This window comes from Marmota flaviventris, chromosome 19 (assembly GCF_047511675.1).
Source record: "Marmota flaviventris isolate mMarFla1 chromosome 19, mMarFla1.hap1, whole genome shotgun sequence".
Taxonomy (NCBI): Eukaryota; Metazoa; Chordata; class Mammalia; order Rodentia; family Sciuridae; genus Marmota; species Marmota flaviventris.
Window position 1 is genome coordinate 30,732,915 of NC_092516.1, and position 132,964 is coordinate 30,865,878.

General features: G+C 42.4%; 3 protein-coding genes across 4 annotated transcripts; all 3 read right to left on the minus strand.

Annotated features, from left to right (window-relative positions):
* Window positions 1-20,671: 20,671 nt before the first annotated feature.
* Window positions 20,672-31,493, minus strand: Zscan21 (zinc finger and SCAN domain containing 21). The gene is made up of 4 exons (XM_027952887.3): window positions 31,412-31,493; window positions 25,897-26,389; window positions 25,452-25,641; window positions 20,672-21,866 (listed from the first exon to the last, which is right to left on the minus strand). The coding sequence occupies exons 2-4, from the start codon at window positions 26,293-26,295 to the stop codon at window positions 21,025-21,027; spliced, it is 1,431 nt and encodes a 476-aa protein (XP_027808688.1). The 5' UTR covers window positions 26,296-26,389; window positions 31,412-31,493; the 3' UTR covers window positions 20,672-21,024.
* An 11,834-nt stretch (window positions 31,494-43,327) lies between these two features.
* Window positions 43,328-61,948, minus strand: Zkscan1 (zinc finger with KRAB and SCAN domains 1). 2 transcript variants are annotated; one of them, XM_027952886.2, is made up of 6 exons: window positions 61,830-61,948; window positions 53,606-54,120; window positions 53,153-53,306; window positions 51,059-51,150; window positions 50,632-50,758; window positions 43,328-48,388 (listed from the first exon to the last, which is right to left on the minus strand). In XM_027952886.2, exons 2-6 carry the CDS (start codon window positions 54,029-54,031, stop codon window positions 47,496-47,498), a joined length of 1,692 nt encoding a protein of 563 aa, XP_027808687.1. In that variant the 5' UTR covers window positions 54,032-54,120; window positions 61,830-61,948; the 3' UTR covers window positions 43,328-47,495. The 2 variants fall into 2 exon arrangements, with proteins under 2 accessions (XP_027808687.1, XP_071461705.1); XM_071605604.1 differs by lacking the exons at window positions 50,632-50,758; window positions 51,059-51,150.
* Window positions 61,949-61,956: 8 nt separating this feature from the next.
* On the minus strand, window positions 61,957-116,394 carry Azgp1 (alpha-2-glycoprotein 1, zinc-binding). Its single transcript, XM_071605439.1, has 5 exons — window positions 116,319-116,394; window positions 113,407-113,667; window positions 111,670-111,945; window positions 110,486-110,785; window positions 61,957-62,177 (listed from the first exon to the last, which is right to left on the minus strand). The coding sequence occupies exons 1-5, from the start codon at window positions 116,392-116,394 to the stop codon at window positions 61,957-61,959; spliced, it is 1,134 nt and encodes a 377-aa protein (XP_071461540.1).
* Window positions 116,395-132,964: the final 16,570 nt, after the last annotated feature.

The window sequence follows — 132,964 nt, forward strand, 5'->3', positions numbered from 1 at the left end:
CATAAGTTTGTTAACTTGATAACTGACTTAATAGGCTAAATTCAGATGGCTTCAGCAATGGATTTATCTACTAAAGCAATTTCATTTCAGAGGAGTATACCTCATTTCTGGGTAAACAGACTGTCGAGAAGTTGTATATAAGGTTCTGGTCACTCCCACACCCTAAGCTACCCCATTTACCATTTGGTATTTGGGGCCTTTCCAAACCTATTAGAAGTAATGTACAGCCCACTGTTGATACAATGGGAATTAATTCCTAAAAGCAGAACATTTTATTAACCCAAAGTATTTTCCAAGCCAGGCACAGTGGTGCATGCTTGTAATCCCAGCAGCTCAGGAGGCTGAGACAGGAGGATCTCAAGTTCAAGGCCAGTCTCAGCAAAAATGAAGCACTAAGAAACTCAGTGAGACCCTGTCTCCAATAAAATAAAAATAGGACTGGGGATGTGGTTCAGTGATTGCGTGCCCCTGAATTCAGTCCCAGGTACCAAACAAAACAAAACATTTCCCAAGCATGAGCTTGCTTCAGTTATTAGGTGACCTCTCTCTCTTTCCCCTCACCTATATATGGTATTATATATTATGTATATGTATATATACATGTATATTATATATGTATACATATGTGTGCATATATTTTTTGTATATATATGTATATATTTTGTATATGTACACGCACGCATATACAAAATATATTTGTAATAGCTTTATTGAGCTTGAAGTATATGGAAAATAAGTCCAAGGACATTTCCCCCAAGCTTTTGTCATTTAAAATCCCAGGCCTCAGCCAGAGCAAGTGACACAAAAGGAACTCCACCTGACTGGCACCTGACCCCCACCCTAATGAGTCACCTGATACCAATACAATAAGCCCCATAAAATTTCCTACTCACATTCCTGTCCCACCCTAATGGGTCACTGGACCCCAATATAATGAACCCCAGGAATCGCCCTCCTGTCCCAACCTAAAGGAAGCCTATAAAACCCAGGCCTTTGCTGCAGCCTGTTGCCATTTTCTGCCCCCAAAATGAGCCATGCCTGAGTTCCACCAATTGTCTCCCCTGCCAAATACTGAATAAAAAAAAGCCTGCTGATCTGAGGTTTGCTTCCCGCTTCCCGCCTTCGTCATGTGTCCATCATTTGTCCTAACACTCTGTGAGAATTTTAAATTTGGAACTTAATGAATCAAAAAACACAACAAAAGTTACATCTTATAGTGGATGAGAATTCATACTGGAGAGAAACCCTTTGTGTGTTATGAATGTGGGCAAGCTTTTGGTCAAAATTTAGTTTCTGACACAACAAAAACAGGAGAGGAGCCATTTAAATGTAGTCACTGTGGAAAGTTATGTAGCAGATTTCTCAATTAGACATCAGAAAATTCATACCACAGAAAGGCACATAAACTTTGAGTGTGGGAAAGCATTCAGTTATAAGTCACACTTTACTTATCATGAGATAAGATACCATGGAAGCAGAGCCTATGTGTGCAATGGGCATATGACAAAATCATTTTTCTTAGCACAGATTGTATAAAACTGCACACTGGAGAGGAAACTTGTAAGCTCTGAAATCAACTTCATGCTGGAGAATCTATATGTGATCACAGAAAGAAGATTGCATTACTAACCCATGTCAGGGAATCCCGAACACGGTAAGAAATGAAGTGATTGTGGAACTTATTGGCATCAGATCAATATTAGCATCAGATCCACCATTTTAGGTTGGAGCCATTTTTATCTAGGGCCTGCTAAGTTCCGATTTAGGAGCCATTTTATTCAGGGACTCCCAAGTTTCCATTCAGGAGCCATTTTGTCTAGGGACTCCCAGGCTTCTGGATGTGCCTGCTAAAAGGCCAACCCCACCCCAGCCCATGACACAACCCCTAAGCACGTATGTGAAATTCCTCTTGTGGGCTAAAAAGCTGCTCTGTGAGTGCCAACAGGCTGCTGTTCTCCTGAAAGGGACAGCCTTATCAGTTTGCTCCATGCTACTGACATAAATCTCTTACATGGGATTCTGGTGTGTGTTGTGGTCCTTGGACTTTGCATGGACTTTGCAGGTGTCCTTTCTGTTAGGTGCAGGACAGGCTGAGTAATCTGTCTGCAGGGCATGCCAAACAAAGTTAGCTGCAGGGTGACCTGGCCACTCAAACCCTCTGTCTGGTTCTTTATTACCTGTTTGCTTCAAGCCCAAACGCCCAAGCCCCCACTCAAGGCTGAGCGCTTCGCCCCCCTGCTCAAGGCTGAACACTCAGCCCCCACTCAAGTCCAAGCACTTAACCCCCTTGTGTGCCAACAAGGCAGCTTGCAGACCCAGAGACCCCATTAGATTTGGGCTATAAAAACTCCCTCCTGCCAGGCCTCTCTCTCTTGCTCTCTCTCTCTCTCTTGCTTTCTCTGTCTCTCTCTTGCGTGTGCTTTCTCTCTCTCTCTCTCTCTCTCTCTCTCTCTCTCTCTCTCTCTCTTTCTTTTCTCCTCTGTTACACTGCTGCAATAAAGATCTCTTGGTTGCTCTGAGTGTTGTGGTCACTTTTCTTTCATTGGTGCTGAAACCCGGGAAGAGGGTTAAAACCCACTTTTAGGTCCCTCTTCCTTCAGAAGTGCCACTCACCGGATGACCTGAACCCATATTCTCGACCGCCAGAACTCCATCCATCACCAGCCTTCGATTGGTGAGTTTCCCCTTCCTGGAGTCCTAAATCCAATGGTGGTGTCAGGAGGATTTGACCGTTGATTGTCTGGCAAACCTCTTTGCCCACCTGCGGGGAGGAAAACACCCCACCACAGCCTTCAAGGCCATGGTGGCCCTCAAGGGACTCCTTCCTTGGGCAGATTAAACTCCTGGGTTCAAAATTATTCCCTTCCCTTCCCAGCTGGTAGTTTCCCAGCATAGGCTTTGTAGGTCTCCCTCGAAGGACTGTGTAACCTCCAGGGACACATAACAGAGAACTGAACATCACACCCCACCCAGACCTTCATGGTCTCGGTGGCTCTCCTAAAATCCTAGTCCTCTCACCTCCAAGACTTGGCCGCTAGAGATACGCTTACCCTTCCCTTCCTCTCTCTTCCCCTGTCTCCCTCTTTCCCCTCTTTCTGGCCCTGGGAGTATCTGGCCTCTCCAGGAGGGGTCCTGAAAAGCCTTGGCCAAGGTCTCCCATGGCTCCGGCTCCATCCAGGATGGGAGCCTCGACTGTCAGGATTTGGTGAAGACCAATCTCTGCAGCTCGAACCTGCCATTAAGGCACTCCTGATTTTTGGCTCTAGTGGGGACGCCCCTTTTGCCAATAAATCAGTTTCCTCCTTTTCCACCATGCGGCCTGCGCAATGGTTTCATTAATGAGGTTCTTGGCATAAAGTTAGCTAGAAGAGATGGAAATAAAACACACAGACTCAGTTACCTTATTTCTATTGCCAGGTCCAAGACGGCTCCCCTCTCTGGCTCCAACCTCTAACCACCCAGCAGGGCAGCAAGGATTACTCAGGGCTAGCAGGAGAGAGAGAGAGAGTGAACACGCCTGGGAGTAGCCTTTTATTGGGGAACAAGAAATTCAGGGGATAATTCCATCCAATGAAGGTTGAGGGGGGACTGCACTCCAAGGTCAGGGTCAGTGATTGGGCCCCCGGGGTCAGTGGTCAGTCACACCCCGACACGGACGGGTTCTCTCATCAGGAGAGGGCCGGGAAAATTCCGACACAGCCAGAAGCCTCAGACCCAAACCGGGAGTCACCCAGTCACATGTGAGAATGGCTTCCCACACTCCTTCTCTCTTATACTTTCTCCTTCCCTCCCCCTATACTACGTTTGCGTCCTCTTCCCTCCTCCTTATACTACATTTGCGACATGGGTAATGTGTCTTCTTTGCCGGTCGACTCTCCTCTACAATGCCTCTTGGGTAACCTCAAAACCCTCTCCTTGACACCAGACATCAAATCCAAAAAATTGATCAGATATAGCACCCAGGCCTGGCCCACTTATCCCTTAGACAACCAAAACAGATGGCCCCCTTTTGGGTCCCTGGATCCCTCCATTCTGAGGGATCTCTACAATTACTGTGAGCATTCTAAAAAAATGGGTAAAGATCACTTTCTTCTTGCTCCGATCCAATCCTGCTCTCTGCACCTCTTGCAAACCTCTACAAATTCTTCCAGCTTGCAAACCAACTCTCCCAACCACCAATCCCCCAACTTTCTCCCCCTCTGGATTCATCCACTATTTTAACCCTGCTGATGAACCTCCACCCTGTTGCCTAGCTCAAATAGGTCCTCCCCCTCAGCCTTCTGCCCCAGGCCCTCCACTGTCTCCCCCGCCTCAATAACCTGCTTTCTCCCCTCCAATTACTAGATCAAAAACCCAAACCACCGCCCTTCCTCAGACCGTTGCCCCCTTGCTGAGGTAGCAGGTACTGAGGTTCCCCTCCACCCACTCACTCCTTTCTTCTACTGTCAGCACCCACACGGGTCCCACCAGGTCCTTTTACCAGCTAACCCAAAGCTCAAACGAGCTGAGGAGAGCCCTCAGACCCCTATCCAAGATCTAATAAAAATAGCCTTTAAAGTTGCTTTGTTATCACTGAAAACAGGTTACTAAGAATTAAAGTCCCTTACAGGCTTTTTGGGATATTCACTCCTGTCTTCCCCTCTGCTCTACTGTTCTGCTGCTCAAGTTGTCCTTGCTAGGGAAAATCCCAAACCCCTTTCCCACTATTCTTTTACATCTCCTTCCTCATTCTTAGATCCCCTGGAGCTGCTCTCAGCCCCGCCTTCCCGTCTTCCCCCTCCCTACCCAGGCCCACAGAAAAGTCTTAACTGACCTTCTCCAGCAATTTTCACCATGGCTGATTTTAGGACTTTCAGCAAAAGAACCTGTACAAAAGAGTTTAATGTAGATAAACTTCCTATTTTCGTGTTGCCCTGTTTTACTTGGCCACTGTCTGAAAAAATCAGCACTTCAAGTGTTGGACACCCCCTTACTAGTTTTTCACAAAATATGTAAACAAGTCCTCTAGCCTTGAGCTGGGCTTCATAGTGCTGACTACATTTCTAAGATAAGGGAGTTACTAACTGGGCTCCGTGGTAACAGCTGGCAGGGGGAGGAAAGAAAAGGGAGAAGAAGCTCTCCCCTTCCCAGGTGTCCTTGAAGGGTTAACTTGCCTAGAACAGAAAAAAAACAACAACAACCAAAAAAAAAACAACAAAAACAAAATCTGCTTTTTGTGAACTTCTGCAGACTGTAAACTTCTGAGCCCCACCCTTTACATGCTAGGTGCAAAATTCTGAAACTACCTAAACTTAGGGATCAGGGGATTAATTGATTACGGCAGAAGCTGTGTCCTCTGAATCTGGCTGCAACTGTTTCCCTATCTTCACTGCTATCTTAGGTGCCTTGCCTTGTCCGTCCCTACAACGGTATAATTCTATATACTTAAACATTGTTCATGTTTTCATGAAATGGTAAACAGATGTGATTAATTGTGTACTGCATAATAACAAAATATCTCTTGTTGAAATGGAATAACTTGCCTAAATTCAGAAATTTACAAGGATTTGTTCAAAGTGTGAATAAAGAAGGAGTTAACAGATGGGAAAGAGAAATTAGAAGGTTCTAAGTGTGGATTTAATAGAAGGAAAAGATGTTTCTGGATAAGAGAGTCTATATGATTAAGTAAATAAGAGAGTTTAAGCAACTGATAAAGAAGGTCTGTGTACACTGGCTATATAGGTTTAAGTAAGTGCTAAAGAAGGTCTGTGTATACAACTATGGTTAAACAACAACTGTTATTTTGCAATATTGTAATATGTTATTTCTTTAAAAGCTAAACTTGATTAAAATAAAAACATCAATGTAATTGTGGTACTATTACTCTTCTTTGTATATTAAATGTGTTCATATTTTCCAGGTATATAAGTCATTAAAATAAGAAGCTTTAAAAAAAACATTATATCAAGCTGGTATTCTCCAAAAGGTTGCATGGTAATTTTAGGCTTATAAAGATAACATATTGGAAATTTATTTATATCATTTAATTTTCTATAACTGGACCTGTTATCAATAAGATTAATATAAAGTTCTATAAACTGGGTACAATTTAAATGTAATATCATATTGTGTTAGCTAGTATTCATGTGACATCAAGCAACAATATATGTAAATTTTATAAAATGATATTTAAAAACAAAGATCAGCTTCAATACTAGAACACTTTACTTAAGATTTATAAAGAGCCCTGACTTACCTGAGATAAGGCTGTGCCTCCCATATTACTACATGTCAGAATGACTCCAAAGTAGGCCAGACTTCAGCTAAAGCCCAGTACTCTTAATTTAAGTGAAACTGACTTTGCTGGATGTTTAAGATCAAGACTTAAAGTTAAATTAAAAGGGCCAAGAAAACCAATATTTGGCTCTGGTCCTCTGAGTCAGTCTGAATCTAGGGAATAGGGAACTTCTCTAAAGAGCTTTGCAACTCTGGGCCACATAATCTCCTGATCAGGGAGATTAATGAGACCACTGGAGAATGAAAAGCCAATCTGTGCATTTGCTGTGAATAGGAGGGTCATTGGAGACAGGAGACATCCCTGATGCTTCCAAGGGAAGCCATATGGTCAAGCAAGACCTGGACCCATCCTAGCGCAAATGGCACTAGCAGAACTAAGAAGCTGTTCTCAAGTTCCCCCACGAGTGACCCCTATGGTAACTCAGCTGACTCTTAACAATAGATAAAAACAAAGTCAATTTGACCAGTTTGATCTTAAACACCTACCAAAAACAGTTAAGCCAAAACACAGTCATTCCTAGGAGTAATGAAAGACAAGAACAGCTAGAAAAGAGGAGACAGCAACTAGGCCAACAGGCTCCATGAGGAATGTTTAGTCAAATATGGCCTTGGTTTCTCCCCCTCACAGGACTCCTATTAGTCTTCTTTATGTTTCTCCTAATAGGACCATGTCTATTAAATTGCCTACAGAAGTTCCTGCAAGATCAGATACACAAATTCACCAACCAGTCAATCAACTACTTCTTTAAAACTACCAGCCCCTGATGCCCAAGACAGAGACCTACGACTCATGACCAACTCCTCTAGCTGCAGAGACTCTGCCCCCACCTAAAACCCTCTCTAACCCCTTTTCCAGTTTTTACAACTCTTCTTTCACTTCCTAGGAATGAGAACTACTCTCTAGCAGGTCCACTCTGCTTTTTCTGTCTGCTCTACAGTATCCCCACAAGGAAGCATCAAACCTAAACTCCCCACACATCAGATGAGGAGCCACCAGCCAGACGAAGACTGATAGATCAACTTCACTCACATGCCTAGGCACAAAAAGCTTTGCTACCTACTTACTTTGGTTAATACTTTTTTCAGGTTGGATAGACGCCTTCCCTACATCCAGGGAAATTACTGACACCATCACCTCCATCCTCATTGAGGAGTTTATTCCCAGGTTCAGACTTCCTGCCTCCATCCAGTCAGACAACAGTCACACATATTGACACCTATGAAAAATCACAGTTATACTATATATAACATTTGAATGGAAGTTTAAATGGGTTCAGTGTCTCTCTTTTTTTTTTTTCAATTTGGTGTATGTATACTGAGTATAATAAAGTTTGGGGAAACTTCAGAAACCAAAACACTTATTATTTTTAGATCAAATAATAAGTGTTCCTAGTTTTAAAATATGAGAATCAAGTTAAACAATAATATTTCTTCTTAAATTATTCAAGGAACATTAATTTTGCATGGTTATATATCACATGGCCTGAACCAAAAGCAGATTCCATCTTTTATTTTGATTCTATTTCAATGGGCAGGTGAGTGCTCCATGAAAATAGTTTGCTTTCTGCCAGGCTGGCACAGAATGGGAAGCACACGCTATGAGAAGAGATTGGACCAGAAGGAGCTAGATGGTTAAGTGCTGTGAGCAAGAATTAAATTAAAGTTTTTAAATTAAAAACTCCTCTCTTTTCTTCATAACCCACTTAGTTTGTTTCTGTCAAGATTGTTCAAATATCAATTTCATTATTCTATTCTAGACAGGTGCTTATCCAATGCCACATCCACATCATTCAACATCCAGGCTTGTCGCCTTCTGCTTCCCAAGGTGGGTCCTGGACTCCAGCCAGAATGATTTCCCGTGTACTCCTTCCCTGTCTCCTGTCTGCTACCTTATTTACTCCTATCTGAGATGCTTGTGCATATAGCTCAGTGGTAGAACACCCCTGGGTTCTGTTGCAGGGGAAAGATGAGGCAAGATACCAAACAGGAAGAGGAAGCAGGTTTATTTAGCTATAGCCAGGTTCAGAGAGCAAAGCTTTCACTGTAATCAATCAATCCCCCTGAACTCTGAATTCAGGCAGTTTCAGAATTTAATACCCAGTGTGTAAGGGGAGGGGCTCAGAAGTTCACAGTCTGCAGAGGTTCACACAAAAACAGCTTTTCTTTCACTGTTCTGGACAAGTTAACCCTTCAAGGGCAACATCTGAGAAGGAGAGAGCTTCTTCTCCCCTTTCTTTCCTCCCCCTGCCAGCTGTTACCATGGAGCCCAACTGGTGACTTCTCTTATCTTAGAAATGTAGACATCTCTGTGAAGCCCAGCCCAAGGCCAGAGGCCTTGTTAAAGGATCTATTTTTTAAAATCACACTTTGCACTTGCAAACACACTTCTACAAACTACTATACTGAATAAATGTTTGTGAAAACTGGTAAAGGGGTGTTCAGCACCTGCAGTGCTGATCTCTTCCAGGCCAGTGCCAAGTAAAATAAAGCAACAGGAAAATATGAACTTTAACTACATTGAACTCTTTTGTAGAGACTCTTTTGCTGGTAGTCTAAAATAAATTATGGTGAAGATTTTTAAAGAAGCTTAGTTAAGATTTTCTGTGGAGAAGGGGATACTACCACTATAGTTCAATCCCCAGTACAAAAAAAAAAAAAGAGTCTTTATTTAAGAAATGGTCCTAAAAGGGCATTAGTCAGGATCTGTACTCCTAGAAAAAGTAATTCACTAGAAAGTAACCATATTATCTGTGAAAGTTAATGGGCTCAACTGAGTTATCTAAAGAAGCATTTAAAACTGTTACTAAGTATAAGATCTACTCAATTACTATGTGTTTTTTTGAATCCAGCAAGAAATATTGTAGTGCAAAGATGAGCAGGATTGCAGAGTCTCATGTTGCACACCAAGAGGATGGACTTACCAGTTCCTTATTGGTGTTAAAACTAGCTTCCATTTCTGAATAAATGTGGATATGGTGGCACATACCTGTAATCCCAGTGGCTTGGGACACAGAGGCAGGAGGATCATGATTTTTCAAAGCCAGACACAGCAGCTTAGAAAAGCCCTAAGCAATTTAGTGAGACCCTGTCTCAAAATACAAAATAAAAAAGAGCTGGGATGTGGCTTAGTGGTTGAGCACCTGTGGGTTCAATCTCCAGTACCAAAAACAACAACAACAAAACAGCAGCTTAATGTGTCAGGCACAGCACTTAGTGATCTCCTGTACATTCCATAACCAAAAGAATCTGAACCAGGAGGGAGTTGCATCCTGATTTTCCCCAGGAGGAAATAGGCTCCAAATTCAAAAGAGTTGCCCAGAGACTTGAAGCAGTGAAGTGGTGGAGCTAGAATCCCCTCAGAGGTCTGTCTGCCCCCAGTACACAGGCTGCTTGTCGGTTTTATTGCAGTTTTGTAAAGAGTCTAGTCTTTTCTGTAAAATGTTTATTTTAATGACAACAGAGATAAATGATATTTGCTTTTTCTGTGTGTTATCTTAGGCCAAAAGTTCACAACCAAGTCCACAATGATCTAAGTAGCTGGGTGTGGTGGTGCACACCTATAATCCCGGTGTCTCAGGAGGCTAAAACAGGAGGATTGCGAGTTCAAAGCCAGCCTCAGCAACAGTGAGGCGCTAAGCAACTCAGTGAGACCCTGTCTCTAAATAAACTACAAAATAGGGCTGGGAATGTGGCTCAGTGGTTGAGGGCCCCTTCAATCCACGGTACTCCCCCCCAAAAAAGAATGAGCTAAGTATTCCAAGGTGGAATATTTGTGAACCAACAAATACTAATGGAAGGTTTGAAGAGTCCTATAAACCTCTGAGTTGTTCTGAAACAGCATTAAAATTCCATGAGAGAGGGAAAAAGTACTTACTTCCTCCTGGTTACATTCTAACAGAGCAAGTAGGTCCCTTCTTGCCTCTGCAAGAATTGTTTCTATTCTTCACACTTGAATAAATTCTACTGTTTTCACTCTTTAAAAAATCCCATATCGGGGGTTGGGATAGAGCTCAGTTGGTAGAGTGCTTGCCTCGAATGCACAAGACCCTAGATTCAATCCCTAGCACCACACACACACACACACACACACACACACACACACACACACTATATATATATAAATTAGGTCATTCAGTCATTGGAAATCCCCAGAGTAAAGAAATTCAGAGTTGGGGTTGTGGCTCAGCAATAGAGCACTCTTCTAGAACATGCGAGTCCCTGGGTTCAATCCTCAGTACCACATAAAAATAAATAAGTGAAGGTATTGTGTCTAATAAATATTTTTTAAAAAGAAAGAAAGAAAAAAGAAATCCTGTGTGTGGGAGGCCATCCTCGCACGTGATTTGAGTTACCTCCCTGGCTGGGTGAGAGGCGCTTAGACGCAACTGTGTCAGAGCCTTCCCCACCCTGTCCCAGGTATGAGGGCTTGTCCGTGTAGAGGTGTGCCTGGCCACTGACCCGAAGACCAATCGCTGGCCCTTGACCTTCATTGGATGGGATTTTCCCTTGAATTTTTTGTTCCCCAATATAAAAGCTCACTCCCTGGCGTGTTCTCTCTCTCTCTTGCCTCTTGGGTAAACCTCGCCACTGCATTAGGTGGCTGGAGGCGGGAGCTAGGAGAAGCCATCTCTGGAGCTGGGAATTAAAGGTAATGAGAGTATGTCTCTTTAATTTTAAAACTCACTAGTAAATTTCTATGCTTCGAACCTTCTTTTATGAAGCTCGCGCACTGGTGGCGGCAGAGCTGTGTATGGACTGATTGTGGAAAAGCCTGCCATCAGAAGTTAAGGACTGTCACAAGCGGTGCTATTAATAATTACTCAGAGGCAAATTGTCTTTAAATGCAAGCATGTATTCAATCACACCAATTATCAAATATAAACAATTAATGCAAAAAGTGTTGGGCACACTGGAGCACTCCAACTAGCTTTCAATGCCCACTAATTAAACACTATAAGCAAATCACACAATCCTAGGGAAACTTCGAGCCCCAAGATACTTTCGATGCCACATGACTTCTCTTAGCCAAAGAAGAGGCATTGTCCTTGTCTGGTGATTTTCTCCAGCCAATGGCTGGACATCAAGGAATGGTGGAGTCAGTCCAGGGACTGACAGCAAGCTAGCCAGTCTCACTGATGTCCTTGGAGCAAAACTCTTCAATGTGGCAGGACCAGCAATTTAAATACAGTTCCAAGTTGGTGATGTATGTTGGTGATTGGTTACACTCAGTGAAAATCAATGTCCACTGGTTATGTCCAGTGAGGTGATGTAATTGAAGCTGGGCATGTTCTTTGTGCATGTCCATGTCGCTGTGCTCCTTCTCAGTTGTAACCAATTGGTGCTAAGCATGTCTATGGCTAGAATCCCTTACAGCTCTTTATTAATTGCAAGCAGACATGACTAAGCATGTCAATGGCTGCTGTTCCTTATGGCCAGCAACTTAGTGAATCCCAGCATGTCCCAGCATGTCTATGGCAGATGTTTCTTACAAGGAGCAAAACTAATAACATCTGACTTCAGATGAGCCCTCCATGGTAGTTTCATAAGGATATGGACCATCTCTTGTAAAAGAGTGTTTCAAAAGCAGTTAAGTTGACCATCAAAGAATCTGTTGTGTTTTGTGGTAAAATATCACATTGAAAGCAGATTGTGTAGTCAAGAGAAATAGGAAATAACTCAATTGTTCATGTTCGTGAGGTCAAATTAAAATCATTCTCAATTCCACCAAGATTTCATCTCATTGTGAGTTCATCCTGCTACTCATTGACTCTAATAAGTAAGTAAAAATTTGAAAACACTGAGTTCCCGTTGCCTTTCAACCACAGTTAAGTAAAAGTCATCTTTAGGATATTTGAACCCTATTCCTAGTCAAACTTTTCTCTTTTGCTTTCCAACATAACTTTGTGGTGCTAGAGCGAGCTCTCATCCATGGAAGTTAAATAATGGTCGCTTTGCTTGAGCCCTCCAATGACTCTCAGCTCACCTAGGGTACGGGCCAAGATCTTAACTGTGGCTGCCAATGCCTTACATGACAGGCCCCTTAGCTAAGTCTGAGGAACAGAAGTAGTAGGAGATCTAGGTTCAGAGGTTCATGCCACAAAGTGGCTCAGTCCAGTGTGGGGGCTAGGAGGTATGTAGGGAATCCTTATGGCAGGCCACCAGGGAGGGAGGGCCAGAACTCCCAGGTCTTAGGCTGAAAAGGCGCCCACAGGCAGAATTTTTTCTTGGAAGCTTCGGCTTTTTTCTTAAATCCTTGCAACTGATCAGTCCCACTCAGAGTACTGAGGACCATCTTCCCTTAAAATCAACGGATTAAGAACTTGAATCACATTGACAAAATACACATTGCAGCAACACCTAAAGTAGATAGATATGAGGGGATGACCAAGGATTGTGTGTGTTTCAATTGAAAAACTGATGTGACTCCATTTTTGAAAATAAATAACAGCAGCTTTTACCTCAAGGCCTGTCCTAAGGAAGGGGGCGTGACCCTTGTCCTTGGAAAAATCCACAGAGCCTTTCTAGGCAGATAACCACCCTGCTGAGTTGTTTGTCTGCAAATAACAGGAGAGGTCTGTGGCACCAGGTGTCCCTGACTCAGTTAGGCTAGGTGAAGACCCATAGCAACCCCCTAGCAACCACCAATCAGCATGAGACAGGGAAAATACCTGGGATGATAGATGACCCCCCCACACAGTAGTTTATGGTGGTTGATAACATGTTGGGAAACCATGTAGTTCAGCATGTACTCCGCTCATGGCTTAAACCAATCAGTTCAAAAGAATCACCCTCTTGTACTAACCAATCACCCCAATCACCCCTACCCAACTTGTTCCTACCAGTGAATATGCTAATCAATGTTAAGAGTTGTTGTTTGATTTTCCCGTGGTATGGAATGATTTGCTGTGTGATGTTGTGACGCATAGAGAATCCCCCCAAAACCTATAAAATCTCACTGAACAAAGGACTGGGACTCACTCCCTGGGACCACTGTGTCAGGAATGGTTGTGAGTCCAGGCTCCAGCTTGCAATAAAGAATCTTGTGTGATTGCATCAGATTTGGCTCCTGGAGGTCTATTGGGGTCCCACGAATCTGGCATTACACAATATCTGGCAAGTTTGGTGTCCCCTTTATGGCATAGTCCTCATGTTGTAGGGACAAACGAGGCAAGGCACTGAAGATAGCAGGAAGCAGTTTTAATTTGGCTGCAGCCAGGTTTAGAGGGCACAGCTTTTGCTGTAATCAATTGATTCCCTGAACCGTGAGTTCAAGGAATTTCAGAATTTTATACCTAGCATGTAAGGGGAGGGGCTCAGAAGTTCACAGTGTGCAGAAGTTCACATAAAAGCAGCTTTTTATTTCACTGTTCTGGGCAAGTTAACTCTTCAAGGACAACACCTGAGAAGGGGAGAGCTTCTTCTCCCTTTTCTTTCCTCCCCCCTGCCAGCTGTTACCATGGAGCCCAATTGTAACTTATCTTAAAAATGTAGACATCTCTGTGAAGCCCCAGCTCAAGGCCAGAGGCCTTGTTTGCACATTTCTACAAAGTACTCTACTGGATATGTTTGTGAAAAACTAGGAAGGGGGTGTTCAGCACCTGGAGTGCTGGTATCTTCTCGGCCAGTGGCCAAGTAAAACAGGGCAACATGAAAATAGGAAGTTTATCTACATTGGACTCTTTCGCAGAGACTCTTTGGCTGACAGTCCTAAAATCAGCCATGGTGAAGAGGGCTTTTCTGTGGAGAAAAGGGGTGTCACTTCATTCATACTGTTCACAATCACAGTGTGAACAATGAACATTTCATATTTATATTATTCATAACATTTATTGCCTGAGTACACCATCTGGTTATCTGATGATTGGTAAAAAAAAAAAAAAAAAAAACCCTGGCTGAGAGTTTTCTCACACTGGCCACATGTTAATTCCAATATAGTAAGGATAATCTGATATATAACAAAATGTGGACGCTGAAAATTGTTCCACAGTCACTTTATTTCTTTTCATGTTGGGGATTCCCTGACATGAGCTGCAATGCAATCTAGCTTCTTCCTGTGATCACATATAGATTCTCCGGGATGAAGTTGAGACCAGATCTTACAAATTTTCTCTCCAGTGAGGAGTCTCTGATGTTATTGTGGTGTGAACTGATCAATATAATTAATAAGTCATAGACATAGATTATAGATTATAGAAATAAAGTAAGATAACATAGATAAGCAACAGTAAGACATAAGTTCATAGGCAGGTTCATCAGGAGTAAGCCTAAGTAATAGTAATAAAATCACGTAATAGTAAGTCATAGGGTTTAAAGCACAGGAAAAAGATACAAACAGTGAAAGGTGATAAGTCAATATGCCAGTATAGTTATAGGTGAATATAGGCTGACAGGTTAATATAGATATAGACAAGGTTAAATCAATACAGTTGTGAACAATTGTATTAGCTTGATCATGTAGACAAGGCTTGTAGATTTCAGTAGTAAAATGATGAGTAAATGAGATAACTGCAAGCATCAGATAAGTTATTAGAACTGGGATAGAGGGAATGAAGTCAATGTGGCTATACAAACAAAAAAGTGTGGCCATAGGGACTCCATCTTAGCTGTTCTAGATTCCTTCTTAGTTTTTCTGTTACTGCTTCTGTGAACTGCAGGACCCATTTCTGAGAAACAAAAATGAAAGCTGTCTTCTTTTTTAAAAAATTGGGTTTTTTTTTTTTGTACTTTGTACCCCACCGAATGTACCCAACTCAGGATATGGTGGTAGTTGTGGCTTTGAAATAGATTGTCACCTCAACTCAGCTGAAACTCAGGATACAGTTGTCTAACATTTGTTTGGACCTGAGATGGAGTTCAGCTAACTGCTTTTTTTAGCTTCTGTAACTTGCTTGCTTGCTAACTGGAAAATTCCAGTCCTGTTTAGGTCCCACTGGTTACTGTTTTAACTTCTGTGATTGGCTTGCTTACATGAGGCTAAACAAGCCACTGACTTGTGGTTTTTGTGCTTATATTCCCAAGACACAGGCCAGGAAGCAGCTGTTCTCCCACAGAGCATCAGTCTCTACAGGTGGGTGATAGTCCCTGGCTAGGTAAATAAAGCTCTCTTTTGTTTGAATTCAGACTTAGAGTGTTTTCTGAGGCAGCTCCCCATTACAATGTTTTATACAAGCTGTGCTAAGAAAAATGGTTTTGTCAAATGCCCATTGCACTCATAGGGTCTCTTTCCATGGTGTCTTGTCTCATGATGAGTAAAGCGTGACTTAAAATTTTTTATTTTATTTTATTTTTTGATTGAACTCAGTGCCCCAGGGATTGAACTCAGGGGCACTCCACCACTGAGCCACATCCCCAGTCCTATTTTGTAGTTTATTTAGAGACAGGGTATCATTGAGTTGCTTAGTGCCTTGCAGTTGCTGAAGCTGGCTTTGAACTTGAAATTCTCCTGTCTCAGCCTCCCAAGCCACTGGGATTACAGGCATGGGCCACTGATAAGTATGATTTACAATTGAATGCTTCCCCCCCCCTCCCCGCACTTGATGTTTATATGCCTTTTCTGTGGTATGAACTTTCTGATGTCTAATTGAGAAGTCTATAACTTTCCACAGTGACTACATTTATTTATTTATAATATTTATTTATTTATTTATTTTAGCTTTTGGCGGACACAACATCTTTGTTTGTATGTGGTGCTGAGGATCGAACCTGGGCCGCACACATGCCAGGCGAGCGCGCTACTGCTTGAGCCGCATCCCCAGCCCAAGTGACTACATTTAAATAGCTCCTTTCCTGTTTTTGTTGTGTCAGAAACTAAATTCTGACCAAAAGCTTGCCCATGTTCATAACACACAAAGGATTTCTCTTTAGTATGAATTCTCATCCATTATAAGATGTAATGTCTGTCAGCATAATTTTCTTTTTTAAAAATTTTTTTAAAGAGAGAGAGAGAGAGAGAGAGAATTTTAATATTTATTTTTTTAGTTTTCGGTGGACACAACATCTTTGTTTGTATGTGGTGCTGAGGATCGAACCGAGGCCGCATGCATGCCAGGCGAGCATGCTACCGCTTGAGCCACATCCCCAGCCCTGTCAGAATAATTTTCTATATTTGTTACATTCATATGATTTATTTTTTTAATATTTATTTTTTAGGTGTAGATGGACACAATGCCTTTATTTTATTTACTTATTTTTATGTGGTGCTGAGGATCGAACCCAGGGCCTCACCCGTGCTAGGCAAGTACTCTCACTGAGCAAACCAGGGCCGCAGCATGTCAGGCAAGCGCGCTACCGCTTGAGCCACATCCCCAGCCCAATTCATTATTTTTTAATTAATTAATTAATTTGGTGCTGGGGATTGAAACCAGGGGCACTTAACCACTGAGCCATACCCCTGTCCCCTACTCCCCCTTTTAATTTTTTTTTTTTTTTTTTTTTATCTTGAAACATGGTCTCTCACTAAGTTGCTTAGGGACTCACTAGGTTGCTGAGGCCGGCTTTGAACTTGTGATCCTCCTGCCTCAGCCTCCAAATTGCTGGGATTACAGGTATGTATCACCATGCAATGTGACTGATAGATTGTAAGGTGAAGTTTTGTTTTGTAAGAAACCACTAAACTGTTTTCCAAAGTGGCTACACCATTTTGTATTCCTGCCAGAAATAAATGAGATTTTTGAGTTGCTCCACATCCTCACCAGTTTGTAATATTGTCTGTGTTCTGGGTTTCACTAATAAGTGTGTGGTGGTATAATATTGTTAAAACTCCAAAATTTCTGACATGATGTGGGATATCTTTGCGAATATGCTTATTTGCCTTCTTCACATCTTCTTTAGTGAGGTATCTGTTAAGGTCTTTGACCCTTTTTAAAATCAAGCTATTTGTTTTCTTCTTGAGTTTTTTCTTTGTGAATTTTTGGGTGACAAGTCTTTCTTTTCTTTTGGTGGTACTGGGGATTGAACCTAGGACCTGTGCATGCTGGGCAAGTACTCTACCACTGATTTACTCCCCCACTTGTGGATGACAGTGATTTATTAGATATTTCTTTTGAAAATATTTTCTGCCACCTGTGGCTTTTTAAAAATTATTATTCTTAATAAAAATTATTATAGTCCTTTATTTTTTAATTTCACAGAGCAAATATATTTAATTTTAAAAATAAGAGACAGTGTCTTCCTATGTTTCCCAGGCTGGCCTTGCACTCATGATCTTTCTGCCTCAGCTTCCTGAATAGCTGAAATTACAGGTGCATGACACCACACCTAGTAATTTTAAAGTTTATCTGTTTTTCTGTCTTTCACAGATTGTGTCTAAAAAGTCATTGCCGAACCTAGGGTCATTTAGATTTCTTCCTGTTATCTTTCTAGTATTTTTATAGTTTAGTGTTTGGTTAGATTTGTGACCTAGTCTGAATTTCTGTGAAGGGTGCGAAGTCTTTTGTTTTTGTGAATGTCTAGTTGTTCCAGCACTATTTGTTGAAAAGACTACACATCAGCTCATTTTTTATATTGTTTCCTAAGTAGTTTTTTTTTTTTGATGTCTTCAAACACCACATACACGTAACACACAAACACCTTGGGTCACATATTTCTAATATATCTTTTATTGGTGTGTGTGGGGATTGAACCCAGGGGTGCATTACTTCTGAGCTACATCCATAGTCCTTTATTTTTTATTTTAATTAATTAATTAATTTTGGTACTGGGGATTGAACTCAGGGGCACTCAACCACTGAGCCACATCCCCAGCCCTGTTTTGTATTTTATTTAGAGACAGGATATCACTGAGTTGCTCAGCACCTCACCATTGCTGAGGCTGGCTTTGAACTCTCTGTCCTCCTGCCTCAGTCTCCCAAGCCCCTGGGATTACAGGCGTGCACCGCAGCACCTGGCAGTCCTTTTTATTTTTTGAGACAGGGGCTCACTAAGTTGCTGGTGCTGGCCTTGAACTTGTGATCCTCCTGTCTCTCTCCCGAGTTGCTGGAATTATAGGCATGTTATAATTGAATGCCCTTATTGTTAATATTTATTTCTTAACTTCTACTCAAGCCATCTGCTTCTGCCCCACCTTCTTTATTTAGGGCTGCCAGATTTTTTTTTAATGTATATATTTTTTAGTTGTAGATGGACACAATTCCTTTATTATATTTTTATATGGTGCTGAGGATCAAACCCAGTGTCTCACACATGCTACCACTGAGCCACAACCCCAGTCCCTAAAGGTTGCCAGATTTAACAAGTAAAAATACAGGACATCCAGTTATATTTAAATTTTAGAAAAACAAGTAATTTAATATCCCACTTCCCCTTCACCTTCAGGCTTAGCAAAAGCCTTCCTCCTCTCTTGCTTAAGTCTTTCCCCTTCTTCCTTTTTTCGGTGACCATACCAAGATTTCTCCTGGAGAGATGCTTCAGCAGATAACGTTTCTCTTCCTCAAAAATCATCTGTCCCCATCTTTCTGAATATATAACAATAACTGGGGTCAGACCTCAGCATAGTCCCACTGGGAAAACAGTGAGTGCTGCAAGAGAAAATCTTTCTCATGGAAGCATTGCTGAACCTGGCTAAGATTACTGACAGGAACCAGAGGAACACACGTGGGAATGGCTCCTGAGGTATTGGGCTGGGAGTGGAGGCCATGGTGTTGGGGTGTGAAATATAAAGCCAGGATGGGGAGAGAATGGCTGCAAACCTGCTGACCTCAAGATAGGGAGATTACCTAGGGAGCCCCAGTGCCATCAAGAGGTTCTTTAAATATGGAAGAGGAAGGCAAAGAGTCAGATTAAATGTGCATATGGAAGAATGGCCAAAGAGATGCAACATTGCTGGCTTTGAAGGTGGAGAAAGGAACAATGAGATAAAGTGGGCTGCCACCTGGGTGGCCTCTAGGAGCTGGTAAAGGCAGGGAAACTGATTCTCTCTCGCCAGGACCTGCCAGGACCTCCCCAGGGGACCACACCCCTGCTACCAGCTTGATTGAGACTCATCTCAGAATCCTAATCTACAGATCTGCAAGGTAACAAAGTTATGTCGTTTCAGGCCATTAAGTCTGTGGTAATCTTATTTTTTTGTGGTGCTGGGGATTGGACAGGGTCCCATTTGCCAGGTGAATGTACCACTGAGCTACATCCGCAAGTTCGAAGGAATTTGTTAGAAAACAAATAACAGCCCTGATGTACTTTAGAATGGTTCTTCCAGACTTGGCCATAAATGAAAGCTTATGGTAAATGAGGTAGATTTAGATTAGAATTACCAGAGTTCTGAGAAGAGGGTAAGCAGGCCCAGTGCATGTTAAAACTAACTTATTGCTTGAGACCTGAGAACCCCACGCTGGACTGTTATCCCAGAGGAACCAAAGAACTCCTGGTTCACTAGGATAACAGGATGCACCATGACAGGCGCCTGGTACTGAGTTCAGTGGTGGCTGTCCCCGAGGCTAGAATTAACAGCAGATTCTACCATGCAACTCAGTTCCCTAATGTTAGTGGGGATGACTGAATTCTGGATTAGAAGAGGCGGTGGCATTTAACCATCAAAGGAAAAGTAGACCTCCTAATGGTGGGCTCCGCTGCTGCCTAAATGCTCTGTGGGCCTTTATCATGAATATACAGACAAGTCGGCATTACATGTAGAGTTTAAGGTGCTGGCAGGACACCCAGCTCTTTAACAAACTACTTGAAACAGAAAAAATTTCTTTTTCCAGTAATTACACCTTACACCACCCCAAATATATGGCTGATACATGAAGAATATCATTTAGAACTGTGGCCTAATTGGATCCTGGGATGGCATACAGGGCAGCTTCCAGAGACCAGACTTGGTACTAGCATGAACCTTTCTTATTATCCCTGCTTGGCAGAAGGCAAAAAGATATTTCAGTGACTACTTAACAAAACAAAACAAACCTATCATAATATGAAGATAAAGCAGTTGGGTTTCTAGGTTTCTGGACCAGAAACACCATAAGGAAAAGTGTTTTAAGAGGCCACAGAGATTGCAGTCAGGACAGACAGGATGGATTTTTTTTTTTTTTTTTGACAGGATGGATTTAAGATAATCAAATTGTGTTTTACTTCTCGAGTTTTGGAAGAAGGAAGCTGCCCAGGGAGAGTCAATTTTAATAGACTCTGGAATGGACAGGATAAATACAACCAAAATGCAAATGAAGTTGATGAAATGATCCCAACAATAAAAAAAATGTACTTAATAAAGCACAATGTAGACCAAAATGTAGCTTCTATACATACTCTACCACAACCCCTCATATATACATTCACAAGTAACAAAAGCTTTACTTACCCCCAACTCAAAATTTCTAAGAGCTAAACCAGTAGGAATAGTTTCATTTATAGTCAGTTTTGATAGTACATCATTTATCACAATAATAGTCCTGAGGCATGATATGATGTTACATGTTTATTCTGAATTCAATCAAACTGTGTTCAGTGTTATCAATTCTTCACAAGTTATAACTCTGGAATATACATTGAAAGGTTAAACAGTTTTAATATTTCTTAATTATACTGGATATACATCAGTTTATGCAGAAGGCAATGCTGGCATGGTTTGCTGGGTCCTGAAGTATGGGGAGGGGACCTCCTGCCTTTGAGTGCTGTGGAGCTGTCACTCCACAGGCATCCCTGATGGTGGGTGGAACAAAATCTATCAATAGAGTTTACTGCATCACGGGCTTCTCCCTACCATTTACGTTCCAAAGTTTACGAAAACAATAATGAAAGAGGGATACTTGACAATTATAGTACTTCTCCCTCTCCAGTGTGGACTCTTTGATGTTTGGAAAGATTTGACTTGCTACAGAAGGTTTTTCCACAATGATTACACCAATAGGGCTTTTCCCCAGTGTGGATTCTATGATGTTTATTAAAATTTGAGCTGTGGTTGAAGGCTTTCCCACACTCCTTACATTTATAGGGCTTCTCTCCGGTGTGGAGGCGCTGATGTGAACTGAGACCTGCGTGCTGGCTAAAGCTCTTTCCACACTCATTACACTGATAGGGCTTCTCCCCAGTGTGGATGCGATAGTGTCGAATGAGGCTGCCTTTACCACTGAAAGCCTTTCCACAATCTTTACACTGATAGGGCGCCTCTTCCGTGTGCATTCTCTGATGCTTAAGGAGGTCTGAGCTCTGCCCAAAGGCTTTCCCACACTTACAGTCATAGGGCCGCTCCACCAGGTGTGTTCTGTAATGGAGGGTAAGGTTTGAGCTATGGCTGAAAGCCTTCCCACACTTGGTGCACACATAAGGTTTCTCCCCAGTGTGCGTTCTCCGGTGTTTGGTAAGATTCGAGCTATTACTAAAGGCTTTCCCACACTCGGCACATATGTAACGCCTCTCTCCTGGGGTGGGTTTAGTGTGTACTGATTCTGCCCCTTTCTTGGAACCTGTGTCTTGAAGAGGGGTTTTTGCTCCTCTTTCCTTTCCAAGGTTCCCCCACTGCCTTTCTGACCTGGCCCCACACTTATTGGCAACAATCACAGGAATGATATCCCCTTTGAGTCCATCTGCATGAGACTCTTCTTCAGAACTTTTCTGCTCATCTGCTGATTCCTCATTATGGGGATCCAGTTTATAGTCTGAAACAAGAAATGGAGAAAGGATATGCTTGTTGTTTCCTATTAAGAGGAACAAACAGTTAAAAAAGAAATAGGATCGTCACACATAAGCTCCCTACCACAAGCTACAATGGTCTGATGAGTCCATGAACATTTCTGCCATGAAAGCTTCATATACATATATGGCACAAGGTATAAACAGGAAAATAAGCACATCTGAACAGGAGCAAAGGAGACGAATGATGCTCAGGCAGGAACAATGACCAAAGCTGATTAAGGAACAAAAATAACTTAAGGGAGATGAGGCTAAGCGGCAAACTCACAGAACCCGCATTCCCACAGAACCGAATATGAAAGCAATGAAGAACATTCAGGGCATTCAGTCCCATTTACATTCATTCTGATTCCAGATCAGGACTAATATGAATGGGGGTTAACTCACCATTTAACTAATGCTGGCTATGTCTTATCATTAGTGACAATATCAGACTGAACCAGTTTAAAGCATTTTGCTAGGTAGTTAACACTTCATTAAAGTCATTTTAACCATTTGTGGAAAAGGGGTCTATGAGAAATGTACTCTGAAAAACAGGCTCTTGTGGAGAACTGTTATCCCTCCATGGAACCCGTTTCTCTCTCTCTCTCTTCATCCTCCTATTCACTTTTCATAAGAAGCAATCACTTGGCGACATTTTGAGTTACTGCATGAGCCATGAGCTATGTGTAGCACGTACATCTTACTTAACATAAATAAAAATAACTTAATACAAGTTAAGATTTCGAAAGTAGTCTAATGAAGCAGGCTTTGAAAAACAGTTTTCTGGGGCTGGGATTGTGACTCAGTGGTAGAGCACTCGTCTAGTACATGCAAGGCCCTGGGTTCGATCCTCAGCACCATATAAACATAAATAAATAAAATAAAGATTAAAAAAAAGAAAAATAAAAATAGTTTTTTAGGGACATTTAGTTCAGGGACATTGGGACATTCAGCTTACTTGGTTTATTTCCTGAATTTGAGTATTTGTGTCTTTCATCACTTCTGGACAATCTCAGTCTCTCTCAACTCTATTCTCCCCTGGAATTGATGTTAAATAGAGCTGTATGGCCTGCCCACTCCCCACTACCCTCGGCGCCTTCCATCTCTTCTTTCCATGCAGCATTTCAGGTAACTTTCTCAGTTTACCCCTCGGTCCACTAATCATCTCTTTAACTGTTTAAAATAGCCACTGTGTTCATTTTATTGACCACAGTTTTCATGTTCAGAAACGCTATTTTTTTTTAATCAAAGCTGCCTGTTTATCCCTCCCCCAACAGCTTCTTACTATCTTGAGATTGCAATGATTTGTATTAATTTATTTGAAACCAACTTATATTATAAAGTGATTTACATCAATGTTCCATTATCACAGATAATTGAGCTTTAATTTTCCTTCTGTTGGGTCTACTGACTCTTATTCTCCTTTGGATATTTCATAATTTTATAACTTTTATTTCTTAGAAAGGCTTTATCCCCCCCAACTCTCACTCTAAATAACTGTACAGCCTGGAATAGTCTAGAATTTGCTGGAATACACAGTCTGTGGCTTCACATTTGCTCTGTCACGTACTGAGAACCAAGGCTTATGCTAACTTCTTAGCTTGGTGGTTTCTGTACCATTCAGGTAAAATAAAGTCAGATCTCCTACTAAGGTAGCTGTCTAGGGTTTCAATGTCTCTGGGTATGCTTCTATCTCCACTTAGATTGGCAAACTTCGGTTCTGGATCCCATGCTAGTAGGATGGTTCTTTGGGCCTAACAAGACTTTTCACAGTTAGTGTATAACCTTTTGGGTCTTCTTCATGCAAGGCTTTCAGAAACTTCCTTTCCCTCAGGAGGGCTCAAGAACCTGTCTTTTCTCCCCATTTGGACATTAAAACCTGAGCCTGCTACTGGCTCTGATAATCCTTCCTTTCTACCTCTCCTCTGGGTAGCACTGCCAAGTGACTATGCCAAGAGAAACAGAAAATAAAACTAACCATTATGGCTATCTATAACTTTAAGTAGTCTAGAAACTCCCAGAAGGCTCCAAATGACTAGAGAGGAGAATTGGCATTAAACATTTAAATTTAGCCAGACAGTTCCTTTTTTTTTTTTTTTACTTTTCCCAGAGAATATGATTAACAGAGATCAAAACTCTGTTTCCAGCCAGGCATGGTGGTGTACACCCATAACCCCAGTAGCTTGGGAGGCTGAGGCAGGAGGATCACAAGTTCAAGGCCAGCCTCAGCAACTTAGTGAGGCCCTGTCTCAAAATAAAATATAAAAAAAGGACTAGGGATTTGCTAGTGGTTAAGCACCCCTGAGTTCAATCCCCAATACAGAAACAAACAAACAAACAAAAACCCCACCTGTTTCTAAGATGGAATTCCATGTGTGTGGGACATGGTAACATCTCATGGAGATTTCTGAGGGCTATGGACTCTGCTCATGAAAGTACAACATACACATGATTAGCGATTACACCACCTACACTTGAGCAAAGCCCTGGTGGACTATAAGATCTGGAATAATGTCCCATGTTTTCATAAACATAACTAAAAATTAAATATTTTAAGATTTAGTTGTAATTCTTCTAGGAAACGATAGTATGAGCATAGAAACCATTAGTATGAAATAACAAAGGGGAAAACCATCTATAGTGTCTGAGACTGTTCTGTAAACTATGATTTGTGGATTTGAGCAGGGAAGTACGGCTACCCCAATACAGTTGTGACCTGCTAGCTTCAGAAAGGAGGCTGCCAGTTATCTTCCATTCATTCTTTCCCGATCCATTGTCTCTTGCTCTGTACCCGCAAGAAACTAACTGCTAGAGGACTGTACAACTGTCTTGTTTGTCCTGATCTGGCTGCCAGGGGGGTCTGCCAATAGGGAAACTAGCAGAAGATGTGTGGGCAGGAGCAGCGTCAAACTGGGGTATTTATTCCCTTTGCTCTCTATCTGATGACAGGGTCTGCAGCCACAGCTCCTATCAAGTGACCTCCCTCCTCCCTCAACCAAGGCTACAGCTCCCATCAGACTCTGGTGACAGGTCCTCTTTCTCAACCCTTTAGGTTCATAGAGAGTAATGCCTCCCTCCCTTAAATGGTACTGGGGACTGAACCCTGGGGAGCTTAACACTGAGCTACATTCCTATCCCTGGTCCTTTTTATTTATTTTTTTGACAAGGTCTTGCTTAGTTGCCCAGACTGGCCCTGAACTTACAATCTTCCTGCCTCAACCTCTTGATAGTTGGGTTATTACAGGCATGCACCACCACATCTGGTGATAATAATACCTTTACATTGCTGTCTAGGGTGCTCTACCCGTTACTGGCTGTCCACACCTCTGTAAAGTCCTTTATCTAACTCATTTCACTTGGCCCTCTAAGAGTGTGCCATCTGTTCCCACACCAGGACCCTGGCTGATACAGTTAAATGTGGGGAAGAAAGGAAACTACTTTGCTTAGTTAGCCTGCTAGTCAAGTCAATCCAGGAGTCACTACACACCAGGAGTCACTACACACCAGAAATTATGGATCCTTCTCCTTCTTCAACTATGAAGGCCAGGGCCCTCTGAGATGGTGCTCACCTTGACTTTTTCTTGGATCCTGAGTGTAATCCTGCTCCTCACCAGTCTCTTGGATATACAGAGGCCCCCAGGATTCATACTTGGGACTGGTTTCCACAGACTGTGTCTGCATGCTGCTCAGGGATGCCTTGGCACTTCCTGAAGATGATGTCTTCTCCCACACTTGTTTCTGTTCATTTGGAGTTGAAACCTAGAAATAGTAAGAAATGGCTGGGTTTGTGCACAGCTCACTATTAGAATGAAATATCTCAGGGAAAAACTAGGGAAAGAAAAGAAAAACGTCCATCCTACTGGATCCTCAAGATTAAAGAAGAAAACTTACAAGGAAAATGGTCCAACTCACAGTAATTCTATCCCGCTAATTTGGTTGAATGGACAAATCCGTGTTCCTGCAGGGAATGCTATGCTTTTAATATCTGAAATTAAAAAAGCCCCCCTTCCCTACCTGCAGTGCTGGTTCATCCAGTTCTCGCTCCAGATCTTCCAGGAGAGTGACGGCCTCTTCGGCACTCTCTGGGCAATGGTCCTGCACCCAGGCCTGAAGTTCTTGGGGCAGGATGGTCAGGAACTGCTCCAGCACCAGCAACTCCAGGATCTGCTCCTTGGTATGGATCTCCGGCCTCAGCCACTCACAGCAGAGCACCCGGAGCTGGCTCAGGGCCTCCCGGGGCCCAGGGGTGTCATGGTACCCAAACTGCCTAAAGCGTTGACGGAACATCTCCAGGCTGGGAAGGCACTTCCCTTTCTCTTCTTCATCCTCGACTTTCACAGTTACAGGCCCCACCTGATCCTGAGGGGGCCTGGGGCCCAGAACTGTGGCCATGCCCACCACCTTGGTCATCATACAGACTCCAGAAATGGCTTCTCTAGGGCAGGCTTTGTGGAGCAGGAGTTTTGGTTCTTTTGGGTTTCTGGTTCCTTAGGGCCACACGTTAAACCTATGAAAATACGGTCACCATAAAATCACCAAAAGAAAAAGTGACTTTTTTTGTTTGTTTTTATAGACATACTTTTAGTACAGGAAATTGTAGAAATTATGACCAAAATTATTATTCAAAATTATTCTGGAGTCAGCTTGTGATAGCCTACTTCGATTTTACTGTGTTGTGTCTCTATCTTCCTAAAAAGTGCTGTGTGGCATAATTTTAAAATCAGATTAATTTGCTCCAAAAACTGTTTCACAATCTTACAACTAGAGATACCTTAGTTTCTGAACATTCAACAAGCTATCTAGTGGTCAAATACTGTCTGTTTGAACCTAAGACATTTATTTAACTTGAACATTAAAAATTTACTAGTCAAGGGCTGGGGTTGTGGCTCAATGGTAGAGCACCTGCTTAGTATGAGGCACTGGGTTCAATCCTCACACCACATAAAATAAAATAAAGTTATTGTTTCTATCTATATAGAAATATATTTTTAAAAAATTTAGTAGTCAAATAACTGGGTTTGTTGGCATAACCAGGTATGAGGTTGGAATTAACTAACATACAATAATGAAGTGTAATTAAAGACATAATTTTGAGCTTCACTTGACCCATTTTAAGTAGGGCATATGCAAGTTTTTAAATGTCTTTAGCTTTTTAACAGAAAGGCAGGTGGAATGACAGAGAATAGACTAAAAGTGACATGTATTCTTATTGTGATATTTATTTTGACAAAATGTCACTCAAAATAGAGGATACAAAAAAAATGCTTAAAGTAAGGCTGGGGTTGTAGCTCAGTGGTACAGCATTTGCCTAGTATCTATGAAGCACTAGGTTCGATCGTCAGCATCGCTTAAAAATAAAGTATTGTGTGCATCTGCAACTAAAAATATTTTTTAAAATGTTTAAAGTATCTTTTCTTTTAAATTTTAAATACTCTAAATCTTTCAGGCTATTGACACATGTGAATACCAACACACAAGTAATAACATAATCACTTCGATTCTCTTCATTTGCCATGAAGTCTATTCATTCAATATCTGAATACCTGTCATGCGGATGGTACTAGGGCTGCAGTGGGCAAGTACGACACACACCCCACCCTCTGGGAGCTTTCAAACTTTTATAATAGGGGAGATGGTAAATAATAGACAAGAGAATCAGTCTAAAATTACTGGCACTTATTAAGCATATTTAAAAATTAATAAATTAATCAAAGTCTTATGTTTGTGACTGATCTTCCTGTTTTCAAGTCTTAAGCAGCATCTTTCAAGACATCTAGGCATCCTATGTTGAATATGGCTATCTAGAAGAACAAAATTCTGCCAGTCCTAAAAAAGAGAAATACTTAAAACACCTACATGAAATTACACTGATAATAACTGTAAAGACTATAAAGAGGATCTATAAATACTTTATAAAACCTGAAGGAGGACTTGTAGTACATCTCGACCTAGCACATTTAAAACACCAAACTAAGCTAGTTTTGTACATGCATCAATCTCCCTGGATCTGGCTTGCCAGCACCTCGAGGTATAAAAAGTGATAAATATGTGCATAGTACAAACATAACGAGGGAAAAAGACCAAAACTTAATTAACAGTGACACTGCTGGGTTATGTAATGATAGAGAATTTCAACATTCTTTTCTTGTTTGGATTTCCAAATTTTTTAAAAAGAATGTATATTACTTCTTTCGTAATCAAAAAATCTTTAAAGGTATTACAAATAGTCCTTTGACAAACTAAATAGTTTTTATTGCTGGTGCTGTGCGGAGAAGGTTTGTATTTATGAAATTAATGTTGGTGGAATGCTTAGCAATAGAATCACAAACATCAGCAAGAAGCTCAAAACATGAGAAGGGAAACTACGGCACAGCAAGAAAAACATACAGCACTATTTCAGAACTAAAGCCAATCATCCAAATAAAGGATTCTCTGGCTAAATTTGAGTCTAGGAAATAAGGGGTTAGCCAACACCAAACAAGACTTTTAGCTTTTGTTGTTATGGAACTTCTTTGGATATTTTCAATGCTACCAATTTCCCCAAATACTCCAAAATAGGAAAATGCCATTCCCCATCTTCAGGAACTACCAATGAATAATCAGTTTGGGAAATGAAAGTCAACAGTCTTTAAAAATTTGCAGAAAAGATGAATATGGAGAGTTTGTGGTATCCTTTGATGTAGTAAGAAAAATTTCACCAGCCAAGAAACTTATTTATTTCTATGGTACGAGAAATCAAACCAAGGATTCTCTACCACTAAGCTACGTCCTCAGCCCTTTTTATTTATTTTAAAATTTTGAGATAGGGCCTTGTTGTTGCTCAGTCTGGCCTTGAACTTGCTATTCTACTGTCTTCCAAATCACTAGGGTTATGGGTGTGGCTGCTGTATCCCAGCTGAGGAATGTTATTTTTAAATAATCAAAGTATTTTTAATACTAAAAAAGAAGAACTACTTGGATCTGGGGTGTGAACTAGCTTGGGAAATACACTGCAGTTGAGGGTAAGGCTGAAGAATCACTGAGCAGCAGAAAGCTCAAGTGATAAGTTGTAGCTGAAGGTAAGACAATATAAGGTGGAAAGAGAACAGGAGCTTTAGTTTACTATGTAAACTATTCACTGAGGAGTGAATAGAATGGGAGTCTAGCACATGTCTGGTATATAACAGATGCTCAATAAAGTGGAGTGGAGACTGAGGCATGAGGATTGCTTGAGCCAGAGTTTGGGGCTAGCCTGGGAAATAGAAGAAGACCCTCTCTCTTAAAACAAAAGATTTTGTGGAGTGTATGAATGAATGAACTGGACTTAAAAGTAACTACAATGCTCCCTTAGTGAGATAAAAACAATAGCTCTAGGTTTGAAACCAGTAGAGACCAAGTACATACTGTGCCTAGAAAAAAGATCATGTCCTACCCAGATTCTTTCCTCATGAACCCTGGATGAAGCAATCTAGCACTGAACAAGGCAGCCTGGCTCTGATTCATTTTTTTAAAATATATAAACACACACACACACACACACAGTTGTAGATGAACACAATACCCTTATTTTGTTTATTTAGCTTTTTTTTTTTTTTTTTTAATTTTATGTGGTGCTGGGGATTGAACCCAGTGCCTCATGCATGCTAGGCAAGCACTCTGCCACTGAGCCCCAGCCCCCCTGACTCATTTGTCCCCAAGGACAGTTGTTTCCCTCATGCTACACAACTTGCCCTGGTCAATTTAACTTGCAGACTTTTAAGATTGTAATTCTTTCTCTCTCTCTCTCTTTTTGGTACTGGGAATTGAACCCAGGGGCACTTAACCATTGAGCCACATCCCCAACCCCCACACCCTGTTTTTTTTTGGTACCAGGGATTGAACTCAGTGGCACTCAACCCCTAAGCCACATCCCCACCCCTATTTTATATTTTATTTAGAGACAGGGTCTCATTGAGTTACTTATCACCTCACTGTTGCTGAGGCTGGCTTTGAACTCAGCATTCTCTAGCCTCAGCCTCTCAAGCTGCTGGGATTATGGCACCTGCCACCATGCCCAGCCTCATACACTTAGTTTTTTTTATTAAAAACACAAATCCTGAAGCATCCTAAGAGATGCCATTAGATGTTCTGACAGAGTGGACCAGCTTCAGCACCTTCACACTGATCTCTGTCTGCACCTAGTTTAGCCACCGAATCACCCAAGTGCAAGACTCCTAGAAAAACTGAGGCGGGGGAGACGTGCCATCTAATCTCCTAGAATAAAGCGCCATGATTGTGCTGGACAGACAGAATCACAATTGGCCCTCTATCTCTCCACTAGGTCTCATCACTCCTCTCCTTATTCTCTATGTTCCACTAAGATCTAATAATCATGTAGGATTCTGTTTCATTCCTGTCTCAGCTTACTAATTAATTCAGGAAAACGTGCACAATCTTAGTAATAAGAAAAGAACTGTCCCAGATGTGGTGATGCATGCCTGTAATAGGAGCTCACTGAGGCTGAGGCAGGAGAATTACAAATCCAAAGTAAGCAGGAACAACAGTGAGTGCACGCTACCAAAAAAAAAAAAAAAAAAAAAAAAAAGTGGGGGGAGGGAAGAAGAGAAAGGCAAATCAAAGCCTCAACGAAACGGTTCCACGGACGTTGGAATCTTCTATGGCAAGAATTTTAAACATTTAAAAATTGGATAATAAACTGTCTTGACATTATTTTTTTTTCCCTCCCTGAAGCAAACCAGTAATTTAACATTTGGTCACGCGGAGTTTGTGTAAAGATTCATTTTGGGATGCTCTCCTGGTCTTGGCATTCGAGTTTTTCTTAAAGTGTATATAAACTCAAAAAGCAAGTGAAGAGAAAACAAAGGCTCACACAACTCACATGGTCTTCAACTACAGTGAACTTTTGTTTGGAGCTACCTAGATTGTTTCCTCTCCACCGTGGTTTTTATCCCCCGGTCCACAGTACTTAAACTTTTCCTTATATAGCATGGCTTTCCAAATCTCTCTCCCCAGCCAAATCACCTCTCTTTACACCCTACTTATAATCGGTCCTCTAAAAACGTTTCCAAACCGGACCAGCTCTCCGCTGTGCGTAAGCTTTCCAACCTGGGCGCAGCCCGAAGTTGCTGGGCACGGCCCGCGGCTGCCAAGATGCCGCTTCCCACAGGAGGTTCCCACCCATCGGACGTTACTTCTAACAATGAGCCTCGAGTTCAGACCTAATTGAGAGCCACGGAAGGAAGGGCGGGCAGCCCCAGGCCGACTAACGAACGGCTCGGCTCGAGAGAGCACAAAAGAAAGCTCCTCTGGGGCGCAGAGGAGACAAGGTTTCATTTGTTAAAGCCCTAGGGGGTGGAAAAACCATTCCAGAGAGCCGGCGCCTCCATCAGCACGGGCTGGGCAGGGACCGGGGCTCCTCCCCACAGCCCCGCTAGGGCCAGTCGGAGATTCCCGGAGACCACAGCCGCTAAGCCAGTCCCCCTGTCCCTCCCTAAACCTGGCCACCGACCCCTCCCCACCCGCCGCGATAACCGGGGACCAACAGGCTCACCGTGAGTCACAGCCGCTCCGGGCGCGGGGAGACCGCTCGGCGGGCCGCGAGACGGCGCAGCCGGAAGTGCGTCAGAGCCCCGCCCCCGCGGGAGTTGCTGAGGGGCCGCGTGGCCCCTCTAGGAATTCGGGAAACTTCTTGATGCCCTGGTTCAGGAGCGTTTGGAGAAGCGGAATCGCCCTTAAAGGAGATTAAGGCCTTAAGGAGTCAGACAGCTTTCTGCTCGTTTTTACCCAGACGGACCGACCAGGCGAACGCTTCGTCGGGTTTCCAGCATAGCTCCCGACACCCTGGGACGAGGGTTGGGGGGCAATACCGGCTGAGCGTGGTGACCTAGGGCCCCTTGTCGACTGCCTCAGGCCCATCACCACGTTTAGGTACCTGGGCCCGTGAAGCGGGAGATACAGATATCACTTGCAGATGCGGGTCATGGTGTCAGTCCTAAGTGGCCGTGTGCATTTGCGAGTCCTAACCTTCCCCTGCAGAAATAAATCATAGGGGCTGCGCTTCTCTGGATGTTGCAGGACTTGATAAGGAGGTCTTTGCTTGTCTTTTCCCCTATGGTCTTGTGCAGCTGCAGGTTCCCAGACTGAAGATGCTGTTTTCGACCTCAGTTCCACCCCCCCCCCCCCCAAAGCATCCCTTAGAGAGATTGCTTTTGTCTGGTGTTGCAAAAGTCACATATATTGAGGGACAGGAACATGAATGCATGCCTGAGCACGGAATTCCCTGTCCATATATATCATAAATTTAGACATTCCCCCTCGACGTGTTCTAGTATCATTTTTTAAAAATTATTTTCAAAAGCATAAAAATATTTTAAAAAGTGACATGATAGTCAAAATTAGTCTCATTTTCTTCATTCCGTCATGGACTTCCCACTCCTTACCAAATTATTTTGCAGTAAACCTCTGACATAATTATTTCCTTAGGATTTTTGAAATAAAGCCAATCTTTCAGCATTGGTCAGATGTCTGAGATTGGCCTGTCTTAGGTGCCATATCCTAAGGGGAGTGTTTACAAGCTAGTGGTCATCCAAAGATCACATTAGCAAATCTAAAGATGTAAGGCCTGAACACCATGCATCCATCCTAAGAGAACTTGCAGAATTTGTCTTTATCCCTTGTCATAGAAAACAAGATGGGGAATACCTTCAGATTGCCTTAGTTTCAGCTGTGGGAGTTATATAGCATAGTTATAAAGCAATGTTAGTTTTCAAGTACTGGTGAAGTGCTGTCATTTGGAAATACAGTTTGTTTTAAGAGATCCCAGAAGGTAGGATGAGACCAATGAATAGAAATAATGGAAGTATTCAATAAAAGGAAAAACATTCTTTTAGGGTTGTTCAAAAGTGAAGACATGTCCTCCAACATCCTGTGCCATTCTGAAGAATGGGAGAGCACTTAGGTGATGGGTATGGAGGTTTTGCACAGTGAATTGTTGGGCTAGATAAACTTCAACATCTTTTTTCTATTGTTTGGCCAGATCATATTAACTTTTTCCCTTCTCTCCAACTTTTTCATAATACTTATTTACCACTGCCATTCCCTGCATACACCTCCTTTGAGTCCTTACCATGGGCCAGGTACTGTTAGGCATTTTGTTAATTCTTTCTTGCTACATAAAAGACTACCCTAAAATTTAATACCTTAACACAATGATTGTTTTAATATTTTCCACATCACCTCAAAAAGATACAGATTGGCTGGCCTGTTCTGCTTTCCATGGTGTCACTTGAGCAGCGATGGCTGCCAATAGGTGCTGGGCCAGAGACTGGAAACTCAGCTGGGGATATTGGCCTGGGGGCTTGGTCCCTCCACTTCACTGCTTGGGTCTTTTTGTGGCTTGATGACTAGATTCCCCAAAAGGAGCATTTTAAGAGGGTAGGACTTGTAGATGCCTTTCAGTGGGAGTTATATAGCATAATTTCTACCGTTTTTTTTTTTTTTTTTAATAACAGGTTAATTGCCCAGAATCAAGGGGTAGAAAAGTGGATTATCTCTTGGTCACGCTGCAAGACTGATAATGTAAGCATCTTTGGAAACAATGGACTACACACACACATTTATCTCCATTACTTTATGAAATATTAATACCATGAAATATTATAATCTTGAGAACACTTACCCCTGTGAAATATTAAAATTTTCCATTTTTAAAGATCAGAAAACTTGGACCCAGAAAAGTACCTTTTCCAATATCATACAACTAATTGGTGGGAGAGTCAAGATTCAAACATTTATTTATTTATTTATTTTTGCATTACAATTCTTAATACACCATTATACAATAATTTATCATATCTGTGATTATATATAAGGTATGTTGACACCAAATTCACATCTTTATACATGTATTTTGTATAATGATGAGGGTCTCCTTTCACCGTCCATGCTATTCCCCTTCTCCCTCCCTTTCCCTCCCACCCCTATTCCCTATCTAGAGGTAACCTTCCTCCCTTGCTGTCCCTCCCAACACCAATTTGAGTCACCCCCCTTATCAGAGAAGACATTAGGCAAGATTCAAACTTTTTTGAGCTGGGGATCAAATCCAGGGCATCATGTGTGTTAGGCAAATGCTCTACTACTGAGCTACCTCCCCAGCCCTCAAGAGATTTTTTAAAAAGTCATTAAAAATTATTTCAATGTTATTCATCTAAATCGTACTGTATTAAAATGAGTTAATATAAGCGGGTGTGGTGGTGCACTCTTGTAATCTCAGCATTTAGGAGGCTGAGGTAGGAGGATTGCAAGTTCAAGGCCAGCCTCAGCAACTCAGCAAGACCCTCCATAACTTAGTGAGATCCTGTCTCAAACTAAAAATGTACCTCAGTGGTAAAGCATCCTTGTGTTCAACCCCCAGTACCAAAAAAAAAAAAAAAAAAAAAAAAAGTTAATTTAGGATGATCCATTGTTTCCTTCCATTAATATAACCACAACCACATGACAAAACCCCAAAAGAGTAGACAAGGAAAAAGTTAGTAGATGTGACTTATGGTGCACTGTGATGTGTCATATGCACTTCCTCTTCAGAATGGTTTTGATTCCCAATCAGTTTATGTAGTGGCATCCCCTCCTCCACAGAAAATCTTAATTAAGCTTCTCCAGAAATCTTCACCATAATTGATCTTAGGACTATCAGCAAAAGAATCTCTACAAAAGAGTTCAATGTACTTAAGCTTCCTATTTCCTGTTGCTCTATCTTACAATTAAATTTGGCCAGGGGCCTCAAAGAGATCAGCACTCCAGGTGCTGAACATCTTTTACTAATTTTTCACAAACATTTATGGAATATATATATATATATATATATATATATATATACACACACACACACATACATATATATGTACATACATACATATATACACACATACACATTCTGTACATGTACAGCTCTATATATAGTTATATATTGTAACTATATATGTATATATATATATATACATATATAGTTATAATATATAACTATATATTACAATATTTAACTATAAATATTGTTACTTTTTGTAAAGGTTTTCAAGGGAAGTGTGTCTGCAAATACAGAGTATGATAAAAAAAAAAACATTCTTTTAAGGAGGCCTCTTGCCTTGGGCTGGAGCTTCACTGAGATGTTTACATTCCAAAGATAAGAGAAGATGTTGCTAATTGGGCTTCATGGAAACAGCTGGCAGGTGGAGGGAAGAAAGGGGAGAAGCAGCTCTCCCCTTCTCAGGTGTTGTCCTTGAAGGGTAAACTTGCCCAGAGCAGTGAAAGAAAAAGCTGCTTTTGTGTGAACTTCTACAGACTGTGAACTTCTGAGCCCTACCCTTTACACACTGGGTATAAAGTTCTGAAACTGCCTGAACTCTGGGTTCAGGGGGATTAGTTGATTACAGTGAAAGCTTTACCCTCTGAACCTGGCTGCACCCAAATAAAACTGCTTCCTACTGTCTTCAGTGTCCTGCCTCATCTGTCCCTTTCGACAATTATTAAGAACCTATAATATGCCAGGCATTGTGATAGGACAGGAAAAACTTAAAATGAAAAATATACAATTCTTGGCAGATATCTAAACAAATAATTACTGATATGGGCAATGATGAATGAGAAGGCCCTAATAAATGCAGACTGAATGAATGTCATTGTGAGTACCCACAGTCCAAGCTCTTTTTGCCCCATCCCTTCTATGCTGGCCTGGACTTCTGTTTCTGTGGCCAGGTACAATTCTAGAAGATAATTTCCTTCTTTTGGAGATGGATAATTGCTTAAAGTTCTTTAAATGAAAGCATAAATATGCTTCCATATAATTGCAACTCACTGATCCTAGTCTTTTTATCACAAAATACCTCTAGTTGTGCAGGGTGTGGTGGTCCCAGTGGCTTGGGAGGCTGAGACAGGAGAGTTGTGAGTTCAAAGCCAGCCTCAGCAACAGTGAGGTGCTAAGCAATTCAGTGTAGACCCTGTCCCTAAATAAAATACAAAATAGGTCTGGGGATGTGGCTCAGTGGCTGAGTGCCCCTGGGCTCAATCCCTGGTATCCCAAAACAAAACAAAACAAAAAAACCTCTAGTTGTTCTTGTTAGCCCTTTAAAATGTTTGAAAAATAATCACATGTGTTTGTCCTAAAACTCGCCTAGAGGTAGGAGTTTTATGATTAGAAGCTGCTTCTGAATCCTGGAGCATAAAATGTGGTGCCTGGGGACCTGAACTCCCTTAAATGACATCTGGACAGTCCCACTTTACTTGCTGAACATTGCTCCATTCTCTGTTGTCTTGGGAGATTATTGTAGCTTGACAAAAGAAGTCAGATTCCTGTGCCCTTTGTAGCAGAAATCCAAAAGGGGGAAAAACTACCCGTGTTCAATGCTGTCCCTGACTCCCTTCCTCCTTTTCCAGCATGGTCATGTTTTTCTCTAAAATGGTTCTTTTCTCAGTTTTCCTCGCTCATTTCTTCCACGTTTATTTTTGTTGCCATCAGCAGGCTTGCCCAGTAGGGGGTGATCAAAACTTGATTTTTCTTAGAACACAGCCAGGCAAGCTTCCCGGTCTATTGCAACTCTGAACACTTCCCTATCTTCTTCCTGGAAAAAGTTCACAGATACAGTATGCTGGAGTGCTGCAAAGACATTTGCCAAAGAAAACGAAAAGAGAATAAAACTAGAGTTAGACAACTATAAAAAAAAAAAATTGGGCTGGGGTTGTGGCTCAGCGGTAGAGTGCTCACCTCACACGTGCAAGACCCTGGGTTCCATCCTCAGCACCACATTAAAAAAAAAATAATAATAAGTGAAATAAAGGTATTGTGTCCAACTACAACTAAAAAATAAAATATTAAAAGAAAAAATTATTGAGTCCTTGTTAGAGTACAGCAAGAAACACCTAATTTGGGGACTGGTACCAACAGGGACCACTGAAATGGGATTTTTGCAGTAAAAGGCAGAGATTGGGCCTTACTCCAAATACAGCATTGGCAAGTGGGAATTGATAGGATCAGAGGGTGGGGATAATTGGATGGAAAATTACTAAGAATAAACATCAGGTGTAAGAAAGATGTTTGTATATAGGTGACTCTATGACCATTGTGATTCTGCAATCTGTACAATTAGAAAAATGAGAAATTATACCCCAATGATTCAAATGTATGAATTGCCAAGATCATTGTAATGTCATGTGTAGCTAAAAAAGATAAAATATAGGAAAAAAAAAAAAAGAAGAAGGATTCTGGCTAAAGCAACCTAACAGAATTATGGACAAAGGCCAGGATATCAGACATCACCTAGGGCATGGCAGAGGATGAGGAACTCAATCAGGTATCTAGGAGATAAGATATGGAGAATGGGGGGACGGATTTCAGCTAAACTGACTTAGCAGGGTTTCTTGCTGAAACAGAATTTTACAAGAAGTACACAGGTGGGTCTAAAAGATTTAGTAAACTGACTAAAGTTTGGTCAAGTAAAGAATCTGTCAGAACCCTCTACCTTAGAACCAGAATTCTGTTGCCAATGAAACTTGGAAGATCTGGGTATGCAATCTAATGATCTGAAAAATGGGCAAATTAATGCCTGCTCCCACAACTTTAAAATATTTGGAGAAAGATTAATTATAGCATGCATGTGAGAGTTAACTGGCTTGGTAAAGAAACAACACTCACAAATAGTAAGGGATTTTAAATCCTCAAAATGCTTTGCTATGATATTATTTCTAATCTTCTGTTGTTTTGTGTTGCTTTGGTGCTGGGGGTTGAAGACAGGGTCTCATACGTGAGCTCTACCAATGAGCTACACACCCAGCCCAATCTCCTTTCTGTTTTTAATGTCAATCTACCAGGGATAGATGTGGCTCCATCTACCTCATTCCTTCCTCTGTTCTGCCTTCTCCAGAAAAAAAGAAAGGCAATATATCCTGCCAAGACCTTTTCCTTCTGTAATAACAGTTTGCTGACTTGTTCTCTTGTTTGTGAAAAAACCCAGAAAAGGTCTGCATAACCCAAGTGAAAGGAGATCACAATGGGTACTTGGTCTAGCCCTCCCCATGCAAATTCCCTTCCTCCTCAAGGACCTCCAGCAGCACCAGACATATTTGAATATCTAAACTGCTGCAGCTCCAAATGCTTGTGTGCTTAACCTTTATGCAAAGATGCTCCATAAACATAATTTGGGGTCACAGTAGTGATGGATGAAAATGGGAGCATCGTCAAGCTCATAAAGGAGGACAAGAGACAGTAGTGAAAAGAAACTAGTTGCTGGAGCCAGATAAACTTGGCATTATTTATCTATCTATGGTAACTGGGACTGAATCCAGGGGTGTTTTACTACAGAGCTATATTTCAACCCTTTTTTTTTTTTCAGGTGTGCTGTGCATGTGAGGCAAGTGCTCTATCAACTGAGCTATATCCCCAGCCCATATTTCAACCTTTTTAATGTTGTATTTTGAGAGGGGTCTTCGTTAAATTTCCGAGGCTGGCCTCCAATTTGCAATCCTCCCGACTCAGCCTTTCAAGTCGCTGGGGTTACAGGTGTGTGCCACCATGTCTGGCTTTATCTTAGACTTTCTATAACCCATCTATCATTGTGTGATGTATGACTTGAGTATTACAGATATTATTAAGATTGTAATGGAATAAAAGAATTTCTGATCATTGCTACCAAGTGAACCATGAGTATTCGGTGAATTAACGACAATGAAAGTGTGAATTTATTATGATTCAATAAATTGTGACATTGTGGAAAGATACAAACACATGTGGTCTATGTTAAGGGCACAGCTCTTGACAAAGATTAAGCAAAGACAACAAAGATTTTTTTTTATGTGTGTATGTGTGTGTCTGTGTGATGCTGGGGATCGAACCCAGGTCCTCACAACTGCTAGGCAAGCACTATTGTATTTTGTACATTTACAACTCTTTTCATTTTATTTTGAGATGGTCTAAATTGTATAGGATACCTTTGAACTTGTTATTCTCCTGCCTCAGCCTCCCAAGCAGCTGGGATTATAGGCATTTGCCATAATTTTTAAGAATTTGCTTTTGTCCCTTAAAAACCAAAGGTTTATGCTTATTCAGACATAGGGTAAGTGTCCAGGGGTGAGGAGGAGCCTGGAGGCACTAAAGAGGGAGGTCCTGTGCCTCGAAGTCAGCAGGGCAGGCTAGCTGGGTCAGACCAACCAAATAGGAAGCACATTTGGATAGGTGAGGTCCTTGGAAAGAATATTGAGGGATGTCCACTGAAAAGGGGTGAGGCAAGGCTGTGGGAGGCATGTGAGGTTAGGAAGCAGGAGAAACTCAGAATGTTGAGGGGCACGGAACATAGGATTGACCAAGGGCAGGGGTTAAGAATGAAGGTGGCCTTCATTCTTAACAATAATAATAATGTCTGCATATTTTCCTCTTGCAGCTCTCAGGGCCAGGCCCAGGAATGGAGGAAGAAGAAGCTACCAGGCTTTGCACTCGACAGGACAGGAGTGAAGGAAGAGAGGTCTCGGGAGGTAAACCCTGAGCCTTATGACTCAGTGGCTCTTGGGTGCCGTGGGGACAGTGTGAGCCTCTGGTCCTTTCCATGCCCAACCTAGACTCTCTCACAGGGGCCCCTCATCAACAGATTTGGAAGGTTCTGTCCTACAGAATCACAGATGGACCAGCCAAGACAAATACAATATGATCGTGCTACCTCAAGAGCAGGCAGTTTTCAGAGTTTTTGAAGGTATGATACTACGATAAAAACAAAAACAAACAAACAAAAAACACAACTTAGTCTTTGTTCCTAGTTCCTGGCACACAGCTCCTAAAACCTTTGGACTCTCCAGAGTGGTGGTGGGTTATTTTGGTTGTTGTTGTTTTTTATACTGAGGATTGAACCGAGGGGCACTTAACCACTGAGCCACATCCCCAGTCCATTTTATTTTTTGAGACAGGGTCTCATTAAGTTTCTTAGGGCCTTGCTAAATTGCTGAGGCTGGCTTTGAATTTGCAATCCTCTTTGCCTCAGCCTCCTGAGTTGAGATTACAGGTGTGTGTCACCATACCCTGCCCCGAGATGTGTTACTTGTATGTTGATGAGATGACTGGTGACTGGGGTCCCCTAGATAGCTTCAGCCTAGGTGTTGATTGCTGGAGAGACCAGAGAATGGTTAGAGGGTTGAAGCCCCTGATCAGACCCACTGATTGCTGGGAACAGAGGGGCTGGAGTGTGTTATCACCAATGATTAAAGATGTAACCATTCATGCCTACATAATGAAAACTCCATAAACTCCCCAATCCCCAGGCTTGTGAAGCTTCTTGGGTAATAGTGAAGTGCTGGGAGGGTGACCTGCCCAGAGAAGGTATGGAAGCTCCATGCACCTCCCCAAGCCCACCTTAGACCAGGCCTTCTGGCTGTTCATTTGCTTGCTTATAGGACATCTGGTGTTGCTGAGATAAGTGGTGTGGGGAAACCCCAATTTGGTGTCAGCAGTCTTGTGAGGAGAAGCAGTTCACAGATCATGCTTTGGACACTGTAGATCCTGCCCTGCATCTCCCCAGCTCACTTTTCACCCAGGCCATTGGAGTGAACAGTTTTAGCAGGTGCACCCAGCAGCACTTGCTCCCTGGCCTCCATGGTGTGCAAACCTGGAGTAGGAAGTTATCACTCCCTGGAGCAACTTTTGAATAAATGCTCCCTCATGCAGTTCCCAGAGTAGGCAATCTTGTCATGGGGATATTGGGCTTCACTTATCCCCGTGACCAAACTCAGTACGTATTGGATTTCTTCCCAGTATCTTCTTGTTCTCTGGAATTATTTCTTAAATTAAGTCATCCGCACACCAGCCCTTACCTCGGACTCTGCTTTCTGGAGCCCTCTGCTCAAGGATGGGACAAGATGGGGTGAAGTTCCCTTGACCCATTTATTCCATCATTGTTCTGAAGCAAGCAGGGGAGGACTGAGCACTCTGATATTAAGGAGCCTGAGACAGAACCAGAGTGGCTTCACCTCTACTCAGGTGAAGTAAATCACTAAATCTGGTGAAATGTTTAAATAGACAATGTAAAAAACTAAAATTGAGTTTTGTGGGTTGCAGTTCCAGTTCTTAACTTTGAAGTTTTGCTTTTTTCTTTATCCCAAATTTGTGCAATTATTATTATTATTATTGGTACCAGGGATTGAATCCAGGGGCTCTTAACCACATCCTGGCCCTTTTTGTATTTTATTTAGAGATGGGTTCTTGCAGAGTTGCTTAGGGCCTCGCTAAGATGTTGAGGCAGGCTTTGAACTCCTGATCCTGCCTCAGCCTCCCTCACCCTTGGGATTACAGGTGTGTGCCACCACACCTGGCAAATTTGTGCAGTTATGATGACTAAGTGGATCTAAAAAACCAAACACAAGTATTGCCACCTAGAGATGATAATTTATTGTTTTTACCATGACCCAGAAGAGAAACAACAAAGAGAATATTACAAATCCCCACAATTTCCTTTCCCAACTTCACTACTCTAACATTTGTCAGATACCACTGGCCTCCTAAAATGGACCACTATGAATTTTTGCTGCCATTTCTCTGATTGAAATTTTATACCTCAATCAAGGTTTCAAACTATTTTAGTGAAAGAGTTCCCTAGTTCTTAAACCAACCACTTTCCTCTAGGATGTCATTATTTAGTGAAAGAAGCCTTTCTGGAAATGTTAATGAGGATTGTAAGCAAACAAATTCAATTTTAAAATCATTTATTGAACATCTACTAAGCACCTGGACTCTTCAGAGACTGTTAAAATGAAAAACCCAGTTCTGAACAGCAATAACTTAATTCTGCGGGTATACAAAGACAAGTTTCTTCTTTTGGTCTAAATTTATTCTAAAAGAAGCTGGGAACTGACAGGACAGGACAGGTTGTTTTATCTAGTCTACAAATAAGACAATGCCTGAGTTAGCTCTATATATAGATTTAGCCTTATGTTGACCTGGTTGTAATAATCTATATTTAACTAAAAGTTAATAAAAATACATATGCTTATTTTAAAATAATTACGATCTTGCTTGCATAACCCACCCCTTACCCCTACACTCATACACTTTTTAGGATTTTCCTGCATAATCACAACCTGCTTCCTCCCACCCCCCCACCCCCATATATCTTTTCAAATAATACCCCTGCTACCAGCAGAAGCACCTCTACGTCTAACATGCTTTGTCCTTGCTAGGGCAGACTAGAAACTTCAAGCAGCAGCTGAATGTTGTTACCCAGGTGAGGCAAGGAGAAAGGCAAGGGAGCAGGAAGCCCAGCACATTCCCAGTTTTTTTCTCTCTTTTCCAGCTGGTATAACTCTCCTTCCTAATATACCCAACCTTGTCAGGAGACTGCACAATATTGAGAGTGACTACAGATGCCTGGTTCCTTCCCTGGACCAAAGGAACTTAAAAGCCAAATTTGAAACTGGAATGAAATCCAAGTGTCAGCACCGCTTTTTTTTTTTTTCCCCACATATATATATATTTAGTTGTTGATGGACATTTATTTTATTCATTTATTTATATGCGGTGCTGAGTGCCTCACACATGCTAGGCAAGCGCTCTACCACTGAGCCCCAGCCCCAGCCCAGCGCTGCCTCTTTCAACCACACAGACCTCATTCTTTGCATCACCAAGCAAATGGCCTCACTGCTTACTGAATGCTTGTTGAGGGGAGAAAATTTAATTTAAAAACCAATTAACTTTGCCAATTACTATGTAAGCTGAAGTGAATCATGATTCTTTTAGTAAATGGAGGTGTGAGCATCTCCACGATTAAAAACTATTAAAATCACAGCAAACCATGGTTTAGAGATTACCTAATGACTACTTTCTTCTACTATTTAGGATAACAGAGAAAAGCAGGGGGTTGGTGGTGTCCTCTAGTAAAGAGAACCAGATAGTATGAAGCCAAGTTCTCATGTTAATACATCTTATATTATGGGATGCCAAAGTATTTCCCAAACTTTTGTTGGACCTGCAGAACAGGAGATGGCTTACCTCCCTTTAATTTCAAGTTTGTTTTACAAAGCTTTGAAAAGCAAAACAAATAAATTCATTTTTGGATATAATAAAAAATTAATCTGAATAGCAAAATAAGTAACAGTTTTTAAAGGTAGAGTGTCTATTTTAAAAATGAAAACTAAATCTACGTTAGGAAAACTTTTCAAACAATAATGCTTTATATTAAATTCTCCAGAAGTAGTTGAAATGAACATCTACACTAATTTCTATGATAGAACTTATTTATACTAACTAATTTGCTTTTCTGATTCTGTTTCACTTAATCTGCAGTGATTTAGTTTCCTCAATGGGAAACCCCAGCACCCTCAAATATTTCTGAGAAGTTACTCAGAGTGGGATGCACAAAAATAGGGCTCCTGGGGCAAGTACTGCTGTCACTGTTGGGCTGTATTTCAATACTTTTACTCCAATTCACACAGTATTCCATGAGGATGTCAGGATGGACTGGTTTAATTGGCTTTGGATAAATGGACCAGCATGCCTACCTGGAAGGTGACTAACTCTAGATCAAAAAACAAAACAGAACAATGTTTACAACTATGAATCTTCACAAACCCTCTATCCTAACAGTCAAACCAGGGAAGCGTGGGGACAAGGAAGGTACACAGGAGCACAGCCCAAAGGAATCTTGCAAAATGCTTCTTGAGACTCATCAGACAACTCTCCTGCAGTGCCAACTTATTTCCCAGGAAACTGCCCATCTTGGTGTTTTCACATCCCCAATTTTCTAAGCATAAAGATTTAAAAGTTAGCGGGGAGGCAAGATTGTGGTTTTACAGAATCTGGTCAGATTATCAGTCCCAATGGCCACTGCAGTATGTCTTACTCTCAACTCATTGATTCAATTCCTCCCCAACAAGCTCAAATCCATCTACTCCCTCTGCTTGCAGTAGTGACCTAGCAGCTCAGAGGTCAACTTCCCAGTTTTGAAAACTCTTTTGAGGAGTTGCAGATGTTTAGAGGAGTCGTTTCATTTTAGTGCCCTATTAGCCTGTCTCTCCTCATGAATTTACTGATTTCTTCTCTCGATTCAATAAGCACCAAACAATGAAGGTCTTTTCCCCTTCATCCTCCCACTTCTCAGTTCTGTGAACTGACTTTTTGTCCATTACCACATCAATCTCTTCACTATTCACTCCAAAACCTCTCTTTTGAAGTGATGTGCACTGTCAAATTAAAATACATTATCTGTTTACAAGGAAATGTACAAAATAATAGGGGCCCAGGTACAAAACACAGTGACATTATGGCCATACAAAATGTAGAGAAGTACCCAACATTAACAATTTTTAAAGTTGTACATTTTGCTATTTCTTTAGCATTTCCCCACATTGTTTTCTTCTGTGGATCCTGTGGAGTTAAGACCGAGCTCCTTCTGCCGTGTTTTGTAATTTATTGCATGACTAGAACATACCGAGGGAATTCATTTTCTGTCCAAAGCAATGAGTGCTATACATGAACATTTTCCTCACATATAATGTTATTAAGTTTATTTACAGTGTAAGCTTTCTGAGCTAAGGGCTGAGCTGTGATTAAAGGCTTTGCCATACTTATCACATTCAAGAGGTTCCTCTCTGGAATAAATTCTCTGACATATGTGAATCGTTCTACATATCAAACATGTCACTCTCTCCACACATTTAGTAGTTTCACCTTTATGACTTAATTAAGTGCCTTAAATACCAAAAGGTCTCACATATCTATATTCTCAAGTTTGGCCTTGCTTGTCAGGCTGGAGTAGAAACAAATACCCACAACCTGAACAATTTTACTTCTTTTCCTGGCAAGGTTAAGGTATATCTTTAAAAACTTCAAAAAAGTTCCATTAGGTCAACTAGCATGCTGATGGTCAGCTATAGTGTACCAACTGTTAACAGACTTCACCCAGTCAAGAACTTTTGAATGTCTATCCTGAGCACTAATTAGATGTTGCCAGAGTTTTTGACCATGGCCCAATGACACCTCTGCACTGAGCATCTGATAAGTGAATGCAATGCAAATGGTTTTAATAACTAGTTGTAGTCTGTTCTCGGGAAACAAACATTCAAATTGCTGCCTCTAAGAGTGCATCTGCCAAAGATCTGAAGCAACCCCAGTAGCTATCCAACAGCCAGCAGAACATCCCAATAAAATGGGAGCCAAATGAAGGGGCACAGGTCATATTTAAATTTCACTTATAAACAAAATCCCAAAATGACAGCTGAATTTTGTCAGCATGTAGTGGGGGAAGTGGGGGCGAAGCCAATGTGAAACTGACCAAAGTCCTTTCCCTCTTAAGAACAAAGGCAGAGAGTTTGGAATGGATGTCTGGAATTGTGCACGTCATTTTGTTGCTTTCAGGGGACAAAAGTCCTCTCAAAAGCACCAGCAATTTTCTAGGCAACCACCACTGTGGCTCATTCTTTGAAGAAAATTCTTGATGAATTTCTACTTTCATTTCTTTACAGAAAGTGAATTAGATACACTCTTCTAGAATATATCATTTTTTTTTAGTTGGATGGATAGAAATATTCTGGTAACTGGCTGACTTATTTTACGTGGTCTCCCCAGTCAACACTGAAGAAACTGCTTAGAAGCTACAGAGAAGCTGCAGTTAGTCCAAATAAGAAAGCCAAAGAGAGAACAAGAATGAATGCTGTGCAGAATTCTAGTGTGGTCTGGAGCTGAGCCCATACACGCCTCCATCTCATTGGCTCCATCATGCTATCTCGTGGATTTTTGCTGCTGGTCAGCAAATGACTGATAAATGCTAGTTTTATTGTTTCTTGAGGGAACATCTCAAATTGAAGTGGGGTTTTCCTGTTACAGGGTGTTCACGCTGATGGTCTTCAGGTTTGTTTTTAGCCGGTTTCTAGCTTTCTGCAGGGCTATCCATGGCCATCTGAAAGCTCTCATCTCATGAACAGAGCCCTCTCTAACCAAACCCTTGATACTGTCACAGTCCATGATACTCGGGTCCCTTGTGTATGTGAAACAGTCTCCATCAGCAGCTTCTAGAGAGCCACCTGACTTGAGCTGCACAGATGGAGATAATAGTTCCATAACCTCACTTCAATTTTTAGTGATGAGTAACAAAAAAAGATACTGTGTACTATGACTATGACACAATCAACCATTTCTGATATACTATCAGTGAACTGCTCAGAGCAACGAACTACCTTTCATAATTGCCTGCTAATGAAGGTAAGTTCTTTTTGAAAGTTTCTGGAAAAGTGTGGAAAAAAATGCTCCCTTTTCTTTTTCTGAAAAGCAACAAAACACATCTTCTGAACTATAATATCTTAAGTTACAAAGTGCCCAAATCATCATATTGTTCAGCAGCTGACTGAAGAGAATTCTGGCTAAGATCTTTGCCATGGAAAGATGTCAAAAAATGACCTTAGTCAGTGTTCACATTTTCCTTAAGATGGTATCAATATAGTAATTTCTGACATTCTGTAGTATTTATTCACCAATCCACGTTTAGAAAGTCTATGCAGGCAGCTAATCAGCGCCTTCGTTTATGTTTAGGACAAAAATAGCATTGGCCCTAGAGGTCTTAGCATGCCGTGTGGCTGTGAAGGTCCTCTTTCAAAGTTGGGCCAGGCTACCATATTTCAGGTACTTATGATTCACAGGGCTTTATTATAAATATGAAAGTCCTGTTAGAAGTCAGATATAGGATATAGGGAGTGCCTCTTTATGGGTTCAGCACTAGGTACAGTGCCGGGCTGTCAGGAACATAACTATATCCCTTGACAACTGAAGCATCTCTTTTGGGGGATGAATAAAAACTTCCATATATGAAACAATGAAGGATTAAAAGTCAGTATATGATCAAGTGCTAACTTGTGGAGAAATGCATTTAGGAGTGCTAGAGTGCTTTAGGGACTTCAAGAAGGGAGAGAAGTGTTTTGAATTGTTGTTGCTGTTTCAGGAGAACTGATCTCAGTGATGAGGATAGAACCATCTACATTTGTTGCAGTCCTTTGGAACTGTAGACTGGTGCACATACCCTCTCTTTCAGGAAGAGATAGAAATCTTTGGTTTGATACTGATCAGCACAGTCCTAGATTTCTATAGCTTTGGTAGGCTACCAGTGATCAGCTATATAACTTATGGGATATATAACTAGCTTGAGCAGCAGCATGTCCCCATGTAGTTTTTGTTTTAACTCTCTTTTTTGAGAAATAAGCAAGATATTGGCCAGGTAGAGCTTGTTTGCAGCAAGTGGCTTCCTAACTTCAGAAGCATGTTCACAGAGCCAATCTTGTTCTTTCAATTTATGCTGTGGTTGCTGAGGTTCAAAGAGCTCCTTAAAGGTATCCTCAATACTGAAAAGCTTGATGTTTTCCTGCGTGTGTGCTTTTATCTTATGTGGAAATATTGTATGGATTACCCATCTGACCAGTTTTCCCTGCAGGGGCTGTGTGGAAGAATTACCTGCCCACAGACAACACAAAGGCAGAACACTGCTGATGTAACTCTAAGGATCCTTAATCATGATTTTTTTTTTTTTTTTAAATCTGTTGAGGCTGCTTTTTTCCCCCCTCAATGGGCACGCATTTCTGAAATAATTTTAGAAACAAAAGGGGAAATGGCTTGATGACAAATTCTTGCTTTACACACAACTTTTGAGAAATGCTCCAAATGCATCCAGGGAGGCTGGGCTATATTCCAAGGCTCGCTCTCTGGCATGGATTCTGTGATGCAGAGTGAGGGTTGAGCTCCGGGTGAAGGCCTTGCCACACTTGGTACACTTGTAGGGCTTTTCTCGGGTGTGGATTCTCCGATGCAAAATAAGGTACGAGTTTCGGTTGAAAGCTTTCCCACACTCACTACATTCATAGGGTTTCTCCCCTGTGTGGATCCTCTGGTGCTTGGTGAGGTCTGAGCTCTGGCTGAAGGCCTTCCCACACTCGTTACATTCATAGGGCTTCTCTCCAGAGTGGATGCGCTGGTGCAGAATGAGATTCGAGCTGTGACTGAAGGCCTTGCCGCACTCGTTACATTCATGAGGCTTCTCTCCTGTGTGGATTCGCTGATGCAGGACAAGGTTTGAGTTGAGACTGAAGGCTTTCCCACACTCACTACATTCATAGGGCTTCTCTCCAGTGTGGATGATTTTATGGCGGATAAGGCTTGAACTTCTTGTGAAGCATTTACCACATTCATCACATCTGTGAGACTTTGCTCCTGTTGGAACCTCTTCAGGGGTATTAAAGTTTGAACTCAGACTGAAGCTTCTTCCCAACCCTTTTCCCTTCTCCCTCGGACCTCTCTCCCCTGTGGTAGGTTTTTTATCCCTGGCTGTAGTTGGACCTGACTCTCTCTTCTCTTTTCCAGTTTTCTCCTCAGGGTTTCTCTGCTGCCTTTCTACTACTCTGCCCTGATGTTCGCGTTTCTCTCCAAACTCTTTCTGAAATCTTCCTGCTTTCTCCCCATGTGATGCTGAGTCTTCTGTGACTTCAGCTTTTGAGGTCGACTCCTCATTCTCATTTCTGGTTTCACAACCTGGCACAATAAATAGAAAATACAAATAGCACCTTTTTCTTTTGACGACAAAGATTAATCAAGTGACATTATTTTCCAAGAAGCTTCTATGCCTGCAAAATGACTTTACAGTATTAATCAAGGATAAAAAGAAAAAAAAATAAGGAAAAAATTGGGACAATGTGGAGTAGAATTGGAAAATGAGAGGGCAAGCAGAGTGGAAAAAAGAGAAAATAAAGGGGTACATGCAAAGAGAATATGAAATAAACAGGCACAGTGGGGAAGGGGCAGAGGGAAGAGAAACCAGTTAAGGGTGAGGTAAGGAATTAAAGGAATTTGGAGGTCATTATTCTACTATTTGATTACCCGATAATTAATTTGAAGGAATACATATTGAAAAACTCATGTTCCATTTACAGCAAATATTTGTAAGTTTTTAAAAAATGAGAATATAGAGGTCTTTCTAGAAAATATTAGCAGAAAGGAATATAGTGAAAGAAGGAAAAGCAAATACTCCTCCAGTTCTGTTGGCGTTTTCTTAACAAGGTGGTGGTTAACAGGCACAAGTCAGAAGCTGGCAGGTCGCGGGGCTCTTCACACACAGTGAATAGTCTCCTTCCACCAGGGGGAGCAGCACAGAACTAGCTGTGCTCAAGTGATGGAGATGGAGTGAAGAGTGGTGGGGGCACTTGCTAGTAACAGAATTAAAAACCTTTACCAACTGACAACTGAGAATAATTGAAAAGAAACTGAAAATGATTCTGCACAGCCCATAAAGATACAACAATTTTCAAATGTAGAGCTAACCCCTTCATTTTAGTAATTAAGTGTATTAAAACACTAAAGTTTAATTTTTATTGTACGTTGCTATACTGTTTGTGTCATGTTGCTTTTAGTTTGTTCTAAATATATTTTTAAGCTACAGATCCTTTGTTTTCTTCATTTATTTTTATGTGGTGCTGAGGATCAAAATCAGTGCCTCACATATGCTAGGAAAAGTACTCTACAACCCCAGCCCAGTCATGTTACTTTTAAAAAGTGAAGACTGCAAATTATATAACAGACGTACACAATTTTATATTTACATTTGTCTGGGAAAACCCAAATATCTCTATTCTTTATTTATTTGGCTTTAAGAGTCTATGTATCACAACAGGCCCCTGAATGCAATGATGGGGGAGCTAAATAATATTCAGCTTCCGACTTTAGTGATGAAACTACCATAAATACAGAACTAATTACAACAAAGAGGAAATTGGTATACATTTTGACTTCCAAATCAACATCGTTCACTGTCTGGCCAGTTCCCAGAATGTTCCTAAAATTTTTTTTTTCAAGTTATCAGAGCAAGTAACAGTTAATAAAGCAGATCAAGTCTTTGGCTTAATTTCCATCTAGAACAAAGAGCAAGTACCTAGAAACTACAAAGCCCAGCTATAACTATGGTTTTAAATAAAACCTGAGTTTTTTTTAGTGATACTCTATGTTCACCCTTTACTCAATATTCCTGTCCTCCCAAGATAAAGTCTTGCTGTGAACTTCCCTATTACTGTACATATCTAAGGGTTCCTTGGTGGCACTAACTCCTAGGGGTTAAGATCTAGCAGAGACCACATGAATGACTGGCAGTTGGATCACCTTGTCTTATCTGGCTGATGCCCGTTGCACTTCTTTATTCACTACACACTATTACTCAAGAGCGCTTTGTGGAAGACCACAATTTATTTTGGAAAACTGGGAACCTGATCCTGAGAGAGCTTCAGGTGCAAGTTAGTGGGATAATGTAAAGTTGTCTCCAAGCAATGCTCTCACAGAATGGAAGAAGACAGAAGCCCATAGAAGGGTGCCTGGTAGGTTCAGGTACAGCGTGCCAGGACAAGGGGCTGGGATTAGACTGATAATCAGTTACTTGGCCATCTCTACCAGGAAAAAGATATTCCCTTGACAGAGGAACCTAAAGTGTGGCCCTTGGGGAAGGGAATCGAAATTCTCTCTAGTAAATGAGTGGTTGAAGAGATGAGGCTCAGAGCACAAGAGTTGATTTCTGATTTCAAAGAGCAAAAAATACACTAGGAATCAGGGAGTCACAGTACTATGCTTTTGGAGTTCACTAAGCACAAAGGTTCTCCCTGCCTGTTCTGAAGAAAGATAGTCAGTAGCCTTAAAAATCCTTATCAACACTCAACTGAATATATCAGAGAGTTCCCACAACTAACAGAGAAGCAAAACAATCTTATCAGATAACAATCCTGCATCAGTCTTACCCTGGGAAAACACGTTCCCATAATTCTCCTGCCTGCTGTCCCTATTGAGATTCCTCCGAGCCAGGTTCTGACATCCCCATTCCTCCAGGATGAGGGACACGGCCATGTCCTCGATCTTCACCATTGCCTGAAATAACAGGAGATTCCCCACACTCAGTTCTCCCAAATCTCAGGGACAGTCCCATTGCCCACACCTAGAGTCAGGGACAGAGTTGATGGCATCTCTACAGGACACTGGTGAAGAACATGTGACCAGAGCTTTGTGGGCTTGAGGGGGTTTGCAGCAGCAAGAACTAACAAAGAGGGACAGTGGGGCTTCTCTGCGGTAGGGCATCAAGAATTACTGCCTGGCGGAGACTGTAAGAGGAGCTCCAGGAGGAGAAGGCAGTTACGGGGACTCAGTAGGGCAGAGGGGCCCATAGCTCACCTGGGAATCTGCTGTCAATAGTGCAGATGCCATCGCCTGGTCTCTGGGACTCCCCTCCTGATGAGGGGCAGGAACGTGAGTGACAGGGAGAGCTGAGGGAGGAGAAAGGAGCTGTGAGTGAATCAGCTCTGCTCAGAGCCTCCCTTGATGGCCTGAGGCGCTCTCACTTCTGCACCAGCAAGTTCACTGTTCCGTGTTTAACTACTGAGTAGAGAGCTCCAGAGAACATAAATGAAAGAAAGCAGGACCTGAGTTTTCCTGAGACCTCTAATTTTAAGCAAGTCACAGGAGTCATAAAAGTGCCTTAAAATCACCTGGTCCAACCCTTCCACTTTAAAAAGGGGGGAACTGAGGCCCGGAGAAGGTGAATAACTTTTCTAATGTCACTCAGGAATGGGGGAACCAGGTCTGAAACCTAGGGAGGACTCTAGTCTCAGTTACAGAATGGGTAACATTCAAATCATGTTTCAAATCTGACTTACACTTTCCTCTAGCTCAAGGAATAGTACCAGGATATTAGAATCCCATTTGTGCTTATGTTTGTAAAAAATGCAACCCAGCTTTAAAAATCTGACATAGAAATATCTAGAAAAATAAGGTAAGACAGGAGTCTTCTTACCTCTAGGTAAGTTTTGCTATGTTTGTCCCTCTACTTTTCTCACACTTGGTTATAATAAAGTTTTTAAATAAAATATATACATGGATCAAATGTTGATGAGACATTTATGAATGTATGAGGTATGGGATGACATACATAATAAAAGACATCCACAACATATCATATGATCACAATGGCTGCAATGTATAAAAATCAGAAAAAAATTTAAATGATAAAAGTAATATTAAGCTCCCTCTTTCCTCCCCTTGCCAAGTACTACTGAAATGTTACTGGTAGACAGATGATGGTACTGAGCCACAAAGGTATTAATTACAGAAATGATTTTGAAATTGAATTACTAAACCCTGTAATTATTTCCAATTGTAAAATAACAAGAGCTAACGCAAAGTACACAAAAACATCAAGAATTTTGAGTTGAAATCTTCGAAGAGTAAGGAAACACTGGAAGATGAACAGACAAAGGAAAAACTGAGAATAAATGTATGTCTCAAGTCTTTCAAGAAAAATTTACTAAGTGACAACTCTATGCATTGGGTCTCTAAAATTGCTTCTCTAGCAACCTGAAGTGCTAATTTAGTGGGCTGACTACTAATATCTTCTCTAATTTCCTAATGTCACTCTCTATGACTTCTACTTATGGAATGTAAAGATACCCCACAAGTCCTAGAAGGGTATATTTCAACATCAGTGCATGGGTCTGTATGGATTTCTCCAGCATGTCTGCTGATTGTGCTCTAGGATGCATGGGAGAGAGAACATCCCTTTAAGCTCCATGATCTAATATTTCCACCCTAGATGTCATCACGAACACACACATTGGTTAAGTAATGTGTCTTGATCAACTTCTTGAATTATGTACTTTTAGCATTTCATTGATTTTACTGACATACGTACCTGCTTGATTCTAAATTTGGATAAAGATGTATTTCCCTCAAAGGAAAAAAAAATGAAACAGATTTTTAAAATAAGACCCTCAACTGATTTTTTTTATCATTTGCACAACTAAAAAAATGTTTTCCTCTGTTTGAAATTTTCAAAAATAACAAAAGAGTCATGCCATATGGTATCTTTATACATTTTAAATAAAATGAGTCTTTAAAAAGATTTATGTTCCTCTTAAAGATAATTTAAGACATAAGAGTGTTTCAAAACATGGCTGGAAGTGTATCATCTGTTCCCAATATTTGACTAGAAATCTACATGAAAAAAAATAGAAATCTGCCAGACACCTGGAAAGCTAACAAATTAATAAATAATGTTATGTCCACCCAGTTCATTATGCATAGTTTACTTACCTCTTACCATCATTTAACTCCTGACACTGATCTGAGTTATACTTTCCTAATATTTAGTGACAATGACAATTATGCCTAACAATAAAAAGGATGCTTCTTTACCCAGGCACTTGACAACGTGGGTAGGGCAATTCCATGTTGGAACAGTTGCTTCTTACTGCATGAAACCTTGCTTCTTACCTCGGGACTGCAAGAGTCGGGGCTTCCGAGATGAATGCTTGAAATGGGACTGGGAAGCCTCATGATGAAGGTCAAAGCTTGAGGACTCCTGAACTGGATCCAGAGGCACCATCCCTCTGGCAAGCATCTCAGGCCCATGCACTTGACCTGGGACCTGTAGATAATCAGGTTGAACTTGTGGGTAAATCATTTTTAAAATGTTAAAACAAAGACCATAAATATGTGAGTAACTGCAAGAGGAGGTCAGTACACATATTTTTGGGGATCGCCACGGACTGAAACTGGAGCCTCATGAATGCTAAACACATGTGTATTCTAGAGGGTGTCCCCAAATACTTTGTAAGAGCCCAGGAGAGCAGGAAGAATCATCACCACAAAGACTCTTAATATGAGCATTAAATCAGTGATTTTCACCTAGCTCCAAAGTCCATGTTCTTCTCACACCAACCTTACCTGCTGTCCTGACAGATCAAGCTCCAAATCTTCCAGAAGGGTCACAGCCTCCTCTCCACTATCGGGCCGGTACTCCTGCAGCCAGACTTGAAGCTCCTTAGGTAGAATGGAAAGGAACTGCTCCAGCACCAGCAGCTCCAGGATCTGCTCCTTGGTGTTAATTTCTGGTCGCAGCCACTGATGACAAAGTTCTTTTAGTCGACTTAGAGCTTCTCGAGGCCCAAAAGTGTTCTGGTAACAAAAACGCCTGAATCGCTGGCGGAATATCTCTGGGTCAGGAGGAGGCGTCTCCTGCAGGTTGGAATCCTGCCCCCACATGTGATCATCTTCATCTTCCTCTTCTACCTTCACTATGACAATCCCATCCTTCTCCTGTGCAGCCTGCGGGGACAGACCTGTCGCTTCCCTTGATTCAGCAGTCATCATTCAGGCTCAGGGAACTGGCGTGATGAAAACCGGGTCTGTGCTGGCTTTTCTGTCCTAGAAGATGCTTTATATTTGTTTCTGTACTACTCCTGAAGTATTGAAAAAAGTTATTAGCACTTTTATAAAAATGACCTGTACTAATCTTCACACCAGGCTACACATCAAGAAGGCATTTAAAATGCCTCTGAGGCTGGACACTGTGGCACATGCCTGTAATCCCAGGGATTTGGGAGACTGAGGCAGGAGGATTCTGAGTTCAGGGCCAGGCTCAGCAACTTAAAAAGATTCTGCTTCAAAAAAAAAAAAAAAAAAAAAAAAATAGGTCTGTGGATGTAACTCAGTGGTAAAAAGTGTCCCTGGGTTCAATTCCTAGTTAAAAAAAAAAAGAAAAAAGGAAAGGAAAAAAATCTACCAACAACCCCACAAAGCCAGGCTGTCTTTACTGTCACTCCAGACAAAGGTTTGCAAATAGAAAACTCAAACAGGCAACGGTGACCCCCAGGGTATTTGCCTGGAATCAGAGCAACTTCCCTCCATGTGGCCAGCAGGTTATGAAATGCTGCATTTACAGTGCTTACCCTGGAGAGGGCTGAGTTAGCAGAGTGCCAAGCACTAGGTTAAGCACAGTACATGCACAATCTTCTTTTGTCCCCACACCAACCCCAGCAGCATTATTAGTACCATTTGACAGATGATATAACCGAGTCGTAAGACAGTTAAGTCTTTTTTTTTTTTTTTTATCAATATAGTTTATCACCATATGCAGGGCACACAATTCTTTTTTTTTTGAGAGAGAGAATTTTAATATTTATTTTTTAGTTTTTGGCGGACACAACATCTTTGTTTGTATGTGGTGCTGAGGATCCAACCCGGGCCGCACGCATGCCAGGCGAGCGCGCTACCACTTGAGCCACATCCCCAGCCCCGTAAATAATTTTTTTTGGTAGCAGGTGAATACCCAGTGTAGTCAACAGGAAGTCAAAATTGAAGCCCCAGGACTTGCTAATGTATCATCTAGTGATTTCTATTACTTTTATGCGAAACCATCAATCATCCTCTCTCTTTTTTTTTAGATGTAGATAGACACCTTTATTTGTTTTTTTAATGTGGTGCTGAGGATTGAACAGGGCCTTACATGTATGAAACAAGCACTCCACCACTGAGCCACAATCCCAGCCCCTCTCCTGTCTACCTTTAACCTCACCTTCATAAAAAAGACCAGCAACTTTAAAGATTCTTGCAGAGACTACAATTAAGAGGAAATACTCATGATGCAAACACAAAAAAATGACACTTGAAGCTTCTATGGAGAGCGAGGTGTTAGTCGGATTAGACTGTAAAAACTAAAATCAATCTAAACAAAAACTCACCAGTGAGTGAGAAAGCAGCTGGCTTAAAAAAAAAAAAAAAAAAAAGTGCAGTAAGAACAATTAAGGGAATAGATACACAAGTGTTCCCATTATTATGCAATTCTAAGTGCCAAAAATGATACCAAGTATACTGAAAATACCTTTGTATATACATTCTTTAAAAACTTGGAACTACTTTCTAACCTGTTTAAAATCTTATAGACCTAGGCCTGAAAAAAGAAAAAATGAATAAAGCCCAACTTTCTTAATTAATTTGCAGACTACTGAGTAAAGGTCATGGAAAATGAAAATGCACTCTCTGAATTTCAATAACAAATATTTAGTATGGATGGTGGTTCATGAGTTACTGACCTGAACAAATGTGTGCGATTCTTCCACCTCTATAAACCTTTGTGAAGCATCTCTTTCATCTCCATAGCTATCAAAACTAAGCACCAGGACTGGGGCTGTAGCTCAGTGGTAGAGCACTTGCCTAGCTAGTATGTATGAAGCATAGGGTTGGATCCTCAGCAACATATATAAATAACTAAAATAAAGGTCTAAAAAACACAACATTAAAAAAACAAAACAATAACAACAACAAAACTAAGCACCAAATTGAAGTTTTAGAAACAGACCATCTAACTGCTGTATCCTAGTAAATTAAACAAAGTTTTAAACTAGCAAAGCATTAAACCCAGAGTCTTGAGCATGCTAGGGAGTACTCTGCCACGAAGCTACATCCCTAGCTTTTAGAAAAGCATTTTTAATTACACAGCTTGCCTAAAACATAATTAACAATTCTGGTGGAAAAGGGGTCATATACAATTAAAAACACAAAAATTGTTTTAGGGTAATTTAATAGCACAATTTCATACATTTTGTTTTATTATACAAAACAACGGTAGAACAGTGCATGTATGTAATTTTTATAGTTTCTACTGATAGGAATGTACAGTGGTCCCCTTTATCTGCTGTTTTGTTTTCTGTGGTTTCAGTCACCTGCAATCAACTGTGGTCTGAAAACTTAAGATGGAAAATTAACAGAAATAAACAATTCGTTAAGTTTAAAACAAACTTTATTGCAACATATTAATTGCTCCATTTGTTATTATTGTTAATCTCACTGCACCCAACATAAATTAAACTGCATCACCTAAATAACAACATATATAGGGTTTAGTACTATACATGGTTGAGGCATCTTTGGTACATCTTCTCCAAAGATAAGGAGGGACTGCTGTATGGAAAGCAAAGTTTGGAGATGACCCCTTTTTCCCTCCCCCCCGGAACTGGGGATTGAACTCAGGGGGCATTAGACCACCAAGAGCCACATCCCTAGCCCTATTTTGTATTTTATTTAGAAATAAGGTCTCAATGAGTTTCTTAGTGCCTTACCATTGCTGACGCTAGCTTTGAACTCATGATCCTCCTGCCTCAGCCTTCCAAGCCACTAGGATTATAGGCGTGTGCCACTGCACCTGGCTGAGATGACTGTTTTATCACAAAGATTATTATTTCAATCTTGAGAATTATCACAAGACTAGTTTTTCTACCTCATCTTTATGTCCTTAATGAATTTCTTCAATGATTTTTGAATTGGTAAATATCTTATTACAAACCGCCTTCTAGCCTTTCCCACTGATGCCTTCAGACCTGTTGTAGCACCCCACCCTCCCTGCTGGGATAGTTGGTTTTCCAACTCCAGATCAGCTTTCCCTCAAAAGGCCTTTCAGCTGTAATTATTTCACTTCCTAATTAATCTTCAAAGTGTCCTATAAATCCAAAGGAAATAAAAAGATGAGAAACATGATTCTTTTATGCAAATAATAAAACAAGAATGTTCCAAGGTTTCAATACAAGTGCTAGGGGAGCCCTGAGAACTGACAGGTATACAAGAAAGGCACTTCCAGGAGGAGGTCCCCTAGAACATGGAGAATAGACAGGATGCTTCTGTAAGAGGCAGTGAGTGACTGGAGTTGCCCAAGATCATTCCTTTGGCTGGTTTTTCCCCAGCTGGAGGCAAAATGTTTCCCAGAAGCCATAGTTTCTTCTTCAATTCATTATGAACAGCAGAAAGACTCTCTTGCTGTGACTCCCAGAATTTCTTTCTACCACCTTAATTCAGGATCCCTATCTCACCTAGATTAGGACCTGGGCTCCATATAGCTTCTCTACCTCCCATTCTCCACTGTCCCAATACACACAACATACATACCAAGATCTGTGTAGCACTGCTACCAATTCAGTGTTCAAGAGCTTCCACTTTCACAACACAATCCACTTTTCTCTTCCAAGTTTACCCGCCTTGTGTTTCAGCCTCTGCGGTCCATCAATGCTCCCAAGCATGGGCCACATCTTTCACCTTCACTTCTCTGCTGTAAACATTCTCCCACTGTACCAACTCTATTGGTCGAATTTTTATTCACTGCTCAAGATGCACAAATCTTTCCTGATACCCCAAATTAAATAAGGTACCTTCTTCCTTTGAACATCCTTAGCAGTTTCTGTTTTAAGGCAATTATATTCTCATTATTTGAGTTGCAGTTCCTGTCTGTCACCGCCCAATGAAGCCCTCCACGACAAGGTCAGTGACTCCAGTCTTCTTTTGTATTTATTACCTAGAGAACCTGGTGATTTAATTCTATACAGATATTATAGAATTAAACTGCACAGATGGACAAGAGGAACTATTCCAGTTCCCCTTCTGCCCTCTTACTACCTAGAGTGTGGCAATGAGTGATATTAATAGCAATTAGTAGATATTAGAGATGTTTGGCTAATATCTCAATCACTCAGGATCACCTTTGATTCCTTCCCTCATTCTAGGTATCCATTCTCCTAGCACCAGGGAGAAGTCTGTTATACTGTTTGATCTAGTCTCACGACCTGCCTCTTCTTTGATTCCTTGTCTTCATTTGCTCCCTACTCTCCCATAATTCATTTGCTACCTTATTCTCAGATTATTCATCCCAATTCTAGCCTTGCAGTCTGTGTGCAAAAACCCTTCCCATCCAGCAAAATGAGTCTAATCAGCAGGTCTTGCTGATGCCCTGTGTTCTGGCAGCCACTGTTTCTTTGAATCATACTCAAAGGCTGGAATTTCCTCCCAGTCCTCTCTGCCTTTTTTCTTTTTGTGGTGCTGGGATTGAACTCAGGGCCCTGTGCATACAAGGCAAGAGCTCTACCAACTGAGCCATATGCCCAGCCCCCATTTCTGCTTTTTCTAATTCTACTTATTGTTCAAAGCCAAGCTGAAATGCCACTTGCCCCTCATGACTGCTTAAGAATCTTCTAGTAACAGCCACCATTACTGAGTGCTTTCCAAATACCATTACATTAAGCACTTTACTTGACCACCCAACAATCTTAAGCAGTGGCCACTGTCATCACCTCACTTGATACAACTGAGGTTTTATTGACATTAAATAACTCACCTAGGGTTGCACAGCAAGTAAATGGCAGAGATAGGATTTGAAATTAACTCTGACTCTAAGCGTAAGCTATTAAACCATTTTTACATGTTGGTAAGGAAGGGCTTCTGGGTACATAGATCCTTTCTAAAACAAAACCCTATGAAGGTGAGTATGAAGAGTGACTGCTCAGGAATAGGCCTCATCTATCATCCACTATTTTCACCTGAGTTACTGTTTGACTGAGGCCCTAAGAGGGGACAAAGTGGCGATGCAAGTGGGGATAACCAGGTAGTGGAATTAGCATGGTAGCTAGCTAGACCAATTATCAGAAAGCTCTACTGTGAAAATTTTATCCTATTTCAGCTATGGAGCAGGACACTGCTTGAGTTATTGGCAATCAATAAGAAGAGACTCTGAGGAGGTCGTGAGACCACGAGGACGGAGACAAGGACAATGGGCACAATCCCAATCCCTCTGTTCCCAACTGGGACAGGTCTTCTTCTCTACCTTCAATATTTCTCTTCTCCTGCTCTGGGTCAGAGAAGAGTTCTGACAGCTGCGGAAAGGGTGAGTTTTTTTCTCAAAGGTTCCCCAGATAACCTGAGCACACACCACTTCTCGTCAGCCTCTAAAGGCCCTAAGTCATGATCATAATTTCTTATGCTGCTTCTTTCTTTGTAATAGGATTTTTCTTGATTTCCCCCTCAACAAGACTATTGTTAAGAATGTTTTTTTTTCCTACTTATGCCACTCAGCAAGATTCCTTGCAAAGCATTAGTTCCTTTTATTTTCTTAAATATTTAAATTTAAATATTACTATTCCTTTGCCCCTTGTGCATTCAATCTTGCCCTCAAATTTGTTCTATAGGGTACTTGGAAGAATTTGGAAGACTTTGTTAGCTTTTCCCCATTTACTAGTTGATCTTAGGCATGTTAACCTTGTTATGCATCAGTTTCCTTATCTGTTCAATGGGAATAAAAAATGACATTTATCTCATAGAGCCATGAGGATTAAGTGAGTTAACATATATAGAGGACTTTTAACAGTGTCTGGCATCTAGTGGGCCCTGGAGACGTTTTAATTTTTAAAAAATAAAGTTAAGAGTTATAACTGTATATTCTAATTTTCAGCCTGCTTAAAAGACTAGCAATGGGAGAAATCCTAAAGCAGCACAGTCCAAAAAAGTGAATGTGGTCTCCCACACAGAAGTTACCCACTCCTAAGTGAGTTATTTACCTTGTCTGACATTCAGTATTCTTATCAGTCAAATGGTGAGAGGGGTAGGAGTAGAAAACTACATTTGGAGTCCCTCTGAAATGAAGAAGATTCCACACACCATTCACTTTAGATAAGATTACCTCCAGCAACCAATTTTCACCAAGGATAAAAATAAACAATTTATCAAACATCTTGGGTTATTTATAAGCTCAGTTTATTTCAAAGGCTGTTTCCTCAATCTCCCAGTATCTTTTCCAGGGCATAGTTAAAGTTTCAACAATCTGCTCCTCCACCCCACTTTTTAACAGAGATATCAAATGGTTTAAAATATGAAAAGGCTACCCTAAAAAGACAACTAGGTATCCAAAAAATTGATTCTACCACAGAATGAAAATGTAACATTTAACATAATATTAGCCTACTTGTAGTTAGATGTAGTATAAAATATTGGAAGACTCTTTAAATGCTTAGGTCAAGCATTAGGTTATTCACCAGAGAATCAGCAAGAGATGACAGTATTAAGTAGGTGGCTTCCCTGTTTGCATTTTGAGGTTGGTGAAAAACTATCTGAAATAATGAACAAGAACTTGGAGTAGTGATGCAGAAAGGATATAAACCTGGGAAAAACATTCTAGGGCAAATCTCCATTGTGGTTCCCTACCTAACAAAGCTATTTCTCTATACTTAGCCAGAATATACATTAACAGTGCTTTGTTGATGTGGTTACGATGAATTCTCCACAATTCAACAAGTATTTATTGACTGCCTCCAATCCGCCTAGCACTGGCCGGTACAATAAATGCTTTCTTTGGTTCCAGTCCATGTAACAGCCACTCTCTATAATGAAAGTATCTTTTTGTGTACTGAAAGCACTGCAGGAAAGGGAGGGGAAGGTGGGGGAAGTGTCAGGCTAAACTGTAGCTGAATTTTTTCAATTCCATTGACCAAATAATTTCAAAGTTGGAAGGACCTTTTGAGAAAATCTAATTTTATGGATGACAAAATTAAGACATGATGTTTTGTCTTATCCAAGGTCACTCAGCGAATCAGTCTCCTAATGGCTCAGTGTGATTTCCACAAATTCTCTTCACTCCTCACCCACTCCAAGTCAAGCAGGATGAACTGAAAAATCCACCTAACCTGACGACTCATTTTTAAGAGCTTTTCAAGCATTCCATAAGCCTAAAAGAGAGCAGTTTGTCTATGATTCGCTACTAGGTCGTTATTCACCAGGCTTCAAATACTCTTTAATCACAGCTCAGTGTTGGGGGTGCGGAGGGGAAAGGGTAAAAAGCAGGTGATCTGTAAACGTCTGCGGCATCTCGAAACGTGTCCAGCTCTCGGCCTTCCGCATTTTCACCTCAAGGTCCTCAAGGACCCAGAGGGAGGGGGAGAGCCAACCCCCAAACCCTTCACCGGAATCAAAGCAAATGGCGACAACCGGAGAGCAAAAAAATCAGACAAGGGTCAGTTCGCTAGCGACCCCGTCCTCAGAAACGTCAAGTGAGGATGACGACACAGCGGGCTAGGGGCCCGGAAGGGGCCCTCACACGGCTTCTCCCCAGGTCTCCGAAAGACCCGGCCACTGAAACCCTTGACCCCTTCTCGCCCGGAGCCGGGGGTGGGGCGGGGGCGTCTCCCCGGGAGATAGCGCTTCCTTCGGCTAGGCCTGGGGAGGAGGCAGGGGCAGGGACTCGCTTCGCGTTCCGCCGGGGCCGCCGGAGGGGATCCCCGGGCCGCAGCTGGAGCGCCCACCCCACGCACACCCCCCTGCGGCCCGCCCGCCCTCCCCAGAGGCCGGCCCCAAGTCTCACCGTGTGCCCCGGGAGCGGCCTGGGGGCGCTGGGCGAGAAAGGGGAGCTGACTCTGGGGCTCAGGCCGGCCGAAGGGCACCGCACACGGACCTAGGCCCTCCCGACGCCTCCACACAGACACAATGAGTCACAAAGGCCGGAAGTATGTCAGCACCTCGCCTTCCGGGACCGCGCTGCGCTTCCGGGTCCGCTCTAGGAGCCCGGGAGGACTTTTACATCTCGGTTCCTGGAGCGCTAAACCTGGCCCCTGTCCCTGAGTGGTCAAGCTGTCTGGGTTGAGGGGACTCCCCTTGGCCTGTCTGCTTCCAGTAATTAGGAGGACGAATGGGAGGGGCGTACAGACTTTTCCTGCAACAAAGATTCTCCAGCTCAAACATATGAGAATTCCATTTCTCCTGTCTTTTCCATTTCTGGTAGTCGTTGTAGTAATTATAGTTCGTACCAAGCAATAATACTACTTAGTAATTTTGTGTGTGTGTAGCAGAGGAACTGAAGCAAGGGTGTAGACAGAGAAAGATCAAAGTGAAGCCAGGGGTGGCTGGTTTCAAGAAGCTGCCCTGGTAACTTCTCTCAGGGCCCTGGAGAGGTATGCCAATAGAGTGGGTGGTGTTTTCAAAAACTTGGCCTGTGGACAAAGGACATCTTTTCACAAACAAGCTAGTTATAAGGTTCTGTGCTTTGCTTATGTGGCATATGCCATTACAGCAGTTTAAAAGGAGTGTTCAGAGTGATCACAGACACTTTTGCCTTCAAGGTGCTTTCCCAGCTTACAATAATTAGCACCCTCACCTTTGGGGGGTGGCGTTGAGGTATGTGTGTGTAGGAGGGTGTGAATCAGGAATCAGGCTCTGCCTTGTCTAAAAGTGACCACAGGCTTCAGTGGTTGTGACTGTCTTCTGCGTTCCAAGACAGGCTGATGGGAGAGAGTGAACTGAATAGCTTTTGCATGACCTGCTAGCTGTAAAAATTGCTCCAAAATCAATTACAGAGTCATTAAAAGAAATTTGCAAAATGGAGAAAAACAATCACCTATAATCCCTCTGCCTTAACCCAACTACAATGGTTTAATTTATCTTTTTCCTATGCGTTCTCAAATGTAAATACATATTCATATTATTTTACCCATTGTCCAAAACCCAGGAGGTTGACTGGGTTGAAGCTGCTTGTCCTGCTGTTACTTTTTTGTCTTCTTTGTGTCCCCTGGCTTGGAATAGCCCCCCCTCCCCTCCCTTTTTTGTTTTTGTTTTTGTTTCCTGAAAGATCCACTAACATTAGGTTATCATGCACAATAAATTTTATCTTTGGTTTCTGAATATACCGAGAAGATTATAACAGCACAGAACTGGAATCAATCTTAAGGTAAACATTCAACATCTTTAAGTTTCTCAGTCATAAAGATTCTGTCCCTGGTCAGCTCTCTAATGCTTGCCCTCCTCACCCTCCTTTCAAGCCCTCTGCTTCCTCCAAATTCTTCCTCACATCTCCTTTCCTCTAGGATCCTAACAATCTCTTGGAGTTTTATTCTACTGAGGGCTGAATTCTTTTTTGTCAGTTTTCCCCACTCTCCTCCCTGAAAGCCCACAGAGAGCAGGCTGTCAATGGCTGGGATAAATTAATTTGTTCCCTGGGGCGAGGTGGAACCGTGAGGAGCTGCTTGTCTGTCCAGCACATGACCTGGCTGTGGGAGGCCTGTGCTCTTCAAACTAGTGTTGCTAAGCAGTGCAGGATCTTGAAATAACCATAGTCATATTTTTCGAAGAGGAAGGAAAAAAAACCCTCAGATTTTTAGATAATAGAGAGTCATTAAAAGAAATTTTCAAAATGGAGAAAAATTTCTCACATTTTAAATAGTACTCAGCAGGATTGAGGGGGGGGGGTGTGGTTTAGTGGTAGAGTGCTTGCCTATTGTGAGGAAGGACCTAGTGTAGATTCCCAGCATTACACACACACACAAAAAAATTAATGAGTAAATAAATAATAGTACTCAGCAAATAAACCAGGGGCTTACTTTCATAGGACATAAAAACACATACACATGTACCCTCCTTCTGTATTTTTTTAGTGACCTACTGAAGTTGGGCAAGATGAAGTGATGGGAAGATTAAACATTCAGACATTGTTGACTGAGACCAGGCTGAAGTTTCCTCACCCTGGACTTTTTAATCTATTTAGATTGCCCATCCCTGGAGCCTTCTGTAACCTGTGCCTTTTTCTGCTCCAGGAAAAGGAGTTTTGTTGTGTGCAGACAATATGAAAATGAATGGCCCAATTTTTACCTCCTGTTTAAAAAGGTCCATGAGGAGGTAAAAATTTGTTTCTATTAAACAAAGTCCCTTAAGGGATTTCTGTAAATAAAGAACCACCTGCTCATGAGGTGATGCTGACCTTCCCCTTCCTTTTTCTTGGAAAGGGAAGGAATTGAGTCTTTTTCTTCAAGTTGCAAGAGGAAATTCTCTGTGCATCCTGGAAGTGAGCTCAAGAGATTCTCAGGGAAGGAAATTGGCCCTGAATGTTGACAGATGCAGCTGGTTGTTCTTGGTTCTTGGCCTCATGATCTTAGACCAGAATCAAACTTCCCAACACTTTTTTTGTGGCCCTCAGCACCTCAGGATTGGTAGTGACTCACATGGCATCTGTGAGTGTCCACTGGCCCTGCTTGCAGGAGGCCTGATACTTCATAGGCAAGGTGGATACCTGGAACAGGAAAAAGCAGGCATAGAATATTCCAGTGATGGGCCATCTGGACAGAGGAAAAAGTCCAGGGCAAAGACACCTCAGATAGGTCTGAGTCAACACTGCCTGGCTGTGTAATCCTTCATTTCTTTTTGCCCAGTTACAATAGGTTACTAAAACAATGAACCAAACAATGTTGCAGTTCCCTCTCTATCACCCAGGACAAGATGAGCTAGTGCCGGAGAAAGCTGCTGATAAGTGCTATTCAAATATTGATTTGCACTGTGGTAATGTGGCTTTGACTGAAAAGAGCCTTCCTGGAACACCTGTCAGGTGTGTGTGATGAGGGACGGGGTGGAGGGTACAGGTTGGTAGATCACATTTCTGTTATTCTTTCCTTTTTCCCAAAGATAGGGAACACGTTCTACAGAAACTATAAGAAACACAGAAGAATTGGAATTTCCAGCTTAGAAGAAAACCAAACCAAACCATAAATCTTTCTATAGGGAAAGGAAATATTAAATTAGAAATACCAGTCTCAGTTTAACCATTTTCATTCCATTGCTTCAGATGTGGGATAAAGTAATAAAAACTTAATCTGAGCAACAAATATACCACTTACAGTAACTTTGAAATAATTATTGTGTGTATGTGTGTTTTGGTATTGTGTTGCCATGCAGATGATCCTGCCCAGGGGCTCAGGCATGCCAGATAAAAAATCTACCATTGAGCTACATCCCCATCCCCAGCTCTTAGAGGGCTTTTTTTGGTGGGGGTGTGGGGGGAGGTGTTGCTGGGGATTGAACCCAGGGCCATGTGCATGCGAGACAAGCACTCTACCAACTGAACCATAACCCCAGCCCCAGGGGACTTTTTTTTTTTTTTTTTTAGAAAAGTAGTAGGTAAATGATTAGAACATTTGAAAATATTTTTAAATGTATTGTGAAGATGGCATAATAAACTGCTGCAAAAGTTATTTCTATTAAATGTTCAACTGAGCAAAATATTACACACTTAGATGATATATAATATAAGAAATGCATTTGTCAAAGTATTTTATAGAACTAAGAGGTCAATTTATTTTGAGGGAATGTCCTCTGTTTCAAATTATCAACGGGGCAAAATAGCTGTCCTATGTGAGGACACTGGCACAGAGTATACTGTATAGTGATATACAGTAAATGATGTTAAAATAAACCATATATTGGGAAACTGACAACATATTGTCAAAAATATGACGTGATCCTTTGTTTGAAGTGTTGGCTCCTTTCCATGGAAAACAGCTAAACAGGTCACTTCTTTGAGGCTCGGTGGAAAAGCACTTGCCTAGCATGCACAAGGCCCTGGATTTCATCTCTAGTATCACCACAAAAAGAAAAAAAAAGTTACTTCTTTGCACATAAAGTGCGTCCAACCTCTGGCTTATACGTATGTAAGGGGCACTGATATAAGTAGATTAACCAACATGTCTGCCGTACTGAACAAGTGTCTAGAATCTTTTCTTCAGAGAATCTGCCTGTTCTTTGGAATGACTTAAGAAACTTCAGTTTCTTCATCTGTAAAATGGTGGGTTTTAGTCAGCTTTTCCATTGCTGTGACCAAAAGACCCAAAAGAATGACACAAAGGAGGAAAAGTTTATTTGGGGCTCCCAGTTTCCATAGATGGTTGATTGCGGTGCCCTGGGCCTGGGGTGAACATCATGGCGGAAGAGTGTAGAGGAGGAAAGCAGCTCAGGACACTGCAGCAAGGAAGCACAGAGAGGGCTGTACTCATAGGAGACCAAATAAACTGCCCTAAAGGCACCTCCTCAGAGACCTACTCCTCCAGCCACACCCTACCTGTGTGCTATTACCACCCAGTTACTCCATCCAGGTGGAGCAATGCACCGATTAGGTTAAGGTCTCATAATCCAACATTTCACCTTTAAACTTTCTTGCGTTGTCTCACACTTGAGCTTTTGGGGGACACCCCATTGTGATCATTAATAATTGCTGATCATTGATTATGGCCATCAGGATACTAACATCAGAAGGTCTTAGAGTTAAATGACATACTGTGTATACTAGCAAAATGCTTGTCATACAGTAAACACTGATGTGACTTATCACTTGATCATTATTTTTATTTTTGTCATAATCCTAATCAGCAAATGATGGAGCTTAGATCCATGGTGGGATGGTGGGGGAGAGAATAATCCTATGAAGTACCGAGTGAGACAATTTCACAGTGAAGCTATGGGAAAAGCAACACATATTTGTGCATTACAAGACTTTTTTTTTTTTGATACTGGGATTGAACCCAGGGGCTAACCACTGAGCCACATCTCCAGTCCTTTAAAGTCAGACACCATAAGCCATGCAAGAGAACTTTCTTGTTAAGTGAAAGTGAGGTGAAACAAAGGAAAAGAAGAGTGAGGCTTAAGGAGAGAGGGAGGGAAGGAGAGGGAGGGAAGGAGAGGGAGGGGAGAGAGAGAGAGGGCCGTCTCTGTGCAGAGGTCGACAAAAGAGACAATGCTGTCCCCAAATTTTATGACTCTTTGATGTTGACCAGGAGAACTGGGACCACCTTCTGTACTCTTTGCCAATCAGGTGTTCAATTCCTCCTTTACGTTGGGCAGTGGAGTTTTTGACCTTAATTGGTTCTCTCTGGAACTTTCTTAGTGGCCATCCTAAATTTAGGGGCGGCTTCATCTACAAGTCAATCCCATGTTAATGTGGGCACTGGGGTCAGTAGCTGGTTAGAAGTTACCTTAGTGCACCTGTCCTACTAAAGGAATCTTCCTTCCTAGACACTTGGAGACACTTGTAGCCTTAATTCCTAACTCAGTGGACTCTGTCAAGAGTTAGTCCCAGGGGCTGGATTGTGGCTCAGCGGTAGAGCGCTTGCCTAGCATGTGTGAGGCGCTGGGTTCGATCCTCAGCACCACATAAAAGTAAATAAATAAAATAAAGGTATATAAAAAAAAAGTTAGTCCCATTAATCCTTTTCTCTTGATGTGATTTTCAACTAGCTGCCTTGCTTCTGTTTATTTTCTACAAATTAACTATCACTCTTTGCTTTCTCTTCTACTTTGGAAGTAGTTTAAAGCAGACCCTAAAGTAATTTAAAGAACACTTTGACCTGGCCTGCATTTCACTGCTCACTGCTAGCTACTATCTAACAGTCTTGGTAAGTTGCTTAGGGTCTTGCTAAGTTGCTGAGGTTGGTCTCTAACTTGTAATCCTCCTGCCTCAGCCTCTTGGGTCCCTGGGATTACAGGCGTGCACCACTGTGCCCAATAACAAGATGTTTTTATAGACATCTCTGGCTGTTTCCTAAGGATAAATTCCAAGAAATGAGGTTGCTGTTCCACGAATAGTCCTAGGGAGTACAGGAAATACTCTTTGGTAACCCTTGAGATTCTAGACCTGTTTGCAAACAAGCTCACCTAACAAACTTGGGTGGCATCTGTCCAAGAGTTTTGAAAGAACTCAAAAGTAAAAGTGTTGAAAGAATTATGAAACATAATGATTTATAATTACAAAGAGATACACTGCTGGAAGACTGGCAATTTGCCCTGAATAAACAAAAGTTCCTGAAGGACCCACTAGAAACCACAAGCTCTCAACTTTTACTTTGTATTGCAAAAGCTGGTTAATAAAAACAGACTGACTTTGTTGCTAACATACTAGGGACCCTGAGGGTGTGTTTCCTCTTGAATCTAGTGAGGCTTTTATTTTTTTTAAGCTTCCTGGGGTTCTCTCTGTGGGAGCTCATGGAGCCCTGGATTTATGGTAAAGCCCACAGATAAAATCTCTATTTGATTCTGTTATGTACTAAGAACTAAATTTAGCTGGAGAGCCTTTGGTCTACTCAGATCATGTGATTTTGGGTCTCAAATCTTTGTGAGGGTGGCCTATGCTAGAAAGCTCGAGACAGGCATCAGTCTAGAAAAATTGAGTATGAAATAATTGTAGGTGGGAGATGATTTTTTTTTTTGACAGCAATATGAGTGAACAAGGCCTGGAATTCTTCATGAGCTCTGCTTTAGTTTGAAGGTATCCCCCCAACATTCATGTGTTAGAGACTTATTCTCCAAATCTGCTTGTTAATGGTCATTGGAAGAGGGGTTTGGGGGAGGTAATTAGGATTAGAAGAGGTCATGCAGTTAGGGTCCCCTCAGGGCATTAGTGGCTTTATGAGAAAAGGAGGACCCAAGCTGATACATTTGCTCTGCTCATGTGATGCTATCTGCCACATGATCATGTAGCAAGAAGGCCCTCCCTAGATGCCAACACCATGTTCTTAGACTTCCAGGCTTCTAGAAATGTAGAGCAAATAAACTTCTATCCTTTATAAATTACCTGGTGTCAGGTGTTCTGTTATGGCAACAGAAAGCAAATTAAGACTCTCATATTACCAGGTACTATGGTGCTCACCTGTAAATCCATCACTTCAGGAGCTGAGACAGGAGGTTCACAAGTTCTAGGCCAGTGTCAGCAACTTAGGGAGTTCATCAGCAACTTAGCAAAACTCTGACTTAAGATAGAAAAGTAAAATAAAATGGCCAAGGGGTGGATCTCAGTGGTAAAAGGGGTTCAATCCCCAATACCAAATTAAAAAAAAAAGAAAGAGACTCTAAGCTTAAAGTTTTAAGAGTGTGATTCAATAAAGGTTAAAAAAAAATTCTTGGAGTCCCTGGACAGCAGCACAGAGTCCAACAGAGATGTGTGACTTTCTTCATAACAGCATGTCACCTGGCTGCCAGGCTTAACCTTCCAGGCCTTGGAACAAATTGGAGTGTAGCCACTTGAGAGTTGCCAATGTGAGGAAGGACAGAGAAACCTTCTTCTTGGCCTCAGTGAGAGCAGTGGGGTGTGCTTAGGCTGAGGACTTTGGGAGGGTGCCCATGGAATTTGCTAGAACTACTATAACAAAGTGCCACAAATTGTGGGGACTTAAACAACAGAAATTTACTTTCTCATAATTCCAGAGGCCAGAAATCCAAGATCAAGGTGGGTTTGGATCCAAACTAAGGCTTCTCTGCTTGGCTTCTAATGGCCATCTTCAACCTGGGCCTTCACATGGTCTTTCGTGTGTGTGTGTGTGTGTGTGTGTGTGTGTGTGTGTGTCCTGATCTCCTCTTCTTGTGAGGATATCTTTTATGTGGGATTAGGGCCCACCCTAATGGTCTCCTTTTAACTTCATGACTTCTTCAAAGGCCCTATCTCCAAATATAAATGCATTTTGAGGTAGTGGGGGTTAGGACTTCAACATGTGAATTTGAGAGGAAGGCACAATTTGACTCAGAACAGAGTGTGACTCTTGCTTCTACATGTAGAAAAGAAAAAAGATTTCTTCTTTGTGATTGCAGGAGGCAGGGCAAAGACTTGTGTAAATCTCTAGCCTCTGGAATTTCACTGCTGGCTCCAGGTAAGCAAAAGCTTTATGAAATATAAGAAAAAGCTTTGCCTTTGGGAAGAATGGTTTCAAAGATGGTCAAAGAGAGGGGTCCTCTCTTTTTTCTTTTTTTAAAATAATTTTTTAGTTGTAAATGGACACAATATCTTTATTTATTTTTTATGTGGTGCTAAGAATCGAACCCAGTGCCTCACACTTGCCAGGTGAGCACTCTGCCACTGAGCTACAGCCCGAGAGGGGTCCTCTCTTGTTGGGAATGTTGTATCAGAAAAAAAGGGGACACTAGATGATCCCTTAAAGTGCATTTATCAGGGCTGTGGTAGCTCAGTGGAAGATGCAAGCCTGAGGTTCTTTGATGCTGACCAGCGCCTGGACAGGATGAGGAGCGTAACTCATAAATCTCTAATTAATTGTATAAAAAAAAATCTAGTTGTTGCCAAGTCCTGTGATCTCAATGGCTTGAGAGGCTGAGTCAGGAGGATTGCAAGTTCAAGGCCAGCCTCAGCAACTTAGCGAGTCCCTCAGCAACTTAGGGAGACCCTGTCTCAAAATAAAAAATAAAAGGGCTGGGAATGTGGCTCAGTGGTTGAGCACCCCTAGGTTTGGTCCCTAGTACAAAAAAAAAAAAAAGAAAGAAAAATCAACCAATCAATCAATCTAGCTGTTTTGAGGATACTTTTTTTTTTTTTTTTTTTTAAGTACAGGGGATTGAACCCAGGACCACTGAGCCATCTCTCTAGCCTTTTTATTTATATTTTTTTAAAATTTTGAGACAGGGTCTTCTTTAGTTGCTTATGGCCTTGCTAAATTGCTGGCTTTGAACTTGCAATACTCCTTGCTCCAGCTTCCCAAACTGCTGGGATTGCAGCTCCTTGCCACCATGCCCAGCTAAGAATACATTTGGGTTTATTTTTTTTTTCAGGATATATGTGCACATTTAGAAAAATATCCCTCATAATGACAGAATATTAGATCTGGCAAATCGTGGTTTTGGACCAGGGTGCCATTTCTTCTGTCCTTAAGTTGTAAGTACAAGAAAGCAACAGAAAGGTGATCCAGAGGGAGGAGAAAGTCAAGTTCTACTTGAGTCCTGTCAGCTGGGACCATTGGTCCAACCACAGGTGAGCTGCTCCTCACCGGTAGCACCAGGTTCATATCTAGACTTCTATTTGGTTTGGGAAACCAGGTCTCCCTTTACCTTGTTTCTTAGTCCTTGTTTCTGGACTCCTACCTTTTTCCTGTGCCTGATGTTTCGATTTAAGCATTTGCCTAGGACACGAATCCATTTAGGACTGACGTAGGCTTTGATCCTGCTCTTCTTTAGGAGCTGGGCCCCTCCCCCTGCTCCTGATAGCAATCTACAAAGTCTTTTCTGATCATTGGGGTTTCTTTCTCTCTTTCTTTTTTTAAACACTTTTTATAACTTTATTTTATTTATTTATTTTTTATATGGTGCTGAGGATCAAACCCAGTGCCTCATATGTCCTAGGCAAGCACACCACCACTGAGCCTCAACTCCAGCCCTGGGGTTTCAATCACAGAAAAACTGGGAGTCACTTATATCAACACCTCTCCGATTTTGCCTCTGGCATACCCCAGAGGACAGGGAGCACTTGTCAGAATTGGCCTGGAATCTAGAGAGCTGATGAACCAATCCATTACATCTTCTGAACATTTGAGAAATTTATAAAGAAAGAGGAGCTGGGCGTGGGGGCTCACGCCTGTAATCCCAGCGGCTTTGGAGGCTGAAGCAGGAGGATTGCAAGTTCAAAGCCAGGCTTAGCAACTTAGCAAGGCCCTAAGCAACCCAGTGAGACCCTGTCTCTCAATAAAATACAAAAAGGGCTGGGGATGTGGATCAGTGGTTAAGTGCCCCTGGGTTCAAATCCCAGTACAAAAAAAAAAAAAAAAAAAAAGAGAGAAAGAGGAACATCATACATCACAGCTCCAAGGAGCTTAAAGCACAAGACAGCACACAACAGACACACAAACACATCCAGGCAGCACAGGGTAGACTGGCTATGGGCTGAGCTGTCATTTACCTGCCACAAGATCCCAAGAGTTTCTGGTTCCAGGGGTTATGGTATGATTTTACCAATCTATGACAGTCCCTGAATATAGAGGAAAAAAAAAAAAAAGATAAAGGAGAAGGTCAAGTCTGAATTTTGAAGGGAGGGAGGCCTTGCAGTGGGAAGGGAACTTGAAAGATTATAAATAGCATTTTATTAGGAAGGTGATGAAACAGCTGAATGTGGGTTGATTGCAAGAATGGTGACCAGCAGAATTCAGGCATGCTGAAAGGGAAGACAGAAAAAATAGTTTATGGGGGAGATGCATAGAGATCTCGCACCTTGAAAAAAAACGTGTGGGAATATATGAATAGATGCACGTATGCAAAGGTACTTTGAAAACTGCAAAACACAACAACATGTTTGTTATTTTAGGAAGGTGATCACTGAGGGAGAAATTGGAGAAAGAGAGGAGAACCAGGAAGGAGCCTGGGCTTGACTACCGGTGCTGAGGCAGAGCCGAGGCCTTTGAGTGGTCAGAGAAGTTCTAACTGGCTACACTGATCCAAGCAATTTGGACTGGGCTGTGGAGCTGGATTCTGGGGACAGAGGTAGAGAGAGAAAGGGAAGGAAGATGGAAAGATGCCTATTGGGTGGGTTTGGTGTTTGGGGTTATAAAAGGAAGAAGTAGCCAGGGCAGCTGCCCATAGGTGGATGTATGCAGGTTCGATGCAGAGAGACAGGAATAAGCCTTGGAAGGAAATTTCCATAATTCTGTCACCCGCTGACTCCCTTGCCTCTGTGATTTCAGTTGGTTGGCAGGACACTCAATGTTACCTGCAATTTCACAAGGTTGGGTCTCAGTCTCTCCACAGAAGGGTTCATCTGGCCTGTACGGAATGCCCTCTTGGTGGTATCCAAGAATGGACTCCAGGATGCTGGAGGTGCTCTTCTGGCTCACCATCTTGGCTTCCACCACATCCCTGAGATGTGAGGCTCTTCTCCCAGGAGCCTTCTGCAAGATGGTTACATATGGGAACAGGCTCTCTGCTTACCTTGTTTTCAGCCAAATGGGGAGCAAGGACGACAGAATGGAAAGAGCATAAGATCTGGAGTCATTTTCTGCCTTAGCTTCTTGTTGGGTGTGTGGTTTTGTGGAGTGACTTGACTTCTCTATGTCGCTGCTCCTCATCTGTAAATTAGGAATGATTTTGGCAATAGCTACCTACCTAGCCCTTCTGAGGCTTATATGAAATCGTGCAAATGGCAATGCTTTGTAAACTGTAAGGTACTTTATAGGTACCCACTTGGTGCTGGGGATCAAGCCCAGGGCCTTGTGCACAAAAGGCAAGCCTTGTGCACACCACTGGGCTACACCCCAGCCCACCTCACCATTCTATAAGCACAGAAAACTGCCTTTGTTACCACCTTGCATATTAAAACAGGGAAACATCCTACACAGTTTTTCTTTTGGTTTTGGTATGAATTACATGGAGGAAAATGTAAAAATAGGCTTTTCTTAAAAAAAAAAAAAAACACCCAATTTCTCCTGTATTGTCAACATTCACTCTCAAAGAAGAGATGAGGATCTCAGACGCAGTGCTGGCTGGGACAGGAGGTCAGAGGAGGCCTGACCTGCAAAGGCTTTGCTCTCAGCCAGAACAGCCAGATGGCCACTGCTGACACCCTCCCTGTGCAAACGTCTCTCACCCATAGAGTAAACAAACTCCTCTGCACTGCTTCTGGTGCTGCAGCCCAGAAACAAGAAGGCTGAGGCACCAGGGCTCTGGACTTCAGGGATGTGTTTGATCCTGGTCCCTCAGCAACAGGGTCATGTGTTCTGGCTCCCTCTCTCCTTCTGTAAACAGGGTTGGTGGGCCCATGTGGCTCGAGTACATCCAGACCCAGGCTCTCACCCTTCCTCCTGTAAACATATTACAAAGAATCTTTGTAACTGTCCAGGCGGAGAAGCCCTGCCCAGGCAAGAGAGCCTGCATCAGGAGGTGGCAGGGGTAGGGCAGGGTGACCAGGGAGGAGAAGTGGAAATGAGGGGGGAAGCCGCCTCCTCCTCCTCCTCCTCCTCCTCCTCCTCCTCCTCCTCCTCCTCCTCCTCCTCCTTCTTCTTCTTTCTGGAATACCAGGGATTGAACCCAGGGGCACTCGACCACTAAGTCACATTTTGTATTTTATTTAGAGACAGGGTCTCACTGAGTTGCTTAGTGCCTTGCTATTGCTGAGGCTAGCTTTGAACTTGCAATTTTCCTGTCTCATTCTCCTGAGCTGCTGGGATTACACAGGGATGGGGGTTATCAGAAAGGGAATCTTTATTTCCTAATATATTACAGTCCTGACACCATCCCTACTTTAGTATGTCAAATGCAGTAAAAAAGAACAAAGACTTCTTCCAGCAGTGTAGGTAGAAGAAAGAATATTAGATAGAAAGACAAGAAAATACATTGTATTTCTGCTTCCACATGACATGTACCCTTTGCATGCTGCCTTAACTTCTCTGAATTTCCTTGTCTAGATAAATTGGAATGATATCTGCCACTCGCTGAGCACCCTTTACAGGACAGGAACTTTTATAATTATCTGTTTATTTATGTTGTGATGCTAGAATCGAACCCAGGACTTTGTACATGCTGGACACCTGTTCTATCACTGAACTACACGCCTCCTGGGACTTTTTATGTTATTGTATTAATCTACACAAGTACCTAATTTGGTAATGACTATTAGTGATTAAGAGATTAAGACATTGAGCTTGGCGTAGTGGTGCACACCTGTAATCCCAGCAGTTTAGGAGGCTGAGACAAGAGTATCACAAGTTCAAAGCCAGGCTCAGCAGTTTAGAGAGGCCCTAAGCAACTCAGTGAGACCCTGTCTCTAAATAAAATACAAAATAGGGCCTGAGATGTGACCCAGTGGCTGAGTGCCCCTGAGTCACTTCCTGGTATCAAAAGAAAAAAAAAAGATTAAGACATTGAGGTTTAGCTAGATCACTGACCTGCTCCCAACTATACATTTGCAAATGGCCAGAAGCAGCTCTTTTTTATTGGATATCCCAATTCTGCCCCTGCAACTAAGAGAGGTGACATTTTTTCTTTGATCATTTGAAGCTGTGACTAGCTGAGGACTATTCTACTGACAAGAGGTGTTTTTTAAAAAATTTATATATATATATATATATATATATATATATATATATATACAATACCTTTATTTTTATGTGGTGCTAAGGTTTGAACCCAGTGCCACACATGTGCTAGGAAAGTGAGTGCTTTACCACACTGAGCCATAACACTGGTCCCTGACAAAAGTTTTTATTGCTCTGATTTGGGTAAACTCAGCCAGGAGTCAACCCTCTGTCTCAGGGCCTCCACTTTTCCAGATATGTCCTCCCACTGGACTCATTTATCACTTTGGTTAAAACTCAGGGAAATGAAACAATCAACAACTTGTTCTACCAAGGGTGGAACTTGGCAGAAACTCTTAGAATTGCTGTTACTACCTTTTCCATTCCAAGGCAATTCATACGTGTCTAAATTTCCATGGCACGTAGCAGAGGCTGCATGAGCAAGAAAGAAAAATTAACCCTTGTACCCACAGAAAAAAATTGATGCTGGGAAGCTTCATAAAGGCTCAGAGGCCTTTGACAATGAACTCTCCATGAAGGTGTAGGACAGGGATTGCTGGGATAGTTGCAGTTTGCTACCTGTTTGTACAGCCAGGGATCTAAGAATTTTACTTTTACTATAGTAGTTGAAAAAAATTATGTCCTGTGAAAATAAAATGGTATTTAAAATTTAGCATTCTTAAATGCACTTATTTTTAGAATACAGCATGCCCCTTCATTTACATATTATCAAAGGTTGTTCTGTGCTATAATGGGAGACTGTGGCCTGCAAAACCTACAGTGGTCACCACCTGGCTCTCTATAGAAAAGGTTTGCAGTCTCCTGTTTTATGAACAAGCAGACATCTGGGCAAGAGTAGAGGAGGTTTTTAACATCTGGAAGGTGAATATTTACTTAATCCCCATGTTTTCTGTACAGCACCCACACCCTCCACTAATGGGGGCAATGGCCAGCATCTCATTTGGGGGGTTCTTCTTCCTGTTCAGGAGAATGTAAGCCACCTAAATGTCTAAAATAATTAGTGAAGAACAAAAGACAAAAGAGTCAGAAATGTATTTACAAAAGTGAGCCCCTGATACATCCAGTTCACACAAGAGCCGGGACTAGACAAATGAAAGATGGCTCTGGTGGTTCATTTAAGGGGGAACATTACATCAAAGGCAGGGATAAGGTTTCATGGGCCAAGTCTTGCTAGGTGATGTCTTGCAGTCAGCAGGTTGATTGACATCTTGGCAGGTCACACCCATCTCAGGGGCTGTGTGGGCCATGGCAGAGCAGGATGGAAATTCATAATATCCCTAGTCAATTGACCAGGGAAAATGTCCACTAGTCATTCCCAGACACCAAATGTTTCTATCCACTAGGCTTCCATGTGCGGTGACCCACAAGCAACCCATGGATGGCCCGTGACACTCCACCCCTGTTCTTGGTGCTTTCCCAGTCCAGCTGGGGTTTGGGAATTGACCTGAAGGCTGTGGAATCTCAGTCCCACCAGAGACTGGCAGCCCTGTTATACCCCTCCCACCTTTAAGGGTCAAGTTCCATTGGCATCCAGAACCCTCAGGAAGGAGACTAAAACTTTCTCAGGAGAAAATGACCAAAATATAAGATCTACAGATATTGACAGCCACCAGATCATCTCAGGGAAGCTCATAGTGGACAAAGCCTGCCCACACCCAGATCATTCTAGACAGCTTCCCAGAGCCCCACATTGACCTGTGAATGGATAGCCCAGACATTTGAGGAAAACCTACATTTCTTGGGTAGGTACAGTGAGTTCGAGGATTTGGGGCTCACCAGGGAAAATGACAGGGTCATGGTCACGATGTGGCAGTATCACACAACGAGATTTTTTGTTTTGGGTGCTAAGGATTGAACTCAGGGGAACTTTACCACTGAGCCACATCCTCAGCCCTTTTTACTTTTAGACAAGTTTTTGCTTAGTTGCCTAGGGCCTTGCTAAGTTGCTGAGGCTGGCTTTGAGTCTCCTGCCTCAGCCTCCGGAGCCCCTGGGATTACAGGTATTTGCCACCATCCTGGCACACAAACTTTATAGGGCAAGGTTCTGACAGGAGCACAAAGAAGAAGACATCATCTCAGCAGGAGACCTTACAAGGACCCTGAAGGGGAGGAGGACACGGGAACACTCAGGGTAGAAGGGATCAGAGAGGGGGCTTAGGTGTAGGGAACATCACTCAGCAGCAAGGCAGGGAGGGGAGGCTCTGGGTCAGACAGTTCTGCAGCACAATAGGTGGGGGGGGGGGGGGCTTTATAGCCCTGGGGATTTATCTTATCTATGGCTGGCAGATGTTGGATGTATTTTTGCAGGGTATGCAAAGCTGGCAGGCTCTAAATGTCTAAACATATGCTTATTCAGGATATATTTAAAGCAACTGAATGTGTAAGAAGTTGAGCTCAGCACCGGGTGGTGAGCTTTGGGCTAAGTTTGCAACACACTGTGAAAAACAACAACTCAGGGCCATCGTTGGGTGGTTTACATAACAGTGGCCACAAGGGGAGGAAAGCAGGGAAACCAGGATTGTGCAAGGAGCAGAAGAAAACACTCAGCAAAACTCATTGCAGTTAATGAATGTCCTTTGAGATCTGAGAAGAAACTGCAGAATTATCCATAGAAGAAACATTTAGAAAACAAAAGGAATGTCTTGCAAATAGAAGGATACCAGAGCAAAAGTAAAACAAAATAGAGGAAAGGGTTAAGGAAACATCATAGCAAATAGAAGAAAAAGTTAAAGAGTTTAACATTGTGAATGAAAACCATAAGGAAATGAGAGCATCAACCCAGGAGAGGACATTAGAACTGAAGGAATTTCAGAGAAAACTCAGGAAATGATGTAGTAGTAGGGGTGGGGCTGGAAGTGTAGCTCAGTGGTAGTGTTTGGTGTTTGCCTGATATGTGTGAAATTAGGGATTCAATCTCCAGCACCCCAAACTGAAAATTTCTCAAAAATAAAAGACAGCTAAAGTCCACTGAATGCTCTCCTAAAATGAATGGGAAAGAAACAACAAATAAACAACAAAAAAAAGAACTCAGTCGATATGAAATTTTAGAACGCAAAGATTTCCAGGAATAACAAAGAGGTCTCACATAAAAGGCTAAGCATCAGAGGGCTGTTGGACTTCTTAATAGAAATATTGGAAGTCTGGAGGCAAAATTCCACATGACGATAATTTCCAAACTCCAATTTTATACCCAAATGAAAAAAACAGATGTGAGGGAAGCAAAGAAGATATTTTCAGATATGCTCAGTTTCAAAATATTGGCTCCACAGGCACTGTTTCAGGAAGCTTATTGAAAATTATGTTCCACCAAGAGAGGTGTACTCAAGGCAAGCACAGAGATGAGATTCAGAAGCAAAAGGTCAACAGTGGGCAGGATCAAGAAACTTCCCTGGATGTTGTATGATACTGCTAGAATATTATTTGAGTGTGTTACTAACGGATCATGTATTGGAAACTTAATCTCCAGATGCAGTAGGGTTGAGAGGTGGGGCCTAATAAGAGGTGAACAAATTAGCATTGTTACTGTGGGAGTAGGATAGTTATCACCACAGTGGCTTTGTCTTGTTCTCACTCTCTCTTGTCCTTCTGCCTTCTGCCATGTAATGAGCAGCACAAAGGCCCTAGTCAGATGGAAGCACCATGCTCATGGACTTCCAAGACTCCAGAACCAAATAAATCTCTACTTTTAAAATATATTACTCAGTCTCAGGTATTTTGTTATAGCAGCAGAAAATGTAAGACAGTTCCCCACTTTTCAGCTGCAGAACCATGTAGTTGGGACCAGACTGTAATTATAGATTTGCTCCCATGAAAAGGACCTTTTACTGATGTGAGTGAGATGGAGGTAAAAGTGGACTGTGGACAGAGCATATTCATAAACTGAATGTTTTATAACTTTTGGCCAAAAGGAAATTGGAAAACAAGTGTGTATGAATCACTTCATTCTTGTAAATTAATTTGCCACGTAAATGGAGTAAAAACTATCAGGGTAGTCTGAAATAAGGTTTGAGAAATAAAGGCTAAGCCCCAAGTACAGGATAGAGTTTGTTTTTATTTTTAAACAAGCTTTGAGTTCTTCTTTGAACATTTCAAAGTAAACATTTGTTTTAAACCATGTTTTTTAAAAAATGGGGTTGTGGCTCAGCGGTAGAGCGCTTGCCTCACACATGTGAGACCCTGGGTTTGATCCTCAGCGCCACATAAAAATAAATAAGTGAAATAAAGGTGTTGTGTCCAACTACAACTAAAAAATAAAATATTTAAAAAGTTGTTTTTTAAAAAAATGACTTAGAGTTTTCCAAGGATGGCATTTTATCAAGTTCAGACTTCTTGAGTTGGAAATTACTATAAATTTTAAAATTCACAGGTTATTACAATGAGTGACATGAAAGAAGGATTTTTTTTCCCTGTGGCACTAGGGAAGGAACCCAGGGCCTTGTGCATGCTCAACACTCACTCTATCACTAAGCTACATCCCTAGCCCCAGGATTCACTTTTTTTTTTTTTTTTTTTTTGAGAGAGAGAGAGAGAGAGAGAGAGAGAGAGAGAGAGAGAGAGAGAGAGAGAATTTTTTAATATTTATTTTTCAGTGGACACAACATCTTTATTTTTATTTTATGTGGTGTTGAGGATCGAACCCCATGCCAGGCGAGTGTGTTACCGCTTGAGCCACATCCCCAACCCCAGGATTCACTTTTATTTGGGCAAATTATCTGAGTATATGAGGATTCTGTTTACTTTTTCTTTAGAAAGTAATGTACAGGGCTGGGATTGTGGCTCAGTGGTAGAGTGCTTGCACTGGGTTCGATCCTCAGCACCCCATAAAAAAATAAATAAAATAAAGGTATTGCGTCCATCTACAACTAAAAAATATATTAAACAAAAAAAGAAATGTATGGTGAGAACATTTGTGTTATGATGTTGCGGGGGCACATTGTATGTAGGATGCCTGTATTGTTGATGGGGTCAGTAAAAAGGAGTTAACCATACACTTGCAGGAAGATGGCATACATTTTAGAAAAATTTCTATGCAAAATGGAGAAAAGCATTATGTTTCAAAACATTAGCAAGGGCCAATAAATACAGGGTGGAAGAAAAATTGTTTTACAAACATAGAACACAAGGAGACTAAAATGCAAACATGTATGGTTATCTCTGATTTACAATAGTATTAAGCACAGAAGAAAAGAGTAAAACCAAAGTCTGGAAACACTTTTTTTTTTATTTTGAATCTAGGATTTGAAGAGCAGAAGATCACTGAGGAGACTGTGCAGTGGGGATTCCATGTGAGGCATTGTTTCAAGTGATCAAGATGTTGGTTGCACCCATGTGATTTCCTCTTTTCTTTTCTTAAAAATATTTATTTTTTAGTTTTTGGTGGGCACAACATCTTTATTTTATTTTTATGTGGTGCTGAGGATTGAACCCAGCACCCGTGCATGCCAGGCGAGCTCGTTACTGCTTGAGCCACCTCCCCAGCCCCTTTTATTATTTTTTTTAAATATTTATTTTTTCGTTTTAGGTGGACACAATATCTTTATTTTATTTTTATGTGGTGCTAAGAATCGAACCCAGTGCCTCACGCATGCTAGGCGAGTGCGCTACCACTTGAGCCACATCCCCAGCCCCTTTCTCTTTTCTTGATGCATTTATATTCCTGGATTATTGTTGTTCCAATCTACCACATGATTTTCCTCCTCCTTTTTATTTACTTACTTATTTATTTTTATGGGTGCATCATAATCATACATAATAGTTGGGTTCATTGTGACAGATTCATACATGCACATGACATAATTTAATCAATTCCATTTCCCAGTGCCTCCCCTTGCCCTCCAATCCTCCCTCTCTCTGATTACCTCCCTCAACTATACTGGTTTTCCCTCTCTTTCAGGAGATCCATTTTTTTTTTCTTAAACTTTTCCTCCCTAGCTCTCACATATGAAAGAGAACACTGGAAAACAAGTGTGTATGAATCACACTTGACTTTCTGAATCTGGTTTATTATGCTCAAAATGATGTTCTCCATCATTTTGTGATTTTATATATATATATATATATATATATATATATATAATATAAAAAATATATATAATATATTCTCCATTTGTTTATTCATTTTGTGATATATATTCACTTGTGATACACACACACATATACATATCACAATTTCTTTATCCATTGATCAGTTGATGGACACCTAGGCTGGTTCTATAACTTGTCTATTGTGAATTGTGATGCAATAAATAGTAGGGGTATGCATGCATCACTATCGTATGCTGGCTTTAGTTCTTTTTGAAAAATACTGAGGAATGGTATAGCTGGGTCACATGATGATTCCATTTCTAGTCTTTTGAGGATACTTCCTACTGATTTCCAGATTATTGCCATTTTTAAATTCATAAATGCGGGGGATGAGAGGGAAAGGGAGAGTCAGATACCAAAGACAAGTGATGAAAGAGACTTGTGGCAGGGACATAAAGCGGGTGCTTATACATACCTGTGTGGAAGGGAACCTGGGATGGATTAACAGAATAGTGAGCAGTATGGGAAACAAGTACACGATTTCTTTGATGGATGTAGGAAAAAAATGGTAATGAAGAGATGCCAGGCCAGGCATTCCTACAGGTCTCAACTTCTGGTTGCCAGTCAGAACCTTCAGGAGTGGTAAATTGTGAGATGGTCAGGGAAAATGGAGAGAGAAGGTGGCAGGGAGCAGCTGGCCATTATATTTACAGAATGTTTGTAAATTGGTACCAGTAACTTGAGGACCACTGCAGTGCATATAATTAAATCTCACCCACACTATCCCATCCCCATCCCCTGGGCCTTTTCTTTTCTTTTCTTTCTTTTTCTTTTTTTTGTACCAGGGATCAAACCCAGGCCTTGCACATGCCAGGCAAGTGTTCTACCATTGGGCTACATCCCCAGCCTTTTAATATTTTATTTTGACATAGAGTGTCACTAGGTTACCAATGCTGAATTCAAACTTGTGATCCTCTTGCCTTAGCCCCTTGAGTCACAGGTGTGCACCACGCTACCCAGTTCCCTTCAGTTTTTGATAACTGCATTTCTGCTACAGGAACAAGATTTTTAATGCACATATCCTCTCTTGAGAAATTAAGAAAACAAAAGGTAGCTTGAGGGGTGATAAAAGAACCCAAAGAAAACAATCCTAGATATGATTTATTTAGCCAGAATATCTGTTTGTGGAGTGTGAATGAGCTTGTATACACCTGGTCAACAGGTAAAGTCCTGTTGTTTCATGGAGAGGTTTTCTCAACATGTTCATGTTTTGTGCCACTAACAGCACCTTGAAAACAAAGGCCATGGGCGAAGAAGAATCCAGCAAGCTTTGGGGCAATTCAGCACTGTACAGTTTCACCTTTCCTCATGTTAATTCAGATGGCCATGTGCTTTACCTTGGAAAGGTTTATTGCATAACTACCCAAAATTGCAATAAACAATTTTGTGTATTTGCTCATGTCTCCTGAGTAGATGCAACCTTTCCACACAGTCCTACCACCAAGCTCCTTCCTCCTGTTTTTCTCTTTATGGTAGATTTCATTATATTGAGTATTCCTTTATTTAATAGGAATTCAGTGTCTTTGTAACTGCTAACATTTTAATCATAATTATTGTTGTTTTTCTTGAAGTTCTGGTTACAAAAATTTTGAATAGTTGGTGCCAATCCTATCAGTCTTAGTATTATTTTGAGTGCTGGGGCAGAGAACAGCACTACCCAGGGAAGATGAGTTAAATACTTGTTTATAAGGGAGAAGAAAAAAAAAAAAAAAAGAAAAGACCTATGGGATCCTCTCTTGCATCTCTTCCTCCAGAAGAATCCAATGACATAAAAGAAAGGAAGAAAGAGAAAATAATTTCTTTCGATTTCCAAGAAGGGGGAACACATGGCAGAGGTTCTATAAATGGAGATGATTTTGGTTGTCTCAGTGATTCTCAGAACATTTTCTTTAGGCCTTGAGCTCATAATATGAGTCTTGGGTCTGTGGGTGGGCATAAATTCCAAAATCACAGAAAAATATGTCACCAACAGTGACTTTGCATAGAGGATTACAAAAGCATATTTTTCTTTAACAAGTACATAATTATCATGCTTGATTGCACCCCGCTGAAAATGCTACATGCTACAAATATAGTAAGAGAAGGTACATAGATATCCCATTCAAATTTTGGGTAGACTGAATGGGTTAATGTTTCCATACACATCTTTCCTATAACCTAGAATTCTTCTCTTCCTCTTCCCACATTGCCCATTGGACACAAAAAAGAGGCTTTATGGTAAGAGGGGAGTCTGCCTCCATGTTATTAATAGTCAAAGCCATGATAGTTATCACTAGTAGTACTTGTCATGCACTGTGGCGGCTGCTTTCAAGTATTGACTTCATTCATTCCTATTAAAGGAACTATTATCCTTTTCGCTTTAGAAACAAGGAATTTGAGGGCCAGAAAGTTAAATAAATCGGCCAACAAATGGCACTTAGTTCTCATTCTGCTTGATTTCTATCTCTAGAAAACCCAGAGATATTTTTATTTAGCGGCTTGGTTATTTTTTGCAGAAGGGATTTAACAGTCTCTAGAGCAGGGATTTGCGGTCACACATGCTTTAATCTTTAGTGTTCTTGGACTGCAGAGCATTTCTGCAGATCCACTCTTGCCGCTCCTTGAACTCTATCTCCGAGCGTATTAAGAACACGCCTCAGAACTTTCACTGGAGTGTCTCCTGGGAAAGGGAGGAACCCTGACACTTCATTTCCTCTCTGCCTAGCTCGACGCTGGGGTTATAAGGTGCACACTGAAGAATGAAAAGCACACAAAGCCGAGGATCCAGGGTGCGGTTTCCACTTCCACAACCCAGACGTTTTGCAAGGTCGTTTTCAAACCGAGCTTCCATGGACAGCAGCGGGGATGACCTGAATTCCGCAGCCACGCTGGCTCCAAGGACGTTGGAAAGGAGGCGTTGAACAGTTGACCCTCCATGCCTTTAATCTTCCCCGCAGGCTGGGAAAAGGAAGGGCGAGGCCAGAAATGTGGGGCTGAAGGAAATTCGGCGCCCGGGCCCCACAGGGAGAAGTGCACAGCGGGACCGAGAACCTGTCTGACCCCCTCAGGCCGCCGTAGCCGCTGACAAACAAAGACCGGAAGTAGGGTCGGCGGCCGCAGCTGAGGCGTCTCTTCTAGGACCTCGGAGGTTCTGCATCTCGATGGTTCCCTAGGTTCAAGGACTCCAACTCCCCAGGTGTGTGTGTCCCACCCCAGGAGCAGAAAAATGGATCAAAAGAAAATGGAATTAAACAGCTCACGTGTGTATAAAGAACGCCACTTAAAATGTATCTAGGTCTAAGTTTCAGCTAACTGGTTGGAGCACGTGTGATTATCATGCTGCTCCTGGCAGAAGAAAAGGAAACAGGCTTGGAGCAATTTCTCCCTTGCCCAGGGTCTCTCAGTGACACAGCTGGGCCAGAAACTAGGACTTGTGCCACCATGGCCTGTACCTTTCCATTGCCCTGGCTGTCTGTCATCAGAAATGAACACTAATAAAATCTAAGCTAATGTTTTCAAAATGTTCAAAGCTGACAAAATGGATTGTGAAAGAATTCAGAGACCATGAACACAGGTCCTGTAGGGTGGTTAGTATAACAAAGCAAACGAAGCAACAAAAATGACAGGGTTGGTGAGGATATGGACTATTTGGAACCCTTGTATATTGCTATGAAACCCCTGTGTAAATCAGTATGGTGCTTCAAAAAAAAAAAAAAAAAAGTTGAAAATAGAGTTACCTCGTGATTCTCCAGTTCCACTTCCGGGCATCAAAGAATTGAAAATGAGGACTTGAACAGATATTTATATACCCTTATTTATAGCAGCACTCTTCACAATAGTCAAAGATGGAAGCAAACCAAGTGTTCACCAACTGAGAATGGATGAACAAAATGTGGTCTATATATTTAGCCTTAAAAGGAAGGTCACCTGCCCAGAGCTGCAACATGGATGAACTTGGAGGACATTATGCTGACTGAAACAAGCCATTTGTAAAAAGAGAGTTTGTATGATTTCACTTACATGTGTACCTAGAATAGACAAATTCTCTGGACAAAGTAAAATGGTGGTTACCAGAGGCTGGGGAAAGTAAGGAGTGGAGAGTTAATGTCATAATCAGGGCAATGGCTCTTTCTAGGAGGGAATATAATTGCTAGGGGAAGAAGGATTAGATATGACTCCCTGACTTGGTGAACACAGCCTTCATTATGGAAAAGCAGTGGTGAACACTTAGGTAACGCTCACAATGTACAGCTATGGAGATGCAGCAATAATTCTAAGGTCCAGGATTTGGTTTTACTCTAAAAGTCATCTTTAGTTTAAAATTTTAATCCTGCTCTTTCCAACAGGGTGTTAGCCAGCGGATGGCACCTGAAGTATGCAATTCAAGTGGAGATGTGTCTTAATGTAAATCATACCCTGTATTTTGAAGACTTAGTGCTAAAAAAGTATAATATATCATTAATAATTTAAAAATATTGATTATGGTTGCAGAGCAAGGCCATTTGTGGACCAAAGCAGCTGTGGGTTTCCTTGAGTCACAAATTATAGTAGCAGACATGAGTTTATTAGAAGAGATAGGAAAGGGGAAAATGGAAAAAGAGAACACTCTCAAGGGAGAAAGTGGGTCCTCTCAGTGAAGAGAGGGATGACACATTCCTTATGCCCTCCTGTTTTGTTGGGAGTCCCAGTGAATTTTCCAGAGCTCTGCCCAGGTCCACCTCTTGATTTTTGACTGCTAGCAGGATTGCATCAAACTTCCAACTCCCTATGGGGGAAGATTTTGCCTCTGTAATGACATGCTAAAGATCTAAGGCAACTCTGAGTCAGCTTGTCCCAATTTGACCAGTTCTAATTGGAACTTGTTCTTACAGATTTTATAGTTGAGGGGTTTTGCTTCTGATTATCCTGTCTCCTTGAGTCCTGGAATCTAGTCTGTGTAAAGGTCACAAAAGTTCCCTCTCTTCAGGGTAATGCGTGTTCTTTTAGTGTGTAGGGCAGAGTCTTTTGGGGCTTGCATTCCTGCAGATAACAGGTTGTTTGCTGAGGAATGTAGCATATCCTACTGACTTAAGTCAGGCAGAACCAGAGTGGCCTCAGGCAAATTGCTCTTGAAGTTAAATAAAACATGAAAGTTAATTTCACTTGTTTCTTCTCTTTAAAATATGGCTACTAGAAAATAAAAAAAGTCATGTATTTGCATTCTATTTCTTTGAGATCACATCATCTTAGTTGTTTTGGTTCTTATCATGGGCTAATCAGACTGACAATCAGCATCACAAGGAACCCTGCACACTTATTGATGCCAGACAGTATATGTGCAGTATCATTTTTGACTTATAAAACATCCTTAGGACTGGGGTTGTGGCTCAATGGTAGTGTGTTTGCCTAGCATGCATGACACACTGGGTTTGATTCTCAGCACCACATACAAATAAATTTTAAAAAAGGGTCTATCAACAACTACAAAATATTAAAAAAATCCTTAGAAGGTAAATAGTAATATGACTACCCAGTTTTACAGGTGAGGAAACTGAGGCACATGAGCTTGATAAATAACTTGCCTATGTTCACACAGGGACAGGAAAAGCCAGGTGCAGCTCTGGAGTTGACTAATTCTAGACTAGTTTGTGCTTTTAGTCACTACATCAAAACCTTCAGACAGGTTTTCAGGAACCAAAGCCATAGAGCCTTGTTTGGAAACTAGAACACCAGTTTCATTACTTTTGCAGTTCTGGGGCTTAAACCCAGGGGCTTGTGTCTGTTAGACAATGGATCTACCACTGAGCTAAAACCCCAGTCCCCGGTTTTATTAGATGTTCCCTAGAGAATGTTTCCTAGCAAATGAAGGTCCTTTGTTAAATTGGGAGTTCTAGTCAGAAAACTAAATTCAAGCTGGAAATTTTGCTTAGTTAGAAATGGACTTTTGAGACTGAGGAAATAGCTGACTTAAAGGTTTATTTTATACCAGCATACTTTAGAAGGTGATCCCTCATGTTCTCACATGTTGGGGCTTTGTAAAGCTGGGTTAGTTTGTAAAAGTATTTGGGTCTTGTAGCCAACTCTGGATTAATCCATGTGCTGCTGTCATATAGATTTGGCTGTTAACATTTTTCCTCATCCCAATAAGGGCACTGTATTACTTTGAGTCCTATGAGAAGGAGAGAGCAGTGCAAGAGACATATTGGGGGAAATATCTGTGAAGGGAGCCAGGGTAAGTGTAGTAGGAGCCAGAGGCTGACTTGCAGCTCTTCTGGGTGCAGAAGAGAGCAAGAGCCTGAGGATTCAGTTAGGGGCAGTCAATGTGGGACCCAGGCCAAGACTGCCCATGCAGGGTCCTGTAGAAAGGAAGGGGCCCTGGTCCCCACCATGCTGTCATGCTGGGGGCAACTGAGACAGGGAGGTGTGGGTCCCCCAGATGCTGCAGGGGAGGCTATCTCTCACCAGGTCCTCACCACAGACCCATATTTTTGAGGAGAAGTCTGGGAAGCCCACTCCCATTATGTTTAAGTCAGCTGTTTTCGCTGCTGCAACCAAAAGACCTGTCAAAAACAGGTCTTCTCTTATCTTAGAAATATAAACATCTCTGTGAAGCCCCAGTCAAGGTCAGAGGCCTTGTTTACACATTTCTACAAACTACTATACTGGATACATGTTTGTGAAAAACTAGTAAGTGGGTGTCCAGCATCTGGAGTGCTGATTTCTTCTTGGTCTGTGGCCAAGTAAGATAGGGCAACACGAAAATTGGAAGTTTTATCTACATTGAACTCTTTTGTAGAGACTCTTTTGCCGACAGTCCTAAAATCAGCCATGGTGAAGATTTCTGGAGAAGCCCAGTTAAGACTTATGTGTGGAGAAAGGGAGGTGCCACTACCGGAGAAGTTACCAACTGGGCTCCATGGTAACAGGTGGAAAGGGGAGGAAAGAAAGGGGAGAAGGAGCTCTCTCCTTCTCAGGTGCTGTCCTTGAAGAGTTAACTTGCCCAGAACAGTGAAAGAAAAACTGCTTTTATGTGAACTTCTGCAGACTGTGAACTTCAGAGCCCCTCCCCTTACATGCTGGGTATAAAGTCCTGAAACTACCTAAACTCGAGGTTCAGGGGATTAATTGATTATAGCAAAAGCTGTACCCTATTAATCTGGCTGCAGCCAAATAAAACTGTTTCCTGCTATCTTTGGTGGCTTGCCTCATGTGTCCCCTACAACACTAAATCCCCTAGCACCTTGGAAAATGACTGTACTTGGAGAGCAAAAATGAGGTCACAGGGTGGGGGGGTGGAGACAATGGGGTGAGAATGGATATAGTATGCCCGGTATCCTTATACGAAGAGGGATAGGGTAGATACATACAGGGGAAATCCATGTGAAGACACAGGGAGAATTTGGACAGCTGCAAACCAAGGAGAGAGGCCTCTGATGGAACCAACCTTGTAAATACCTTCGTCTTAGACTTGGAGTCTCCAAAATTGTGAGAAAATAAATTTCTGATGTTACAGCTTTCAAGTCTGTTTAATGTGGCAGTGCTTTGCCTTGGCAGCCCTAGAAAACTAGTACAAATGGGCAGAACATCTTCTTTTATTCCTTTAGCTACCCTAAAGAACAGAAATCGAGAAGGAGGCTCCAGCAGACACCTGTACCCTCCGGCCCTGGGTTGGGGGAGGAGGTTGTGGAAGGGACCTCTGGAACCCAGAAGCTTCCTTTATAAGAGGTTCCTGATGTAATGGCAGTCTTCCCCTCAAAATATGAGTCTGTGGTGAGGACCCGGTTCCTAATGTAGTGGAATTTAACAAATACTAGAAGAACTTCCAAAGTCTTTTTTTTTGGGCAAATAGACAGAGTTCCTTGTCTGGCAGTAGCAACACTGTACATTTTCTGGAAGAATATATCAACATCACCAACCCAAATAGGTGGCACTTAAAGCATGTGCAGTAATTTTGACTTTTCCCTCCATATAATAGACAAGCAATCTATTTGCCTGGCCTGGCCTCTCCCAGATCTCATTCATTTATCATTAGTTTTTTAATCTGAGAAGATGTTAGTCAAAGGGTATGAAGTTTTATTTAGATGGGATAAATAAATTCTGGAGATTCATTGCACAGTATGGTAGCTATAGTTAATATATTTTATACTTGAAAATTGCTAAGAGAGTAGATTTTACGTGTTCTCACAGGTTATTAAAGCATTTAGAAGCTCTAATAGGAATCATCTGGCAGGATACATAGTTCCATCTTGTGGCAATGATATGCAAGTGCACCTGAACCTACCCTCAAGGCAGAAATCTGTTACCTGAATCCTGAAAGAGCCTGAGAAGAAAATCTGACATTGACCTGCACTGAGTGGTTTAAGATCTGCTTAGAAAGAGAAATTGACTGCTCCCAGAGCAGGTGCTGTGAGTCTAGGGGGTACCTAACAGACAGCTTGGGAGAAATAGATTGTGGACAGATGGATTTTAAAGCCTTAGCTTAAGAGGCAACTCAGATTGGGATCTATACTGAGGAGTCATCTACAGGAATGTGGAGGTAGAAGCTCAGGGAGAGAAAGGGGGAAGGAGGGGAAGGGGGGGGAGAATAGAGTGTGAAACAGTTGGAGGAACACTAGCATTTAGGGAGTGGGTACAGGAAAATAATGCGATGATGACTAAGGTGCAGACCTAGGGGAAGAGCAATAGGTATCCTGAAACCCAAGAGGGGAGGGTTTCATGGGTGGAGTGATCAGGGAAGTGTCAAATGCCAGCGTGCCTTTGGTGAGAGCAATTTGGGTAGTGAGCTTGGGGAGCTGAGAAGTGGGTGGGGGAAAGAAAGAAGAGCAAATGAATGAGTGAGGATGGTGCTTGAAGCTGGGCATGGTGGTGCACACCTGTAATCCCAGTGGTTCAGGAGGCTGAGGCAGGAGGATTGTGAGTTCAAAGCCAGCCTTGGCAACTTAGTGAGGCCCTAATCAACTCAATGAGATTCTGTCTCAACATAAAATATAAAAAAAAGGGCTGAGGGGGTTGTGGCTGTGACTCAGCGGTAGCACATTTGCCTGGCATGAATGAGGCACTGGGTTTGATTCTCAGCACCACATATAAATGGATACAATAAAGGACTATCAACAACTAAAAAATATTTAAAATATTTTTAAAAAAGGACGAGGATGCAGTTCAGTTGTTACGTGTCCCTACATGTAATTCCTAGTACAAAAAAAAAAAAAAAGGCTTATCTGCAGGCTGTGAATGGAAGAGGTGTGGGAAAGGACACCTCTCTTAGGATGGGAGGAAAAAGCACATTGACATGAGGGGACCAGGGCTGAAGAAACTGAGATAGGAACAAGTGTGGCAGAGTAGCAAAAAGATGAGCAAACTTTGGGCACTTGCTGTATGCCAGGCACTGTTCTAAGATATATCTGTATCTATCTGTGTAATTTATTTGATTTCAGTGCTGGGGATTGAACCCAGGGCCTTGTGAATACCAGACAATCATTGTACCATTGACCTACCTCAGCTCCCTGAAATGTACTTTATTTTTATTTTTTCCTTTTTATTAGTGCATGAAATAAACATAAAAGTGGGATTCATTGCTACATATTCCTACATGCACACAATCTAACAGTATAATTTGGTCAATTTCATTCCTAGTCACCTACGGGATATTAACTCATTGAATCACATGACAATTCCATGAAGGAGGAAGTTTCATAGATGAGGAAACTGAGGAAAAGGGACCTTAACTCACTTATTAAGATCAAAACTGGAAGCACTGAAACTATGGTTCAAATCCAGCCTGTCCCACTTGAGAACCCTCAGCCTAAATTAGATATCAGAGGCTTCCAGAGTCCCGTTTTAACAGTTGTGTGATTTCTCTGCAGCAGAGCTCAGCAGGCACCACAGGACATCAGAGCTATCATGCAACTGAATGAGAGGGCCAGTGGATGAGTGCATTATAGGGATGAGAAGTTCAATGCAAGGTGCACTCAATTCCTCAGGCACAGTATACTCGGCCCTCAGTGTATGTCTGAGGTCATGCTATCTTGATCTGGCTTGGGAGCTTCCCCAACCTCTGATGCTACTGTAATTCACTCTTCTGTGAATTACCTGTTGATAATACATGCCTGTTTCCCTTTGCCTTTCTCATTAACTTGTAGGAGTTTTGAAATACATATGAGTAGCAAATCTTTTATCAGTAGTATGTATCACAAAATTTCCTATATGGTTAGCTTAATGGTGGCAATACACCAAATTCTTCCTGGATCTCTACCCTCTAGGGCTGCTGGTGTTCCACTACTCAGCCTCCTGAGACCTCTGCAGTCTGAACCTGGTCTCTTTATCTTATCTCTTACCCTTTCCAAGCACTTCACCCTGATCCTGGAGCCTGGCTTCACAGAGGGCCTTCAGCTTCTCACCTACCCAAGCTCTCTTCTTCCAGCTAACATCTCCCTCTATTCTTTCTCTGATCCTAGCTGATGTGAGCTGACCTCACTGTATATCCCAGCCACCTGTATTCCCCTTATCAAATGAATTATCTCGTCTTACAGCCTTTTATGGCAATATATTCTTTCTTTCATAGTGTCCCCTCCTAGTACTTTTTTTGGTTACCTGGACTCTTATTCTTTTCTTATTTCTTTATTTTCTGGAGAATTACTCTCTTTGTGAGAGGTTTTAGTTGGACCATCAGCTCCTTTGGTAGCCACAGAGAAAATGATGCAAATAAGGCTGATCGATCAGTCTCTCTTCCAGGACTTTGAATCCTGAGTTCAATGACTGTTAGGAACAGCAAACAAACATGGTTGGAGCTGATTTATCTGAGCATCCTCGTTGGTGATGACGCTGCTTCATGATTCCTGGTGGCTGGATACTCACTGTTGCCCCTGTGTCGCCCCTTCCAAGATGCGTTCTTTTCGGGGGCAAGGAGTGGGGAGCTGGGATTAAGTTAGCCAGTGATGGTCTGCTTCTTGCCACAAAAGAATGTGACTGGACATAGCTCTGCAAGATCACAAGTGTTGCATACCCAGGACTGTGTCCTTCTCACTGACCATTGTCTTCTTAGCCTGTGCCTCATACCAGGTAAGTTTGAAGTACCATGAAAGTCTTATTCAGGAAGAAATAAAAAAAGAAATGAAAGTGAAAAATTATGATCACAATGCGTTTATATAGGCTAATCTGCAATATCAAAATACAGATATTCAGAACTTAATTCTCCATTCCTCAGGATCCTTGAGAAAGCACACCTTCATCCTGAAAATCTTAATGTTAAGTTCAGGACCCCCAAAAGACCACTAGAGACCAAGATCGATGTAAGCAGCAAAGAGGCGTTTATTGAGAGCTAGCTCTGTCCTCCGCTCACAGAGCAACTGGTGATGCTGAGAGGCCCCGAGCCCAGGGTTTGCAGCAGTTTTATACACTCATTGGGGAAGGCAGGGACTTCACATACATCATAGCATCTCTTAGCAAATCATCACACACCATGGGAAAATCATAAAACAACTCTAAAACATGATTAGTGCATTCACTGGCGGGAACAAGTTGGGTAGGGGTGATTGGTTAGTACAAGAGGGGGATTCATTTGGACTGATTGGTTTAAGCCATGAGGAATGTACGGGCTAAACTACATGGTTTCCCAACATGTTTTCAGCCACCATAAACTACTGGGAGGGTCATCTGGCATCCCAGGTATTTCCCTGTCTCATGCTGATTGGTGGCCACTAGAGGGTTGCTATGGATCCCCACCTAGCCTGACTGAGTCAGGGACACCTGGCTCCGCAGATCTCTCCTGTTATTTGTAGATAAACAACTCAGCAGAGTGGGTATGTGCCTAGGAGTGCTCTGTGGGTTTTTCCAAGGACAAGGGTCACACCCCCTTCCTTGGACAGGCTTTGCTCTGAGGTAGAGGCTGGTTTCTCAAAAATGGAGTCACATCAAGTTTCTTATTTTCTTATGGCAGCCTGAGCAATCTACTATAGGATGTAAGAGAATAACAGGAGCTGAACGTGAAACCAGAGTTTGAGATGAAGCTAGATTCTCTGCTTCACCAACTTCTTTCTGGGTTCTGCAAATTTGAAGAATAAAATCCATGGACAATAGTGGAAGGGAAGAGCAATGGAGTAGGATTGATTTAAGCCAGAAGAAAAGCAAGAACTCCTGCAAGGTGAGAGGGGAAGTGATAGCAAGTTTTGCACCTAAATGTACTAGTCTAAGGGCTTATATAGCTTCTAGGTAGGGGCACTGATCAAAATCCATGCTAAATAGGTACTGGAAAAGTTTTAAGACTACTGGTTAAAATCCATGTTAAACAGGTATTGAAATGTACCAAGCGTCTTGGCTTGGCCCACCTGTGAACTTCTAACTGGCTGTGTCCCTTAGCCCTTGAGTTTGAACTTTCCCATAATTTTCATCTCCCCACACCAGGACAAAGGAGTTGGCTGGTATGTTGGAATATTTCTACAGGTTAATCTCATGATCTTTAAATTTTGAAAAAACCTTAACTAGAGATCCATTACATTAAAAAAAGCCTTAATTGGGACCCATTAACTATACCATCTTATTCAAAAGGATATGAACAAGTTATCAAATGCTCTGAAGATCACTGATCCTCCAAAGCCTGAGAGTCACAGTTTGGAGGTTTTATAACTCATGGTGAAGCCAGAGAGAAGGATAGTGATAGGCACCTTCATCATTACAGTCTCTGAAGCTGCTCACCCAGATCCACTCACCCAGCAGGAAGAGCATCTACTAGAAGGTGATATATGGGGCAGAGCCTGATCTTCTCCTATAAACAGCCAAGAGTGCAACATGAGGATATGAATGACGTGGGAGAATAATTGTAAAAAGGAAAACCAGAGGGATTTTGAGTTGTCCTGCTTGCCAGTGGGGCCCAGGGCTCAGAATGGGAGGAGCAACCGCTATCTATAGAGCTCTCCTGCTGAGGGGGCTAGTAATCCAGTATGTAATCTGGTCCAGTATGGTCTCTGAATATTTCAGTGAAACACCAGCTGCAAGGGTGCTGAGGTCTGAGAAATGATTCAAGGAAAGGGAGAATGCTGAGAGCCATAGCCAAGTAGGAATGACGCATGGCAATTTCCTTGTCAGCCTACCCAACGTTGCTTAGAGGGAGGACTCTCCATTGTGGAAATGGGCTTGCCTTGGACCCAGGTCATTTGCAGTGACATTGCATGAAGGTTTGAGAGTTTTGGTTGAAAGGTGACCCTGCTCAGGGATTAAGGTGGATCTGGGTTTAGGGTGGATCTGGGTTTAGGGTGGATCCTGCTGGGAATAGGGCGGTTCCAGGTTTAGGGTGGATCCTGCTGGGAATAGGGCATATTCTGCTGGCCTCCTGGAGTTCCCGTGGAGTTCTCACGGGGTTCTGAGAGTATTTGGTACGCAGAACACGGTGGAGGGTGAATTTTCCCAGAACGTGTGTGTAGAGTGCTGGTGAGAGTTCGGGAATAAAGAATTGCAGTGTGGTGGCCCGGTTATTTTGTGCCCAGCCAGACTGCGGCATTTGGCGGCCCATACGGGGAATGTCTGAAGCTTAGAGGTAAGTGAAATTGCTTGCCCCTGAGGGAAGGCGAGAGAATGGGTGACCATTTCAAAAAACAATGTGCTCTTGTTTTGATTTATTTTGTTTTTGTTTCAAGCTGCCTATCCCTAGAACTTTCTCAGGCAAACTGGGAAAAATGGTTGGCTGAAGGTTTGAAGTTTGTTGGCCCTGAGGAAGAGAAAATTGATACAACGATTTCTTTATTCTGTTTTTGTTTCATTCAGTTTCGGTTTTGTTTTGTGTTATCCTATTGGGTTGTGTTATCTTTATAGTAGATTAGAAATTAGTAAAAAACAAACTGAAAGAGTGTTAAGTAAATTGTTGGAGGTTCAGACCATGGAGAAAGACATTTTAGATCAAGCAAAAGAGAAGCTCTCTCGAGCTAGTCAGACAGAGGAAGAAAATTTAAAGGAAAAGGGGCTATTAGGAAAAAAGCTACAACAGGAGGCTGCTACTAACTCCGTTCTATCACCAGAGGGCGTAATTCAACCAACAGCTCCACCTATGGAGACAGCTGAATGGCCCTCAACCCCTGTAGTTGATAAATGGGATCCTGAGACAGGACCTCAAAGATTAGCATGCCCTGTACTTGAGCAGGCAGGAGGGCAGCAAATTCACCATGCTTTAGATTTCAAAACAGTGAAACAGTTAAAGGAGGCTGTAACAACCTGTGGTCCCCAAGCACCCTTCACGGTAAGCATGGTCGAATCCATTACCAACTTGGACATGACGCCAGCAGATTGGGCTAGCATGTGTAAATCTGTGCTAAATGGAGGACAATATTTGTTATGGAAGGTTGCCAATGAGGAATTTTGCAAGGAGACAGCTAGGGGAAATGCAGCAGCCGGTTACCCTCAAAGAAATCTAGATACGTTGTTAGGAAAAGGACCTTATGAGGGTCAACAGCAACAAATTGAATATGATCCTGCTATATATGCACAAATTGCTGCAGATGCAGTTAGGGCATGGAAGACTTTACAAGGACATGGAGATTTACAAGGTCAGCTATCTAAGGTAATACAGAGAGCTAATGAACCTTACGCTGAATTTATAGATAGGCTTATTCAAACAGCTGCCAGAATTTTTTGGGATACAGAACAAGCAATGCCATTAATAAAACTACTGGCTTATGACCAAGCAAATCATTGCTGCAGAGAGGTTATTAGACCATGGAAACATGAAGATTTAAACACATATATTAAATTATGTAGAGACATTAATGGACAAGGGCAAGTCTTGGCAGCTGCAGTACAACAGGCTTTAGATGCCAGGCCAAAAACATGCTACAATTGTGAACAAACAGGACATTTTAAAAGGAATTTCCCCATAGGAAAAGGGTTTAACAAAACTAGGTATCAAAGGAATAGAATACCGGGTATTTGCCCACGATGCCATAGAGGGAGACATTGGGCTAATGAATGCCGTTCTCAAACCACCATAGAGGGTACTCCCTTATAAAAAAACGGACAAGGACCAGGTATTTACCCACGATATCATGGAGAAAAGCATCAGGATCCATTGCCAAATAATGGACTGGGGGGCCCAATGCTCCGGGACCCACAACCACAAATATATGGGGCAGTGGAGGAACCCAGCAACACCATCAGGGTAGTGCCCAGGACACATTGTCCATTAAATCCCTCATCAGACAAACCAGAGGTAGCACAGGGTTGGACATCTGCGCCTCTGCCAGAGCAGTACTAACGCCAGAGATGGGAGCTCAAATCATTCCCACAGGAGTAAAAGGACCTCTTCCCCAAGGAACAGTAGGCCTATTATTGGGATGCAGTTCTTCTACACTAAAAGGACTTATGATAAGTCCTGGGGTAATTGATCCCGATTATGTAGGTGAAATAAAAATTATAGCTAGTTCTCCAAGAGGTATATCAGTAATTTCACCAGGAGATAGAATAGCACAGTTGTTAATAATCAGCCTACATGATAAATTTTCCAGTCATAGTGTAGAAAGAGGTTCCAGGGGATTAGGCTCCACAGGTGTAGATTGGGCTATGCTGTCTTTAAATTTAGATTCTCGCCCAATGCTAAAACTAAATATTCAAGGACATGAATTTAATGGGCTACTGGATACAGGTGCTGACCTTAGCATCATACCTCGTCAAGAATGGCCAAAACATTGGCCATTACAACAAGCCACTCAAACGCTTTGAGGCCTAGGAGTGGCGACTAATCCCCATAGAAGTGCAATGGTATTAGATTGGAAGGATCCTGAAGGATGTGAAGGAACTATACAGCCATATGTATTGGATCATCTTCCTATAAATTTATTATGTCCTAGATCAATTAGGTTTGACGTTAACAAATAACATCAATCCTAATGTGCCCACTACCAGGGCTAGACAAGGTTTTAGGAAAGAAAAAAGGTTAGGAGAACAAGAACAAGGTATAGCAGCACCAATTCAAATAGATCAAGGAATAAATAGACATGGATTGGGTTTTCAGAAGGGGCCACTGAGACTATCAAAATTACTTGGAAATCAGAAAGACCAGTATGGGTTCCTCAGTGGCCCCTGACTAAAGAAAAGATACAAGTAGCCCATGACCTGGTCAAACAACAATCAGCGGAGGGACATATACAACCTTCCATATCTCCCCATAATACTCCCATTTTTGTCATCAAAAAGAAATCTGGTAAATGGAGATTATTGCAAGATTTAAGAGCCATTAATAATGAGATGGTTATTATGGGACCTGCTCAATCAGGGATTCCTCAATTGTCTGCTTTGCCAAAAACCTGGTATGTTTTAGCTATAGATATTAAAGATTGTGTTTTTTTTTTCGATTCCAATTCATCCCGAGCATAGTCCATGTTTTGCATTTACTATCCCTGCACTGAATCATGAAGGTCCTGATCAGAGATATGAATGGAAAGTACTCCCTCAAGGGATGGCTAACAGTCCAACTATGTGTCAAATTTATGTTAACAAAGCAATCCAGCCACTTAGAAATCAAAATCCTGAACTACAAATATTTCACTATATGGATGATGTATTATTAGCACATAAAGATAAAAACACATTGCTGGAATGTTATGCCACACTTACAAACTTATTAAAAAATTATAATCTAGAGATAGCAATAGATAAAGTACAATTAAATTTTCCAATTAATTATTTAGGAGTTCTATTATCCTCAACCATGGTCCATCCACCAAAAATTCAAATACGAGTAGATCAACTCAAATCACTTAACAACTTTCAAAAGTTATTGGGAGACATAAATTGGATAAGGCCTTATCTAGGCATACCAACAGGAGAGTTGGGACCTTTATTTGATATCCTAAAAGATCCATCAGATCCAAATTCACCCCGCATGTTAACTCCTAAAGCAAGAAAGGCATTAAAAATTATTGAAACATATATGGAAAATATGCATTTGGATAGAATTGATATAAGTTTGCCTTTATTATTTATTGTACTACCAACAAAAATATTCCTACAGGAGTATTTTGGCAAGAAGGTCCATTATTGTGGATACATTTATCATATTCTCCTAACACTATTCTTACTAGGTATCCTGAGGCTGTCAGACAACTAATACTCAAGGGAATAAAAGCAGTGAAGGGAGTGTTTGGAATTTCTCCCAATAAAATTATTACTCCATATACTATGGATCAAATTGATGAGTTAGCTAATGAGTTAAATACTTGGGCAATAATCATGTGTAAATCTAATGTTTCATTTGATAATCACTTACCATATAATCCTTTGTTGTCTTTTTGGTCTAAGCATTCTGTAGTTTTTCCAAAAATGACAAGAAAAACCCATATCATGAATTCTCCAAATATATTCACTGATGGGTCAAATAATGGTACAGCAGCAGTAGTTACCCCTGATCAAACTTTTACATTTTTAGTACCCAAACAATCAGCTCAAAAGGTAGAGCTTAATGCAGTTTTACAAGCTTTTGTGATGTTTAAAGATTCTGTATTTATTTATTTTCTGATAGTCAGTATATAGTTAATGCTATAGTATCCCTTGAAGATGCTGGTAGGATTTCCCCTTCCTCTACTGTTTTCTCTTTGTTTTCCACTATACAAAGTCTAATCTGGGACAGAAAAGATCCATTCTTTATAGGACATATCAGGGCACATGCAGGATTGCCTGGAGCCCTTAGTTTGGGCAATGATTTAGCAGATAAAACTACACATGACATACATATTTTCTCTACACTAGAAGAAGCTACAAATTTTCATAAAAGGTTTCATGTCAATGCTAATACTTTACAAAAGCATTTTAAAATAACTAAGGAACAAGCCAGACATATAATAAAACAATGTCAAAATTGTGTGACCTTTTTACCACAAGTTAACCTTGGAGTCAATCCTAGAGGATTGATACCTAACCATATTTGGCAGATGGACGTCACACACTTGCCAGAATTTGGAAAATTAAAATATTTGCATGTTACAGTTGATACTTCTTCTGGATTTTTGATGGGCTCCCTTCATGCCGGAGCAAAAACTAAAGATGTTATAGCTCATTGCTTACAAAATTTTGCCACTGTGGGCGTTCCAAAACAGTTAAAAACAGATAATGGTCCTGGTTATACTTCTACCTCTTTTAAACAATTTTGCTCATCATTTGGCATTACTCATATAACAGGAATCCCACACAATCCACAGGGACAAGGCATAGTTGAAAGAGCTCATCAAACTATTAAAACGTACTTATTAAAGCAAAAAGAGGGAATTGGAAAGGGGTATATATCCCCCAAAGATAAACTTAAAATAACCCTTTTTACTCTAAACTTTTTAAATTTGGATTCATCAGGGCTTAGTGCTGCGGAAAGACATATGTATCCAAAAAATGTACATAAGCCTAAGGTACTTTGGAAAGATATTCTAACAGGACAATGGAAAGGTCCTGACCCAGTGATTGTCTGGAGTCGGGGTTCTGTTTGTGTGTTTCCACAGGGAGAACAGCAGCTGATTTGGATTCCAGAGAGACTAACCAAAGCGATTTCTACAGACCAAAAAGAAGATGATTTGACTGAAATCCATAACAGCTGATATCTAGAGCTCCAGCTTGGCTATTCTTACATCTGCAACAGTGATTAACCAGGATGCTTTTTTCTTTTAATTTTTTATTGTTGGTTGTTCAAAACATTACATAGTTCTTGGTATATCATATTTCACACTTTGATTCAAGTGGGTTATGAACTCCCATTTTTACCCCATATACAGATTGCAGAATCACATCAGTTACACATCCATTGATTTACATATTGCCATACTAGTGTCTGTTGTGTTCTGCTACCTTTCCTATCCTCTACAATCCCCCTCCCCTCCCTTCCCCTCCCCTCTTCTCTCTCTACCCCCTCTACTGTCATTCATTTCTCCCCCTTGTATTATTTTTCCCTTTCCCATCACTTCCTCTTGTATGTACTTTTGTATAACCCTGAGGGTCTCCTTCCATTTCCATGCAATTTCCCTTCTCTCTTCCTTTCCCTCCCACCTCTCATCCCTGTTTAATGTTAATCTTCTTCTCATGCTCTTTGTCCCTACTCTGTTCTTAGTTACTCTCCTTATATGAAAGAAGACATTTGGCATTTGTTTTTTAGGGATTGGCTAGCTTCACTTAGCATAATCTGCTCTAATGCCATCCATTTCCCTGCAAATTCTATGATTTTGTCATTTTTTAATGCAGAGTAATACTCCATTGTGTATAAATGCCACATTTTTTTTTTTATCCATTCGTCTATTGAAGGGCATCTAGGTTGGTTCCACAGTCTTGCTATTGTGAATTGTGCTGCTATGAACATCGATGTAGCAGTGTCCCTGTAGCATGCTCTTTTTAGGTCTTTAGGGAATAGACCAAGAAGGGGAATAGCTTGGTCAAATGGTGGCTCCATTCCCAGCTTTCCAAGAAATCTCCATACTGCTTTCCAAATTGGCTGCACCAATTTGTAGTCCCACCAGCAATGTACAAGTGTACCTTTTTCCCCACATCCTCGCCAGCACTTGTTGTTGTTTGACTTCATAATGGCTGCCAATCTTACTGGAGTGAGATGGTATCTAAGGGTGGTTTTGATTTGCATTTCTCTGACTGCTAGAGATGGTGAGCATTTTTTCATGTACTTGTTGATTGATTGTATGTCCTCCTCTGAGAAGTGTGTGTTCAAGTCCTTGGCCCATTTGTTGATTGGGTTGTTTGTTATCTTATTGTCTAATTTTTTTAGTTCTTTGTATACTCTGGATATTAGGGCTCTATCTGAAGTGTGAGGAGTAAAGATTTGTTCCCAGGATGTAGGCTCCCTATTTACCTCTCTTATTGTTTCTTTTGCTGAGAAAAAACTTTTTAGTTTGAGTAAGTCCCATTTGTTGATTCTAGTTATTAACTCTTGGGCTATGGGTGTCCTATTGAGGAATTTGGAGCCCGACCCCACAGTATGTAGATCGTAGCCAACTTTTTCTTCTATCAGACGGCGTGTTTCTGATTTTATATCAAGCTCCTTGATCCATTTTGAATTAACTTTTGTGCATGGTGAGAGAAAGGGATTCAGTTTCATTTTGTTGCATATGGATTTCCAGTTTTCCCAGCACCATTTGTTGAAGATGCTATCCTTCATCCATTGCATGCTTTTAGCCCCTTTATCAAATATAAGATAGTTGTAGTTTTGTGGATTGGTTTCTGTGTCCTCTATTCTGTACCATTGGTCCACCTGCTTGTTTTGGTACCAGTACCATGCTGTTTTTGTTACTATTGCTCTGTAGTATAGTTTGAAGTCTGGTATCGCTCTACCGCCTGATTCACACTTCCTGCTTAGCATTGTTTTTGCTATTCTGGGTCTTTTATTTTTCCATATGAATTTCATGATTGCTTTCTCTATTTATACAAGAAATGCCGTTGGGATTTTGATTGGCATTGCATTAAACCTATAGAGAACTTTTGGTAATATCGCCATTTTGATGATGTTAGTTCTGCCTATCCATGAACAGGGTATATTTTTCCATCTTCTAAGATCTTCTTCTATTTCTCTCTTTAGGGTTCTGTAGTTTTCATTGTATAAGTCTTTCACTTCTTTTGTTAGGTTGATTCCCAAGTAGGTCTGCCTACCTTGCGGGCACGGGTGGCGGCTCTGCTCTGCCCCTACTCCAATTGGGGTGACGTGTGTACCACGCTGGCAGGCCGCTGGGCCTGATCCGCCGGTCTGTCGTAGGTCTGCCTACCTTGCAGGCACGGGCTGTGGCTCTGCCCTGCCCCTCCTACCACGCCCGCGGATCGCTGGGCCTGATCTGCAGGTTGGTCACAGGTCTGCCCACCCTTCGGGCACGGGTGGCAGTTCCGCTCCGCCCCCACTCCAATTGGGGTCACGCGACCACCACGCCGGCGAGCCGCTGGGACTGATCCGGGCGCGGGCGGCAGCCCCACTCCTCCCCTCTGGCTCAACGACAAAGCGAGAGAGACCCGGGTGTCTGTGACTCACCCTCCCTACCAGGAGACCAACTGTTTCTGTCGCCGCTGGTATTGATGAAGTTCTCTCCTCCGCCGCTTTCTGATGACATCAGATCTCTGCCATGTTGGTATCCTATGCGAATGGCAGCATTTCGTTCCCTTTGCCAGGTGACCAAAGCAACAGGTGTATGCTCTGATAAGAACAGGCTCCAAGAAGCAGTTTCCGTGGGTTATTTAGCACTGAGCCTGAGTAATTTGTCTGCAAGCCGCGGGCGAATGGCAGCCTGAAATTACCTGTTCTATGGCTGAATGAGCTGCGATCAGTCGAAAACAGGGATGGTGACGTCAGCTTTCCAAGATGGTGGCCGCTGGCCTCCTCTATGGTCTGACCGGTGTGGAGAACTGAATTGGACCGCTTCCTTCCCCCGTCTCAAACCCAGAATTCAGCACTGAGTACGGTGCTTGCACAGCTGGCAGAAGCCCGCGGAAACTGCAGCGCTGTATCCCTGCGTCACTATCTCCTCATTTCCCAGCACGCGCCGCAGACTCTAGCCGCAGGGCAATTTGCTGAATAAGCAGTGTGACCCTCTGTGAGGACAAATCTCTCATGTTTGAGCCCCCGTAGCTGATCCTCGTGCGATGGAAATCCTTCCTCCAGGTTCCGGAGCACCCCACTATTGCTGGAAATTCCTAACAAGATAGCCTTTAGCCGTCCTGACTCGTCATTCTCCCACACTGTGATGCGGCACACGGGGGCAATGCACTCCCCTCGCCGCCATCTTTTTCCCAGGATGCTTTTTTCAATATCTATTTTATTATTGCATTTTTCCACATCATAAAGTTCTATTTTATTTTTTGAGCTCATACAAATCTAGGTTAATGTTTTTCTGATCAGATTTATTTTTTGACTGTGGAGTTTTTAAACATTGCAATGGAGATTGCACCTGTGTAAAGCTACAAGGCCTTTACTATTGTCTTATGTGTTGTACGTTTTTGTGCACTCTTGTGTTTTGTGTTGTATGTCTGTATGTGCGTATGTCCATATTTCATATATGAGGAGCGCTCATGAAAAAATGGATCCGAATTTTTTTTTATTCACGTGATTTAAATGGTTTAATTTAAATTAGGTAAACAGCTGTTAAGGATTGTTTTTAAAGGTGGTTAACAGATCTGTTTGTTTACTTTCACCTTTCCTTTTCATTATATTTAATAATTCTGTTCAGGATAATGTAATGTTACATAATTTCTTTTTAGCATTCATTGCCAGAATTCCTATCTTCATCCCAGTGCCGGTGAAGACAAAGATAAAACCAAACTACAGCTTCTTTGATAGCTATCACAGTAAACTGTATAAACTGATGCATCAATGAATAATAACTCAACAAGTAATGCTCAATCAAGGAGTCAATTTTCTTTGGGAGGAAATGGACATATTGATAGATTCCTCCACTTTGAACTGCTTACAGAACTTGCCTGGACTATGTATCACTTGTATACATTGTGAACTATCGTTTGGTGCAGCGAATTGTGGTAATGCTGGAGTATCTTTGCTGATGGTGTCACCAGTGATACAATTTTTCCAAAGGAGCCGTCAATTGGCTTGGTGTCGTGGCATTTCTGTATCCTCCTCCCTTCTGCTAGTGATGGTCTAAAATTTGGGGGCCAACAGAGGTGAGGCAGAGAACCTCACCCCCCCACTGGTGCATAGGCCTATCCACAAGTATGGCTGTATGCTGGACTGGTAGTCAGTGATGGGTATGATCCAATTGCAGTGGTACCAACCTAAGACAGGAGGCTGACGCCTAGAGGTCAGATCATCCGATGCCGGGTAAGGACCATATGTTGAATTGGACAACCTAACAGGCACGGTCCCTAAGCCACATTGCTTGTTGTTTAATTAATCAGAAGGGGGGAGATGCTGAGAGCCATAGCCAAGTAGGAATGACGCATGGCAATTTCCTTGTCAGCCTACCCAACGTTGCTTAGAGGGAGGACTCTCCATTGTGGAAATGGGCTTGCCTTGGACCCAGGTCATTTGCAGTGACATTGCATGAATGTTTGAGAGTTTTGGTTGAAAGGTGACCCTGCTCAGGGATTAGGGTGGATCCGGGTTTAGGGTGGATCCGGGTTTAGGGTGGATCCTGCTGGGAATAGGGCGGTTCGAGGTTTAGGGTGGATCCTGCTGGGAATAGGGTGTATCCTGCTGGCCTCCTGGAGTTCCCATGGAGTTCTCGCGGGGTTCTGAGAGTATTTGGTACACAGAACCCGGTGGAGGGTGAATTTTCCCAGAACGTGTGTGTAGAGTGCCGGTGAGAGTTTGGGAATAAAGAATTGCTGTTTGAATCTACAAGGTGGTGTGGTGGCCCGGTTATTTTGTGCCCAGCCAGACTGTGGCAGGAGAAGCCATCGTGACTTCACCAAGAGTCAGACGCCTTACCTGGAAATGTCCCAATCCAGGTGAGAGGAGTCAGCCTGCATTTTTTGCTTTCCAGCCACAAGAAGGCACCTTGGGAGCTGCCACACCGTGTCTAGAGGGCTCCCCCACCCCCACCCAGGCCAGGCTAATGAGATGGGTATGAACAGAGGATCTGTAGGTGGGTCAGGCGGACTAAGTAGAGGAAGTGAAACATGGGGCCTAACTGGAAATTTAGCATATGACCGTGGATACAGGGCAAGAAGTAGATCTGAGCTGTAAGAGAGCAAAGAAGGGTATGGAGAAAGGAATATCACTGATTGGATTGCAGGCTGGTCCTGGGCCTGGCTACTCTGCGAATCCAGGCAGTGATTGACAGCACTGAAAGTACCCTCTGACCTTTGTATTTGCAGTTATGCATCTGTCAATTCAACCTATTGTGGATTGGAAATACTTGGAACAAAAAGTGTCTTTACTGAACACATACAGATCTTTCCCCCTTATCCTTATCCCCCAAACAATGTAGTATAACAATTACTTTGATAGCATTTGTAACTCTTCCTCAGGTGAGACACAGGGAGTTGCTTTTTCTTATAGCAAACTGAGGATTCAGAATGTTCCAGTCTGTCTGAAGCCACTTGGACCTTGGGTCCCCATTGACTGGGTGATGGCTGTAGAAGGTGAGTGCTGCGACAAGCGAGGCCAATTAAGCAGGTTCCAAGAAGGGCTATGGGGGATTAGAAAAATAAATACTCACCGACGCAGATTTTGAAGATAAAATAGTTGGGATCAGGTGGAGTGCTAATGGAGAAGCAGATCTAAAGAGTTACTCCAGCAATCTTTATTTATATATGTTTCATTATCAGGTTAAAGACTATGCATGCTTTATTTTTCATACTCAGAAAGTTAGAGGGCTAGAAACATTTATGTAGCTTTTCCACAGTTGTATTTTACAGTAGCAATGTGTAATGTTAGGAGCTTTGTGTAGCTCTTGAGAAAGTCCATTGTTTAAAGTTACTGTTAAGCAGCAGCTTTGGAAATAATGGAACTGGTGAAACTTTGTGGTTGCCTAACAGGAGAGTTCCTCTATTCTCAGGAACCATGTGCCTGAGATCAAGGTTCAGGTTGATAAGACTCTGCCTCAGAGCCTCCTCATGGAGGGCATTGCCACAGCAGCTAGGCATTCTGCATCCTTGCATAGGAACATTCCCAGGCTCTAGGCTTGCCACAGCCATGAGGTCATCTGAGACCCCAATCTCAGACACTGCTCTCCCATCCTCTGTCACCGCTCTCCCCAGCAAGGACAGGGATGATGGTGGAAGTAGATTGGATGGGACTCCTGATGGAGTGGGCACAGTGGGTAAGGAAAAAAGAGCTGAGAAGTTAGTTCTGGTTCCCAGGAGAATTGTGGTCTGAAGATCTAACTTTGGGACTCTTCAGCAGATTGATGGATTTTAAATTCATGAGAGTGGATGAAAATCCTAGGAGAGGGTATATACAGAAGCAGGGAGAAGTTCCATGCATTACCCAGGAAAGGCCAACCTGTTACCAAAACCAACACTCCCTATTTCAGAGGCTTAATAATTTGAATTCCTTACCAAGACCTACAAGGCTCTGCATGATCTGGCTTCTGCTGGCCCTTTCAGAACCGTCTCTGATTGTTCTCCTCTTGTTCATGATGCTCCAGCCTGACTGGTCTCTACAGTGTTTCTCAAATGCTCCAAGATTTTTTCTATCCTGGGGCCTTGACATTTGCTGTGCTCTCTGCCCAGGATGCTCACCCCAGATCTTCCCATGACTTCTTCTGTTCATCTCTTAGATGTGAATTCAAATATCATCTCCTTAGAAAGGCCACTTCCTCCCTCCAGTCCCAATCACCTTTTGCCTTGCCACCTAGTTTTATGTTTCCATAGCATTTTATTTATTGGCTTGCATACTGATGGCCAGGACCTCTCCTCTAGAATATAAATTCCATGAAATCAGGGACACATTAAGTCTCATTCACTGTCATATTACTAGAACAGAGATGAGGCACATGATAAGTACTCACTAAATACTTATTGAATCCATGAAAAGAGGAAGAAAGGAGGGGTCCAACTGTGAGATGCTGCTAAGAGCTTGAACAAGATTAGATAGAAATGGGTAAATGACTTTGGCATTGAGAGTGTGGAGTGCCTAAATGACCTTGGAAAGAACAATTTCTCTCTATATTTTTAAGACATGGAGTCTCTCTGGGAGAGAAAAGGGAAATACTCAGGAATATATTGGCCAAATTAGATTTTTATATAGTGTGCATGTATGAATATGTCACAACAAATTCCACCATCATGTACAACTGTCGTGCACCAATTAAAATAATGGGGGGGAAAGGACATGGAGTCTCTTTATGTTGTACAGGCTGATTCCAAATTCCTGGGCTCAAGGGATCCTCCTGCCTCACACTCCTGAATAGCTGAGATTACAGACATGCAGAAAGAGCAATTTTAGTGGAAATAGTGATTGCTTTACTGGTGTGGTTGGAGAATGGATGGGAAGTGATGACATGGAGGCAGTGGGCGTGGTCAGCACTTTTGATGAATTTTCCTGTGAAGCAAAGAAAAAAATGGAGGGAAAACTGGAGGGAAGGTGCTGCTATGGGAAGTTTTGCTTTATTTAAAAGAGGAGAGACTATAACATGGTTATATTCTAGCAATGTTGGAGAGAGATAGGAGAACCAGGTCAATAAGGTCCTTGAGTAGGAGAAAGAGGATGAGGTCCAGAGCACATGGGGAAGGATAGTTCTTCTGTAGGAGGAAAGACATTTCCCCTGGTGAAATAAGTGCAGGGAAGAGAAGATGGGTACCTATACCATTGGGATCATGGATTCAGTGATGTGAATGGGGGTGTTTAGTTTGATGAGTCATTTTTTTTCTCAATGAAGTTCTAGAGTCTCTTCTTTCTTCTGTATTTGGGTTCAAAACTTTGCTCTACTAAAAGGGGCTTGTTGACACATATTAGATTTGCCCTGAACTAGTGCTTTTCCTAGAACATATTCTCGTGGGAACAGTTTATTCCCTCTGTGTGTATGTGTAATCTCATTAATAAAAACCAAACCATTTATGAGAAAATTCTACTGGCACAGTGAGCTTTGAGAGCGGTTTTACACTTTGGGGTGGCTTCAGGTGTACCCAGTGGGAATTCTAGTCCTTTTACCCACTCTGCCCAAAGACCCGTGATTCTGAGCTCTTATTTTATGGCTAGTTTTATGTTCAGGATGACATCAGTTACATCAAGGGCAATTGCTGAATTTTCAAAAGAAATTAATTTTAAATCATTTTCCTTTAGAAATGAAAATGGGCCACACATCTCCTTAAAAAGGTTGGTGGAAACATGAGATGTTTGTTGAGTGGTGTGAGGATGGCCTTAGGCCTGAACCTAAGCAATCCATTTTAAAAACTCCAGTTTGAAACCTGCAGTCTCACCAGGCATGCCTAAGGAGCCCTCCAGTATGTCCCTCAGACACAAACAAGTCACCTCTCCCCACTCTGATAAACTCATAGTGAAGCCTCTGGTAGGCTGTCTTCCAAGATAAGAGGGAAAAGTACCTGATAAGAGAGAAAGGTGAAAAGATCAGGGTGGGGACCACCAGATGCTTTAACCCCAGAGTAAATTATGTCACTGAGAAATCTCGTGGCAGCTGATAAGGATTGAAAGGGGGGGTCAAAACCCCCCGAATTTGGTATAAGTAATAGAGCAAATGAATTGACATTAGCCAGCTGACACTGATGCTCTCACGCTGGAGAGCCTGATGAGGACCTGGACTGACATCCCAACTCTTCTCATCATTTGCCTGATCCTCTGCATCTTCCTCACCTCTCTCAAACTCTACAGCCACATCTTGACCCTGGTGAGAGCTGCAACTTCTCCCTAGGATCCTCTCCTCAACATCAGCTCCACCCCAGGAGAAGCCTGCCTGGGTTCCTGGTCTGATCACCACGGTCTGAGTGAGTGTGCACCTGCTGGACTCAGAGCCTAAGGCTTGAGACTTTTGATCTGACACTTGAGCTTAACACGCGGAGGGAATGTCTATCATGAGCCTGTCATGCTTAAGTGTGTTGGCAGTGCTTAGAATTAATCTAGAATTGTTTGCTGTGAATTGATTCTATTACAGTGCCTAGCATTATGGATTGTCATTTTCTTGATTAAGATCCTATAGAGTGAAATTGTATTGAGTGATTTGAGTGAATAAAGCATTGACTAGGGCAGAAGCACATGGACATTCTTTATTCCTCCCCCTGGACTGCATAAGTCGCACCCGTTGCCCATCCTGACAAGTGGGAACACAGTGATCCGTGTTTGGTTTCCAGGACTCCTCTCTCCTCTTGGTGTGCTCAGTCCATGCCCATGGACTGCTCCCAGGTCATCTTCCTTGGCAGGCCCTGTGACCCTCCCCTCTCAGCAGTCTCACACCCAACTGGTTAGGAGCATTCTTTTGATACTTCTGAAATCTGACTCCCTCCAGGAAGTTTTCCCTGAGTTTCTGAATGTCTCTGTGTCCCTCTCCCCCTCCACCTGGATGCCTGGCCAAGACTTTGTTTATTGAGGCTTCCTCCTCCTTGTCCACCCCTTCATCTTTTCTTTGGATCAGATCCTTTCAGTCACAGGTTGGATCAGATTCATTCCAGTCTTCCTTAGCCCATCCTGCTTATGTTGATTTTGGTTTCCTCTTTGATTCACAATGTTTATCCTATTACTTTTTATTTGTTCAAGGTCTTATCATATTTTGAAGGATCAATGGCTGTATTTTTCTCTCTTAACTATTTTGATTTTCTTCCCTGCAACTCTCTACTGTTCAAATGGGGCTCTTTATTTCCTCTGGTTTCTTGTAGACTAAGGAAGTAATTTCTCAGGGTTTTTTTTTTTTTTGCCATGCTGGGGATTGAACTCAGTGCCTGTGCATGGGAGGCAAGCACTCTACCAGCTGAGCTATATCCCCAGCCCAATTTCTCAGTTTTTGGTATTCAAATTGAACCCAAAGTATTAAAACAAAAACAAAACCAGAGATGTAACCTTTAAATTCAGACTTTCAAGAAAGAGAAGCCTCTTGACTCAGAATTTGGAAGTCCGCTTCTGACTACTTAACAGCTGGGAGGACTGAATTTGGAGTAATCCAGAGTGGGAGGCTGAGGGCATGTTATAAAGAGAGTTCTTTCCATGTAGGAAAGAAGAACACAACCATGGTAGGTAAGGCTCAGTAGAAAGGTCAGCTGTGAGGGTTCTGCTCTACCCTTGGGCATTAAACCTGCGGATGGCAGAGGTGACTCAATTGAAAAAACACACTCAGATGGACTTGGAGGGAGTCCAAGAACATCAAGGCTGATTCCTGCTTCCTTGGGAGTGCACCTGGAGAGAGGAGGCCTCTCAAATAAGCTCTGGCTGCGTGTGGTTCAGGGCTAACGTATATGGGAAAGATTGAGTTGCTGAAGTGGAGGACCATGTCTCACAGGGAGCAAGGAAAACAGGTACAGAAGTGTTGGGTTTTACAGATTTCGGGGGCTTGACAGCCAGTGAGGTCATGGCCTCATCTGTGGACATCAGCAGTGGATGCTAGAACAAGGTCCACAGGACTGGGTGGTCTAAGCCATGCTGGAGACATCCCAAGGTCCATATGCCCAAGGGTGAACCATTATTTCAGTTGGGTACCAAGAATTTCAGATGAATCAAATGCTTGGGGAAGGGGCAGAATGAATGATTCAGTCAACTCACATTTTTATAGCCAGTTCACAGTTTGAAAACATCTTTCTCTGCTGGGCCAGGCAAGGGGAGTATTGTGGGTGAGGTTTTAAAGACTGGACCATGGAGAGTTTAGGAGGTGAACAGTCAGAGTGAACTCAGTGGCAAGTCTCCTGTCTCCAAATCCACCATCTGGATTTGCACTTCCTTTTGCACTGTTTTCCCGGGACCTTGTTGGTGACATTGACGATGATTTCTAAAGTTCAACTCTCTTATGTGACTACTGAGGAGTCCCCAATTTACCTTCAGCCCTGGCTTTCTGCCTTCCATTCCATGGCACTGTGAGGGGCTGGGCCAGCCCACTGTGCTCCACGAGGCAGAGGTAAGGGGCTCTGTCCTCAGGGGGGACTCTCACCACCACCCAGGACTGGTAAGTACCATTTCCACTGGGAAGAATCTCTCCCCCTGCTTTAGTTTCCTGCACCTTGCCGGCCCGAGTCCAGCGCAAACCGATTCTTTGTGGATAGAAGTCATAAGCCAGGCATTTGAGTGTTCTGTTTCTTCCCGGGGCCACATGGCTGGTGACTGACACAGAGGGAGGATCTGTGGAGGGACAGGAGATGGACACTGAGGGCTTGAGGCGGACTTTTCCCTTGTCATGTCCCTTCCATTCCCAAACCCCCAGATGTCGCTATCAGCAGGTCTCTAAGTTGTGCGCCCCCCTCCCCAAAGAAATCTTTAAGAAGATCAGGGAAGATTGAGGCTCTCTGTTGGGTCATGGAATGTCTACTCAGTTACCTTCTTCCTACCCCACTGTATATTGACTTATGATAGCAACAAGTTGTGAATTTGTGAATTCCTTATATGTTTCCCTGGTGTGCCCAAATCTCAGTGGGGTTTGTAGCTCCTTTCTTCTCTAGTCTTGACCCAGCTCCTTGGCTCTTCCTGTGTCTCTGTCTATCAAACTCCTCTCTGCTCTGTTGCACTCTTCTCTCTTCCTACCTCTCCAATCAAAGCCTCAGTTTGTGGCACTTAGTTCTGTTCACACTTGCCTTTCCTTCCAAGCTGGACTTCTCTCCACAAACAAGACAAGAGGCATCAGGAGTAGAAAAAAGTGTTCATGGGATTTGAACTCTGAAATATGGAATTTGAAACCTGATTCTGTCTGTTATGGCTAGTATTAACTTAGCCTCTTTGAGCCCCAATTTCTTTATCTGTGAAATAGGGGGTTATTTGGAGAAGGTTACCATCAAGACAGTGGTTTTTCTGGCTCCTCCAACTTGAAATTTGGATAAATGTTGTTTTTGGATCTCACCTCTTATCCTCCCAGGGAAGGAATGAATTCTAGGAAGTGAAAAGCGGGGGACCAAAGGATTCCCAGGGGTGGATGAAAGCAGCCTGAGATGACCCCCTGAGCTCCCAGCCTGAGATCATCTTGGTCTTTCTCAGCTCAGTACTGGGAGTAGGTTCCAGGAAGCTCTGAGTACCTTGTTGGTCCAGGTGAGTCCTGCTGTGGTTCAGGTACCTCTGCAGTATCTCAGGGCACTCCTGCTCCAGGTATGCCTTGGCCCGCTGCACATAGACCTTTTCTGCTTCCCACTTCTTCTTGGTGTTCAGGGCTGCTGGGTCCAAGGGGACCCAGGCTGGGATTTCTTTGTTGAATTCAATGAAGTCCTGTCCATCATAGGCATACCTCCAGAACGCCCCACTGCTTCTATTATTCTGGATATCACAGCCGAACATTCCCTGAAAGGTGTGAGACCCTGAAGCCTCCCCCAAACCCACAGGGAGCCAATCAGCCTGGTGCCAAATCCAGCTGAATGACTCTCATTCCTGCACACTTTGCAAACAGGAAGAAAACTTTTGGATCTCTCCTTTCCTCTCAGTTCTAGGTGGAGTTTATCTGCCCACATAAGAAAACATAATTTGATCCCTTTCTCCCTCTTTTCCAGTAGTTGGCATCTTTTTTTTCTGAGTTTTAAAAGCTTCAACCCCTTTGTGCACAACGACTCTCAGAAACTGACCTTCTTAGGGAACGTTCAGTCTGAATAGCTCTGAGAGTGCAAATCCCAGATCTCTCTTCACCACACTGGCCTGTTCATGAGATTGAGCCTTATCTCTCTATGCTTTTCATATTTCTGAAATGGCAATGATAGCAGTGCTATTTTAGGAGGTTATTGAAAGTGAGATGTATTGATATCTGGGCCTGGCACATAATAAGTGCCCAATAAAAAGATAGCCACCAAGACCTTCTAATATTGTGCTCATATTTTTCTCTTTTCTTCCTCTTTTCTTATAATTACTTACTTCAACATTTCTATTACAGTCTTCCGGTGTCCTTCCTGCTCCTATTTGGGACACACCAGCCCAGGCCATTTTCCTTACCAAGACTTTCCATGCCAAATCCTTCAGATTTATACTTAACTCTTGCCTCCTTTTGAAAACCTTCAGATTTCAGGTGGCTTCTTGGAGATTTTTTTTTTTTTAACTCAGAAGCCCAGCCTTGATATCCTGTCTTATAAAATTATCTGACATCTGCAGTTTATCAAGTCTGATTGGTTGCCTTGGTGGGTAGACTGTGAGGTTTTTATCCTGACCCTATCACGTAACTCATGAAACTCAACATTATGAAACTCTAACAGTCTGTGGTTTTGAACCCAGCACTTTCTGAGCTGTCAGTATGGACCATGAGTTTGTTGTGCTGGGTATTTTCTCTCTCTTCATTTAACATACTTCAGTTGAGCAAATAGTATTGGCTGCACCTCGTCCTAGGCCCTGGGGCTGCAGGGGAGAGCAAAACACATGCTGCCTCCTTCATGGAATTGATGTAGGTAAGTTTTCCAGAACCTCATGGAGGCAGGTCTCAATCCTCCAGATAATTAAAAAACTTGCTCACTGTCAAGCAGCGACTGATGGAAGAATGTACCACGTGAACTCAGCTCTGACTGACTCCAAGGTTACTCACCATCCACTCAACATCCCTGAACAGGGGTGAGCCTCACTTCCTGTGTGAGCTGAGGCCTGGAGCAAGGATGGGAGGCCATATGGAAGGAGGACACTATGGGAGGGGGCATTAGGTCCAGATGTGTCTGCGTATTTCTATTTGTGCCTCCTGCTCCACCTTTGGGGGAGGGACTATCTTCAACCTGTTGGCCCCTTTCCACTCACACTTATAGGGCTGCCTCTTGAGCTAAGACCCTCCCCGTGGCCTGCATTTCACTGACCTCTGCTGTCCTTGTGGTAGTCCATGATGTCTTTCAGGGTCACCAGGAAGATTTCCTCCCGGGCCTTCTGAAGTTGGCTCTCTTTCTCCCAGTCCTCCATTCCTTCTACTTGGCTCCATGGTCCCAGGGGCTCTGCTTTCCTGCCCTCACTATCGTAGTGGAAGAAGGCCTGGTCATTGAGGAAGGCAGTGGCCTGAAACCTGGGGAGGACTTTACTAGGCCTGGACACCCCAGTGTAGAGAAAGGTCAGAGAATAAGGACCTGAAAAAGATGAGAAGACTCAGAGGGGTGGGGTCCATGCATGGGGACACCCACTGTGCACCAGAAGAGAAGACCTGTCCCTGAGGCCTCTGTCCCTGAGGTCTCTTCCCAGCTCTCTCAGTCCTGCTGTCAGTCTCCCACTACTGGAAGTTTGAGCAAGCGAATGGACTCGGCTCTCATTCTGGGACTGACTTTTCATATGTCTTCGCTACATTGTTCCTCTGTTTGGCATGTAAGATAATATTTCTCAACCTTCTTGTGGGTATCTTGGGACCATGTGGCTGAGTTCTGGCAAAAGAGAAAAATGAGGCAACCTCATTCTTCTGGTCCTATGAGCTGCCTTGCACCTTCTCTCTTCCCTTTAGGCAATGACTATGGAGACCAACCAGCCTGGATCCCTGTGTCACCTTATGGAGGAGAGGAAAGTGGCCTGATACGCACAAACTTGATGGTAACCTGACAAATACATATAGTTAGAAAATATGGGAAGGAGAATTTACTAGAAATTCCAAGAAATGACCCAGGATGGGTCAGTACAGGGCAAGACTACAACCAGTCTCAGAATTCTGAGGGATATACCTGCATTTTGATACCAAGCAGCAACTCGAAGAGGGGGACATTTCCATAATGAGTTCCATAATTGGTTCATGAGATAATTCATGTGGATTTTAATAATGTTGGGGTCATATGGCAGATTCCTAATTAGTTTATGATAGACATGGTTAACATTTAAATCAGTTGTGGAGGTGAAACCTCAGTGTAGACCCCAGAAATTATTCTTCCTAATTAGTTTATAATAAACATGATTAACATTTAAATAAGTTGTGGAGGTAAAACCTCAGTGGAGACCCCAGAAAAGTAGAGTGACTGCCATGTCTACCCAGGAAAGCCACCAACATCAGCTTGCAGGTGTAGAAAGCACCACTACGGTGTTGAATATTACAGAGAGGGGTAGGGCAGCCTAGGATTTGGGGACTCACCTGTCATAGCAGTGTGCACAAGATGCTAGAGTTGGAACTTTGGGATTTAATGTCTGCCCTTCTGGGTTTGGTCTTCTTTTGGGTCAATGGCTCCTTTCTACTCTCCTATCCCTCCCATTTGGAGTGGGAATATATACCCTGTCTGCCCCATAATTGTATATCATAAATAGTAACTTGTTTTGATTTTATGGATTCAAAGCTTCAAGGAGTATGCCTTGAGTCTCAGTTGAGACTTTGGATTTTGGATTAATGCTGGATGAGTTAAGACTTTGGGACTTCTAGGGATGAATGATTACATATTTTATAATATGAGAAGGACATGAACTCTTGGCAGTTAGGGATGGAAAGTTAAGAAGAGAGAGAAAAACTAGACATAATCTGTATTCCCTTTTCTTTTGCTATGTGATGCTTTGTGTTGCCTCAGACCCCGCCAGCAAGAAGGTCACTCTCAGATTAGGCCCCTTAGAACCATGTACCTCCAGAACCATGAGCCAAAATAAATCCTTTTTCTTTATAAAGTTAACCCACCTCTGCTGTTTCATTACAGTAATGAAAAAGATGACTAAGTACATCAGTAGACCCTGAGTAAAGCAGATTATTCTCCATAATGTGGGTGGGTCTCATCCAACTGGTTGAAGGCCTCAAGAGAAAAGACTGACTCCTCCCTCCCCGCCAAAGAAGAAAGAATCTAGTCTCTGGACTATGTTTGAATTCAAGACTGCAATGTTAACTCTTTCCTGAGTCCCTAATCTGCTGGCCTGTTCTGCAGATTTTAGGATAAGCCAGACCCTACAACTGTGTACCCCATTCTTTAAAATAAAATTCTTTCCCCCATTAAAAAATCTATTTATCTATCTATCTATGTATCTATCATTTATCTATTACCCATCCATCCCTCCATCCTATTGTGTCTCTCTGACAAATCTGGATTTTGGTATAGAATGTGCTTAACATTCTAAACATGATTGTTATAAAACAAACATAAAAAAAAACCTATTTGACAATTTGTGACTGCAAGGAATTTTAAACTTGCACAGGTTAAAAGCCCATAGCTCATCTCTCTTCATCCTGAACCCTTGATGCCATAAACAGCCTCATTCCCTGTTGTAGAATCAACCCTGGATTTCCCTGAGTGTCCCCACTTGTCCCCCATCCCAGCCCCTTGCTTTCTAGATTCATGGTGGGGTGAGGACCTGGGTTTCCTTTAGCTAATTGCTTTCCTGCTTGCCCCTGGGGAGCCCCCCTGCTCGCTCTCTCTCTTCTCTTCTCTCTCTCTCTCTCTCTCTCTCTCTCTCTCTCACTGAGTCAGGCAGGTGTGCCTATCTACTGGAAGGAAGGAAGGAACAAGATTAGAAGCAGCTCTCTCCGTGTGGTTTCTGCCTCATCCTGCTGTTTAATCCCAGGAAAGTCACTTTGCCTTTTCTATGTCTTAGTTTTTTTTTTCACTTGGGTTTTAGATTCAGATTCTTTAAGGTCTTAATGAGCAGGAGTCCAGAGGCCCCCTGAATGCTTCTAGAAGTGTGAGCTGAGTTAGTTGACGGTCTTGCACACCCATGACTATGACATGCCAGGGAATCCCAGCCACAGGGGTCCTTCTCCCTGCCATTTTGTCTTGTTCTTTGCCTTCCCACCATTCTTCTCCAGCACCTATCCCTTGCTTTCCCCACTCACCAGCTTGGGTCTCCTGGGGGACTGCATGACCCAGAAGAAGCGGCAGAGACAGCAGAACAGGTACCATTGTTTCCATCGTGTCTGGCTGGAAGGTTCTGGACAGGAAACAGCTCTTTCCTTGGGTCCTGGCACCCTGCCCAGGGGAGGTGAATTCACAGGCCAATGAGGGAGCCAGGATGGGTTCCTCCCCAAAGAATGTGAAAAAAGGATTCATGAACCGGCTTGGCAGTGTGGTCGGGGGGTCTACAGACAGGCTCTGCAAGCAGAGTGGAGAGAGCTGATCTCAGGACTCTGAATTCCTTAGGTGAAAGAATGCCAGTGGGCTAGAGGTGTGGGTGAAGAGTGGTAGACGTCTGGGATGTGTGTCTATGGTGACACAACTGCCCTGGGGTCACTGGGGGGATTGGGGTGTTGTGGGACCATACTTCACCCCTCTCCTCTGGAAAAATTATTTATATGTCAGAGCTTGGGTAAACCCCAGCTAGTGAAACCAAGGGGACACCTAAACTGACCCTCTAGTGTCACTTGCTTTTAGTTGACTTTAAAACCACTAATTCTGGAAGTCACTAGCTGAGTAATATATTATTCATCTCTCACCAGGTTTGCTACAGTTGACACCTCTGACATGTGGGTCATGATGGTAACATAGATTAGGTTATTTTACAGGGACTTGAAAGCTACTGGCTTTTCACTTGGGTTTGCACAAGTGTTCGATGCGTGACCTTTTGATGGCAGAAGGCTGAAAACTCCGCCTTGGAATCATGTGTTGTCATTTTGGTAACACTAGTCCCGTGAAGAGCGATAAACATTTGACTGCGCATGTGCAGACCCTGATTGCTTCACCTCCAAAAACCTTTCTTTGCACCTAAAACATCCTACTTTCTTACTCCATAGATATCCCCAAATCCTACCTGACAGGAGGCAGATTTGATATGTGGGGTTCGCCCTCCGCACTCAGTTGCTTGTGAATAAACTCTGTTTGCAAAACTCTTTCGCATTGATGGCATGCTGTGTGGGGACTGAGTGGTGGCGGGGGTGATGCAAACTTGGCCTGATTTGGCATCACAAGGGGACAACCATTATTCTCTCGCACACTGCTCCCAACCAGAGCGTCATCTTGAGGACATATCCACCTCTTTCCCTTTCCATGCCTGGGACATCCCGACCCTCCATCATGGAAGCAGAAACAGCCAGAAATAGGCGTGCACACGGCTTAGGCTCAGCAAGCACTTGCTCCTGTCCTGCCCGTTGAGTCAGGAGTCAGGGAACCGAAGCGGGCGCAGTGGACATCCCTTCTTAGTGGGTCTCGACAGTGACCCAGCTCCTGTGAGCTCCCTAGCAGTGGTGGCTGAGGTGGCGCCAATGTCCAGCGCTTGACGGTACCGGCGGTCAAAACTGTGGCATCTGGCGCTCCCTGCTGGCAGCTGCCGTGCATTCGTGAAGTGATTTTGAGTGTGTTGCTTCTGCTTAATTCTGAGCCTGGGTTCTCCAGCCCTTCTGTGGACTCTGAGCGCTAACCAACCAACAAATATTCTGCTTAAAGTCAGAACTCAGTTCTGTTTCTAGCAACGGTTGATCCTGACAGATGCAGAAATTTGTACCAGGATTATTTTCAGGCCACAGTCTCTCAGGCAGCTGAAGGACTGGGAATCTGAGATTGGTTATAGGGGCCATACTGGGGCTGAAGGAAGTGAAAAACCGAAAGACTTGGGTAAGTTTTGCTGGCCTAGTATGAAGTGGTGGCTAAAACTGTGGACTGAGTTCTCTCTTGTGGTGGACAGGAGCAACGGTCATTGAAGGCAACATTTGAACTCCCTGTGAGGTGATACTACAGGACAGTATGAAGGACATGAGGAATCCAAGGAGTGAAGGATGGGATGTTTGAGCCCTAAAGTGGCAGGAAACAGAGTAAAAGAACAAACTCAAACCCTGAAATTATTAGCTGCATGCGTTAGCACACACCTTTAATCCAGCAACTTGGGAGGCTGAGGCAGGAGGATTACAAGTTTGAGGGCAGCCTCAGTAACTTAGCGAGACTGTAAGCAATTTAGAAAGACCCTATTTCAAAATAAAAATTAAAAAGATCTGGGATTGTGGCTTAGTGGTAGATTGCCCTAGCTTCAAAATATATATGAAATTATCTATTCAAACTACAATCTGAAAATCAGGCCTTTTCTATGACAGTGCAGAGATAATATGTCTTTTGCAGTTGCAAGTATGAAACAGATAAGAAACTCTACAAATTCCTACTTATTAAAATATAATAACAAAAAATAGGTTTTGTAACCTAAGTACCCAAATCTAATAAATCTAATAACAAAATGTGATCTAGACTGTTGAGGGCCACAGCCGAGTCGGGATGACGCATAGCATTTTTGCCAGAAGTAGTGGTTGAGAGGTGATGCCAGCGAGCCATTAAGATGATGACTTTTGAGTTCTCCCGGAGTTCCTGTTGAGTTCCGGTTGAGCTCTCGAGGGGATTCCTGAAGAGTTTGCGTTGGTTGGTGAAGTTCCGGTGGTGGGAATTTGGGTTGGTGTGTGGTGTGTTCCTGGAGGAGCCCCGTGGGTGGCATTGGGGAGAGTTCCCGGGGAGTGTGCTGGTGGAGTTTGGAAATAAAGTTTGTTCCTGCTTGAGTGGCTCGTGATTTGTGCCCACCCAGACTGCGGCACTAGACATGTGATCTGGAGTGGCTCTGGGAAAGACCTCCTGGGTGAGCAGGACATTGGACAGAGGTAGAGTTTTTGTTGGCAGAGAGGGGGCACATGTCATTAGGACAGGGACAGTGTCTGTCAAATTCTTTTCTCTGTCCCTCGTGCTTGGTAGAAAGAAGGTAATCAATATACACACAAATAGATCAATGGGTAAATGGGCAAAGACATGAAGAGTGGCAGCAGACATATTTGAGGGTCACTGAGACCATGCTGGTGGGAAAAAAAAAGCTTATGAAGATGATTGAGGGATTGGGTAGATAGGGAAATTGCAATCAGATTCCTAAGATTTCCTCAGTGCAGTGAATGTCCCCCACCACCCAGTGAATGAGGAATATTCCATGACGTCTTTTCCCTCACAGCCTTTGTTCTCCGGCTGCCCCATTTCTATAGGTCAGTAGCTCTCAATCTCCTTGCCAGTTGTTCTCAAGATAATTTTTTTATGTATAAAACAAAATATACTCGATACAGAGGAAGCCAATTAAACGGTAACCAGGTCTTTCCATGAAACTCTGGACAGATGGGCTCTTTGCAGAGGGGTCCCCAAATTACAAAATGACATACTATTCTAAAATGACCAAGGAATTATTGAATAAGGAGATAATTTGTGGCAACGAAACTCTCTTGGCTTGGGGCATCCTCTGATTGCACTTGAAGTTGATTCCACCCGCAAGAGAATCTTTGTTGGTGGCACTTTGTTGGGTGGGTAGGGAGTGACCCACATTTGGTTTTCTGGACCCCTCTATCCTCTTGGTGTGCCCAGTCAAGCCCATGGTCTACTTTCATATTACTTGCCTCGTCAGACCCTTGTGACCCTTCCCTGTCAGCAATCTCACACCCAACTGGTAAGGAGCATTCTTTTTTTGGGGGGGTGGGTACCAGGGGTTGAACCCAGGGGCACTCGGCCATGAGCCACATCCCCAACCCTATTTTGTATTTAATTTTTTTCTGTAGTTGTAGATGGACAGGATGCCTTTATTTTATTTGTTTATTTTTATGAGGTGCTGAGGATCGAACCCCATGCCTCATACATGCTAGGCAAGTGCTGTACCACTGAGCCACAGTCCCAGCCCTATTTTGTATTTTATTAGAGACAGGGTCTCACTGAGTTGCTTAGCACCTCACCATTGCTGAGACTGGCTTTGAACTCGAGATCCTCCTGTATCAGCCTCCAGAGCCGCTGGGATTACAGGTGTGCGGCACTATGCCTGCAGGAGCAATCTTTTGACCTCTTCTTGGAAAGCTGTCCCACCCCCACAAATTTTATTTTATTATTATTTTGTCCCTTTTTAATTGGTACATCATAGTTGTATATAATGGTGGGATTTGTTACTTATTTGTACGTTCACAATACAAAACCATAATTTGGCCAATATCACTCCTCCGCATTTCCCTAACCTTTCTCCTCCCTCCCCTGTCCCTTTCCTTTCCTCTACTCTACTGATCTCCCTTTGATTTTCATGAGATCTTCACCCCCTCCCCCAACTCCTACCACCTTTCTTTTCTTTCTCCTCTGTAGCTTCCACTAGGAGAGAAAACATACAACCCTTTACCTCCCTAGTTTGGCTGATTTCACTTAACATAATGTTCTCAAGTTCCATCCATTTTCCTGCAAATGATACAATTTTATTCTTCTTTATGGCTGAATAAAACTCCATTGTGTGGCTGGGGGTTGTGGTTCAGAGATAAAGCGCTTGCCTAGCATGTGTGAGGCACTGGGTTCCATTCTTAGCACCACATAAAAATAAAATAAAGTGTCCCCCCTCCTCCTCCCATCTACAACTAAAAATAAATTAATAAAAAAGAACTTCATTGTGTATATATGCCACATTTTCTTTGTCCATTCATCCATTGATGGACATTTAGGCTGATTCCATAGTTTGGCTATTGTGAATTGTGTTACTGTAAACATGGGTGTGCATGTATCATAAGGAGTGGTATAGCTGGGTCAAATGGTGTTTCCATGCCTAGTCTTTTGAGGAACTTCCACACCAATTTCCACCTGAATGCCTCCACAGCATAAAAGTGCTGCTTCTCCTTGTCCTCTCTAGCATTTATTATTATTTGCGTCCTTGAGGACTTGGCAAGCTGTCTAAACTGTCACACCTCCTTTGTAATCCGATTCCCTCCAGGAAGTTTTCTCTGGGTTTCTGAGTGGTTCTGTGTCCCCCCTACCCCCACTCCCAGACACTTGCTCTTCTGAGATTTCCTCCTCCTTTGCCACTTTGTCCCTCTCTCCTGTTATAGATGGGGCTGGATTTCACATTCCCATCTCCTTAGCCCTGGCCCGTTTGGTTCCCTCAATGATCTGAAATTTTCATTCTGTTATGTGCCATCCTTTATTTGTTCAAAGTATCAGGAGTTGCTTTGAAATATCACTGGCTGGGTTATTTCCTTCTGAGGTCTTTGTTTTTCTTTCCTAAGTAAATTGAATAGCCCTGCCAAAGGCAGCATTTACACACACTGCCCATCTGATACGGTGTAAGAAAAGAGTACTAACATGAACAAGAAGTAAGGAAAGATCATGGGGCTTATCTGGGCCAACTTCTCACTGAAACAACGTGGAATAAGGACAGAATTAGAACCTAGGCCCCTTCTCTTGGTCTCAGGAGTCAGCTGACAATGTCTTTCTCAATCCCCAGGCTTGTGCTGAAGTTGGAGCTTTTGTGAATGCTCTCAGTGGGTTCAGCAGGATTCTGAAAGACACCATTCTAAGCCTCTAAGCCTCCCTCTCTCCACAGGGTCATCTACCCTCGTAGGTTCCCTCCTTCAAGGTTCCTTGGTCCATGTCTTCCTCCATGCTGATGAGTAGAACACACAAAAAAACAAACAAACAAACAAACAAACAGTGAGCCCTTAGTCCAGTGGCAGGAGATCCCTGAGCAGCTCCTCAGGACGCTCCTGCTCCAGTCAGGCCTCAGCTTACTTCCCTTAGATACTCTCTCCCTCCCGCTTCTGCTTGGGGTCCAAGGCTTCTGGGTCCAAGAGGACTCAGGCTGGGATTTTTTTGTTGTTGAATTTTCTGTTTTTTTCCTACTTTCTATTTCTCTTGCTTTTTTTATTGTAGTCTCTGTTACATTTCCTAAACTATATATTTTTAACCTTTTTACTATAGAGTTTTAAAAACTCTGCTGTCATATGTTTAATTTCTAAGAGCATCTCTAAATTTTAGTTGGTCTTTTTTTTTTCTCTTTTGGCAGTACTGGGGATTGAATCTAGGACCTCATGCATGCCAGGCAAGAACTCCACCACTGAGTCACATCCCCAGCCCTTAGTCTTTTAAAATTGTGTTCTCCCTGACTGAGCTCTGTTTCTGGCTACTCAATTATTTTTTTCCCCTCCACTCTTCGGTCTATACTTTCTTGTCCAAGGCCTATTTGTGATGTCTGTTAATCCTCAGGTGTCTGCTCATGTTTACAAGTGAGGAGAGGAGGCAGAAAAGAGTTGCTTTGGGGATTTAAGTGTATGCAAGAGCTTGACTTAATAATCACTTTTAGCTACTTGCTCATTTAGGTGAGGATCTTCAGTGTCTTTATCTTTAGGTCTTCTCCATTGGGGTTGATAAAATTCCCCAGAGAAAAACAGGACATATCAGGACATAGAACAACCCATTGCTGGCTTGACTCTGGCTCCAGCCCTTATTTTCCTTTTTGGTGCTGGGGATTGAACCCAGGGCCTTATGTATGCAAAGCAAGCACTCTACCAACTGAGCTACACCCTCAGCCCTGGCTCCAGCCCTTGATGAACCACCTGGGGCTTTCCAGGGCCAGCAAGGAGGGAAGACCATCCTGTTCCTTAACCTTCCTATTGCTTGTGGCTTCATTCATCTCTAAAGCCCAGCTAGGGACTTTGGTATGCTTCTTTCCCTCCAGTCACAGAGCTGGGGTTGGCAGAGCTGGGGTTGGTGTGGATGGTGGTCACTGCCACTGTCCCTCCCACCCTCATGCTTTAGATCCAAAGCAGCACTTGAAGTTCTGATGCCTGCCCCCAATACACAAAATAGCCTATAACCCTTAACTTGACCTGTGTTCCATGTCTATCAGACTTATCAAAGATCAGTGTGGACCACTTGGATGCAATCCTGCTCCGATCAACAAGAACAGTCAATTCACAAACTACACCTCACCCCTCTGGACAACAGATCACTCAGCACAAAAATAGATGTGGGAGGGACCAAGGAGGATGCTGATGGCAGGGAGAGGCATCTGCCATGGACCTTGGGATCTGTGTTCTTGTTGGGTCTGTCAAGAATGCAGGGCCCTATTAGACCAGAGACCCTGCACCTAAGATCATTGTACTGTCATGTGTAACTAATTAAAACAAATTAAAAAAAAAAAAAAGAAAATCTAAAAAAAAAAAAAAAAAAACGGAAAAAAGAAAAAAAAGAAAAAATAGGCCCAAATCCGCATCATGTCCGCTTAGGACTTGACTTTCTTTTTCTTTCTTTCTTTCTTTCTTTCTTTTTTTTTTTTTTTTTTTTAATATTTTTTAGTTGCCAATTGACCTTTATTTTATTTATTTATATGTGGTGCTGAGAATCAAACCCAGTGCCTTACACATGCTAGGCAAGCACTCTACCACTGAGCCACAACCCCAGCCCAGGACCTGACTTTCTTAACAAACCTCCTAAAGCAAGAGAAGTAAAATCAAGAATCAACAAATGGGATGGAATCAAACTAAAAAGCTTCTTCATAGTAAAGGAAACAATCAAGAACGTGAAGAGAGAGCCTACAGAATGGGAGAAAATCTTTGCCACCTGCACCTCAGAGCATTAATCTCTAGGATATATAAAAACTCGAAAAAGTTAACACCAACAAAACAAATAACCCAGTTATTAAATGGGCAAAGGAACTAAACAGGAACTTCACAGAAGAAGAAATATGATTGGTCAACAAGTATATGAATACATGTTCAACATCTCTAGTAACTAGAGAAATGCAAAATAAAACTACACTGAGATTTCATCTTTCTCCAGTCTGAATGGCAATTATCAAGAATACAAGGAACGATAAATGTTGGCAAGGATGTGGGGAAAAAGGTCTACTCATACATTGCTGTTGGGACTGTGAATTGGTGAAACCACTGTGGAAAGCAGTATGGATATTCTTTTGAAAACTTGGAATGGAACCACCATTTGACCCAGTTATCTCACTCCCTGGTTTATACTCAAAGAACTTAAAATCAACATACTACAGTGACACGGCCACATCAATGTTTATAGCAGCTCGATTTACAATAGCTAAACTATGGAACCAGCTTACATGCCCTTCAACAGATGAACAGATAATGAAAATGTGTATATATACACAATGGAATACTACTCAGCAATAAAGAGAAATGAAATTGTGGCATTTGCAGGCAAATGGATGGAACTGAAGATTATCATGCTAAGTAAAATAAGCCAATCCCCCCAAACCAAAGGCTGAATGTTCTCTCTGATATGAGGATGCTAACTCACAATAAGGGGGTGGTAGGGAAGCATAGAGAATTTTGGATTAAACAAAGGGGAATGAAGGTAAGGGAGGGGGAATGGGAATAAGAAAGAGAGTAGAATGGATCAGACATACCTCCCTTATGTGCAAATACTATTATACAACCAATGCAATTCTACATCATGTACAACCAGAAGAATGAGAAGTTATAGTTCATATATGTATAATATATCAAAATACATTCTACTGACCTGTATAACTAATAAGAACAAATTAAAAAAAGAATGCAAAGCCCTGTCTAATCTTCCTCTAGGCCATTTCTCAGGGTGTGTTTGCAGTGAGGTACTGACCCACTTTGGAAAAAGAGCAGGTTTGCTTTTACTTCACTACAATGGCATGCGTTCCTCAGGGTCAGTGTTCCTTGCCCACAACCAAGTCCACCTGGGCTGCTCAGAGTCACCATCTGTTACTTAGGGGCATAGAGGACTCTCACCAGCAGATGCTTATGCTGCTGGCTGCTCCCTGATCTGCTGTCTCCCACGCAGCCTCTCCTGTCTTCCGCCAGCATCCAGAAAATGGCAACGGACTAATCCATTGGTTTGCAAATAGGGTTAAATTCTAGACCTGGGCAAGCACCTGTCCCGGGGGAGGATCTCACCTCCTCTCCTGGCTGCACTGGGGTTACAGCTCTGTATGCTGATTCAACCAACCCACCGGAGATGTGGGATGGGGTTAGGAGCCAGGGTTAGAATTGGGTTGGAGCAACAACAGCCGCTAACTTGAGCGTGCTTGCACTGTTTCCAGAAACCCGGTTCACCACGTGGCGGGGCTAAAGGTCAGAACGATCCGGCCTGAAACTTTGCTGGGGACTCCAGAGCCAAATTTAATCCCTTGATGATTGGGCCAGAGCCAAGGAGCAACGATATAAAAGTGGTCGCTAGGTGGCGGCCGATCACCGCGGGACCTGGACGGACCGGTCTCCAGTGGTCTTGGATTTCCAGTCCCGCTCGACGCTCGACGCTCGACGCGGAGCCTCGGCCTTTGCCCTTTGGATCCTGGAGGTGGGAGATTGGTGGCATCCACACTGGGTGACCGCAGAAGCCTCCGGGGGTGATGGTGTGCAGAACTTACGCATTCTGATTTCATGCCTTGCCTTAGATAAACCTTGGGCAAGTTGCAGAACCTTTCCCAGCCCGGCATCTTCAGCTGTGCCCAACGGTGCTCAAGCTCAGTTTTTGCTTTCGGATCTGGATCATACCTGTTCACAGCCTGTGTGTCTACAGAGCATCATCGCGGTGTCCCCTGCTCCCCCAGCGGGGTCTCAGAGGTCCGAGGTCCCCAGTGCGCAGAGTCTGAGAGCGCAGCTGGACTCTGAGCCACAGGAAGAAGGAGCGGCTTCCTAATCCTGCACCTCGCTTACCCCTTGGGTCCCTGAAGCGGCTTTTGTTAGAAAATGGGTCTTTCAGAATCTCTGTGGGATTGATCTTCAAGCCTACAGTTTAACTTCCAGGGAACTGGGCTTCATCTAAGGGTTCATCGCCTAGTATAGTGATTACAAAGGTTTTCTCCCTAATGATTGCAAAGGACTTCTCCTCTATCCTGCTTTTATCATCCATGTCCTGATTCTTTTCTTTTGGTACTGGGAATTGAACTCGGGGCACTCAACCACTGAGCCACATCCCTAGCTAGCCCTTTTTTTGGGTATTTTATTTAGAGACAGAGTTTCACTGAGTTGCTCAGCACCTTGCCCTTGCTGAGGCTGGCTTTGAACTTGAATCCTCCTGCCTCAGCCTCCTGAGCCACTGGGATTACAGGCATGCACCACCTCGCCCAGCCGTGTCCTGATTCTTGATGTTTCTATCTCCTCCATCCATTTTCAACAATTTATCATCCCTTTCCCCTTCCTGAACTCCCACTTTCTGGGATCAGTGTAACCCTTATTAGGACTTCAATCTCCTTCTGGTTATTTGAAATCCTCTTAACTAGGATTTTACCTGATAGAGTGAGAATTATTAGCAAATTCACATTTCACAGGGAAGCAGTGCTTGGCCTTGACTCTCACCTCTACCACTATCTGCTAAGTTTGTGACTTTAAGAAAATGACTTAATTTCTCTGTTTCAATTTCCTCATCATTAAAAATGGACATTATAATAATAGTGTTATCCTGGAGGTTTTTTTTTGGGGGGAGGGGAATGAGAATTCAGTGGTCCATAATACTTACTCAATAAATGCCATCTACTAGAAATACCTAGTGTGCATCTCTTCTGTTCCTCATGACTTCTGCCCACAAGTTTTCTGTTCCAATGTCTCCTAGGATCCTCTCTGTTTTAGTCATCTCTATTTAGAAAATAGTCCAGGCTTTTTTTTTTCCTAATTTTTCTTTCTGAAGTCAGAGTCTCTAAATTCTGTGCATGTCTACTGTTGCCTTTGGTGCTGCTTCTCCTCCTCCTCCTCCTCCTCCTCCTTGTACTGGGGATTGAACTCAGGGACACTCGACCACTGAGCCACATCCCCAGCCCTATTTTGTATTTTATTTAGAGACAGCGTCTCATTGAGTTGCTTAGCGCCTGGCAGTTGCTGAGGCTGGCTTTGAACTTGCGATTCTCCTGTCTCAACCTCCCAAGCCACTGGGATTATAGGCATGGGCCACAGCGCCTGGCACCTTTGATTCTTTTTGTTTCAGAAAAAATCCAGTCCCAGGGTTTAAGAACCAGCTGTCAAATGCAAAAGATGTGAGACTGAAGAAGGAGGTAGACAGTGGATTGCACAAAGTGCAATTTATTGGGGACTTCTGAGCAGAGCTTGTCTTGGGCAGTGTGAGACAGGTAGACCCCTGTACCCAAAGGCAGGAGAAGGGGTTTATATGCTAAGCCAGTCAAAGATGGGCAATCAGAATGTACCTGGCCTTTCTCAAAAGCTCTTAACATGGGCTGGGGTTGGGGCTCAGTGGTACAGCACTTGCCTAGCACATGTGAGGCACTGGGTTTGATCCTCAGCACCACAGACAAAAATAAATAAAATAACGTTGTTATGTCCATCTACAACTAAAAGCATTTTTTTAAAAAAAAGTTATTAACATGTCCAAGGTCAGTTTAGAACAAGAGACCAGAACAAGGGGCCAGAACACAATGTTTGACTGACTATCTCAGTAGCTTTGTTTGTTCTATAAGGTTGGGGTGTGTGCCAGGGTCACCTGGTGGGCAAGATGGTGGTTACAATAAAAAAGACTATTGTCATGTCAAGTGGGATCTCTACATCTCTTTGAGGCTCTGATATTTTCTTCCTGCTAACACTCCTTTTCACCCCCACTTGGGAACTGCCCCATGAGCTTGTAAAATCCACAAATCTCAGTCCACCGAACTTCTCTGCCTTTGGAAGAGTTTTTTTGATGTCTTTCAAGTTCACTGTGAAGAATTCCTTCATGGTTTTCTGGACTTATCTGTCTTCCTATCCCCCATCCTCACCAGCTGGGTTTGGGGTTCCAGGGGCTCAGCATTCTGCCTTTATCACCATACAGGAAGAAGGCCTGGCTCTTTGGGGTGGGCAGTGGTCTGAAACCTAGGGAGGCTTTCACAGAGCCAGGACTATCTGTTGTAGTCACAGATTAAGGACCTGTGAAAATGGAAAGAACTTTGAGGTGTGGGGTCAGCTGGGGAGTCCCACTACTGGGCAGGAGGGAATGGTCTGGTCATTGGGCGCTTCCCATTCCCTTCCAGCGCCCAACTTTTTCCTCCTGTTGACCTCCCAGCACTGAAGGAGGCAGACAGAGGATTGCCTTTAGGCCAGAAAATGTGTGAAGGTGAACTTACTAGAAAATTTGAGTAATGAGCCAGAAGGGATCAGCATGGAATAAAACCAAAATACTCCCTCTGCACCCTGGTTCTTTGAGTTGAACTTGTTGCTAAATTGAATCTTTGCTACGGTGGTGACAAATGCTGACTATTTGTAAATATTGCACATTTAAAACCTGCACATTCTTAAGCAATCATTTGAATATAGTTTTGTTTCCCTCCAGATTTCCTTGTGATGGTTGGCCCTGGACTAGATTGGATCTCTTCTCTTTATGTCCTGCCGTGTCCCAGGTATTTAGTTCTGTGGGGAGCTGTTTTCTTGCTGTTTCTGATGATTTTCTTCTGCTGACCTCTCCTAGAGCCTTCTTCCAACGGGAAAGAGGGAGGGAAGGAGAGAAGAAAGATCCCTCCTCCCTTTGTTCTTGGGGTGCAGAGATACTGAAGTGCTGTCCTTCTTTCCACTTCCTTCCTTTGGGTGTGCTTGCTCTCTGGGTACCCGGCGGCTCCAGATCCTGGCACACATCATCAACATATGGCCGTGGGAGGAGGCTGGTCTCATCTGGTGGGAAGAGAAGGGACAAGGAGGGCATTGTTGGTGGAATAAAGAAGTGGAATGAGAACTCCTTCTAACCCTGGGGGATTCTTTCTTGGCACCAATCCTCAGAAAGTTATTGTGAAAGAGAAGTTTGTCTTGGTGCTTTAGGGTCTTGACAGCAGCTTAGAAATCATTAGGCAGAACCTCCTGCCCCCAATCCCAGGACCAACCTTGGCCTCCTCCCCTGATACCCACACTGACCCAGACTATGGACATTTATAAATGGAGCCATTGAGGAATCAGGAGAATTTCATGCAACTTTGAAAAATGTCCCTGTGCACTGGGCCCTGTCCATCTCCCCACTTTCTGCCCCCATTGCAGACATTTAGATAAGGGACTTTGGTCACTCTGGCTGGACCATCTGTACAGCACTGAACGGTGGGGGATCATAGCTCTCGGTTTCCAAGAATATGATCCCAAGCCTTGAGCAGAAATGTGCTGACCACACCTGACTCAGTGACTCCTCCCTGAGAAGCTGTTTAGCGGAGGGAAAGAAATGGCTCCAGACTCCAGAACCATCGTTGGTTCTGACCCTGCCTCTTCCACTTACCATCTTACTGGCCTTTGCAGGTGAGCTCAACCTCTCCATACCTTTATTTCCTCATTCACCTATATCATAATGATGCCACTAATACCTACTTTCTAGGATCATAATGAGGGTCGAATTGTAACAGGAACTTAGAATGGCTTTGCTCAAAGCAGTGACTCTTAGGCCTGAAGGTACCCTGTGGGTATCCAAAGTGTAGGATAAAGCTTGGCATCTCTGACTTCATTTTGTTTCTGTCTCCTTGATCACCTTAAACTTTGGGTCAGGTTCCCACTCAGTTCTGCACATCAGTATGCTAATCATTTAAGGAGTGTTTATATGGAAATTAATAATACAATGCTGGGCATGGTGTCACACATCTGTAATTCCAGTGGCTTTGGAGGCTGAGGCAGGAGGATTATGAGTTCAAAGCCAACCTCAGCAATTTAGCAAAGTGCTAAGCAACTCAGTGAGATCCTGTCTTTAAATAAAATACAAAATAGGATGGGGATGTGGCTCAGTGGTTGAGAGCCCCTGAATTCAATATTCAGTACCCCCTCCCCTCAAAATTCCCAAATAATACAGATTTTTATTTTTATTCTTTTGGTACCAGGGATTGTACTCAGGGGGTACTTAACCATTGAGTTACATCTCTAATGGTTTTTGTATTTTATTTAGAGACAGGGTCTCACTGAGTTGTTTAGGGCCTCGCTAAGTTGCTGAGACTGTCTTTGAACTTGTGATCCTCCTGTCTCAGCCTCCTCAGCTGCTGGGATCACAGGTATGTGCCACCATGCCTGGCTATAATACAGGTTTATTAGACTTGGATTTACCCACGCTACCTCATGTCTTTTGATATGTGAGGTCAAATTTTCAGGGAAGTTTGTAGCATCCTGTTTCAGGTCCCTGGAGTGGTGCCGGGAAGTCTTGGGTCCTCGTCCTTCACCTCCAGGAGCAATCATCTCACAGGAACTGAATTGCCCCTTCCAGGATCATAGGTAAACATCCTGTGTAACAAGTGGAAATCGCCCCCTCAGATGTTAAGGAGTTCTCTGAAGCCACCTTACAGAAAGAGAACTTGGAGAATGATCAACCAGACCGCAGTTTGACCAAGACTACCTAGTTATGCAGACCTCTTGCCTTGCCTTAATTCTTCCTCTATTTAAACCTAAAGCTCCTGTTGGCATCCCAAAGACAGGGCTGTGATTCTAGGTCTCCCTTGGTCTTCCCAATATAGTCATATAGATTAAAGTTTTCTTTCCTGTTTTTCACTATGATTTTTTCTAATTTTTTTTTTTTTGTGGTGAGTGTCTGGACCTGGCCTCAGGCCTCTGGCCTAGGATTCTGGTTACAAAATGAGTTAGAATTGGACAAATGCTTAGAAAAGTATCTGGCACATTTTATTGAGTCTTCTTTTTTGCTCTTTCCTGGAGGAGTCTTGTTATAATAGACTGTTTCAGTAGGCAGTGTTCACTCTCTGAGTGGGACCAAATGTTTGGATTCAGATCTCTGACAGACCATTGGAGAGGTATTTGGAAACAGGGACTAGGAATTCAGGGTCCCCTGCTGCTGGCTGAGCCATGTGGGAAGACTCATAGTGTGTTGAGCTTGCCTTCATGCCCTGATTTTAATGAGAGAGAGGAGTTTTAAATGCTCTCTGCCTTCCTCCAGTCTCTGCCCACTCTTTGCCCTTGCATAACTTTATAGAAGAATGAGGACAATGATCTAGTGCTATATGTGCTCTAGGAGTCCAGAAGACGCCCAGTCCTGAGTCAGCTGTAGGGGAGGAGGAAAGACCCCAGGGTTAAGTCAGGAGATTTGCTGTGCAACTTTGGGAAGGACGCTTCACTCCTCTGGGTCTTATATTTTTTCCTTCTTTGCCTTTTATAGTGCAAAAGAACACACATAGAGGAAGCTATATAAAATTTAAATCTATCACTTAGCAAGTAAGTGTAATGCAAACACTTGTGTAAACAGGGCTCAGATTGAGGAACAGAACATGTTAAAGGAAAAAAAATCAATGACACTTGTTAAAGCACTGTAAAGAAGATTTCATTCAAGATGGGGCACTATTGCAATAGGTCCATATGATAGAAATTTTGCTGTGGGGAAGAGAGATTGAGAACTTCAAATGCAGTATAAGCCAATGATTATTCATAGCTAAGAGGCAAGCCCCATGGATGGAAAATGACTAAGAGGAGACAGCAAATATTTCCTAAACCCACCTAAAGGAGTCTCGCTGAAGGCCTTGGAGATCTGTCATCTATGCAGATTACTTGCTCAAATCCCAACTTTTCAACTCTTGAATAAGTCACTCTATATTCTTCATTTCTCTTCTCTGTAAAAGGAGATAACCTTACATCATAGGGGTGCTATGAGGGGTGATTGAACACCCACACAGCACTTAGAATATCCATTATTTTATTTTGCAGTACTAGGGATATAACTCAGGAACATTCCACTCCTGAGCGCCATTTCCAGCCCTTTTTATTTATTTGAGACAGAGTCTCACTCAGTTGACCAGGCTGTCCTTGAACTTGTTAACCTCCTGCCTCCACTTTCCAAGTGGCTTGATGAATATCCATTATTTTAAAGCTCCAAATTACATTAGTGAAACTGGGTATTACATAGAAACACTTGGGATTTCAAGATGCAATGCTTAGGAAGTTCAACATCATATATTGCAAAGTGACTTGCTGGTCTGAGATGCAATGTTTCAAAAACAAAAGCAAAAGACAACAACAAATATTAATGTTATGCCATTCTTAGGCCCTACACCCATGTCAAAGTTGCATGAAATGGTAAGATTGTCTGAAATTGGAGGGAGAGGGAATTGGCTTTGGAGAGTGGATATTCTTTGGAAAGGTGTTTTATGAATTTTCCAAAGATGAAGGGAGAAAATGCTATCCTTCAAATCTCAAGTCTAATTTGTCTACTGATTCCTGCCAGAAAAATAAAAAATGTGAGTGTTATGGTTTACATATGGGATGTCCAAGAAAGCTCATGTATGAGACAATGCAAGAATTTTCAGAGATGAAATGATTAGGTTATAAGAGGTGTAACCTAATTGGTGGATTAATCCACTGATATGGATTAACTGAGCAGTGACTTCAGGCAGGTAGGCTGTAGCTAGAGGAAGTGGTCACGAGGGGCATGCTTTGGGGGTTTATATTTTGACCCTGGTGAGTAGAGCTCTGTCTGCTTCCTGGTTTTCCTGTCCTGACTGCTTTCTTCTGCCATGCTCCTGTGTTATGATGTTCTGCTTCACCTTCAACCCAAAGCTATGGAGTCAGCTGACCATGGACTGAACCTCTGAAACCACGAACCAAAATAAACTTTTCCTCCTCAAAGTTGCTCTCTTCAGGTGTTTTTTTTGTCACAGTGACAAAAAGCTGACTAAGACACTAAAAGATAGGAGAACAAGCAGGTGAATGGAAGGTGATGTGGCCCCATTGGAATTGGCCTTCTGCCCAGGTAAAAGAGTGTGTTACCTGTAATTTTGCTAATAATTTTATCCCAGACAAACTGAAAATCAGGCATAAAATTAATAGAAAAATAATTTGAATATGTGAACTCAGAAAATTTTATTCCC

Bases quoted from the DNA above. Each gene is read 5' to 3' on its own strand.
- Zscan21 (XM_027952887.3), bottom strand. From the start codon at position 26,295: ATGATGACCAAGGTGGTGGGCATGGCCACAGTTCTGGGCCCCAGGCCC. The intron at 25,642-25,896 runs GTAGGGAAGGGG...TACTATTTCTAG, and splicing joins TGGATGAACCAGCACTGCAG to GTTTCAACTCCAAATGAACA. The intron at 21,867-25,451 runs GTGAGCACCATC...TTCTTGTTTCAG, and splicing joins GGATCCAAGAAAAAGTCAAG to ACTATAAACTGGATCCCCAT.
- Zkscan1 (XM_027952886.2), bottom strand. From the start codon at position 54,031: ATGATGACTGCTGAATCAAGGGAAGCGACAGGTCTGTCCCCGCAGGCT. The intron at 53,307-53,605 runs GTAAGGTTGGTG...GATTATCTACAG, and splicing joins TTGATCTGTCAGGACAGCAG to GTCCCAGGTCAAGTGCATGG. The intron at 50,759-51,058 runs GTGAGCTATGGG...CTGTTATTTCAG, and splicing joins TATTGACAGCAGATTCCCAG to GCAATGGTGAAGATCGAGGA.
- Azgp1 (XM_071605439.1), bottom strand. From the start codon at position 116,394: ATGGAAACAATGGTACCTGTTCTGCTGTCTCTGCCGCTTCTTCTGGGT. The intron at 110,786-111,669 runs GTACTCAGAGCT...GTCCCTCCACAG, and splicing joins GACTCACCTGGACCAACAAG to ATCCTCCCTCTGTGTCAGTC. The intron at 62,178-110,485 runs GTAAATTGGGGA...TCTTTGTTGCAG, and splicing joins GCAGAAAGCCAGGGCTGAAG to GAAAAGTCTGTACGCCCCTC.